The sequence below is a fragment of the Perca flavescens genome, chromosome 7 (assembly GCF_004354835.1).
Source record: "Perca flavescens isolate YP-PL-M2 chromosome 7, PFLA_1.0, whole genome shotgun sequence".
NCBI lineage: Eukaryota > Metazoa > Chordata > Actinopteri > Perciformes > Percidae > Perca > Perca flavescens.
In genome coordinates this window covers 31691583-31835761 of record NC_041337.1, presented here as the reverse complement: position 1 = coordinate 31835761, position 144179 = coordinate 31691583, and the positions used below count along the sequence as shown (strand labels likewise).

At 41.7% G+C, this 144179-nt stretch overlaps 5 protein-coding genes across 5 annotated transcripts in view; 1 reads left to right on the top strand and 4 right to left on the bottom strand.

Annotated features, from left to right (window-relative positions):
• Positions 1-25764: 25764 nt before the first annotated feature.
• Positions 25765-27555, bottom strand: LOC114558578 (uncharacterized). Its single transcript, XM_028582639.1, has 4 exons — positions 27520-27555; positions 26232-26813; positions 25923-25994; positions 25765-25794 (listed from the first exon to the last, which is right to left on the bottom strand). Exons 1-4 carry the CDS (start codon positions 27553-27555, stop codon positions 25765-25767), a joined length of 720 nt encoding a protein of 239 aa, XP_028438440.1.
• A 30875-nt stretch (positions 27556-58430) lies between these two features.
• snphb (syntaphilin b) lies at positions 58431-92444 on the top strand. The gene is made up of 6 exons (XM_028582638.1): positions 58431-58541; positions 74041-74173; positions 88186-88293; positions 89217-89366; positions 90443-90738; positions 90793-92444. The coding sequence occupies exons 2-6, from the start codon at positions 74124-74126 to the stop codon at positions 92442-92444; spliced, it is 2256 nt and encodes a 751-aa protein (XP_028438439.1). The 5' UTR covers positions 58431-58541; positions 74041-74123.
• Positions 92445-98959: 6515 nt separating this feature from the next.
• sdcbp2 (syndecan binding protein (syntenin) 2) lies at positions 98960-116069 on the bottom strand. The gene is made up of 9 exons (XM_028582914.1): positions 115870-116069; positions 112622-112673; positions 110879-110975; positions 107544-107644; positions 105409-105573; positions 103860-104035; positions 103138-103309; positions 102523-102614; positions 98960-100749 (listed from the first exon to the last, which is right to left on the bottom strand). Exons 2-9 carry the CDS (start codon positions 112670-112672, stop codon positions 100695-100697), a joined length of 909 nt encoding a protein of 302 aa, XP_028438715.1. The 5' UTR covers position 112673; positions 115870-116069; the 3' UTR covers positions 98960-100694.
• A 771-nt stretch (positions 116070-116840) lies between these two features.
• Positions 116841-127530, bottom strand: fkbp1ab (FKBP prolyl isomerase 1Ab). Its single transcript, XM_028582783.1, has 5 exons — positions 127361-127530; positions 127154-127201; positions 120700-120812; positions 119599-119761; positions 116841-118269 (listed from the first exon to the last, which is right to left on the bottom strand). The coding sequence occupies exons 1-4, from the start codon at positions 127395-127397 to the stop codon at positions 119633-119635; spliced, it is 327 nt and encodes a 108-aa protein (XP_028438584.1). The 5' UTR covers positions 127398-127530; the 3' UTR covers positions 116841-118269; positions 119599-119632.
• Positions 127531-134391: 6861 nt separating this feature from the next.
• The window catches only part of nsfl1c (NSFL1 (p97) cofactor (p47)), a 14074-nt gene continuing 4286 nt past the window's right edge, over positions 134392-144179 (bottom strand). The window contains exons 5-9 of the mRNA XM_028582917.1: positions 143534-143629; positions 140800-140909; positions 140522-140659; positions 138657-138827; positions 134392-135558 (exon numbers count right to left, since the gene is read on the bottom strand). Of these exons, the coding sequence (XP_028438718.1) occupies positions 135396-135558; positions 138657-138827; positions 140522-140659; positions 140800-140909; positions 143534-143629 (678 nt within the window). The 3' untranslated portion in view covers positions 134392-135395. The remainder of the gene's footprint in view (positions 135559-138656; positions 138828-140521; positions 140660-140799; positions 140910-143533; positions 143630-144179) is intronic.

Below are 144179 nucleotides of genomic sequence, written 5' to 3'. Positions count from 1 at the left end.
GTCAGAGGCTGCACGCCAATGGAGCAACTATGGGTTAAGTGTCTTGCTCAGGTACACATTGGTTGATGTATCGCAGTGGGAATTGAACCTAGATCTCCCACACCAAAGGCATGTGTCATATCCACTGCGCCATCACCACAGTTTTTCCTTGCATTTGCCGGCTCACTGCTACTTTTTGACACGTTACTATCACCAACTGTTGATTGATCAGTGGAATAATGTGAAACCATCAGCAGCACTATATTGTGTCACCCGAGTGCTTGAGATACCAACAATATGGGGACTAACGGTCAAAAACTCCTCAGGGTACCTTTACCGACATCTTTGTTAAGCAGCCAAATAACTTTTTCTGTCATAAAATTTGGCTTCATGGTGCACATGATTCAGTAAATATTTTTCTCAAGAACGTCAATACAATTTGCGTGATTTTGTTAAAAGTGTTCATCGCAGCCCCATGATGTGCCACAGCCTCTGGTTTATCTCCAACCTTTACAGTCAGTTGGGAAGATATTGAAGTATGTTGGCATGGCACAGTCAAGCAAAAATATCAAGCTTACTTCATTAATGTGCAGAGACAAGTGTAGTAATAAATCTATTCTGCAAAGAGCAGAAGCGTCACTTACTCCAAAGACTTCAGCTTTTTCTAAACATCTTAGACGTTCTTCCAGTCCAGAGGGACTCTCTTATTCATGGTCACTTGTTTCATAGTCTGTGGCTTGAATGGAACAGTTTCAACAGAAAACCAATGCCAAGAGCATACCTGTGCTCAAGAGATTTTCTTCCATCTCCCCTGGTTCTTTTTTTTAAGCATACCCTGCGATAAATGTCACTCAAGTTTTATCTCACCCACAGGCTTCAGGAAGTGTTCACTACAACACAAGATACAGAAGCTCCTCTCTCAGGACTAATTATTGTCTTGTTAGTGTCACGCCTGCCCCACTCTTATGGTGTTTTTTGTGTGTTTGGACCTGTTTTATTTAGGAGTTATTCTGTTCCCCTTGGTGTTTCTTGTTTTGATACTTCCTGTCTTTTGGTTTTCCCACCTTTGTTATTGTCTGATGTCTTTCACCTGTTCACCAGTCCTTGTGTCAAGTTTCTTTGTTGTAGTTGGTTTCATGTTTTTGTTGGTTTTCCCATTTCCTGTTTTATTTTGAAGTCTGTCTTTTTTTCCTGTGTCTTCCCGCCCTTGTGATTGCCCTAATGTGTTTCACCTGTTTCCCTCTCCTTGTGTCAGCTGTCCCTCGTTTACTCATTACCCTGTTTATTTAGTCCCTGTGTGTTTTCTGTGTCTGTTGTTGGTGGATTGTCGATTGTCTTTTGTCGTCGTCCCTTGTGTTTCTCTCCTTGTGTTTTTGCTGTATCTCTGTGTTCCTGGATTTCTCTGTTTTTGTGCCCCTGAATTTTGTTTTATACTTTTGTAAGTCTCTTTGAGTTTTCATTAAAGTATTATTATTTCTTACTGCTGCACTCTCCTCGCCTTCCTGCATTTGGGTCCAAGCCTGCAACCCTGACAGTAAGCTTGGTGCTGTAGTGCTGTTGAAGCCACTTTGTTCATGCAGGCATTAAACAGCTCTCACAGAAGACAAATTAACAAAAATTAACAAAACACACGCACTTTCTCTTTCTCTCGCTCTCTCACACACACACACACACACACACATGTGCACACACCCAGGGTATTCATTCTCAAACGGAAGCTGCCTCTCATCCACACAGACAGCAACACCAGCAAAGGAATGAAAATCAGCAATGCAATCAGAACATATCTAATCTCCAGTCCTTACATAATCAACACCTTAACTACTATAGTACTATAAACCCTCCAAGTCTTTTGGCACCAGTAATTGTTAAGTTTCAATTAAATGCACTTGTGGCTTTGGTTTAGAGGTGACATGCTCCTCATCTGGAAATCAGCAAGTCTCCCCCACACAAAGGTTAGTTAATCCGGCTTACAGTACAGTGCGGGTATAAAGCCTAACATCTGAGGCACAGGGTTGCCAACTTTCTCACTTTCTACAAAGCAACTAGCTACAAATTTAGTAACTTCAGGCCATCACGGGAAAAGCAAGATATATTATATTGTGATTAATTTCCATTCATGCTGCTCACATTAATCACAGTCCACAGCTCTTGCTGCCAAACTAAGTAGCAGGCAGTCAGCCGACACAGCCACCGCAAGCTTTATACAAGTGATATGCCTTTTGGAGCTAGTGCTAGCTATTTTCAAATGGAAAAGAGTTGGCAACACTGGTCACTCATTCTCCTCCCCTTCCGCTATCTCCGCTATTTTGCAAGGGCACCAATAATGCATCCTGGGTTTATCAAGACAGTTGTGATTGGTTAAAGATATATAAACAATCCAAAGTTTTTTCCCTGAATGTTAACTCGTGTAAGCAGACCACAGAGATAGGTCTGGCAAAGCTGCAAAGAAAAATGTCAGCGAGTTTGTGCCGAGGTTATACTTTATAAATCATTACATTCACACATGCATGTCTTAAAAGTAGCTTAGAGGAGAAAGCTCTGAACTTAGCTACAGCTTCACACCTGAGCTGTAAACCTGTCTCTCCTGTGCTCCCTGGCCACAGTCTGGAGGACGGAGTAGGTTCTGTTGTAAGACCTGCTTGTCAAATAATTTCACTGTAATAGTCAAATACTCTCACCCCACAAAACATCCAGCATATGGAACTGTTAACGAAAACGCACAAGTGTTTGGAGTCAAGAGAAGCCCCATCACTGAAAAAAATCTGAAGATTGTCATTGAAAAAAACACCTCAGACTGCAAAACAATTTAAAAATAAAACAATAAGACTCTAAGTGCATGTGTGCGTGCATGCGTGCAGGCATGCGTGCGGGCGTTTGAATGCCAATGTTTTCTTTTTCAGTTCAGGTTTCGTTTTCAATGCCAAAGTGTAAAGTCACTGTTACATACATAGGCGTAATTTACAGTAATTTACAATTTAATTTAAATAATTAAAACTGGCCAGTGCAACCCCTGAAAAACCTAAATAATAATAATAATTTTCTTGACATAATTAAAGACAGCTGCACTTTAAATCGATGCAGAAAAGGCACAGTGTTGCAGATAAATTCACCAGAATGCAGAAAATGAAGTGTTAAATATGCTCTAAACTTCAATTTTGATCAAAAGTCGAGTTATGTTTGCTCTGTCAAGTTGATAACTAGAGTCTTTGGTTTTGCTGTTTAAATATCCCATGATATCAGCTAAAGTGGCATTACTCCGCGCAGGGGCGTAGCACAAAATTCTGGGCCCTGTAGAAAGGCATTTTCTATGGGACCCTCCCCGCATCCACAGCTATTCATTCCAGCATCTTTTTGGGCCCTCATGTGAGGAGGGCCCAAAAAGATGCTAGAATGAATAGCTGGGTACTCAGTCCCCTTTTTCCCTCCCAGTCCAACACCCCTGACTCCGCGCAAGCAGCCTCTCTCATCACTACTGTAAATCTTAAGAAAAAACACTCATACATCACTCCAATACATCATTTAAAAAGCAATAGCCTACAGAGACTGTAGAGAGGGTGAAAGTATAACTTCTTTGGGCTGGTGATTTCAGGTAATTGATTTGAATGTCGTCAGAGCCAATCTGCGCATTCCATAATATTCCTAGTTTCACACATGGTCAAAATAATGTAGTCATATCTGGAGTGACTTTCAACAAAACATATACTGTATATTGAAATAAGCCATGACAGGCGAACAGGTGGACTTGTTTCAGACGCTGCTCTGGGCTATAAATAAATTGCTGTCCGGTGCGCTGTGTAATTTTGGATTGAGTGATCCATTCATTCAGTTCTGTAAGGAGTAAAGCTCTCACATTAATTGTTTTTTTTTTTTAATTACTCAGACAGTGCTGTGAAGTACATTATTTCAATCAGGAGAGACTTCGTTTGCAGATATGCAAAGATATTTATAGTACAACTGTATGATATTGAATGTACAAAGTCTTTTGGAGATTGGACTCCATCGAATTAATCTTCTTAAAGGGGTAGGGAATAGGAACATAACCCCCCGATGGAGCCCAGACACTGGTGGCGGCGGTGAAGAGACCAGAGACCGGACCAAAGAGGCAACGGAGCGGTCAGCCGGAGAAACGCAACGACCAGAGGCGGCAGGGGAGGAGGAGGGACGAGCGCTTTGCCTGAAACGACAGCTGACAGCACAAGGACAGAACAGATTTAAAGCAGAGTTGTAAGGCTGTGATCGGCCCTTGACTCTCGTGGCCGAGTCTGATTGGTTTAACTGACACGTCACTTCTTGAACAGCTGATTTGATTTAAGAATGAGTAGTGATTGGGGTAATGACATCTTCCTGAAAGAATTTGCGCTGAGCTTCATTAGATGTGTTGAAATGTCTCACAGAAAATATCGTACGCACGGTGCGTACAGAATTACGGCTGCCGGCGCTACTGCGCATCTTGTGATTATGAACGGCGGAATGATGATGCTCCGCTTGAATTTTTGCCCCCGCAAGGGCTTGTGGGATGGCGTTTTCTCCTTTCCTGTCACAAAGGTTGATCCAGTGTCTCCTATGCTAAAGGAGGTAACAAAGGAAGCACTGAAGCATCTTTGATATCACTTAGTCAATTCAAACGGCTTTTATCATGGCAGCCACTTAACTACTTCCGGGTCATTTCACTCCATTAGGACCCTTTCTAAGCAAATTTGAGTATTCGACCGCAGCCAGAGTGTTTCAGGCAGAGGAGCTGCAGTATGAGAAACATATGCTTTTTGAACATCAAAGAATGCAAAACTAATCTAAACCCCAAGAGTACAAATATGACGCTTTTTAAAGAAGTATAATAGGGGCTCTTTAATGCCAATGAAATATGCAACCCAGTCTCAAGGCAGTTCGTGAAATGGTCACGTTTTTTAATCTATTGATTCGTGGGGACGTTTTTCTTGTTTTTTCGTGGTGTCCAGCACGAAAATGTAAACTAATGTATTTCAATGGGAAGCATATGTCGTGATCACAGCACGACTACGGTAACGAGTAGAATGAAATGCCGAAAATCCACGTAAGGAGGTTGGTTGGGGTGGTGGATGGGTCAAACAATTCGGGACTTTCACCCCGGAGGCCGGGGATCGCGTCACGCGTGTGGCGTTTTGTTTTCCCGTTAACCGTCCCGTTATTGCCGTGCGTTCCCCGCGGCCGTGTCCCGGCGTGTGAGGCGTCCTTTCCCTGTAGTTTTTTTTCCTAAACCCAACCTCCGCCATCCCGTTATTGTTGCGCGTCCCCCGAGGACGTTTCCGGGAGTGTGACGTTTGCTTTCCTCATTTATCTCCGTATAGACCTTTTTGTGCTGGCCACCATGAAAAAAAACGATATTAACGTGTTGTACACGAATAAATAGATTAAAAATAACGTGACAATTTCACGAACTGCCGTGAGACCATGTTGAAATATGATACAGTTGTTCTGTAACTTCTTTCTGAAAATCTTTCAATCATAAAACAGCATTATACTGTATGATGTTTTATATGTTTTGTAAAGCCATATACTATTTTAATGATCTCCTTAAACAATTTAACAAACTAAAACAAAGCTCTTGAACCACTTACATTTTTTATTTATTTAGCAACCATGAGGTTACCATATATAACAATCCAATAAATACCAACATAACTACAAAGAGAGAGAGAGTGAGAGTGTGTGTGTGTGAGTTGTAAAATATGATTACACAGTTTGTAAGAATTATTATAGCAGTGGAACGATAACCAGCAAGACATTTGAGCAGTACAGTACTGCCCTGTTGTTTAAAGTGACATTAATGAAATGTTTTCCTCTAAATTCATCAAGTTTAATAATAATAAAAACAGAAAAGACAAGAAAGATTAGCAGACCAGCTCTGTGGTTCTCACAGCTAGCCTGCCAGGTCCATTTATAATGAACAATTAGGGGTAATTGTTGTGGTAACACAACTAATCAGTCAATCGGTCTCTACAAATGTTGACAGTAGGGACGTCAATGGACATGATGTGTACTGTTAACATGGCAGGAATGAGCGCCGTCCCCACAGGTCTTTTATAATCTGACGCCTAGTCAATAACAACTTCCCCCACCTGCCAGTCCGTGTTTATTGTGTGTTTTCTTCCCGACTTGTTGTTGCTTGTAGTGTAGTGTTGTTCTCGCTGTGTGTAAGAACTGTGTGAACACAAATTGGAAATGCTGAAACTGAAGTAAGGAACAAAAGAGCTTGTAATCATGTGGAGAAATATACCGGAAGAAGATTGATCTGAGCTCATCTAAAGTGTGCGATCTTGAGACTCTATTTACCGCATCATTACATTTGCCTGCCTGGCTTTGCAACAAACAGCTTTTTTTTGTTCTTTTGGAAAAGAAGATGATTCTTTAATGAGATTTTTACACGGAACGGAAGTGCATTTTTCAAGGCCCGAAAAACAGGCAAACAGGGTCAGAGCTAGGCAGTCACACACAAGGCAATCTGATGAGCTGATAGCCAGGCCTGGCGGGGAGACAAGATGTGAAATGACAGGGGAGTGAGCAATAGCGTGCCTAGGTAGCTCACCTGGTAGAACGTGCGCCCATATACGGAGGTTTACTCCTCAACCCAGCAACCACAGGTTTGAGTCCAATGTGGCCTTTTGCTGCATGTCATTCCCCCTCTCTCTCTCCCCCTTCATTTCCTCAGCTGTCTTATAAATAAAGGCCTAAAATGCCCAACAAATAATCTTAAAAAATTAAATAAAAAGGAGAGTGAGTGATAAAGCAAAACTAGATTTTAACAAACAAAGAGTTGGTGGAATTCATGTCACATTGACATCCTCAAAATATATCCATTTGCCTCAGGTAAACCTTTCAGAGTCAGGGGAAGTTCAGTACCTTGTATCTCACGTTTTGATGAAAGGTGGTGTGAGGCATTAGTGTGGTGGGTGTTTCCAGATTTGGCTTTGTTCCCCACATTTTTTGGAAGTTGTTCAACCGTCACCAGATCGTTAGGCAGACATGAACCTGACAGGCATGTAGTCACAGAAACATGTTTATTTTTTCGCAGGGTTCATTGTTATCCTATGTATGTTATTTCCGTTATGTTTTACTCTTTGTTAAATTCGTCCAGGTGGCTGTCGTGCAGGCTGTGTCTTTATTTGTGTTCAACCCACGATTTGCTGTTCTTATTAGTATCAGACAAGACCTTCACAGAAACTATGTGGGACGAATTCTCACACTTGTTTTTCACATGAGTTGTATAGGCTATACTGTAGAACCACTTAAAGACAGCAGATGATAGAGTAAACAGTCAGGCTTCACATCCACCACAGGGTCCTTCAAAAACCTTAAAGGTGCTGTGGAGTTTTAGTGTAATAAAGAAAGTTATGTTCCCATTCAGTGTTACTCACCTTGAAGTCTAACAAACACTGAAACGGTGGCAGCAATGTGAATAGTGTTGCTTGAAAACAAACACTTGCAAAAACATTGCACCACAACACCACTTGTGCTTAAAATCTCCATATAGGTTACCTTTGAACTTTGCAAGGTGTGAGGTTGCTGTTATGCTGTACAATGGGTTTGTGGTGCCTGCTGGAAACAAGTTTGCAGGTAAACCCTTTCACGTTACACCAATAGTGTCCAGCTGCAGGGCTCCAGGCTCGGGTCCAACGGCACTTTGACCAACCGGTTCTCACTCCTAACTCGTAAAATGGCTCTGAGCGTCAGATATGACGCAAAAAGCACCCTTCAGCAACGGAAAGAGCAGCAGCGCGACCGCAGCGCTGTAAGATGACATAGTAATATGACGGACCGAAGTGCCGCGTAAGGAGGTTGGTGGGGGTTGTGGATGGGTCAGACAACACAGGACTTTCACCCAGGAGACCGGGGTTCGTGTCCTGTTCTTGTCCTGCGTGTCACAGAAACATTCATTTTATAACCCCGCCCCAGCCTTTGGCTAAACCTAACTGTCCCGTTCTAGTGCTGCATGTCAGTCAGTACGTCCAGACCCAGAGCGTCAAAAGTGACGTCAAGAGTCCCGATGATTAATGGGACTTTTAGCGTGAATAACAAACACCAAAGGTTGCACTTTTAGCGTGAATTACAAACGCCAAGGGACGCCATGATTGCAGATGCTAAAGGAGACTTTTAGCGTGAATAACAAACGCCAAAGGCACATGTCCAAGCGTATGTATTTTACGCGATGGGAGAGTGAGAATGTGTTGCTCTGAGCCATCTCCAACACCAGGAGGACCCATGGTGGAAAATTGCCGCTAGGGGTCTCTCAATCAAAACAAAAGACACCAGACTTTGATGACGTCATAATGGACTAGTGTATGCATTAATTATTCATGTTACGTTATGCAAGGTTTATTTACTTTGTCGTTTTATTCTAATGAAATAGAAGGCTTACTGCAGCGGACTTGCTTAATACTGGACCAATTTCAAAAACTTCATCAGTCACTTACACACAAAAACAAGAAAAGGTTAAAAAAAAAAACACCAAAGTTACCCTTTAACTTTACCGAGTACCCATAAGTAGAAAACCATTGAGTCAGCCATTAAATTCAAGAAAAAATGGGTTATAACCCAGGGCTTGTGTTAGTTTTTATATTACTGTTAAAAAAAACATTGCCTTGGGTTTGATTAGTGACCCAATGGTTTTCTACCCATGGGTAAAGACAACCGAGTATGTCTTGATGCGAAATTGACCCAAAGTGGGTGAGTTTTGACCCAGTCATTTTTAGTGTAAAGATAAAGCTGCAGAAAGAGAGGGGGAAATTCATATAAATAGACAGGCACGAAGGCAGTGGGTATGAAATAAATCACAATCAAGTGGAGTCAGTCTGAGCAACCACAGTCATACCAACTGTGTAGAGATTGAAACAATGCAAATGTTGGATATACAGAGAAACAGATGGAAGAAGACAGATGAAACAATGATCCATCAATCAATTATAAAGGCCCATTCATGCCAAGTCTTGTCTAACCCTTGGAAATGAAATGCCTGGTTGACCTTCACTACGGCAGTCTATCTCACATTCATATGGCACTAATGAGACAGCGACTGGTTGTGATGAATTGTGTGGCTTGGTGTTGTGTTCCCAAACCAGGCTATGTAATAGGCAATTGTAAAAAGAAAGAAGTCCTTCTGAGCAAAATACATGCAGTAAGAAACAACAAAAGCATATTCATAAATGAAAGAATTGAGCGAGATAAATGCAGAGTGACATGACTAAACCCGATGAATAAAAAAGTTTGCATTATGGCTGTGTACAAAAGCAGCAGTGGAGAGTCAATTATGAGTATCGTGTTGAATTCTTAGGGTGCAGTGTCACATTTTCCTTAAAGGATAGCCAAACACTTGCTTGTGCAAAGTGAATCTGACTTCTGAGCTGGGAAGCCTGCAGTTACACTGGGGAAAAGTAATTAACGTTATCATAAAATGGTCACAGGCCTTCTGAATAAAATATGTATTTGGTTTTAATGGAAGTAGAAATCATTATCGTGAGAATTTAAGCTTTTTTCCCTCCAATTTTAAATGCTCAACTCTTATCTTTGATGAAAGAAGGCCATCCACAAGCAGAGCTGTGTGAGGCTTTATGAATTTTTCACTGACATAGACACGGACAAGGAATAGTAAGTGGAACCCTTTCCAAGTCCATTTGGCCTGATTGATGATTATTACCAGCTTAGATAGTAACATACTTGATCACAAATGGATGGTCAGGACTCATGAAAAGGGCCAAAATAATAGGTGTGCAACTACAGTGGTAGAAAGCCCAGATGTTCAAGATGCAGACTAGTAGCCCAAAGGTTGCCAGTTTGAATCCCTGGTCAGAAACTGGTACTGGTATTTTATGTACTATTTTTTCCATTAACACATTTTCTCAACTGGGCAAGATGCACATTTGTACCTAACTACTGCCAGCCTTGTTCATGGATAGGACATGACTACAATGTAATGGACTATGCCCAAAGTTCCCAAAAAATGATATTGTAACGGTTTAGGAACATACTGCCTTACTGGGTATGATATGTGGTCCAACAACACTCTATCTAGCAAGTAGCCTACTCCAAATCAAAGTGAAGCATAACACATTCAGTCTTAAACTTTTCATTAATTACTTTGTCAAACCTCTTCATTCTAAAAGGTGTCTGTCACTACTTTAAACTCTTTAAATCTCCTTGCATCCACTCTGTGTGAGACTCAGTAAACTACACCTGAAGCTTTTTCAAGACTTTTCCATCTGACTCTTTGACATGAACTCAAGGACTATCAAGCCAGATCATTTCAAACGATCAGTTTAACTTCTCCCACTTAATCCATCTCGCCAAAATGTGTTTTTCTGACAGAGCTCTACACCCAGCCCTTTCTTTCAAACCCTGAATCTTCATTCAAACCATGTAGGTTTATTTCTCCCGCTGATTCTCCCCATGACTCTTTATTTATTTCTCTTTTCTGAGGTTCTTCCGCTTTGAAATTCTCAACATCCATTTCCCTTGGTCCTTCTCCTCCAATTTCACATTGCTCTGCCAAAAAAATCCAAAGGGAAGGTTGCTGACTGTTAGCTGGAGTTTGAAAGTTAAAAGTTTGGGCTGATGTCATCCATTGGTCCAATCCAGAGGCAGCAATCCCTTTGTATGGAGGGCACCACCCATTTCTCATCACCCTTGGGCAAAAATGTCAGTCCTCTCATTCATTTGACTGGGGGTAGCCGGTTTAGGTAAGGGCCGCAGGGTGGTGCCGAAAAGCAGCCTGCAGAAAAAAGTGGAGACAGATTTAACTTTTGAAGAAATACAACCCAATGTCAGGCTGCAGTAGCCAATCATGTAACCGCCAATCAGACTTGGCAGTTCATTTTGAGGCAGTGTGAGGGTAAAAGACAAAACACAAGAACTTAACTGCCCAGGAGTTTGTTAACAGCTGACTGTTTCCTGCAACAAGCTCCAGTACAAAGCACTCGCAAAGCAGTCGCTCTGCATCTATTACTCTTTCTCCGTGAAATGAAGTTGCCTTTAAGTTTGGTCAGAAAGGTTGAGATCATAAAAAAACGCCCTGACAGTAAACAATAATTGTGAAATATAAAGTCCTCTTGTGCTACATTGGGGGGGTTAACGAACACAACAGGACGTCACACAAATGGTCCATTTAAGTGACGCTCCCACACTGCTGCACAGCCCTGCGGCCAGCCGCTGGAGCGCCTGAGGCTTTGTGAAAGCAGCCTTCCTCACACACAAACACACACACACACACACACACGCAAGCACTGAAGGGAAGAGAGAGATCTGACACATCAAAACAAATATGACCCATGGGTCATAACAATGGTTCTCAAAGTTAGGGTATGGACCAAAAGTAAACAAAGGATTTTTTTTTTACACTACATTTAACATTTTGGGCAAGCATGACAATTGAATTTGATTAATTGCGCATAAGAGGAATTTCTGTCTGGTTAGGACATCCATTTTATTGCACATATAAAACTGAAAAGAAATTATAAAAAATGATGCAAACCTTTTTTCTATGCGTTACTCTCTCCATCTCCATGAGGACCATCCTCATTTGGCTTCATGGCTCACATCACAAGGTTACATTCGCTCATTTGTGTAAACAAGTAGGGCTGAAATGCGAAGGTGAAGTAGTGGCTAGTTGCAGGGCTAGTGCCTGCTGTAGCTGGAGAGCTAACCATTCAATTAGTAGCTGCATGGCCTGGCCAGACTAGCAGTAATGGGTCACCATAGCTCTAGATGCTTTCACTTCTGTTTACTTCTCAAACTGAGTCCAACGAAAGTAAACTCAGAAAATAGCTGCCTATCTACATAGGGATCTACATGTGGGTCATCAAGCGGTATACCTGTACAGTATTGGTAGGAATAAAATGTCTTAGTTGTTTGATAGATTGACAAGAAGACACATTTTTTTTAATATATTTTTGAATATAATTTATCCGGACCTAATTTTTATTCAACAGAAGCGTGACTTTTTCTCTCTGGTAACATCATCGTTAACGTCTGAAAGCAACTGTTCACTGACTGATTCCTCTGTTTCCTAATGTCATTCACTTTCCTCCCTTACTTTCCTTATATTCTCCAAGTAGCTTAATAAGATAGGTGGTTGTCAGGAAGATTAGGAGGAAATGAGCAAAAGGGGAAGACAAACAGAGCACACCCAGGGAGCAGTGAGCTAATCCCTGCAGTTAATGGATGTCTGCAGTCGTTGGTGTTCCTGTTTTCCACCAAAAATGACCTAGAGCTTTCAATAAACTAGCAAAATAAAATCCCCTTCTTGACTCTCAGCCCAGACAAATGCATAAATCCCCTCACTTCCAAAGAGGCACTGTTGATTTTCCATGGAGAGATCTCATACTTTTTTGTCAGCCTGTTCTGACTGTCCCCCGGTCATTGAATTTACAGATACATACAGTATTTTAGCAGGAACCTCAGCCAGTTACATTTAAACTGCACTGCAAAGCAATACAAATTAACCACACACTAACAAACACACACACATCTCTCATGGTGCGTCAATCATGCAGACAATTTAATTATCTTCATCAGCAAGCCCTAAAGGCTAACAATATTTGAGGATAGGAATTCCATTATGATTTTTAACATGCATTGGTCAAAACTGAAGTCACACTGTCAAAAACTCTTCACACAGTCAGTAAAACAGAAGGCTATGTGGAGACCAAACTGTGAATCATTTTTCATTGCTTTCACACAAAATTTTATTTACATTCAAATACATTTTCCAAAATCAGCACGCTCACGACCATGCACACACACGCTGACGCATGTGTGCTCACACACACACACACACACACACACACACACAGAAGGTATTGGCCTCTCAAAGTAATTGGTAGTAGCTCAGCCAATATGGAAGTGTTGCTCTGCTCTCACACTCAGAAATGACATCTAAAGTGGCTGTATGAGTAGGCCATTTGCACACACATGAATGTAATCATGCGACAATATCATTCATTGCCACTGTTGGGGAGTAACGGAATACAAGTAACGGCGTTACGTATTCAGAATACAAATTATGAGTAACTGTATTACATTATTAGTTCCAATTTAAATAGTTGGTATTTAGAATACAGTTACATTGTTAAAATCAATGGATTACATGACGATACTTCTCTGTTTCACGAGTTTATTCACTCTGAATAAATTTAGGCAACTTAATGCATTTTCCAGAAGCCCCGATATGAAATAGAAAAAAATTGCTATTTGCGTGAGCAATGGAGTCGGAACGGGCACGACAGAGCCAGGGCAGCAATACGTTTTCTATCTATTATTTCACATTAAAGAACGAACAGAGAGAATGAAATACAGCTAACTGTGCCGTGCAGCCTCTGCTTGCCAGCAACCAACCTCCTTTCAGCTCCAAATTACTCCACCTCCAACCTGAAGAAGCATCTTAAAGTAAGTTATTTTTTTAATTAGTCAAGGGTAGTCGTCTGCTGTAGTTTTACTGGTCAACTTGCTATTTTAACATTGACGTGTGACTTTACATTCTCCTAGGTGCTGATTTACTAGCTCCAGAGCCGTTTAAAGACTATAGTCCCGTTTGACATGCTAACTAACGTTAGCTAAAATTAGCTTGTGGTAGTTTAGACCGCGGTTAGATTTTTGTAGTATGCTGTTCGGGACTACCAATACAATAATCTAGCTTGTTCAGGTACACATTCAGGTAGTTGGAATAAAAAGAACACACCATTATGCCTGTTTAGTAAGCTGGATGTGATAGCCGCATTCGTACACTTATAAAACGCAATTCAATGTGGAAGTAATCCTGAAGTAATCCAAGTATTCAGAATACGTTACTCAGATTGAGTAACGTAACGGAATACGTTACAAATTACATTTGTGGGCATGTAACAAAATATGTTTTGAAAGTATCCTTTCCAACACTGTTCATTGCTAATTAGAATTTTACTGCGTTCAAATTTCGCTTGAGTGAACTGAATGAAAATAAAATAGCGGGAAAAAAATGAATGAGGTGTAGGTGGAGAACAAGGGAGCCCAAAAAATGAGACACTGCGCTGATAGAGCCAGATGTGAATAACAATACAGGTTCTTATTTGTTCCTTTGAGGATATTTTCAAACATATGTAAGAATGTGCTATGGTTCATTGATATGGCAGTTCGTTAAGAAAAGGAAATGCTCCAATTTCTCCTCCTTGAAAAAAAATACTTGTTGGCTGAAATAATGGCCAAATAACAGAAGATTAAAATGACGGATTAACGGATGGAAGGGAGTGAAAGAGTGGCTCACCTGGAGAAGCAGATAACTAATCTTGATACTTGGCTAATTGCCCCTAAAAATAATAAGTAATAACTAGGCCTGCCTATCTCTTTGCCTGTCCGTCATATTTTATAAATATTTTTGTTGTTGTTTTTCCTTTAATGTCAGTCCATCCAGAAAAATGTGATTATGCGATCACATAATTCAATGCATAATGCCGCATTATTTCAAATATGGCGCATTTTCGCCACATAAATTGCCGATTTCCACGTAAAATATGCAGGGTTTGCATGATGTTATAATCCCCGCATTTTCATTGCAAAAAAGTCACATATATCTTAGCAGAAAGTTGAAAAATGTTGCGTTTACCTCACACAAGAGGAGCCATTTCCCCTGTTGCCATGGGAACGGTATGAAGTGACGTAATTACACCATCGAAAAGCAGGGTGTTGGGGAATCACTTTTTTTTCTCTTTTTCATCAAACTGCAGTTTTTGCAAGTTCCCGCAATTTCATTGCATAAAATTGCATAAATATTCTGCATATTCCATCGCATTTTTTAAGAAAACGTGCCGCATAATCAAGGATTTTTCTGGAAGGACTGTAATGTTTTAACAGAGGTCGTGCAACAGAAAACTCAGATTGGACAGATAGTCTAGCTAACTGTCTGAATTTACCCTGCAGAGATCTGAGGAGCAGTTAACCATAGTCCTCAGAAATCCACCAGAGTTTAGAACGCCAACACAAAGAAAAACTTAAAAGATGTTGTCTCCTATGTACATACGAGATAAATGTTTAGGCTGTTTTTAGAGTGAGCAAGCTGTGCAGAATCAAGCGCTTGGTGCCAGATACAAAGGGAATCAAAAGTTCAGCCAAATGCTGTATAAACATAAGCCACCTTCTCAGAGATAGAAGATAGAAATGTAGATAACGTCTGATGAAATCATATTGGGAGGAGACTTCATGTTCCAACCTCATTTGGGCAGTTTTGTCGCTATAATCGCTTGAAGAGGCTGGGAAGGGTTGTTTTTTTTAAATTTAAATTTCAACTCTTCTCTGGTGTGACTTAGTACTATATGCAGTCTCTCACTAGACGCACCTGAGTAACTAGTCAATATTTGATCAATTTACAAATTCAACAGACATAAAAATGTAGAAAAACAGATATTTTAATCTGCTCTGTCTGTCTCTCATCCACTGCCACAGTTTTACAAGAGCACAAATAGCAAATTGTTATAAACAAGCTAAAACAAAAGCTGTCTGTATGTAGTCTGTTTCTTAGTTTGCAACCAATCTTGAAATTTGGCAAATTCTTGTCAACTTGGCTGCTTGCAGACTGCAGCTCTATGAATGTAATTAATATTTTCCTCATTAATTATGTATTATTTCACCTACTGGCAACCCATTCGGTAATAATCAGAATCTTAATTCTTATGACCTGACCCAATCCGGCGTGTGTTTGTGTGTCCTGGTCCTGGCTGTGTGTGTGTGTGTGTGTGGTGTATTCGGCATTCTGCATTACTCTTCTGTAAATATGAGCTACCTTGTGAGAGCTGCGATGGTGAATGTGTAAACCCGGCCTGTTGGCTGGTATTTGAAATACGTGTGTTGGGCAAATCCTGGTTTAATTAGGGTGTTGTATTGGTAACGTTAGTGCAAAAAAAGATGAATCAATCTCTTTCTTTCTCACTCACTGAGTTGATGGCGGTACTATGAAATAGAATCCTTAGAATCCATTATGGTTCCTTTTTTTGTGGACATTTGTTGTTAACTGAGAAGGCCAACATTGCCCGCAATTTCTTTTTTTACCTTGCCTTTCAGGGCTTCCGTATAATGCCCACACTGCAAAGGGCTGATAGGGAGATAAAAAGAGTCATCAATACTCCTATCTGTTCTAAATCCGTTTACCTGACTTGGAAGGAATCAGGTCCATTCTCCACACCAGCGCTGCTCCAAGCATGCCAGTGTTGTTTCAAATGCATTAAACAAAGCAGAATAGGATGCTACAGCAGGAGATATGTTAAACCCTGATGTCCCAACGGCCTAGAAGCGACAAAGCAAATTTGGGTTTACTCTTTGAAATTTGAATGTCTTCCTTTAAAACGACAATCATGAATGATACGAACAGGAGCATTTGGTCGGAAATGAAAGATACTATTGATGAAAATAAAAAAAATGGGCCACATGGAGAGTAAAATCTCAAATCTGCCAGAAAGTCTGCCAGTCACCCCACGCTCCATCTCAGCTCCTCTAATCTCATTATGCTCTCAGACAGGGAAGGGGGTTAAGATTTTATCCTGTTGTCGAATCAAGGATGTTAAAATTCGCCATCTAGTTTACTCCCTGCAGATAAAGTTCATTCTTTAGCTATCAACTCCTATCAAAAGTGCTGAGCTCCACTGCTCTCAAGACTGCCTTGCCCACCGAGCCAATGAGCCATATATATTACAACACAATCATCAAAAGGCAAACCAAAATTGTAGTGCCTTATATCAAAATCTCTGTCACATGACAAAATTGACTGCCGTTAGCACACCAAGGAGTTGTTCAATGGAGCGGATGAAATAAAAAGTTTCACTATTCATTATGTATCGTTTTGGCCATTTTTATATTCATGTTGAACACATTATAACCACATTAATTGATTTACTCCAGAAGTATTCACTTCACCTACATTACATGGTAGTAGTTCAAGAGGTGGTGCAATTGTATTCTCGATGATTGTCACTTACTTTGCGTTTACACTTAACTGCAAATCATTTGTATTACCATGTAAATGAATGTGGACTCCTGTAAAGGCCCCATTACAGTATGTATTCACTGTCTTGGTAAACACCTGGCTGATTACAGTGACGTATCTGGTACATTTGCCCCTCTGATGACGTTTTATTCACCTTACTGTATGTCCCTATTCTCCAGGATGTTTTCCCGCAGGTCAACCACACATCAGGCACTTCAGCCTGATTAGCTGAAGTCACTGCTGGGAAAAATGACAATTACTAAAAGTTAGGCAGCAGTACATATTTCACCGTGAAAAATGAAGCACCCCTTTGAACCACTCAAGAACAAATATATCACCTTGTTTGGTCCAGTAGTTGTAGGCGTCAGTGCAGTCTGTTAATAAGACATGACTGCTCTCTATCCTCTGCCAATCTGTGTTGACAACAAATTAAGCATTTTCCCAGCAAATATGAAATGTTTACAGCAAACAAATAACATGTACTGTAACCAGTGGCGTTTATATTTCATATTTTATATATTTATATTTTAAAAATTGGTGGGGCACAATTTTAAAAGATGGCTTACATACCAGTAAAACTATAATACTCTGTATCTCACTCTGTTAAAGGTGCTGTAGGTAGGATTGCGAAGATCCAGGACTTAGCCAAAAAATTTGAACATCAACAACTTTTCAGTCCATCCGCCCTTTCCGCTAAAGCCCAAAACTGTCTCCTAAGCCCCTCCCCCCACAAGGGAGAATGAATGTGTGTGCATGAGCAGTGAGTGACACGCAGTTAGACAGTTAGGGGCCATGGTAGTAACGTTAGAGTTTAAAAAAAAAAGTTAATGTCATGTAGCGATGCATACAGATCGTTTCTATGACAACAATCGAGCATGTACACACTTGTCACCATCTAACGTAGCTAATATCAATCGATCCAACACAACATGATCAATATACGGACCAGCACAACAAAGGCAGGATGATAAAATGTGTTTTCACTCACCCAAGGCTGAGGGCTCTCTAAAGAGAAAGGCGACAGGTTCTTCCTCTGGGCAAACTTGACATATTTTGTAAGCTAACCACTCCACGTTTAACCGTGGTTACCTTTACCATCAGTTTGATTGATGACAATATCTCGAGGCTGGTGGGCACCAAGGCGTTTTAATTCCAGTTTCTCCTCCAAAGGGTTCAAACCTTTTTTCGAGTATAAAATCCACTTCGATCATTTTTCAAGTTAGATAGCGACGATGAAACAATCTCTCCTCTTCGCTCTTTTCTGTTGGAGCCTATCTGAGATATGAAATGACGCGGTCGTGGGGCTACGGGCTGCAAGCCCCACTGGCCATCGAATTTATGTGATCTACATCAAACACACTAACACTCTGAGCATGCGTATTAATAATTCCCCACATACAATGCACATTGCATTGCGTGAGAGGGGCTAGCCCCACTCTGACACATTCAGGCTGCCGTAGTCTATCGCAAACACGGGAGAACGCAGTCTGAAGCAGCAAGGCAGGGGCAGAATGTGAAATAAAAATCCTACCACAAATTATATGCAATTTTAGGAAGCTCTTATATTCATAGAAGTTAATAAATTATGGATGAAAATTATCTTGAATTAATTAAAAATAACATAACATTTGTTTGCATTTCTTTCTGTTGACAAACGTTGGGGCTGTGCCTGCCCCTAATGACCAGTCGCCACTGATTGTAACTGTAAATACTTCCAAACTTCTATTATCTTTAGTGGTACTATAATTGCCACTGTTCATCATACCAACTGCTATAATTATTATGAATTATATTTCTCCATATCTGTGTATCTACAGTATATCTGTGTCTCTGTATTTCTGTATATCTGTATATCTGTATCTGTGTCAGTAAAAATAAAGTTTTTCCTCGCCGCTGTTGCACTCATGGGAAATTGTTGGGTCTTTGTAAATTATAGAGTGTGGTCTAGACCTACTCTGTGAATCTGTAAAGTGTCCTGAGATAACTCTTGTTGTGATTTGACACTGTGGGCCCTATTTTGGGCTGAAGCGCCTGGCGCAGGTGCTAGTTTAACAGCGGAAAAAAGGGTCCTTGCGTCAGGCGCATGGTTCAAAAGGATTTTGTTAAAATAACAATAAAATGCTGCGTTATTGACTTTAGACCAGGTTTTTGTTGGTCAATGGCACGATCGCTTTCTGCTGCCTCAAGACAGCAATACACCAAGAATGCACCTGAACACACCTCCCTGTAAGACCATCACGCCCATGGGTGCACAGATGGGCACAGGTGCATTTGTTATTGAAACGACATGGGCGATGGACGGGAAATTGACACCTGCGTCGGTCTTAAACTAGCAAAGACACGTCGGGCTTTGCACTGCGCCAGGTGCAAGATAGGGCCCTATGAATATAATGGAATTTATTTGAATTAAAGAAACATATTCATTCATATCTAACATCTGTGAATGTCTGCAAAACACAGATGTTTTCATAACCATACCTTTTCAGGTAGCTTCCTTCCAAATAGTTCGTAGCAGAAAATTTTCTCTTAAATTGTGATTATGTTGATGGTTGAGTTTTCATAGGTAGTGGAAGTTTGGGTCTATGTCAGGGGGCTTACTGAACAGAGGAAAGTAAATTCATAGCAGAGCAAACTGACTGCAGTTGGCTACTCTCATCTACCTTCAAGGCAAACTCCAATTCATCTCATATAAGGCTATGCATTCAACCACACAACTGAGGCTGGGGGGTGAGGGGGTGGGCATGAGCTTGAAGGGCTTACAGAAGCATACATCCAGCCACAGTCATGTACAGGCTGCAGCCACCCTGTCTGGGCACAAATACAGGGAGGCAACAGGGGAAACCATCAACTGTATGCTGGCAGGTAAAACCCAGCTTAAAAAGAACCGATATTATGTCAAGAGCATTAGGCGGTGTATTTAAGGAGTATGAGTCACCTGCTCCAAAGAGAAGAACATTGAGTAAACACTTTGATGAAAGGGTTGTGCTCTAAACCGTGAGTTGAGCAGGGATCTTTTCAGAGACAGTGACAGGGGGTGATGGTGAGATCATCAGAATCTGTATAACATCCTTGACAGCGCCACTTCAGAAATGGAAAACATATTTTCCAAGAAAAATCTAGACCTAATGACAGCCATATCCAGTCTTGTACCCAAATCTAGTGCATTTCTGAATGTTCTTGCTGGCACTGAGGCAGACGATGCGAGTCTGCAAATTAAATTATTGTTTCAAAACCAAACCAACGTTGCTTAAGAAATGTCTAAATGAATCAGATCTTTTCACTGTGTATAAACACCTGCAGGAGTTGTTGTCAAAGGAAACAAGAGACTGATAGATTAGACACACACACGCACACACACACACACACACACACACACACACACACACAAACAAATCAACCTATTTGTTATGGTTACCTTTGTTTATCTGGTTGTCTGTATGTGACTTTCCCTTTACTTTGACAAAATTAAAAACGGAGTGTCTCATTTTGGATTGGATAATTTGCATGCAATTGCGCAAGTATGGGCCCGTGAATGCAAAAAAAAATTTGCAGGGTGATATGGGAAGACTCATGAATATGCCTGCTCTGGTTGGGTTGGTTAGGTTTAGGCAAGAGGAGTGGGATTGGTTATGATTAGGGTAATAATGTTAGGGCGATAATATTCCAAAAAGGTGTAATACATGAGTAGTATGGATAACTGTGTGTAAATATATGCCAAGGTACTGTAAATGCACAGGGGTGCAAATAGCATACATTGATATTTGTACCAGATAAGGTATTAATAGAACACATTGCTGTGTGCACCAGCGGGGAACAAATAGCATTAATTTCTAATTGCACCAGGGTACGAATAGCATACACTGCTAATTGAGGTGCAAATAGCCTCACCCAATTAAAATGTATCAACATTCATATTCAGATCTTCCATGATCAATTTAGTATCTTCTGTATTTACAGATTGTAGTGTGGATCATAGGCGCCGATACTGAGCACCCACGTGTGCCAGACTGCCAGTAGGCTACATTCCTTTAAAATTAAACATTGCAGTTTGTGCTAAGTGGAGCGTCTGTCATAGTGTGTGATTGGTTATGTCGCTGTCAGTCCCCTGCTCCATATCCTATCCACCAATCACAGCGTCTCTTGGAGGAAAATGCCTCTTTAGTGACCCTCCATCCCCCCACTATACAGTGCATGCATATGCATTAGGTCATCAGAGTGAGACTAAAATGGACAGATTTGTTATTAAAAAAGTAAAACTTAATGATGCAAGTGCATCGACATCCACCACCAGTGCCCTGTCAGAAGCAGATAACAACACGAAGGTGATTGCGGATATGTGTCAGTTAAACTTTTTATCTCCAATCCTATCTGTATTTGTGAGAAGTGGCGCTGTCCTGAGTTGAAAGATAGCCTACTTTACTGCTTTATTATCAAGTTAATAGGCGTGTGTGTTTGTGTCGGCTGCTGTCCATTTCCTAAGGTTCTGAAATGCAAACATTTTTTGACTACTTCTTTTTTTTTTTTAAAGGGCATACGCCCGTGAGCACCCACGGGGGAAAACATGAATCGGCGCCTATGGTGTGGATCATTCATTGCAACATCTAGCCTGATTCCCGTGTATCACTGCTTGACAGATCATTTATGTTACTGCCCACCGACATAGTTTTAAAGCTATTGTCATTAAATATGTGCTCCCAAATGTGTTAAAATGCACATATTTAGATCAGGGAAAAAAACTTTTATTTGCCGGCCATACCCCCCAAGCAAGCTTAGTTATTGGACCTCAGAATTTCTAAAATGCTGCATACGGCCCTGGTTGTGCACAAATATCCCCATTATAACAAAAAAAAAGGTTAAATCACAAGAAAACAGCAGGGTGACTATTTGAGACAGACAAGGACAGCAGTGTTCTCCATTAACCTTCAAAACTGTGTCGCAACATCAAGAAAGAAAGAAAGAAAGAATGAAATAAAGAAAGACTGCATTAGTCTGGCACAGACACAGGAAAATCCATGCTTCCCACTGAGTTTGAGACATACTTTTTACAAAGAAAACTATTGCTTATAAAGGGACTTTGATTTACCATGGTGCAGTATGTTTGTGTGTGTCTCAAGCCACAGTGCGTTCTAGACAAAATATGGTTTGACAAAATGTTTACATACCCCCCCTCCCTCCCCCTTTAAGACGGAGGCTTCAGTCCACACAAACAAACATTCAACAGCCAAAATCTATTATGTAGATGTCAGCTTTGATACATGCATTGTTTGTTTGTTTTCTTGACAGAGCTTCGAGCTGGTATATATCGCATCTAATGGATCCATTGTATGTCTGCTTCATGGAGCCACCATAGATCACGATCACTGTCATTACTATTAAATGGGAGTATGTGTTGGGGCTGAGTGCTCGGGTGGAGGGTGATTATCATTTCTATTTTTCATATTTGTGCAACCACATACCTCCAAAAACTGTGATTCCAGCTGAGCTGTTTAGTAAAATACACATGCTTTAAGACCTGAGGTCTGAAGAGGAGGTAAGCCTGCACTGTGTCACGGTTGGTGCAGGTTTAGACCCAAAAGGAGGCAGGGCAGCAGTAGGCAGGACACAGAAACTGAACTGAGCAAACTGTTTTATTCTCCAAAAAGAGAAACAAGCTGGAAAACTAAGATTAACGGGAGGAGCAACACGAATTAGTGCTGCAAGAGAATGTTCTGGCAGCAGGACGTAGCCGGACAAGAAACATGAGGACTCCAGGGAGTTAACTCCCCAGAGCTAGGTTAGTAACAAGTTTTTCTGGGACAGGATGCACATAAAAGGGAAAAAAAGAAAAGAGAGAGCAGCTCATTATGTCATAAGAAGGAAGGAACTTCCCCGGCAGTATAAAATAATAATAGAATGACTAAGAGAGGCAGGTTAAAGAGAGATGCCTGGTCGGGCTAGAACTCTCCCCAACCGGATCGGGATGTACTGGCCTGCCTCCCTCTACTCTCACTATATTATTGAATATATGATAGGTAAATCTGATGACTATAAAGAGAAGCAGAGAAAAGCAGGGGTGCTGTGTCTGGAGCTATACACTCTGCCCTGCCGGGCTAGGCGTACACTGCAACTCCTCACTCCTTAACAGCAGTGACCATAATAAAATAAGTTTGTGTCTTTAGCGGCACAACGGAGCATCAGAGAGCAGCGTGGACATTTTTGGGGCAATGAAATGATGCACCAGAATCTAAAATATCAACTGCCGATACGATGGAGCTCATTCGCCGGCGTCTGTACACGGCTCTTAGCCCCCCAAAAGAGCTCAACAGTAACCGCCCACTTTTTTAACGGCTCTGGTTCGGGAAGTGTTTTTTCCCCATTCAATTGTTTCATTGACGTTTCAAAAAGTGCTTATATAAAGAGTTTTAAATGTGGAACCAGGCCAAACACCTACGAGATGAATGATGAGCATAAAACATTTGATTTGGAGCAAAAAAAACATTTTGAAAATGGCAAAGTCAAATGTGGAACACCGTGTACAGAAACTATCATAAACTTCAATGGCAGAAGCTCACTCTAGCCATTCATGGTTCTCGGGTACGGTAAAGGTAACAGCGAGTTGGACCAATCAGAGATGTTGTTGTTACACTTAGGATTGTGGGTAGAGTAGTATTTCCTAACATGTAACTTTAAGTCACATGCAATTATAAATCTAAGTTGTTAATACATTTCAGCTCTGGGTAACGTTATTATTAACGCACGTATTTTATCTGCTTAACAAATTTATTTTGACAAACCAACCAGATTTAGTTGACAAAGCCAAGCTACACTTCATCTCTATAATCTTCTAGTCTGTTTGGTTGATATGTAAATAGTTATTTATTTCGAAATCATCTTATGTAGTCTTTTTTTTTTTTTTCAATAAATAGTTAATAAATCTTCATTTAACTTTTTACGACAGAACGCATCCATCACATGCGGTGCCCTCACACCCCGCGCCACCCACCACCACAAGTAAATTCTCAGCCTGTGGGAAACATTGCAATGAATTAGCTTTAATATGTGTATTCATAAAAACTATTTTACATAGATTATAAGCAGGAAAATTGGCATAACCACCCTACCTCTTCCATTACACCCTGATCAGAAAACAAGAATTACTGCATGAATCTTTCACATAATATACATTAACAAGATTTTGTTCCTGAACTACAATGAATGCGAGCCGTGCTGCAACATGTGTTACAGGTTGGGGCTCTTGTGCATGTTGTTTTGTTGACGGTTGTATCGAGCTCTTTACCCATCGAGATCCGTTCCCCAATACCTGAAACCAACTCAAGCCTTAATCTTAACCACGGAGAGGAATCTACGTATTTTAACAGGAGATAACACCAGCGGTTGCGCAAATATCTCAGGACGTTTTTTCACGCTGCTCAGACAGGTTCCCTGCTTCCCCGGCCCACAACGCCTAAAAATACAATGATGTGTGACTGCTACAAATAAACAAATATATTTGAACTTAAAGATGTTGATGACTACAGCCTTCGCAGCTCTGCTGCCTTGGTTGCAATGTTTTGCCCAGGCTCACAAGTTCGGTCAACTTCTGCTTGTGGATTCTTCTCAATGCGTTTGATTTGGCTATTAGCTCTGCCATTTTGCTGCCTTGTTTGCCCTCAGCCTCCTCTGCCATCTTGTCTGCATCCCTCTTCAGATGCTGCGCAACTTTCTGGGATGGTCTGTCTTGTCTTTTTTTAGTTGCTCCAACTCCTCCTCAATCATTATTCTTCTTTGACTTTATGCCTGAGATTCTTTTTGTTCCATTCACTTTCGAGATGCTGCCTTTATCTCACCCTTGCTAATGTGACTGAAGACAGGAGCTCTGGTGTGAGCGGCACCTTGGTAACACCTCCATGCATGGCCACGTAATCGCAAACAACTCTTTGTGCAATGACGGTGTCCTCTTGGATATTACAAGTTTCGACTTGTTTGTTAACAGAAAAGCCTCTCTCCACCGTAGCCCGCCCATGGGAGAGTAGCAGAAGGTTTATGATGAAAGCCCAGAGCTGTGGGTAGGGCTGACTTATATAAGGATGGAGAAACACATCCAACCTCTTCTCGAGGGGCTTGAAGGACAGGAACTTCTCATTCCTCAAATCCAGGGACAAGAATTGTGAAAATTGTTGAATGATCAGATCGCCTAATGAAAGAGTGAATGAAAAAGCACTATATATATATATATATATATCTAGGATGTCAGAGTGAATGAAAAAGCACTATATATATATATATATATATATATATATAGTATATATATATATAAAAAGCACTATATATATATATATAGTATATATATATATATAAAAAGCACTATATATATATATATATATATATATATATATATATATATATATAGTGCTTTTTCATTCACTCTTTCATTAAGTGATCTGATCATTCAACTATATATATATAATCCAATCACATGTACATGTGTTTCTTTTGTAAATGGTATGCCTAACATCAGGACTTAATCTTATGTACCTGTAGCAACCCCGTCCAACTGCTTGTCTTGTAGAAACCTTTTGACTAGACACTTCATCTGGCCCTGACACAATTCAGGATCGGAATACATCATGGCTGGGTTAAGACAAGTCATTGAAATTTCAAAGGGCTCTTCTCTTGACTCTTCTTTACAATTTTGGACAGACTCTCCTCCATGCATTCTGAACTGGAGGACGGATAGCTCGTCGGTGGATCTTCTCTGCCGCTGACACTCCTAAGGATGAATGGGGACTAAATGAAGTAAATAGCTTCTTCTCCCTCCTCTTTCCTTCTGGCTAATCCAGTGAGGGGCTGAGTCCACCAGACTATCAACAGGGACACCAGGAACAACCTGGTCACACATGATGTATTTCCTAAATACCTTTATTGCAGCCTCCGCTCCAATGCCAATATCAACAGCTCTTAGATGAACATTGGACTGTGTGTCACTAACATCAAGCCGGACCAAATGCTGAGGTGTGGCATCATTGAGAAGTTCCCGTTTGATGAATCGCCTCCGCAAACTCTATGAAAAGTCCAAAATATACATATGAGATTTGAGAATAAAAAATATTTTACAATATATATCACTGTGACAATGAAAATAAGCACTCTGACTTTACAATGTTTCTTTTCTTCAGTATTATTCAATGAGGCTAATTTATTTGACTATTCAAAATATTTGCATTTTCAATTCATTCAGTCTTAGCTCTAGTCTCAGCGTAACTGTGAATGAGAGATATTAAAATCACTATGACCTCACCTTCAGCAGTTCAGCCAAGTCATTACCAATAAAAGGCAGCACAGGCTCATCAGTCTGGTATTTGGTGAGGAAAGGTGTTACACTTCGACACACTGCCATGAAAAAGTGAAGCTTTGCTAGAATGAGAGGGTCTTTAGTTGGCGCGACAATGGTATCATAGGAGGACGTCCCAGGGTTAGGAAGCTTTTTGGTGCTAACAGCCTCAACATACTTCATCATGTCTGGCCAGATGACAAGGGCCCTCTCCGTCACTGGTAGGTTCTCGACCCAGCGGTGACCACAAAAAGGCAAAGCGAAGATTTTGGACTTTGTGAGATTACAGAAATCCTCCCTTCTTGCTGGCACGTTGTGGAAAATTGTATGCAGACCTCTTAGGAACTTCTCCACATGCCAATCGGTGAATCCACATTTGACAGCATTATGGAGAGTATGCAAGCCACAACTCCCCACCACTGCCAGCTGAGCACCCCCAAAATGCTCTGCATGCTCCTGCTGCAGCATCTCAAAAAATCGCCAATTGACATTGGGTCCATCCATAGACACAGAGACCATCTTCCTCAAGTCAAGGTCACATACACACTCCTAAAAGACATGAAAAGCCAATTTTAAACAAACACATATTAAATACATACAGTAATAGTTGGTGTGATTGAGGTTGGGGCCTCAAGGTTAAAGGGTTCTGTCTGAGTGGTGAGATACAGGGTTGTGCTTCTGGTAGGTAATCATTGCCATCATTATTTCAATAACGCTGCAGAAAATGTCAAGCTACGTGACAAAATTTCACCATCCAGTTTAACAACACATTTGCAAGAAGATAAACACAGACAATCGTACAGTTTAAAAAAAAAAATGACATTAGATAGGTGTACCAATAGGATACAGTGGTCACATAAAAGTAAATTAATCTTGAAATAGCTATCCTCACATGGTCAACATGATCCCTGAACAGGCGACATCCTGCTAACAGTTAACAATAGTGCCCCTGTTCTGTTGAGCGTCGCCTGTTCAGGGATATCCTGCTAACAGTTAACGATAGTGCCCCTGTTCTGTTGAGTTATGCTGCCTTTTCGAGATGAGCTACCGTAGCGGGAATCAATAGCATTGTTGATGAATATGGCGCTGTTCTGCAAGCTAAAAGGCTTCTACCATCAACACGCTATTAAATGTTTGACTTGACACTGCCTGTGTTCTGGTCTGCAAGTTGATGCAGTATCGATTTAACGAGTCATGCGTGCCAGCACATAACAGCTAATATAACGTTAGCTAGTCACAAAAGGCAGCCTCTTACCTGCTGTAACGTTACTGTCTGCCACATCCTCGCCATCAGACCGATAGGGAACTGAGGTGGAGTTGGTAACACTGCTTTTTAGTCCTGGTGATTTTGCGTGTGAGGCAATATGAGCAGACATGTAAAAACACTTTCACCATCAAGTTGAAGCCATTGCCTTATAAATAACAGCCTGTCCATCCTACAACCCTGCTCCTTCAACTTGCCTGTTGTCGCCGTAGTAGTTGCAGACTGTGTGCTGCTCAGCAGTCAGCTCCCCCTGCTGTCTCTAAAGGCCGTTTTACAGTAGCCGCTTCAAGCTCGTGCGCGACAATGTGACGTCAAAATGACGTAGATGTCGCTGGCATGCCAGGATTTTGAGTGTGTGACCAGAGGACATGCAGCACTCTATTTATTTTTTTCACTCTATTTTGTCTCTCTTGTAAACTTCCTGGGTTAAATTAGTTCTTTTATGGCGAATGAAAGGCGTGATCCGACAAAGTAGGTCATCAAATCAAAGCATTGACGTCAACGTTGCTGCCAGTTCTGCCGTTGTTTACCTTTGTCTTCTTCTTCTAGTCCGTAGAAAGAGCAAAGTCGGTAGCCTTTCCTCATTAGCGCCACCTCTGTTCAGGAGAAGACTGCAGCTAGTGTCGCGACCACCACGTGCGAATATAAACAGTTACGGCGCTCCCATGATGTCACACTGGCGCTTGACATTAAACCCCACGTTTTAGGTGCTTCTGCACCTGTTCTGTTTCATACCCTACAACCAGCCTTTGGGCCACGCCTCCTCATTTACATACGCATTTGAAATGCCAAACACTAAATCAAAATGGAAAACGTGAATGTCAAATGGCAACTGCTAAATGTAAAATTCAAAAGAAAAAGAAATTATTTTATTTTATGATTTCATTTTGAGCATTATATTTAAGCTTTGCATTTTAAATTTGACTTTTTACATTGTCACTTTACATTTTCAAATTATCATTTTACATTTCAACTTTGCTTTTTCAGTTTCCTTTTTATGAATAAATATATCCTCCATAGAAAATAATGTTCTCAATCTGCACAGGTGACATAAACACCCAACATACAGACCGCGATGTCAAATGTGCCTGCACAGCAACTTTAAGGGAAAGATACAGGCAGACACACACACACACACACACGCACACAAACACTTACACACACACACACACACACAACAGAAAACCTGAGACGAATGAACTTCTGTGCTGCCTAAGCAATTGAAAGGTGGAGAAAAGAGATGAGCATTTAGAGAAAAGACAGAGGGAGATTATCACTTTGCTGGGACTATACACATAACCTGTTCTCTTGAATGAGGCCTTTATGCTTACATGAGCCCTCTGTTTAAGCTCTCTCTCTCCCTCTCTCACACACACACAAACACAGCACATACAGGCAGATTACTGTAATATACACATCTGTTCACCATTAAGCTCTACTTTCATTTCTCATTAGCAATTAAGCCCAATGGTTAGGCGTGTTCAAGGACACAGGGAAATAAAACCATTTTTAACGTTGCCATGGAAACTGATAAAGTCGTCAGACCCTTTGATCAAAATGAACATGTTTTTTGTGACAAGACACTAAAGATAGAGAGTCAGACAGAAGACGACACATTGATCACACTCATTCTGAAGGTTAGCATGGTTACAGCATCATATGAGGTTTTATTTTTCATCGTTAGAATTACTATTGCATTTCCATTATTTACTTCCCTGTTGCATGGCAGGAATTAGTGTTGCTGTTCACTTTAGAGTTGTCCATCGCTCATTCATGATGAATCTAATAAAAAGCCTCTCAAGGTTATGCTGAAGTTCAGGTAGGCAGCAATAACAACACGTTTTTTTCTTACTCCTTTTATTTTTAAAGGATATTTCTACTGAAAACACAACAAAATGATGTACATTTAACATTTATAACTATACAGTAGGGGAATATTAGGTATTTATTATATTGCACCGTAAGGCTGAACAGTAAAAGCTTATTAAAGAAAATAGGTTGTGTGTTGTTTTCTTTTATTTATTTAACCTTTATTTAGAAGGTCAATCTCATTGAGACATGCAGTCTCTTCCTCAGGAGAGACCTGATAAAAATTGGGTGAGGCTATTTGCACCCCTGGTACAATTAGCAGTGTCTGCTATTCGTACCCCGGTGCACACAGCAATGTGTTCTATTAATACCCCATCTGGTACAAATATCAATGTATGCTATTTGCACCCCTGTGCGTTTACCCTGGCATATAACCCAATGTAATTTAAAAATTAAAATGTGAAAACTTATGGAGCTAAATCGGGGCCAAATGTTTTGTTCATTTGAAAAAAATATATATAGTTGAAAAAATAAAGCTTGAAATTGAAAATTTAAGTTTTGGTCAAAACTTGGAAAAAATAAAACCATGTATTCAAACTTAAAATAAGTGTACCAATTTTTCTTTCAGTTTGAATAAAATATAGATTAAATTCTGGAATTATTTTGAATAAATTATAAATTTTCATTTTTCACTTTAATATTTGTTTGTAGTTCCACATTTCATGTTTTCAGATTCAAAACTTATTTTTTTTACGCCTTCAAATCTTTTTTTTACGGCTTCAAATCTTTTTTTTTCGTTTTCAGATCTGTTTTTCACTTTCAGATAATTTTTTTTCGGTTTCAGACTTTTGGCCCTGATTTTGCGTGGGGGGCGTGGCTTCAACTCAGAGGGGCGTGGTATTATGAGTGACAGCCTATCAAAGAAGGCAGAAGACTCCTCTGTCATGTTGACTTCAGGAAATGGTGTTACTGTGAGAACTATGACTGAATGCTTTCTATCCACTATATACATGTGATGTTTACTTAATAAACTGATGCAAGTGACAAAGTTCCATTTAAAATATTGTATTGGACAACACATGGTACCAATTACACTATAAGAGCAATAAACTGATTGTGCAGTTCGGCAGGAACAATGACTTCTCCCACTTCCATGTATGACATTGAATGTAGCACCACAGTATTCACTCGGCAGTCAGCATAGCGTCCGCTCCGCCAAGGCAACCTGCTGGCGCAGCCCACAGGTAAGACATGTGAAAGATATTAGCCTTTTTGAATAGATACTTTGGGACATTATCCCCGCAGTGGCATTTTTTTTGTCATTAACACATAAAGGGAAAATAGGTGGACAGCTGGAGATGAAGCATCGCTAGCACAAAAGTTAGCATTAACTAACGTTAGCTTCACACTAGCTGGTGTTTTTACACCAATTTTAGTGTCCAGCTCAAGTTTTTTGACTTTAACGTGTAGTGGTCTTTGTTAACCTCTGTTTGTCACAATGACCATAACTCGACAGTGGCTGCCTGCAGCCGTACAGCCTTATAAATGTAAAACATTATAGATAACTAACATTGCTAGTGTTACCTTTTCATGGTTAGTTTAAACAACATAACTTGTCCTGGTCCGCTTTGTTAATCAATCAATCAAAGCTTTTATTACGGACACACACGGTCCAGAAAACAGACAGTAAGACATACAAATACAAAAAGACAAGTTAGTGTATTCTGATACTTAAGTTAAGCTGTGGTAGAAGCCTTCAAAGTTTGCCCACTTGGCATATTTTGTAAAGCATAACTGTCATGCTGTTACATGTAACGTTATAGTGTAAAACGTAATTTATCAGGCCAGAGCATTAATGTAAAGTCTTATTTGTCTACTCTATAAAAGGAGACCTTCTTCACTGCAGCCAGTGTCAAGTTATGGTCATTCTGACAAACCAAGGTTAACAAAGACCAATACACGTTAAAGTAAAAAAAACTTGAGCTGGACACTGAAATTAGTGTAAAAACACCAGCTAGTGTGAAGCTAACGTTAGTTAATGCTAACTTTAGTGCTAGCGATGCTTGATTGCCAGCTTTGTCCAGCTGTCCACCTATTTTCCTTTTATGTGTTAATCACAAAAAAAAAATGCCACTGAGGGGATAACGTCGCAAAGTATCTATTCAAAAATGCTAATATCTTTCACATGTCCTACCTGTGGGCTGGTGCCAGTGAATACTGTGGTGCTATAAGTCATACATGGAAGTGGGAGAAGTCATTGTTCCTGCTGAACTGCACAATCTGGCACAGTTTATTGCTCTTATAATGTAATTGGTACCATTTGTTGTCCAAAACATTTTTTTAAATGGAACTTTGTCACTGGCATCAGTTTAAGTAAAAATCACATGTATATAGTGGATAGAAAGCATTCAGTCATAGTTCTCACAGTAACACCATTTCCTGAAGTCAACATGACAGAGGAGTCTTCTGCCTTCTTTGAAGGCTGTCACTCATAATGCCACGCCCCTCTGAGTTGAAGCCACGCCCCACGCCAAATCAGGGCCAAAAGTCTCAAACCAAAAAAAAAAAATATCTGAAAGTGAAAACAGATCTGAAACCGAAAAAAAAAAAAAAGATTTGAAGCCGTAAAAAAAAAGATTTGAAGCCGTAAAAAAATAACTTTTGAATCTGAAAAGATGAAATGTGGAACTGAAAACAAATATAAAAGTGAAAAATGAAAATTTATAATTTATTCAAAATAATTCCAGAATTGAATCTATATTTTATTCAAACTGAAAGAAAAATTGGTACACTTATTTTAAGTTTGAATACATGGTTTTATTTTTTCCAAGTTTTGACCAAAACTTAAATTTTCAATTTCAAGCTTTATTTTTTCAACTATATATATTTTTTTCAAATGAACAAAACATTTGGCCCCAATTTAGCTCCATAAAAACTATCCATACTACTCATGAATTACACTTATTTGGAATATTGCTCTGTGGTCTAAATAAAATCATTGCAGTGTCCAATATTTCGCCTCCGTGGAGAGACGTTGATACATACACTTGCGTGATTACTCACAAGTCCCCGGCTGAGCGCCGCTGCGTTGGAGTTTACCCCAGTGGACGAGAGGGTCGCCTCCCTACGCCTGCGGGTTGTGGGGGGGAAAACTCTGACTGTTGTTTGTGCATATGCACCAAATAAGAGTTCGGAGTATTCGGCCTTCTTGGAGACCTTGACTGGGGTCCTGCATGGGGCTCCAGTGGGGGACTCCATTGTTCTGCTGGGGGACTTAAACACGCACGTGGGCAATGATGGAGACACATGGAGAGGCGTGATTGGGAGGAACGGCCTCCCTGATCTAAACAAGAGTGGTTGTTTGTTGTTGGACTTCTGTGCTAGTCATGGATTGTCTATAACGAACACCATGTTCGAACATAGCGATGCTCATAAGTGTACTTGGTACCAGAGCACCCTAGGCCAAAGGTCAATGATCGATTTTGTAATCGTTTCATCTGATCTGAGGCCGTATGTTTTGGACACTCAGGTGAAGAGAGGGGCGGAGCTGTCAACTGATCACCATCTGGTGGTGAGTTGGGTCATGGGGTGGGGGAAGACTCTAGACAGACCTGGTAAACCCAAACGGGTAGTGCGGGTAAATTGGGAACGTCTGGAGGAGGCCCCTGTCCGACACAATTTCAACTCACACCTCCGGCGGAGCTTTTCGTGTATCCCTGTGGAGGCTGGGGGCATTGAACCCGAGTGGAAAATGTTCAAAGTTTCCATTGCTGAAGCTGCGGTGAGGAGCTGTGGTCTTAGGGTCTTAGGTGCCTCAAGGGGCGGTAACCCACGAACACTGTGGTGGACAACGGTGGTCAGGGAAGCCGTCCGACTGAAGAAGGAGTCTTTCCGGGATAGGTTATCCCAGAGGACTCCGGAGGCGGTTGCAGGGTACCGAAGGTTCCGAAGGGCTGCAGCATCTGCCGTGAAAGAGGCAAAGCAGCGGGTGTGGGAGAAGTTTGGAGAAGACATGGAGAAGGACTTTCAGTCGGCACCAAGGTGCTTCTGGAAAACTGTTCGCCACCTCAGGAGGGGGAAGCGGGGAACCATCCAAGCTGTGTACAGTAAGGATGGGACACTGTTGACCTCAACTGAGGAGGTAATAGGGCGGTGGAAGGAGCACTTTGAGGAACTCCTGAATCCGACTAATACGCCCTCTATGTTAGAGGCAGAGCTGGAGGATGATGGGGGATCATTGTCAATTTCCCAGGCGGAAGTCACTGATGTAGTCAAACAACTCCACAGTGGCAAAGCCCCTGGGATTGATGAGATCCGTCCAGAAATGCTCAAGACTCTGGGTGTGGAGGGGCGGTGGGAGGTGCTGCGGGAGTATGGGGTGAGAGGGTCTCTTCTCAGGGCCATCCAATCTCTGTACGACCAAAGTGAGAGCTGTGTCCGGGTTCTCGGCAGTAAGTCGGACCCGTTTCAGGTGAGGGTTGGCCTCCGCCAGGGCTGCGCTTTGTTACCAATCGTGTTTGTAACATTTATGGACAGGATATCGAGGCGTAGTCGGGGTGGGGAGGGGTTGCGGTTCGGTGGGCTGGGGATCTCATCGCTGCTCTTTGCAGATTATGTGGTCCTGATGGCATCATCAGCCTGCGACCTTCAGCACTCACTGGATCGGTTCGCAGCCGAGAGTGAAGCGGTTGGGATGAGGATCAGCACCTCTAAATCTGAGGCCATGGTTCTCAGCAGGAAACCGATGGAGTGCTGGATGGTGCGATGGATGGTTTGTTCGCAAAGGTTTTCTTTCATCCAGTTCCATGAAAATCTTTTTGACTTGAATTCACAACAGAAAATGAAAAAGTAGTCCAAATGCTATAGCAATACAAAAGAGGCAACGACAACCAAACATCTTTTTTTTCTGACAGCACACTCCCCTGACCCTTTCACTGGAAGAGCCTGTTTTTTAGAGTGAGAGCTATGTTAGAAAGGTTTTCCTCCATCCAGTTCCATGAAAATCCTTTGGACTACCTCAGAGATGTAGCAGTCAGCAGCTTATTTATTGAGCACTTTTCAAACTCCAAGTTATGAAATGCTTAACAAAACAAAAAACAGGCCAGTAGTAAAAACATCACGTATTTTTAAAACAATAAAAAAGTATACGTGCAGTTCAGTGTCCCAAATTATTTAAGAGTGTGTGAAATGATGTGGGTCTTATTTGAGATAGGTTAGTTTATTATCATCCAAAAACTGAGTGTCCATAAGCTACCATAAAGCTCTAAATCAGAATCCCTCCCAGACAGGCCCCCGTTTCGTGACTGGGTCAGGGTGCGGCGGGACAAGTTGCGTAGTGTTTATAAAATGAGTTTTGAGGGGTGGGGCTTAGACAAGTAGGCCTATCATAATTTTTTTAGGCTACACTGTAAATTGTGGCAACTGTGTGTATTAGTGCCGGGAAAACATTTGGCCCCATTCTGTTTTGCACAAGAACTCTGCTAGGTAAGACTGAAATAGCTCAGCTGTTGTTCCGTGCTGCCGCCTGAGCTTCTTCTTTGCGCGCATTCAATTCAATTTTATTTAGTATCAGATCCCGGGCAGGATCAACTCCTGAATGATTGGTGTAAGTGTTTCTCGCGTCCGGTCCAGTACTTCCACCACGCAGCACCTCCCACTGTGGCGTTCTATGGCGCCGAACACCCAGTGACCTTGCCTCCACTGCCCACGATGGTATTTGCGATGGAAATATTTTTATTCATCTATTTCCACAACTATGGAGGTCCCATCCTCATGAAACCCCCCTAGCTGCTGGGGGTTTTCTTCCAGGTATTGCTCACACACCTCTCTTAGAAAATTGTCACGAATGTGTGCCTGCTGGTGCTCGCCATCCCCAACTCCCTCATAATTTGGTCCTGTTGGAAGTCTTGACTCCACATGTACATCAATATAACCAGATGTTTCAGGCTTATGTGACTTCCTGTGAAGAACGACTTATGTCGAACGGACCTTGTGAAGCCGTGGTGATGGTTCATAATTAATTAAGGACATTGTATGGGACATTTGGGACACTAAACTGCACGTATACCCCAATAAAAAACTATATGTTTTATAAAAAAAACGTGAGAGTAGAAAGATGAGAAAGATGCTCCATAGGAAAGGAGCATTCGTTCAAGGTAGGTTCACGCAGAAATCTTCAAGAAGGAAAACAGGATTCCAATTTATGATACAACTTTATGATACCCATTGAAACAGATGAGAGAGGCTTTGTTCAGTTTTTACAGAATGGAATGTAACATGTAACAACAGCTACATCCCATAATGCAATGCTGTAGGCCTAACTAGTTGCGGAGACGGAAAGGAAATTAAAAAATGCTGCATTCCAGATGCTATGGTCTGTGACAAAAGAGAGAGTTCCTTAACTGATAAATAACCCCCCAAAATAAATATTATTTTTACCTGTGGGGGCCAATGATATTTGCAAAGAGCAGTCAAAAGTACCAAAGCAGGATTTCATTGAACTGTTTAACTGCCTGGACAAACTGGAATTGGACCACCGCCTACATCAACAGGTTCAGCAGCCTCTTATCACTGATTATATGGATCAGCACAACACATTCTCAGCCGGATACAGCCACCGCCTTTCAGGGGCCATGACAGTTGAGTTTAGCCGACAAAAATGAAGCGTCATGCGGCGATGACAGTTATATGTTTAGGCACCAAAACGACTAGCTAAGTTTAGGAAAAAGGTTTAGATTAAAACACTCCAGAAGAACACATTTCCTGGATAAAAGGTTTTTGTTTTCGCCAGAAAGCAAATTCCGCTCCCCAGCTTGACTGCGCGGGGTTTTATGACCCACCCATTCAACCTGACCTCCTCCCTACGTGACATCTCAATCATTCCCAATCTTGCAGAGACGGAGAGCGTAGGTATATGTAAGGAGATAACATGGGCACAGGCTAATTCTTGCTAACTAAAATGCTAGTTAACATTAGTAATTAAACTTAAACAGCTAATGTAAGTCAAAAGTGCTTGCGAGCTTCTCCTGTGCTATACGGTAATTCCTCTACTGGGCGACAGTAAGTCGCATGGTTATGACACAATCGTTAGCCTATTTTTATAAAAAAAAACGTCTGCTACGGAGCCATAACGTGAGGTACAAGGTAATGGAGCCTTTTATACATTGTCATGTTTCTTTAGAAATAAACAATGGACAAATAGGGTCTTTAAACGCTTCACATGTAAAGTTATTCGCTGTCAAAGTGACGCCAAAATGAATGGCAGTCAACGGAATGCTAACGGCGGGTGATGGCTTGTTAGCATCAAAATGTCTCCATAGGAGGTACGCTTTGCGGATGCTTGCTTACCCCCTTGCATTAAACCCATCCCCTGTCACAGCCTCATTGTCTGCCTCTACCTCAAACAGGCACAAACAGCTCTCTCCTGCCCGGGATGACGAGACAGAAGGCCAGAATGGTCACCAAAAGTTTGCCTCACCGGCCTCACCCCCCCAACCCCCTCTCCGTTATATCTTTGGAAAAGGTTGCTCTTCAGGTAAAGTCCTCATGTTGATGCGTGCTGTATCTAATCCTCTTCATTGTTTTTCTGTTTTAGTTGCTCTCCCTCTGAGTAATGTACATGTTTATTCTTTTCATTCACAGACTACCAATTTTCTGGACTCAAATACTCAAAGATGCAAAAATCCCATACGATATTTTTTTACCATCCCAATTTTGGAAAAGAAATGTCCTCATGTTAAAAAGGTCTTTACGATTGAAGTTGTGCGTCACAGCATTTAACACCCGTTCCGTACAAATCAAATGTGTTCCGACAATATGCAGGATTTGTTATTCTTTGCTACATCACGTTCACACACATTCTTTCCCTTCCTCTCTCTTTCTCTCTCTCTCTCTCTCTCTCTGTAAACATTGACTGAGGAGGACACATTGCATGCACAGAGAAAGAGGTCAGTCAATACCAACTATATTTATTGGAACTAAACACCAGCAACTCATAAGCCATCTGGATGCTTGCACAGTGCACTGAACTGAACTTGCACCCATTCTTTCTTGGTGCTTGTTTGTATTACAAAGTCAATAGTTTTCTTTCAACCATTTTAGTCTGTTTCCAGCAGAGACTGCCACATGGAAAGATGACATTGCAAACACAATGACAACTCAACTCAATTCAACTCAACTTTATTTATAAAGCACTTTCAAAACCACAAGTGGAACCAAAGTGCTGTACATGAGGTGTAAAAACATAAAAGCTTAAAAAACAATACAAACAAAACAAACAACTTACAAAGCATTATCAAATGCTGAGGAAAACAAGTGAGTTTTAAGAGCACTCTGAAAAACCCCCAGAGAAGGACAGGTTTTTACAGACAGAGGAAGGTCATTCCAAAGCCTAGGAGCTGCAACAGAGAAAGCCCGATCACCTTTACACTTTAAGCGTGTTCGTGGAACTACAAGAAGTGACTGATCATGTGATCGCAGAGATCTGCTGGATTGACATTGGCTGATTAAATCAGTAACATACTCAGGGGCTAGACCATGCAGGGACTTAAAAACATTCAACAGCGCTTTGTAATGGATTCTGTATCATATGGGTAACCAATGTAGTTTCATTAAAACCGGAGTAATGTGTTCTCTCTTCTTAGTACCAGTTAAAAGTCTGGCAGCTGAGTTCTGAACGAGCTGCAAACGGGACAGAGAAGCCCGACTCACACCCAGATACAAAACATTACAATAATCCAAACGTGATGACACAAAGGCATGAACAACCTTCTCCATATCATCAAAAGTAAGGATAGATTTCAATTTAGATATTGATCTAAGATGGAAGAAACTGTTCTTAACGACAGCATTGATTTGCCGGTCAAATTTAAGCTCAGAGTCAAAAATGACACCAAGGTTCTTCACGCTAGACAGTTTTTTCCCAGGAAACAAACCCAGGCAGTCATCATCCACACACCCCCTATTTCCAAATAAAATCATCTCGGTCTTATCCTCATTTAATTGGAGAAAGTTATTTGCAAGCCAACACTTAACCTCTGCCAAACATGCTTGAAGAGACTGAATGGCACTGTCCTGCCCATGTTTCAGTGGTAGATACATTTGGGAATCATCTGCATAAAGATGATATTGAATCCCAAATTTATCAAAAATAGAACCTAGAGGCAGCATATAAAGTGAAAATAAAATTGGTCCCAGTATTGAGCCCTGCGGAACCCCACACACAAGGGGGGCAACAGAAGAAGAATAGTCCCTAAACTGACTGAAAAGTTCTATCCTTTAAATAGGAAGAGAACCATTTAAGGGCTAAGCCCTGAATACCCACCTGATCTCTAAGACGATCAATGAGAATTTTATGATCAACCGTATCAAATGCCGCCGTAAGATCTAACAACAGCAAGACAACACGGTTTCCAGAATCAACACTTCGTAGTCTCCCTCATTAGACACCCTCAAAAGAGCAGATTCTGTACTATGACCACCTCTGAAACCTGACTGGAATCTGTCGGAAATGTTATTTCCAATTAAAAAGTCATTAAGCTGTGCGTTCACAATTTTTTCTAGTATCTTAGAAATAAAAGGCAATTTTGAGATCGGGCGAAAACTACTCTTGTCAAATGGGTCTAAGCCGTTTTTTTGTAAAAGGGGCTGAATAACCGCATGCTTAAAACTAACTGGAACAACACCAGATGACAAACTAATATTCATAATAGACAGAATACTTGGGCCAATTGAATCAAGTACCTGCTTAAACAGAGAAGAAGGGAGCACATCACCAGGAGACCTGGTGGGCTTCATATGAGCAGTTATATCGTTTAGCTGCTGCAAAGAAACAAGCATAAAACTGGTCAATTGGTTCTGGGGGGCAACAGAAACGATAAAATCATTGCCAACAGATGAAATTAGAGATCTAATTCCATCAACCTTACCAATAAAAATTTTTAAAAACTTTTCACACATGTCAGCAGAAGGAGTGAATGAAGGAGTAACAGTAGGATGAAGAACAGCATTTACAGTAGAAAAAAGTACTCTCGAATTATTACAGTTTCTGGAGATAATGAGAGAGAAATAATTTGATCTAGCCAATTTAACAGCTCTTTGATATTCTTTCAAAATGTTCTTCCAAATCTCATAAGACACTTGTAATTTATCTTTAACCCATTTGCGCTCAGCCCTCCTACACTCCTGCCTAAGAGCACGGGTAGTACTGTTCAGCCAGGGCTGTGATTTGACTTTTCTTCCCCTGGCTTTGACAGGAGCTACAGCATCTAAAATCTCTAAGCAAGAAGAGTTAAACTGATCGACCAAATCTTCTAAACCTATACAGGGAGAGTGTGACTCAATCAATGAAAATAAAGGAGAGACATTAAAAACAGCTGAAAAACTACTAGCTGTACATGGATTGAGGATGCGAGACGAAACTGTGGCAGAAACAGTATTACCCGGAGCAACACAAGGAAAGTTAGAATACAAAATAACTTATGATATAATGTCTTATGATCAGAAAAAACAGTATCAACAATCTTCACACTATCAATAGAGAATCCTAGAGATAATACAAGGTCAAGTGTATGACCACGTTCATGAGTTGGACCCGAAACATTTTGCACAAAATCAAACGACTCTAATAAATTCATAAAATCTTTGACCAGGGGCTTTGAGGGGCAACACACATGTATATTAAAATCCCCCAAAATTAAAATATTATCAAAAGAAGGGACAATACCAGATAAAAATTCAGAGAACTCCTGTATAAAATCCCCACGAGAGTTAGGGGGTCTATAAATCAAAACACATAACACAGATTTAAAAGAATTCAGCGTAATTAACTGAGATTCAAAAGTGCTAAAAAGTGCAGAAGATGAAAGTCTACACTTAAATTTGTCTTTAAAAACAACTGCAAGACCCCCACCACGGCCAACAGACCTAGGGGTACTGAAAAAACTGCAGCCAGGAGGAGAAAGTTCGGAAAGAGAAGACAATTCACCAGCATTAAGCCAAGTCTCAGTAACAAATAAAAAATCAATTTCATGAGAAAGAAAAAGATCGTTCAAAATGAAGGTCTTATTTGCCAGAGATCTCGCATTTATCAACGCCATTGACACCGGAGTGGGAGTGGCATCAGAAGAGGATTGCAGAGAAGAATCATAAAATGTTACCGGACTCTTGTCACGTAAATAGCGAAGATTCCGATAATTAGCTCCTCGATCTGCAGATTGTCGCCTCACGTACGCCATCCGCAAAAACTGAGGCATCAGCGACGAACACGGAAAGACAGGCACAATGTATGAACATCTCAAGCTCACAACCACGGCCTCCGCCATCGAAGAAACTGGTCCGACGGCTGGAAACTTCCCGATCCTCTTTGATCTCACAAGGACTCCAGCACGCTTCCCACGCTTCCTTTGCCGTTTCCTCCACATGCACAAACATCCAGGCAGGTAACACATTTTCCTCAATGCGACTGGCACAATATGCGAGTGCAGATGCCAATCATCTCTGGGATCGCTGAATAAACAATCGGACACAGCCGATCGAATATTAAGTAGCGTCATGCGATCGTATACCAGAGGGGAGCAAACAGAGCGCGTGATAAAACAAACAAGAAACATTACAAATAAAAGAGACAAGGACAGACTGTGGCAAGCCGGCAAACATCCTGGCGCCTTCTTGCTCTGACGTGTCTAGTAATCAAAACAGTGGTACGCTTAGTCCTAGAAAAAAAAAAAAAAAAGGGGGTTTCTGTTAGCGGCTTAACCTCAGACTACACAACTGAGATAAATGTGTCTGTTTTGAAGCCAAAAGATGACCAATGCTTTTTAGAATTGGGGTTTTATTTAGAGATGGCCCGATACTATTTTTTGCTTCCCGATACCGATTCCGATACCTGAACTTGTGTATCGCCCGATAACGAGTACCGATCCGATACCAGTGTGTCATATATTTGATTAGGTTTTAACAACTGTATACTACTATCTCTGTATGGATGTGATATTATTTCTATCTTTGTGAAACATGAACAAACACAAACAATGAACGCCACAGAACTTTCTTTTATTCTCCAGTTTGACAGTCAGTTATAACGGAAAAAGAACATAAATAAACTACTTTAACGTAGATTTTCTTTAGGGCTTTATTACGTGGTATCGGATCGGTGCATAAACTCCAGTACTTCCCGATACCGATACCAGCGTTTTAGGCAGTATCGGATCCGATACCGATACTGGTATCGGTATCGGAACATCTCTAGTTTTATTTCAGAAGATTGACTTTTGAAATGCAATAAATGAAATATGGTCTGTTAAGCACGTTAGTCAACTGACTTGCTTTTTTTTTTTTTTACTTTTAGAACTAAAATCATGAATTTTCCCTACAGCCTTTTTCTGTTACAAACTAGTCTAAATCCTCGATATTCCACTTACGAAATTGCTCCGGTGTCGCAGGAAATTCTTCGAGATTTATGAGGACTATGGTTAACTGCTCCTCAGATCTCTGCAGGGTAAATCCAGATATCCAGCTAGACTATCTGTCCAATCTGAGTTTTCTGTCGCACGGCTAAAACCACTTTTGACCGTACACATGTTCCACCAAAACAAGTTCCTTCCCGAGGCTATTTTGCAGCGCCGCCCGCCCATGACGATTGTGATTGGTTTAAAGAAATGGCAATAAACCAGAGCACGTTTTTCTCCCATCCGGGAATGCTGTGTGGACTAGCCAGACCCTCCGCAGCAGCATTGCGGAGGAGGGTCTGGCAAAGCGAGACTAGTACAAACAAGCAGTGTTTCAACATGACACAAGTAAATGACAGTTTTATGTTTATGCCTACTTTAAATAGCAGCTTGTTTGCCTTTTCTTAATCCCACGTTGCCAGTGTTGTACACCTGCATCCCACTGATACGTTATAATTGTTCTCATTATTGCAGCCATAATGATGTTGGAGGGTTCTTAGTTTAAACAGAGGGAAGTTAAGTTACTGTTTGCAGTATAAATGCTGCAGAAATGAAGTCTTTGTTCATTTTAAATAAACCGAACAATCTGATAAAACACCATCCCTTTCAAACATTCTGGGTAAAAGAGAGAAACTTAACAAGCAGCAAATTGAAATATTTTGTCCATGTTAAAGTAAGTGGATTTATATATACTTTACCCATGAATTGATTTAGTAGTCTAAAGAATTATATAAATATTTATATTTAATTGTATTACATATGAATGCTTAAAATCACTTGCTATTGTGTGTAGATCAGTGTACATCTGATTTTTTTAGTCATTTAACAGAATAAATATAAAGTGGTATTCTGATGGTATTTCCACAACAACAAAGCCAGTGAGAAGAAGAAAACATTTTAGAAAATTGGAAGTAAAGAAGTAAAGAATCTAGACACTCTTGTTGCTTTCATGCTGCCAGCTCAGTTCCCTTAGGTAGCCCCTTAAGGCCCTTCCGACTAAGGAAGTGGATTTGAGGAAGTTAATAGACACTGTGTAGGAAAACCTGGGTCTATCTGTTGTAATGGTTTCACTGTTTCCATTACACCTTTAGTAGCCCCTTTAACCCCATACACAGAGACATGATCACAGAATTGTTCCTCAGACTCTCTTCCAACACATCAGCCGTGAAATTGAATCCTGCCATCACATTGCAGATGCATTTTAAAGGTGTGCAAGGATGAAAAGAAACCTTGGAAATGTCAGATGCTCTGATGCACTGACATCTTATCAAACCCTAGAAGATAAAATGAGAAGTTTACATCTCCGTTTTTTGTTTCTTTTGTGGGTCTAGACCCAATAGATGGTTTGTCTTCTAGATCAGGGGTCTTTAACGTTTTTTAGGCTAAGGACCCCTTAGCTGAAAGAGAGACAGAGTAGGGACCCCCTACCTATATAGTATAAAATTAGGTTGCATGTTAAACTGGGCCGGATAGATGAAAATTTATATATATTTATACATCATGTGAAAGGCACAGTGAATCCTTAAAGGTCCCATGGCATGGCAGGTCCCAAATTTCACTTCATGAGGTTTTTTAACATTAATATGAGTTCCCCCAGCCTGCCTATGGTCCCCCCAGTGGCTAGAAATGGTGATAGGTGTAGCCCTGAGTATCCCGCTCTGCCTTTGAGAAAATGAAAGCTCAGATGGGCCGATCTGGAATCTTCTCCTTATGAGGTCATAAGGAGCAAGTTTGCTGTGTTTGCTGTGATTAATTTGGCGTGAAGTTAACACAGCAGTCATAATTTTGTTTTAATGAAAATTCAGCTCCTGGCGTGCTCCTGGTCTTCTTCACCACTGTTTTGGATGAAGGAAATAACGAGAGTAACAGGTGAACCAGCTCTGAATGTGAGTTTTCTTTACGTGCTGTGTAGTGGATAGAGACTTTAACGTAGTAAGAAACTTGTGTTAAAAGTGAAAGAAAAGTGTTGAATTTCAGAATGGAATTTGGTGTGGTGTAGGATGACCAGGCGTCCCTGTTTGACCGGGACAGTCCCGATTTTGAGTTGCGTGTCCCGAGTCCCGACAAAAGCCTGTCAGGACGCTAAAATGTCCCCGTTGACACCAACCACTATGAAATTGTCCCAGTTGTCAGCGATTACATAGCCGACATGGTCTTATTATAGCCCGATCATTAACTAAACCCGTGTAGAAAGACTAATAAAGCGTCTAGCGTATGATTTTAACAATGTGTGTGTGTGTGTGTGTGTGACAGTCAATCGTAAAAATGTGGTCATCACTGCGCAAATTCTGATCTGAACTCAACTTCTGCATAATGATGTACCCAACTTAGCTAATGCTTTAGTTGATGTGTTGTTCATGAATGCACAAATCATAAGGTAGCCTAATTCATGCATGAATTCATAATTCATGTACTCTTACCGTAAAGTGTTACCATAACTTCAGTTCAAGCCTGTGGCAGCAGTTCTAAATAATTCGTTTAGTGCCATGCATTGAAAAATACCTTTTCACAAAGTTTATCACAACTTCAGTGGGGGCATTTTCCAAAAGAATGCTTTACTTCTGAAAAATAAAGTTGGTCCCACACGAAACTCACTCAATGTCTTTTAATATTATTTCTTAGATATGTAAGCTACATACCAAGAAAATTCATGAATATTAACTGAGATAGGCTACCCCATTATGTTGTGAGCAGTAGGCCTACGTGCGCTTTTGGCAAAATTGTGTCTAATCTGTCTGTGTCTATGTCTGACCTGGGCTGGCACATGTTCACGTTAAAAAGTGTGTGTGTGCACGAGCACAACGGTCACGTGCAAAGTGTCCCGGTTTTAGTCCCGGGAAATCTGGTCACCCTAGTGTGGTGTTAGCACACATTCAAAACTTTTAATGATTTAGGCATGTACTTTTACTAAGTAAATGTTTTTGAATTCCTTACCAAACTTAAGGGTGTTTTTCCACTATAAAGTGCCACCACATTACTCAAGACATTCAGTAAAGCCATGTATGGCGTATAGTATGGTGCATGTGGTTTGAGGCGAAGCTCCAATTGTTTTTAAGACTGTTGCAAGAAGCTGCATAAATATTATTAATGTGGTAAAAATGTAAGTGACAGGTACCAGATGCAACAATTCTGGGATTTATCCCAAGACAACATTCTTAATGAATCGGAGATAGGGACAGGGACAACAAGTGCAGAGACATGCAGCTAAGAGGCTCTAGTCTTGCCAAAAGCCTTATTTATCAGCACAGATTTCACTCGTGACACTTACTGGCAAAACTAAATTAGAGCAACTCAACGCAAATATTGTCCTTAATATTGATCAGCCTGTTCTCATGAACCATTTGTTCAAAAAGGTATGTAAAGTTAAGCACTGTAATTCGTAAGCATTCCACATTTATTTTTGCTGTATGCACCACGTGGAGCGGCGCTCTATAAGAACGAGGCTGGCCGCGTAGGGAGGAGGTCGGGGTGGATGGGTGTGTGTTTAAACACGAGACATTCAAGCCAGGGAGCGGAGTTCGTGTCCTGGGGAGAACAAAAGACCAGGAAATGTGTGTTCCTTGGGAGTGTTTTAATCCAAATCACAATCATTTTCCTAAACTTAACTAGTCGTTTTGGTGCCTAAACTTAACTTCAATCACCGCATATTGCTCACATTTTGTGTCCTAAACTTAACCGTAATGTCCTCTGAAATGACCGGCAGCTCGCTGGTGCTCAGTTCCTGGCTCAAAGTTACCTATTTTCGGGTTAACTGAACCCTCAACTACCGGTGATATGACAGAGCACCCTAGCCGGCATCGCAGAGCTCTGTAGCGGCTGAACACCTCTGTGACAGAGTAGGACGAAAAGTTAAAGTATGTAATTCGATGCAGTGAAATATGTGAGTCAAATAATACCAAATAATATTTGTGGTACTTACCATTATGGTTATAGGATGTGCAATGCCTGATAGGGTACTGGTGCAATATTATAAATATATATATGCTATGTTATATTTGATATGGTATTATGCAATTGGGTATTGTGCAATACAGAAGTTATTGACCACAGCATGAGTTAAGGGGAAATGTGCAATCTTTATCAAAATGAAGTGCAATATACGACGGGGGAGGATGTGTTGTGGGTTCTCTTCTGTTCTTCTGTGATTGTGGGGAAAGGTAGGGGGGGTATGTTGAGTGGTTTATCAGATGTTCATTGAAGCATTGGATGAGATAATGTATGATTATGTTTCTATGTACGTTGACTGTGTGTTTGTGTTATGCGCGATGTGTCGCCATTTCGTTTCTCTGGAGTGCCCAAGATGAATTTCTCCTGTGGGAGACAATAAAGGCTTATCTTATCTTATCTTAACCGTAATATCCGCCGAAACGAGGGGCAGCTCGCAGTGCTCTGTATCCGGCTCAAAGTCACCCATTTTCGGCTAATCACTAACTACTAACTGCCACTGATACGACCAAGTCCACGTCGCAAAGCTCTGCGGCGGCTTAAAAAACTAGCAACTGCCGCTCGGCATCATGGAGCTCGTAGCCAGCCGGCATCACGTGACCACCCGGCGTCAGGTGACCAGCACGCGGTCTCCTAATTTCGAGGATATCATACGTTTTGGTGTGCATACATTTTCGTACGATATCATACGGACCCGTTCATGAAAATGAGTCTTATCGATGAAAAAAATGATACTGCTGTACCCAGTAAGGGTTCTTGCATTTCTTTATACTTCTGGGTGTATAATGAGTGACCATGATGTAGCTTTGGGGAAAACAGGAGCTTTAAATAAAGGGAGTTCATTTGGCAAGTGCTTATGCATCTGGGGATTGAGAGTGCCTGTATAAGTCATTAGTGTGTGTGGGGAGAAAAGGAAGGGGAAGGATGTCTTCCCTGTGTTTAGGCATTTATCATATTACCTCTCCTGCCTGGGGGAAGACTCACAAGGGACAGAGAAGGCTGGTGAATACAAGAACTCTAGTGCCAACTGACAGAGATGAGGATAAACATGGTTTAGTTTGTTCCAGTAATTAAGGCGATCCTGTATTCAAGAGGCCTCGTTTGTCATTGATTACATGATGCTCTGAAAATGAGCTTCGATGCGAAGCTTCAGCAGAAACTGCTTTAAGTACCCGACACGCTTCTGAGCCTCGGTATCACACATAACACCACAAGTCACCAGCAAAAACGGAATGAATTAATAACAGAGACTGGAGAGTTTGATTTGTCTTACAGGGCACAGGTTAGCACTGTGACACTTGGTTTTAGCCTTTAATGGGACTTGTTGACAATAACGACTATAGCATATCACCGACTTTAACATGTTGTCAAAAAATATATTAATTTGAATTGTTCACACAGAGTGGCAGCAGATGTTAAAATAATTGTATTTTGGTTTTTTTGTTAGGTCAGGATCAGAATGATATTAACTCTTTTTTATTTTTACATATACATACATATATAACAGACTAAACAAACTGATGAGGAAGGCTGGCTCCGTTATCGGCTGCAAACAGGACACGTTTGAAGCTGTGGTGGAGAGGACCAACAAACTGGACAAACTGTTATCTATCACGGATAACCCCGACCACCCTCTCCACCCCTCCCCCCCACACACACACTGGTCCAACAGAGTAGCACCTTCTCTTAGAGGCTCCGACAGCTTCAATGTCGCACGGACCGCAACACGAAATCATTCCTACCACAGGCAATTCAAGTGCACCTTGCACAATAGGTTTATCTACAGCTTTATCAATACTAGTTAAACAGTTGTATATATTTTAAAGGTCCCATGGTGCTCTTTGGATGCTTTTATATAGGCCTTAGTGGTCCCCTAATACTGTATCTGAAGTCTCTTTTATATAGACCTTAATGGTCCCCTAATACTGTATCTGAAGTCTCTTTTATATAGACCTTAGTGGTCCCCTAATACTGTATCTGAAGTCTCTTTTATATAGGCCTTAGTGGTCCCCTAATACTGTATCTGAAGTCTCTTTTATATAGACCTTAGTGGTCCCCTAATACTGTATCTGAAGTCTCTTTTATATAGGCCTTAGTGGTCCCCTAATACTGTATCTGAAGTCTCTTTTATATAGACCTTAGTGGTCCCCTAATACTGTATCTGAAGTCTCTTTTATATAGACCTTAGTGGTCCCCTAATACTGTATCTGAAGTCTCTTTTATATAGACCTTAATGGTCCCCTAATACTGTATCTGAAGTCTCTTTTATATAGACCTTAGTGGTCCCCTAATACTGTATCTGAAGTCTCTTTTATATAGACCTTAATGGTCCCCTAATACTGTATCTGAAGTCTCTTTCCCAAAATTCAGCCTTGGTGCAGAATTACAGCCATTAGAGCCAGTCCTACAATGAGCTTTCCTTAGGATGTGCCATTTCTGTGTCTGAAGTTATTGAGGAGGAGAGTGGGAGGGGCAAGGTGATGGGCTGCAGGTGTGACCAGTGCCATGTGCCAAGTGGCTGCAGCACCTGCACAGGCAGATAGACTCCCCCTATCACCTCCCCCAGTCTGAGCCTATGTACCCGCCCCCTGTGCCGGATTGGCTGACCTGTTCTTGCCACAGTTCTTATATTCTATCCTATTATTATTTCATGTATATTGTATCTATTATTTCACGTATATTCTGTATGTGTGCTGATATTTTGCTGCTGCAACACTGGAATTTCACATTTTTTTGGGATCAATAAAATCTATCTATCTATAGATCTTCTTGAATTCTCCTTTTAAGGATATTTGCGTTTAACCTGATACCATGTGTTTCATATCAAAATGGTTAGAACAAACTCAGCTTTCTGTACAGTGATGCCCACATTTGTTCCAGAGCAATGTATAAAGAGATAATTTGTCCCTAAAGCCAAAAAGTTGTTGATCGCTTTTTTAAATTTCTCAAATCTCTTGTGAAAACATACCCTCACTTAATTGTTTTGGTGCTTGAAATGAGTTTACAAAAGTATTGACTTCACAAAAGTAGCGTAATATATGAATGAAAAGAAATGTCTAAAATGAAATTTTGTAATATAGCTTTTTGAGTAGGAGTGTTGTCAAACATTGCTTGGACTCGCATCTTTTGTCCTCAGAGGGTTCATTTCAGAGTCATATTTATGATCAAAGTAAGTTTTTACTTCAAGAAATCTGCCTTGGTGTATTTGGTGCATACAATAAACATATTAAAAAGGGAACTAAAAATAAGACAAAGTACTACTACAGTCAGGAACGTAAATACAGAGTTAGATATAGTAAGATAACAAATATGTACAATATAATTGTTTTAGAAAGGAAAAAGAAGGATGGCTGTACAGTTTAGAGCAGGGTGTGCTATAATATTGATATATATAATATGTGCAATGGTGTGAACAAATACTGTATAGTGCTGTTGTCCTTTTTTCTTACCACTTGGCTGCTGCAAATGCTTCTGTGCTGCATGAAATCTAAAATCTAATCTAAAAAAACATTTTCTGTCAGAGAATGCAGGACTTTTTTTGTCGCATGAGCCAAAAAGCTGTTCTCCTCAGAGTGCTCCCCAGTGATCCAAGCAGCAGTTCATGCTCTGGTGTTAGGATAATTATTCATCAAGGAATGGACAAAGATCACTGGAGTTCTGTCAAAGTTCGTTTTTACTTGCAAGTAGAGTCAGTTTTACAGCACTTCAGAGTAAGCACAGAAAAATGACTGACTGTCTGTTCATAGCAGTGTCTTTTCATAACAATCGGGGAGTATAGAACGTTAAAAGAGATACTGTCTTTATCTCTGGTCAGGCCTGGCGTCTCCTCCACTCTGCTTCACAGGGTCGGTGGCCCTCATGACTATCTCATGAGAGGCAGAAATAGTTTGCACACGGACTTCATGCAAATAGTTTAACACTAAAAGAAAAGTAAGCATAACTTTTCTAACATCTGGAAAGCACAAAGACCCTACCCCAAGAGAAAAGTGATCCATAAAACCAGAGCTGCTACCACTGTCGTAATAAGAAGACAACAGGAAGGAGCAAAGCATAATCAGGCAGTAAAATAAGTGAGACTTGTCACGTTATAAAGAAAACACCTCGTTGTCTTTATAGAACATGAAAACACTTCTGCTTTGGAGTTGTTAATGAGTCCATTTTAATGTTTTATTGCCAATTATGTTTTTTTTTTTTATGAGTCATGTTCATGATGTTTGAAATAGATGCGAATTAGCAAATTTGCCTTTAAGTGGCATGCCAGACAAAAGAGATGAATAACCACAAAATGCATTTTAGATGTAAAACAGTGTTGTTGAATGCCACATATGACAGAATAATCAGGAAACCAATAGACCTCAGCAGGAGATGAAGTCAATTTAAAAAGTGTGTTTTTAAAAATCAATCAAAATGGGCTATTTTAGAAAGATTTTCCAGTCTTAATACAATTACTATCCCATTTGTCCTGTCCATAACGTCAGTGTCAATGTCAATTTATTTATATAGCACGTTTAAAAGCAACTGGGTTGACCAAAGTGCTTTACAAGGTAAAAACAACAATAATACAACAATTGAATACAGTGTACAAAGAACAAAGTACAAAGGAAAATGAATAAACGAATAAAAGTGAATAATGTCTTTCCTTAACTGGAAGGAAAGGCCAAGATGTGTTTCTAACAGTGATTTGGAGTGTTCGAGAGTAGGCCTAGTGGGCGGTTTTAATATGAAATGGTAAACTGTTCCACAAGTTAGGGGCAGCTACAGACAAGGCTCACCCAGTAGCGGTTCGGGCAGCCGCCAGGGGCAGTATTTTTTCATGACACATGTGGGCGGCACGAGCACTTAAAAAAAAGAACAAATCCTCTTTTCTACTGTATTATCTATCATTTCACCGTGTGGGGAATTGGCAAATTGGCGCCCCTGCTTGCTGGGAAGGTACCGTGCACAGAGAAGCTATGAGAAGGGGAAAGGGGAGGTGGGAGCGGGGCACAGTTCACCTCTGGCACTGATACAAGGGGAGTGGGGGGGGGATGATAAGGATCTATCGGAGATCTACCCCAACTTTTGGACTGCTCTCAGATTGCACTTACTCTGTCAGTCACTGTGACTCAAGCAGAGAGGAGGTTTTCAAAACTAAAGTTGATGAAGTCATACCTGAGGTCACCCATGTCCCAGGAACGGCTCACTGGCCTTTCCATCAATCATTCAATAGGGGAGCCGATTTCATACGATTACATCAGCGATGATTTTGCATCAAGGAAGGCCAGAAAGGTCAGGTTTTAGTTTTAGTTTGTGTTTTCTGTTCTTAGTGCTGTAGTATAATAATTACATTCTCTTTAGTGCGTTTTCACATTTGTGTGACGAAAGATTTGTGCTATTTAGAATATTTATTCTATATTTTATTTGCATATTATTCTTAATATTTTATGTTATTGTTGCTCTCTGCTCTTGTTACATTTTTTATATATCTGATTGTATATATATTTTTGGTACATTTATATATATTTATTTTTTATTATAATAACATAAGTGAAAGACAAAATTATATTTCTCAATTGCACAAATCCTTCATTAGAACATTTGAAAAACACACTTAAGAGTATTCAGTTATTTAACTATTGCAATTACAACAGGAAACACTCTTTTCTATCTCCATCGCCAACATTTTCAAAAGACAATGAACACAATTCTGCACAAAATAAAGTATAACAGTATAAATTATATTATAAAATAAATATACACTATAATATAGGGGGTTTCGAAGGGGGTCTCTCCCTGGGTGTAATTCAATGTAAAACCGCCACTGCCATCACCTCTGGTTATGGACCTGCTGTTTGGCACATCCAGGAGGAGCACATTGGCTGATCTCAGCACTCTTGCTGGAGTATGAGCATGAAAGAACTCGGCCAGGTAAGGCGGCACCAATCCTTGGATAGATTTAAAAGTTAACAATAAGGTTTTTAAAATCGATCCTGTAGCGAACAGTTAGCCAGTGGAGGGGGCGCAACACAGGTGTAATGTGGTCCATCTTCTTTTTTCCTGTCAGGAGGCAGGCAGCAGCGTTTTGGACTAGCTGCAGGCGTTGAATAGATGACTGGTCTTAAACCATATACAAAGAATTCAGCCCAGTCTCACGGCAGTTCGTGAAATGGTCACGTTATTTAATCGATTGATTCGTGTCCATGGACACGTTTATCTCGTTTTTTCCGTGGTGGTCAGCAAGTTATTTAAACTAATGTATTTCAATGGGAAGCATCTTTCGTGATCACAGCACGACTACAGTAGTGAGTAGTATGATATGCCGAAAATCCTCGCAGGGAGGTTGGTTGAGGTGGTAGATGGGTCAAACAACACAGGACTTTCCCCCCGGAGAGCGTGGATCATGTCCCGCGTGTGGCGTTTCCTTTCCCCGTTTTTCTTTTCCTAAACACAACCACTGTATAGATGCTTCCCGTTATGTGCTGACCAGCACGAAAAAACGACAAACGTGTCCGTGTACACAAATCAATAGATTAAAAATAATGTGACCATTTCACGAACTGCCTTGATACTGTGTTGAAGAATTGCAATAGTCAAGTTGTGAAGTTATGAAGGCATTGATAATAATAATAATAATAATAATATATTTTATTTATATAGCGCTTTACATGGTACTCAAAGACACTTTGCAGTAAAAACCAGCACATATAGCACATTAAAACAGATAAGCAATAAAACCAACACATAAAACAAGCATATTAAAAGCAATTAAAAACAATAAAACCAGTAACTATCAGGTGAGAAATGTAAGCCTATTGCATGCGGAAAGATAATCTGAAGAGGTGTGTTTTGATTAGTGTTTTGAATGTGTCCAGGTCAGTACAGTCTAGGATGTGTATGGGTAGGGAGTTCCAGAGGGAGGGGGCTGCAATGGCGAAGGCTCTGTCACCCCAGGTACGGTGCTGATTGCTCAACCTCTCTAAGTCATTAGGACGTAGATAGGCCTTTACCTTGGCTATATTTCTCAGCTGAAAGAAGCTAGACCTGACGACATACATAACACACATAAGAATCATAGCACTGTTTTGTTTCAAATACAAGAAGCTGTTTCCAGTATGGTTCGTTATAATTCATTCTAGGAACTTCAATTTGTTCGTTCGCATACAACTCCATCTTCATCACCGGGTAATGTCTAGATAAATTCAGGGTTGCAGTACATGTGTGAAAGGGGCTTTAGTTAGTTAGTTAGTTAGGAATATTACGTCTTTGGGTTACACTCCTTAGTGTTTTAATCGATACAGGACAAAGATGAGGACAAACAGTAACAAATAACATGATTTAAAATGCATGAATTCAGTGAAAATAGAAGTACATTTTTAATATATAAAAAAATGAAGAAAAAAAAGCTAGATGGAAGGCTTTGCATTCAGCACTGTGAGTCCATTTGGCAAGAGAATACTTTTTCGGTGGCTTTTATTTTTGTACAGTGCCTCCCCGAGGGTAAAAGCTCAAAGTGCAGAGAAGGGTGTGAAGGATCTGGAAAGCTTTACTCTTTGTATGTGCTTCTTATTTCTTGGTTGCAGCTTTCACTAGATCTATTTGCCATTCTCTGCTATTTCAGGTTATTCCTACCATTCAGATTTCCCACACTACATGACCATATTGAACAATAAAACACCATTTCCAGGTTTTGAACATCTTCCTATGTAAATACAATCTTAACAATGTGTTAAAAGAGGTGGGGAGGTGCCAGTTCACCTCTTGGGCACTGCCAAGGTGCTCTTGAGCAAGGCACCGAACCCCCAACTACTCAGGGCGCCTTTCCATGGGCAGCCCCCTCACTTTGACATCTCTCCATTAGTGCATGTATAGGTACTGATCATGTGTGTGTATTTCAGGCCTGTGTGTAATGTGTACAACAATAACAACAGAGTGAAAACATTGTAATTTCCCTTACAGGATTAATAAAGTATTATTAATATTCTCTGTGAAATTAAGGTGGCCATCAATCACCTTTTCAACACACTTAAAACTACTGACAATGTGATACATGTAATTTACGGAAGGGAGGGGGGTGTTACAACCCTCCCAAATAATCAAAACTGGCCAGTGCAACAACTCTGGACTCATTTTAAATTAAGTATTCAAGAATTATGCTTTTGACACTGATGAAAAAATGTCTCAGAGTTGATAAAGTGGACATGATGAGACCATTTAGAGAAAGTGATGTGTTAGTGACCTCTGCTGGTAAAGAGTTAGTGTTACAGTCAATGGCATTGAAGAATTACAGTGCTTATATTATGTTCATTTTCAGTTTCATAATTGTATTTAGAGGTTATATCAGAATAGGTTTACATGGTTTATGTTCAAGAAACACCATACTTTTGTTGTACTGCACATTGCTGCAGCTCCTCTTTTCACCCTGTGTGTTGAGCTCTCTGTTTTAGCTACAGAGTTAGGTAAGGACTACTAGCCAGTCAGAAGCAGAGTATAAGGGCGTGCCACCCTAGCAGCTAGACGAGCATTATAACGTGTGTTACAAAGTGACCACGTTTGTCTCTGAAGTAAAGGCTGGAAGACAATAGAGCTGTTTGGAGCAGTTTGTCAACAGTGTTTTCTGTTGGAGATGGTAAGTGCCTTTGGGGGGGACTTTGGGCTTTTTCACTTTGTAAACCTATAACACGCACAAAAAGATAAATAACAAAATAAAGGAAAGGGAAAAAGCCAAAAAGCATAATATGAGCACTTTAAGTGAACAGTATATTTGATCTACAGTACATGTAATCTCTATACTATAGAATAGATATAGTAAAGCCCAAACCCATCCATTTGGATGCATGATTCCACAAGCCAAGAAATACACAATACCATGTCTTACTCATTTCATTTCTTTATACTAACATTTGTATAGGCCTGTATCCAGTCACTCTCAGTCATTTATTCATTTCTAACATATTTCACCACATGTATTGTCCACGGCAGAGTGCTGAGTCCGTAATATTTTCCCTAGAGAGCAGCATCGAGAAGAAAAAGAAGAAATCCAGGCATGGGTATGACATCACACAGTGACATAGTAACTGCAGAGTAAATGCATCATTCTCTATGCCTTTTTAAATGATGAATGAATAAATATTTATATTTATATATTTATTTCTATGCATATATATGCCTACATGGGCTTGCAAGACAAAATCAAACAAGCCCAGGACCAGTATCCTACCTACACATTTTCAACAATGTTTTTTTTTAAACTAAAGCTGTAACATCCTGATTTTTGTGCATTTTATTTTGTCTGGTTTTTATTTTGAAATACTTACCTCTTGTGGAAGAAAATGTTTTATTCACTGCGCAGTGGAGACAGAAGTTCATTGCAGTAGCATTATTTCTGACCAAACTGAGTTTCTGGCCATGGTTTTTGAGAAAATCAATTAATGTATGTATCATGATTTTTTTTGGTGACTATTAGAAAAATCTTTTCTTTTCCCCAGAATCGATATTTCTCTATTTATTGTTTTTCACCAATGATTCCCCTACATATTTTCTGTTTATACGGTACCGCTGACTACATTGGGGGCTGGTCCTCCTGCTGCCAACACTGGGTGAAACTGAAGCCGCCGCTGCAGTGGTGATTTTATATCCTTTTTAGGGGGGGCTCAAGCCCAAAAAACAAACAAACAAATAATTTTTTTTTTTTTTTAATCAATTTTAGTGCTTCAAGTTAGAGTTTGCGAATGTGTCTGTTAGTGACAGAGGGTAAACAATTACAGGTTCAAATCAACAGGTTTAACATCCTGTGTCGCTGTGTCTAATGCTATGCACCTGTAACCCAGTCAACTTTCCTTGACTGGGTCAAGGAAAGTTTTCCTTGACTTCCCTAGTTTTTCTCATTATCATTTCATTTGATTCTGGTAGTCCATAAAGGGAATTTCGTAGTTTTTTCACATGTTCAATATTTGACATTTATCCTCTGTTATAATTATTCATAAATATATTCATTGTTATCCAGTGAAATTACTGATTTAGCAGGGGGGGTTAACACTTTTGCAAAGCACTGTATCCGTGTCAGATTCTCATAGGACCAAGGTTCTGAGCCCCTTTAAAGGTCTGCTCCTGGAATCGCCCCTGCGCTGCTGGATCCGGAGCATAGACTGTTAATATTAATGGACAATGCGTCCGGGTTCGGTGAAGTGCCCTAAACCTGCTTTCTATCTGAATTCCAGCAGGGGGCGACACGTGCAGTTGCAAAAGGAGGTTGGTTTCTGTAGAAGTCTATAAGAAAGTGACCCACTTCTCACTTGATTTATTACCTCAGTAAACATTTTCATAATGAGTTTATGGTCTCAATCGCTAGTTTTAAGTCTTTTGCAACACAGAAAGATGGTAATTTTTTTAATTATGGTCTCGTTGATTTTAAAATCGTCGTTAAAGCAAGGGGTGTTTTAGGGCCTGGCTACTTTGTGCCAGTGAAAGTGTGTAACATAACGTGTCTCCTCCCTCCTCCCTCTCATCTAAAATTGTCACATCCGCAACCAGGATGGCTGTGCCCGTAACGGCAAACTCAACGACTCGTAGCTAAGGGGGTAAGCTTCGCTTCAGAACTCAAACCTCCTATTTTGTTGCTACCGAACGATCACCCGACGTTAGCATTCCATTGGCTGCCATTAATTTTGACGTCACTTTGACAGTGAATAACTTTACATCTGAAGTGTTTAAAGAGTTTATTTGTCCATTGTTTATTTCTAAAGAAACACGAAAATGTATAAAAGGCTCCATTACCGTTCCACCGGTTGCGGGACGGCTGCTGAACGGCTCCGAAACGGATATGCAGAGCTTCTATTTTTGCCGCACGCCAGAGAGCTCCGCAGCAATTCAGCACAATTCAGATTGTGTGGGACAGGAAGTCGAGCACAGAAACAAAATAAAACATCTGGTTAATTTTCAAAAGAAAATACACCGTGCTCATGGCGGATCATATTTCCCTGCACTACACCTTGAAAACACAGCACAGAGCGGTTTCCCCTCTACTCCTCTGGATGGAAACAAACTGTTGTTGGTTTTGTAGTTTTATTCTACCTGAATTTGCAAGATCTTGTGGGTCCTCGTGACTTCAGCTGTCAGTCATGGCCGCAGCTGTTCCGCAACAAATCCGGACCTGGTGGGTACTGACGGACGGCACAGCACAGAGCCTTTCCGCAGCGGAGCCGTTCTGCAGCCATTCTGCAACCGGTGGAAATTAGGAGTTATGGCAGTGGAGTTGGTCGTCGGTTCAATCCCCAGACTGACAAGATAAAATGAAAGTCAAAGAACAGCGCTTGTCCCTCCCTCATTACCACCACTGAGGTGCCCTTTAGCAAGGCTTTTAACCTCCAACCGCTCCAGTGGAGCTGCTCAGTGGCCAGCAGATCAGAGTGTGGTTGTCCTGGGCAGCTTCCAGGTATGAATGTGGAACTGTGTGAATGTGTTCAGGGTGTTCCTGCAAAAGAGAGGCTGCATCTCAGTGAACCTCCCCTGAATAAATAAAGGTTAAATAAAAAAATGTCTCTGTAGCAGAGGTTTTTATAAAAATAGGCTAACGATTGTGTCATAACCACGCGACTTACTGTCGCATAGTTGAGAAATTACCGTAAAGTACAGGAGATCGCAGGCAGTTTCGACTTACATTAACTGTTTAAGTTAAATTAAAGGTGCCCTGCCATACAAAACCATTTTTACTTGCATTTTTTTAAATATGTTAGGTCCATATGTGTTTGTGTTATGTTGTGAATGTGAAAATGAACTGCTACCTCGTCTGTCAGCTCTAGCCACTGAAAAGAAATGAGCAGAGAAATCAGGCCAATTACAAAAGTCAGTCTGACATCATATTGCCTGAGCTCATTACTATTCATTAGCTCGCCCAGTTGGGCTGGGTAAAGGATTCTGACAGCAAGGCTCTCATTGGCTAGCTGTTAGCCAATCAGATTCAAACAGCTTAGCTTGTTGAATATTAATGAGAACTGGCAGAAATCGAGCTGAGTCTTCCTGTAGGCTTTCTATACCGCTCTAGAATGGCTTGAAACAAGGTAACCAAGGCATTTTCTCCACAAACAAATGTTACAGAGTCCATGGTAGAACTTCAGACATTACCACAAAGTAATGAAATATGTGTGGCAGGGCACCTTTAATAATGTTAACTAGCATTTTAGTTAGCAATAATTAGCCTGTGCCTATGTTATCTCCTTACATATACCTATGCTCTCCATCTCTGCAACATTGGGAATGATTGAGATTTCTCTTGGCACAGCTACCAGAAGACTTCCAACTTTCAGACAGGTTGCTCACGTCACATCTACATTGTCTCTCTCAGTTGGAGGCTGCGCAGTAACGCTCAGCGCTCACCGGAAAAGTGCTTCTAATATCCTTCACTGGTTTCCGTCCAGAGCAACGTGATCTGTTGGTCCATTATATATACTGTCTATGGGCCTACTCATAGCAGATCTCCACAAACCAATGGGTGACGTCACACAGGCGCTGTCCATTAATATATAGTCTATGGTCCGTAGAGAATGCCTGTCGAAAATCCAACTCAAAACTAACTTCACTACGGTGTGTTTCCCTTTAAAAAAAAAAATACGACGTAACGTGACGCATATGCCTCCAGCCATATACCCTTGCGTCCATCCTCACGCGTCATCCATCCAGCGCACCCCTCTCCTCTCTTCTCCTCTCCTCTCCTCCCCTCTCCCCGGGTGTGTGAGCCAGGATCACCGCTCCATGTAGCGGAGAACCGCATGGAAACAGTGAAACCCGAGGCGATGGAACCGCGAAAGGACTAACAGCGTTACGGGAAAGGGGGCACAGGTAAGCGAGGCCTGTAGGCTTGTCATTGAACTCCTCAGTGCCGTTAGCCGCGACACAGCTGTCATTTTGCGGAGCATTGGGAAGTGAAGAGCTAGAGCGTTGTGTACATCAAGAATAGAAATAATCTAAGAATAGAGTAGCCGTGCAGGAAATGTGTGAAGCTTGTTGTTGGAGCCGGGTGTATTCCGCGAGTCTCAAGCTATTTCAGCTGTGTCTGTTTATTTTGGTGCAGCTGATGGAGGGATGCTGCTGCGCAGTGCGCTCCTCCGACAGATGTTTGCGCGTCTTGTCATCCTGTGCGCCCATGTCCCCAGGGCCTTTGGGCGTCAGGTCCATGTTGTGCACCGGTGTCAGCGTCATTACAGGATATACTAGATATTATATCTTTTCATGGTGAATTGGAAACGTCCGTGACTGCTTCCCCGGCGCTGCATGCAGAAACTGCTCACTGTGTCTTAAACCCAAAGTAGGTGACATCCATGTTTGTAGCAGGGAAGTCTGGCTGCAGTTTGACCTTGCAGCATTTCTGTGTTTCAGGAACGTAGGTCCCACCTGACAGATAACAGAGGCACAGCTCCTTTTTTTATATGTTCCCACTGAATTACTGTAATAATATTAACGGTTTATCCAATTTCCAGGAGGCTGTATGGAGTTAGCTCAGTGTTCATTGAATTTACTACCACTTCTCTTCCACATCTTTAATATAAAAGCCTATTCCGTAATGTAACAGAACAGCGCACACTCGGAAATCAATGGTATACATATAGAGCTAAGTTTGGTTGGAGTTTCTGTCAGATCTTCCTGAAAAACCCTTGGCACAAAAACACATGCTTTATTTTGAGAGCTAATACTGACTGATGGTTTCATAATTGTCTTCTTATGTACCCCAAAAATGCTCAAATATTGTCAGAGTTAAGCGTTTGCATACAGCAAAGTGCACCACATACAAGCAAGCACTCTTAAATAAATACTAACATGGACAGATTTCGGGACAGTGGGCCCCTGGGCACAGATATGTAAAAGGCCCCACACCCCATTCCAAACTTGGAGCAAGACAGAATGAAAAATACACTATGTAGTCATTTTTCTCTCTCTCTCTTTCTAGTTGTTTTGCATCTTTTTGTATTGTTTCAAGTCTCTCTTATGTTTTTTTAGTCACTTTGTAGTAATTTTGGCCCCTGGCCCTGTGCCCCTTAGGCCGGTTCAGTAATCCGTCCATACATATGAACCTTTATTGTGTGAATGCTGACATCTTTTTTACATTGGTGGTGTAATTCAACTTCTCAATGAAATTCAGACCATTCCCACTTTTCCAATTATTCTCACTACTTCAACTTCTTTTTACGGATTTATGCTATTAATCCAGTTAAGCTTTAGTAGTTTAGCTATTCAGCATTCACACGCATTTTCTAGTTTATTTATGATAGATCATTTTTATGATGACTGGAAAGATTTGTTTCCACAGCCTGTAAACACATAAGAACAATAAGGAACATGAATCACAAAAAACATATCCACAAAGAACGTAGTCTTGCATTGCCATACATATCTCCACAGCGCTGTGTCAGTGCTGCAGTATGGTTCTGGCTACACCGCGTATGTGTTTTGGGATAGGGCAAAAAAAACACCCTGGCTTTTTTTATTTTTTTATTTCATTAAACCAATCACAACTGTCCTGGGCAGCGCTAAGCCCCGATATCGGAGATAGCGAGAGGAGAGGGACATCCGGCATGTGAGAGACACACCGGTATCAGGCTTTATCCCAGCAGCGTACTTCCATTGAGCCAGACTACAAGGAACACAATGCATTCACAGGAACATGAGTCCATTGAGCATTATTGCTACCTTGCTTATTGCAGTGATGGCAGAGGGCACAAAGCACTGTGTTGCTGACTTGCTGCAAAAAAGCAAAATCTTTATATCACATTAGATTATAATTAGATTATAATCTTTATCTAGTATATTCATCTAATCTCTAGTCTGAATATCTAATAACACTAAACACAAGACACAAACACCTAACAAGTAATATTTCAGTGAAATATAGGGACGTGTTTCCAGATGATGCATCTTAAATATCTTGTTAAAGCTACATTGTGTAAGAATTTCTCCCATCTTGCGGTGAAATTGTATATGACAACCAACTGAATATTACTTTCTAGCCTTTCCTCCTACGGTGGCCGAACCCGAAATTAGCGCTCTCCATCGTTTACATGCAGCTGTTCTAGCCACTCCAATATTAACTTTGGTCTTGTTGCTTTGCCTGTCGTGTTGTTAATCGTTTTAATTCTCTTTTTCGCTTCCCCGGGCGAGTAATCTCCCCCTGGCATTCTTCACGGTGCCAATAGGTGTTAGAGGGCGAAATGCAGAGGTACGTCCCTCTTTGGCTAATGTATTTTAAAGATGGAGTCGCTACATGGCGGCCGTCATTCGAGCGAGTCGCTCCTATGTATTCTGAATGATTCTGAATGGCAGATTCTACGCTTACGAGAATACTTTGATTAGTTGGTGGAAGTAATTACACATGAATGAGCGCATATTTGTGAAAGAACTAAGGTTTTTTTGTTAAGAATCAACTCAAAAAATTACACAATGTGGGTTTAAGTAAAAGAGTCTTGAAAACATCTTGTTTTGAGTCGTATCTCAGATGAAACAAGCTTTTGGACATCTCATAAGCTCTCCTCCTGCTCACGTTCCACACAAGTGGCGGACTGACCGTCGCCATGGTGACTTGGCAATCCTTTTCACAGCATGGTGTTTTGCTCAGACGTGCCCATGGTGGGAAAATCTTTAATTTTTTTTTTCTCCCTGTGATAACTCTAGCAACACACAGAACTATTGATCCTTAATAGTGTAACACTGAAGCAGTGGTCTCACAGCACTACATGCAACATTTAATTTCAGATCTTTTTTTGTGCAAAATCTCCAAAAGCTCCTGCTTGTTGTTTTTCATTCTCCCATCTGTCTCCTCTGAACTGTTGGCTCTAGTTCTAATCACACCATTTAACTCTGTTAGTTGCTGTTACTGCAGGGGAGGAAACCACATTTCCATATAATCAATCAATCAATCAATCAACATTTATTTATATAGCCTTTTACAGCAACCAGCATCCAAAGTGCTTTACATCAAGGAACAAGAATAAAACATAGCATACTGTAAAATCAGCTCTGATAGAACATAACAATACAGTAAATTTAGTCAATGATAAAACATAACATACAGTAAAATCAGACGATGATAAAACATAACATACAGTAAATTTAGACAGTGATGAAACATAACATACAGTACAATCAGAAAAGGTTACATAAAAGCAGGAGGAAATAGGAAAATGTCACAGCAATACTTTGTATTAAAAGCCATTTAAACCATCTAAGTGGTTTATGCCGGATGGGGCCGTTCTGTGTGGAGTTTCTTCCAGGTGCTGCATTATCCTAGCCTGGTCCTACCAGACTCTCGCTCAACTCCTTCACCAGCTCGCTGGAAAATCTAACTTTTCCCGAACCCCGTGGGGAGGAGGGCCGCGACATCGTGGCCACCAACACAACTCAGCAAAGATTGTTCTTGCTCGGGCTTTAACTTCTGGCTATTCGGCAGCGTTGCCACAACGGACCGGATGGCTTCGCTCGCATCTTTCTAGCGCATGTCCTCAACGTCATCGTTCTCAGCCACTCCCTCTGTTCGCTGATTGGACCGCCAAATATTTGGCCAGAGAAAACCCAAGAATATACCGCAAACTCAGACGGAGTACTGAAGGGAAATGAAAATTGAGCGGAAGTACGTAGGAGGGCGGAGGGCGTAGCCAAGCTAGCATTATCCTCCCTTAGTCCAAAGACATGCAGGTTCATTGTCACCCTAATAACTGTAGGATTGTGAGTGTGAGTGGCTGTCTGTCTCTAGCCATGTAGAGACAGACAGCCATTCACTGCCAATGCTCACCAGCTAGTTGCTAACTGTGTCTGTCTGTTTGTTCGCTAAGCAAGGTAGCGTACGGTGTACTTTTTCCCTGAAAACATCTGCCTGCTGGGGCTAATTACTGTAGAACAGTAAGACTGAACTGAAACACTAAAGTTGGAGGCCAGAAAATCTAAACAATGAACTTGACAGTTGATATAAAGGTATGTAAACCTGCACATGATCCGCAGTAAAACCGCTCTGCGCTGGCTGTGCCATTGTTTTCCTTTGGGGAGATCAGCGGGGACAACTCGGAGGAAGCGTGCCCCTTGGCGCTCAAATTAATCAGTTCAAATTATTTCAACTTTGACCTTGTTTCCGCTGACCTTTCAAGGCGCAACCAAAGCCAGAAGCAATGATGATGTATACCTGAGCTATGCATTGCGGAGCAGAGGCTCTACGCCCTACCTCACGGACTTACGTCTGATCAAGTGTACTGTAGGTGGCTTTAGGGTTAGGGGTTAGGGGTTAGGGTTAACAGAAAGTTTGTGGATCCTGGACCGCCCCGACTCTTTGCTGAATCAGAAAACTTTCTGTTGCTGCCGTTAGACCCAGCCCTGCCACTGACCACGGCCCGCTCTGACCCCTGCTGCAGGCTGAATTTGAGCCGGACTTTCGTTCGGAGAAAATGTTGTACTTTATTGCGCTGTTGTCCATTAGGTTGTCATGACTTCGCAAGTGATTGACGTCCTGTCACTCTTGCAGTGGCTCATCCTCAAAGTGATTGCAACTTCATAACATTTCATAAAATTCTGAAGCAGAGACAGCAATAATTTAGTATTGTATATAACAAAAAAAAACTGGTAATGTGATCCATTGTTATTGTAAAAATATTGATTAGAGCAGCTAAAAACTTTTCTCTTAAAGTTGTTAAATTCAACGTGTGTGACTTTAGTGTCACACAGTGTTTTGATTTGACTTTACTGTTTTGGTTAGGTCTTACCATTTTTCTTCAACCTCATTTCCAACTGTTTTCAGCAACTACAAAAAAGCTCTGATAAACACTGTATTATACCGAGACCGAAACAGAGCTAAAAGGACAGTGGATATTGGTCTTCTATTTGTCCAATGGACCGAAACACAACTTTAAATGCTAAAACTGCTGAATGTGTAAATAGGCAACTGTTGGCTTACATGTTTGCTATAACATAACAGGGATATATTACTATTTTTAACACAAAGAAAAGGATTAAAACTTTAAAAATTACTTTCATAGTCTATTATTGCATCATATCATCTTCATCCTAAATGTAGCCGAGAGAGCGAAAGACATTGTGTGTAGTCTTCGGTCTCCTCATTACATAGCATTAACATGATTGTGAATATTGATCTCCTGTTGTATACTGTATATGCTCTTTGCTTGTCTTGCCTCTGGGAAAAATAGTTCACACAGACTATTAGCATGATCACTTAGGCTGTAGCGCTCTGGCATGCTTTTAATCGCTGCTGCTTGGCTCACTAATGACAAATCCATGGTGTAAGATATTTTGAGCGTTTGACCTGATTAAAGTAACGCCATGTGCCTTTTTTCTACCCGGAACTTGCAGCCAAATGAGGGCTAAATCGTGTTCAAATCTTGTGAGACCACGGTGTAAGAAAACTGTAAAAGAAACCCTTTGCCGGGCTTAACATCAAACAAATAAACAAGAAAAGTTCAAGTTGTGGTAGAACTTGCGACATTATGTTCGCCTCTCCCTTTTTGCTTTCGCCCTCTGTGTTAAGTGCTGATTGATGGTCCTGTAAGAGCTGTGCTGTAGTTTTATTGCTGTGCTCTGCTGGATCTTAGCTAAGCTAGTATGCATCCACTGCAGCAGTAGGATGACTCTGCAAGATTGGCCTCATCTGTGTACACTGTAAAAAACCAAAAGTCACTGTTTGTGCTCTTTACTGAACGCTATTTCCATCTCGCGTTTACTGAGGAGAGATTTGATGAATGTGTGAGTATATGCCTGACCCTTCTCCAGCGATGCCCTGCTTTTACAATTATGCACTTTTCATTCTTGAACCACGTGCATGTCCACAGAGCAACAGAGGCTGGAAGGAAAGTTGTGAGCTTAGAATTATAAGGTTCTATCTCCATTTAGGGTAGTTTTGAGATATTGAGCATCAAAGTTTTTACATCCCAGCTGGCGAAACTGTTATGTAGTATGATCTACTATTAATAACTAACAAAATATTTATATTTTATATTTATATTTATATATAAAATAACACCACACAGGCCTTAATAAACACCGAATGGATCAGATTATGTCAAAAACTCAATTTCGACCAAAAGTGGAGATAGAACCTTATAATTCTAAGCTCACGAAGTGTAGCTGCTCATTGTGTTGCTCTCCAGTCTGCTCTTGTGGTTTATGTTTTCCATTAGAAGTGTCATTGGTGGCACTAACAATTTGCGGTGAAGGCTGTCTAGATGTGAGTGTCTACATATACCAGAATGCATTGCACATGAGCTGCTCAAAAGCTTCAGCATGTGTTCTTTATGATCCCTACTGCAAGCCAGTGTTTTTGCTTGCTTGACAAATGCAAACACAACATGCATTGCAGTATGTCGACAGTGAAAGTCACCCAAATGTTATGCAGCTGGAGCTCAAATACTACCAGTCGGCTCTTACTTGTCCGCTGCACATTTTGGGCTCCCATCGGTAAAACCTAAACCTCATATAACCCATCACATTTTAATCTGTTTTGGGATTAGTATGACTTGATAATGTGAATTATAAAATAAACATGTGTGCGACCCAGTAGTGAGACTAAAATGCTGGTGTTTAGGATGACGCCAATTAGACCGTTATTGTGCCACAATCATATCTGAGTTTCCACTGGCCGAAAGCTATTATGCTCATGAAAAAGAGGAGTCTGGTTAAACACTTTGCTCTTATCAGTGTTGATAACAGATCCTTAAACATATATTTATTAAGGCTGAGTCTGCGGTCACTACCACAAACACTGAACAGCTTGTGAGTGGTGGACACAATAGGTCTTTCTGACACATCACAGTAGGAAAAGTACAGGGGTCAATATTAGAATGAATGATGGTAAAGATTGTAAATTTTCCAGATTTTGCACTGTCTGATTATTTCTTACCCCCAAGAGAGGAAGATAAGATACATGATGTGGTTCCATGTGTTTTATTTTAAAAGATAATTTTTTGCAGCATTTTCGGCCTTTATTTTGACAGGGCAGCTGAAGACATGAAGGGGGAGAGAGAGGGGGGAATGACATGCAGGAAAGGGCCGCAGGTCGGAGTCAAACCCGGGCACGCTGCGTCAAGGAGTAAACCTCTATATATGGGCGCCCGCCCTACCAACTGAGCTATCTGGGCGCCCATGTTTTATTGTTTTCTAAAACACAAGAGCATCAAATACAGTAGATGGATCTCATATCCGTAACTGATCTCTGTGTTTAATATGAAACAGAGGAGTATTACTGTTTATTTGCACAATTGCAATGCTTAAGGGTTTAAAATAAAGAATAAAAACAGGTTGACGCTAAAAATAAAAGGATAATACGCACAGTAGGTAAATAAAATCGAGTTTGTCCATGATGCAGTGCCCCTCATTGATCAGTGTTCAGATAGGGAAAGTGTTGGGAATGACCAAAGGGGCTTTGGATGAGCAACACGCAAGACACAAACATATATACACACTCAGTGGTGAATGGCTCTCCTGGTTTAACAGCAGTGACTCAGTCTTGTAGACTGCGGGGCTGTAAACCTCTTTGCCAGCGTTTGCCTCTTTGTCGAATGGGAATACACAGAGCATTCAAGGAGTGAGTCACGCTTTCCCACACACAGATACACACCACTCCCTCCCCCACCCTGTCCAACCTATGGGGTGCACGTTGTGAGTTGCTTTACCACTGCAGTCTGCTCTGTCCCAGCGAGGAAGGGGAGCTTTGTTACACCTATGTGTCTCTGGCAGCATCGTACTCTTTTCTCGCATTATGTTTTGCTACAGCCAGTATTGTGCTCTCTATTCAACCCTGTCATTGTTTTTTCTACTTTCAATATACTGTAAATGGGTCATATCATCATAGACAGCAAGGACACACTCTTTCATAAGATAAACCGCAGAGTCTCCTCTGCTGCAGACAGTGTGTGTGTGTGTGTGTGTGTGTGTGTGTGTGTGTGTGTGTGTGTGTGTGTGTGTGTGTGTGTGTGTGTGTGTGAAATCACGTCTGTCCAAAGTTCTGTGTGTTTCCAGATTAAAAGCTGTTGTCCATCTTCATCTATCTAACATCCTTTCCTCATCTACTCCCTACTCCACCTGTCTTTCTCTCCTTTCTCACCTTCACAAAGTCCCTGACACGTGCCGCCTCCTCCTTTCATCTCATTGGCTCTCTCTCCTCTCCTCCTCCTGTTTCCTCTCCTGTTCCCTCTCCTCTTCTCTTCTGTCTCCTCTCCTTTTTCCTCTCCTTCTCTTCGTTTCTTTCTCCTTCAAAACACTCTTTCTCCCGTCTCTCTCACCCCCTCATCTCTTTTTCTCTACCTCTTTGTGTCCTTCCTGTCAGCACAGAAGCTGCTTGCGTGTCTACCTTACTCAGGCTGTCCGGGGCTGTGGATGGTGTTACATAACAGGCCTAACTTAATAAATCCTGTATGATGTGCTGTGATGGGCTTTCATCTGTTGTGTGTTGGAGAACATGCCGCCTTCCACGGGCCTACTGCATGTCACACTGTGTAGAGTACAATTATAAAATCACAATTATTTAAAAAAAATAAATCAAATGATAACTATGTTACACTATACAAGTGTATGCACTGCTCTTCCAAGTCATATTAATAATTTGTACATTTAATCTAGTAAAAAAATAATGAATAATGATTTAATTCTGTCTTTGTCTGTGTGTGCACACATTTCCATATGCGTGCGTATGTGAAAAGTATTCATTTGTTCCATAATCATCATGAAACTGTCATACTCCCTGTGGCTTTGATCTAAACAGTCCCAGCAGCCAATCAAATGTAAGTAATGGCTGCAGGTTTGGTCCCATTCATAAATTCCATGACTTTAGCCTTCTTTGACCAAAACAGATGTATGTGTAACCATAAATTAATCTGGCAGCACAAATCATACAGTACATAACATACTTACTAAGTAAATCCTGAAACAAACAGTGGGGTTCATTCTTAAATGAAAACTAAATAAAAACATATTCACCTGTGTTGGTCCCCAAGTGACAAGTCCTAAAATAATGGCTGACACTGGTCTGGGGCACGGTTATTATAGTTTTGCCGTTTTCATTCGTTTTTATTTTTATTTCGTTTTGACTTTTTTTTTTCAAATTCAGTTTAGTTTGAATTAGTCTTTAAAGCGGGTTTGCTAGTTTCGTTTAGTTTTTATTTCTTGAAAATGCTTAGTTTTAGTTTAGTTTTTATTAGTTTTAGCAGTAAGTGCAAAATGTGTAAGTGACGTGTTCCAGGAAAAAAAACATATAATAGCCAACAGACTGAAGAAGACATACATAAACAGGTTTTTTGAACTTTGGTTCGAGTAAAGTGGCAAACATTTTATAGTCAATCGACAAACACAGTTGTGTAGACATCCCAGTATCAATCCACATATTAAACCACGCTTCCTCACGCTTTTAGTGTTCCTGCGTATTTACTAACCAGCATATTATAGTGTTCTCTGTCCTACGGTTGTCTCCGTCATGCTGCCTGGCCCTGTATCCATACATCCACGCCCTGTACCGGGGTTAGCTTCTGTTTTGGGGAAAGGGGGCTTTGCGTTCTCCTTTACCTTGTTAAAGGAACACGCCGACTTATTGGGAATTTAGCTTATTCACCGTAACCCCCAGAGTAAGACAAGTCAATACATACCCTTCTCATCTCCATGCGTGCTGTAATGCTGTCTGACGGCTCCAGCGGCATCAGGACAGCACAGAACATGCAGGTGAATGGTTCCAGCAATCCTACTGCTCCGAATAAGTGACAAAATAACTCCAACATGTTCATATTTACATGTTGTGATTTGTAGAGTCACAGCGTGTACAAAAAACAGCGTAACATGAGACACAGCCGTCTTCTAACTGTAAACAAACCGGGAACTATATTCTCAGGCGGAAGTACGTTGTTTTTTGTGACTCGTTATTTTGTCACTTTTGTCACAATTCGGAGCAGTAGGCTAGTTGGAACCAGTTACCTGCAGGATCTGTGCTGGGCTAAGCTAATGCTGGAGCCGTCAGACAGCATTACAGCACGCACGGAGATGAGAAGGGTATGTATCGACTTGTCTTACTCTGGGGGTTACGGTGAATAAGCTAAATTCCCAATAAGTTGGCGTGTTCCTTTAAGGTAAGCTAGGTTAGACTCCTTGTGCGCGCTTCTCAAATGTACTTTCAAATTCGTGGGATTTTTCCCTGTAATAAATTGTCCATATATTTTACCATCTTCCGCTGCAAGGCACTTGCTTTTATCTGACACAGTCATAATCGAATAGGACTCTGCTGCTTTCTTCCGACTTTCGGTACCGCCATGATGCCAGGCGAGGGGCACGGTCGTGTTGTGTTCAATTCGACATGGAATGTCGGAATTTCTGGGTTCCCAGTCAGATACTATAGACGTCTACGGTCTCACGGTCGGAAAAATATAACGTTATTTGCTCTATGAAAGACATTGACAAAGACCAAAACTAAGGACATTTACTCAATCATTTTATTTTATTAAAAATTACAGTCATTGCAGTTTTAGTTTAGTTATCGTTTTTTTGTAATGCCTCGTTTTTATTTTTATTTCTATTTCAGGTAACAATGTTTTTTTACCACCTAGTTTTCATTATTTTGTTCGTTTTCCATAACAATTATAACGTTGGTCTGGGGTCGATAATGTTTCTGAACTATAACTACTCGGATTGTTCATAGTGAGTCTAGACTGAGTCCGATGTGGACTTTAATAATAGTACAGTAATCAAACAGCAGTGCCTTTAACCTTTAATCATTCTGAAAATGGATCTAAATATAGAAGGCAATCATGAGAAATGAGACCACAGGTGTGTGTGTTCTCAACGGTGTCAGGCTTTGAAACAGTGTGAAAAATAGGGAAGTGTCTCTGGGGGGGTCTTGTAGCCTGAGAAGCCAGACCCACATTAAGATGTTGGGTCTGGGAACTCACCATTGGCAGGGCTCAATCCGAGGGGCGGGTTAAACGTTTGTCTTTCAAATTCCCTCTGATAGCGCTGCAACCAACCAGAGCAACACTAGTTGATAGATTAAACTTTTGCCGTATCCGGTCGGCAAAACTCCGAACACATCTTCCTTTTTTAAGAGTGACTTCAGTGCCGTTCTTTGTTTTTTTCTCAAAGAAAAGTTTAACTCCAAGTCTTCCAGAGTCGCGGCCAAAGCCGATTCAAAAGACCGCTGTTTGCCAGCAGCAGCAGCCATCTTCTTTGTTTTCAAGTAGCAGGGAATTCACGCGGAACCATCGCAACTCTGCTGTCATTATGTTAAGCCCAACCACCGACTTTATACACGATGTGATTGGCCTGACTAGAGTTTGGTTTTACCAGCTCGCAAGCCAATAGAGAGTTGCTAGACTGACCCTAGGGTGCGTCTGATTTCTAGGCTAGGGGTCTTGACACCTAGGACCCCCTGAAAATCTCTGAATCAAATACAGTCAAGGGAGAAGCCCAAAGAGAGTCCATGAAAAGCATCGGAACAAAATATTTCTGCAACGTTTTGATGGATTGGAAATACTTTGGTATGTGGCAAGTGAATTAATATGAAGTAACTTTTATCCACGAACAGATTTCTCTTGGCACAGCTACCAGAAGACTTATAAATTTCAGACAGGTTGCTCACGTCACATCTACGTCGTCAAGCTCAGTTTGAGGCTGCGCAGCATCACCGGAAAAGTGCTTCTAATTACTTCACTGGTCTCCGTTGAAGTATGTCGCTGTTTCCATTTCTTTCACTGTCTCACAGGAATTTTGTTAAACCTTTTCTTTTTTTCCACTTCCTGCTTTGCTCCCGTCATAACTACTACGGCCAATCAAGGGAGCCACCAGTATAAAGATATAGCTCGTAACTGCTGCTTAAACGTTTATCGGGGAAGTCTCTTAATATTAATCATCTCTCTTTCTGGGTTGAAGGTCACGTGACACAAAATGTAGGTACCTGTGATGTTATTCTGTAGATTAAAACAAATATAAAGTGATTACAACTATTTTTTTTTATGGAAATTTGGAAATTCTCAAGTTGAAATTGTTGGATATTTGCAAGTTGAAATCACTGTTGAAAATTAGTAAATCCGCAAGTTAAGATTGACTCATACAAATGAAACCACATCCATTCATCACAAACACTGCCGTGTAGGGTTGGGTACGTTTGGATTTTTATGATTCCGATTCCTAAACCGATTCTTGAAAAACTGAAAAATGAAGAAAAAAAAATTAAATTGAAAATGATTTAAATTTAACAATATCTTAACGTTTTAAAGTACTTAAATATGTAAAAAGTAAACCTAAGTCACCTAACACATAACTACAATAATTTAACAAATAACAGTTACACTATTAACAAGTAACAACTAAATGAATGTTGTTGAGTTGGTATGCCAACCAGCTTCAAACTTTAGCAGTTCTTTTGCAGAAAAATGACCATATTTGCCTTCTCTGGCAAGGTACAACACCTCACCTCATCCCCACCACCAGGCTACAGGGTCTTGTCCTGAACGATAGACTAGCAGAACAAGTGTAATATAATTACTAGCGATGACGTGCAGTGAATGGTTTATATGCTTTTACGTCCGTTTTGGTGAGCAGGAACATTTACGATAGATAGCTATAGGTAAACTACAGAGAAAGTGTGATATTTTTACGTTTGTTTCGGAGCGTATACAAAAAGCCGTCTATCAGCAGTGATTGTAGAGGGCATGTCGGAGAATAGCGCAGACACTCGCTTCACACCGCGAGCGCGCACGTGCACCACTCGGCAGAAAAGGGAGAAAGAAAAAAGAGTCTGCCGCTCTCCGTAGCTACAACATTTCAGTTGGATCCTAAGGATCCACTGTGCCAGTTTAAAACATGACTTATAAAATCATGCCTACAACTATTAATTTATGAGCTTAGTATTCTATGCACTAAAAAGTTATAGATAACAGCTTAAGGCCACCCACACGTTATTGTAGGCCCAGTTTGTACAACTTCATTTAATACAATATATGTAGTAGGGGGTGCCTGATCCATCTCTCTCAGTTAAGGGGTCCTTGTCTAAAAAAACGTTGAAGACCCTTGCCTTAAACACTTTCCAGGACATAAGTGATTTAACAATTAAACCCTTTAATATAGTGCAATACATTTATCTATACATTAAATAAACTGAAACCTGCTTCACTGCGACTCCAAGAAGTTGAAAATTAATCAAAATATTGAGATGCTCTTTCAGAGTCCTGACAGCTCAGCTGGAAAAGAAACATCTCCACAACCTGAAGGTTGTGAATTCAAATCCCACCTTATCACTTTGTGTATTTCTGTTTCATGAAAGAGTCATTAAGACATACTCATTGAAACGCCTCAGAGGAGGAAATCAGTCCCAGCATGCTTCTATCTTCTTTTAGGATAAAGAGTAAAAACATTTTATTAACTCTCCAAACAGGAAGTGACTCATATCTAAGCTGAAATGTCTCAGAAAAGTTTGAACCTGCTGATAGAGCTGCGATGATGATGTTTTCAACCTGGTCTCACTGATATACGTACCCCTGGACTCATTTTTCCAGGGCCACAAATACATACCGTCTGGTACATTCTGCCACCCCGGAAGAACTACAAGTATACCGTCTTCGTATCATGTTCTATGGTGCAGCTATAGTGGGAGTTGTAGTTTTAAAATACATTGGTATATTTCTTGTAAGTAGAAGTTGGCAGTGCAGACTTTCAGATACTCCCTGGGTTTATTTGGGATGGTGAACACATTGGTTAAATAGGTGCAAATAGCTCATTCCCATATTTGACTACGCAATTTAATTTGATTAAACTTTACTAATGATCGGCTTATCGAAAGGATGCAGCCACAACGGCAAAAAAGAAAGAACATTTTATTTAGGCTCTTTCTCCAGAGGGGCAGCTCAGCCAATTAGGGCAAACAGGTAACGCAGTGCTGTTAAAAACATGAACTGAAAGAGAACAGAGGAAGAAAGCTAGATAGATTAAAGTGGAGCTCAGATATGGATGAAGTTATATGGAAAGTAGCTTTATATTCACATCATTTGAATTAATAAATGTTTAAGTAACGCAGCAGAAAGATGAGAATATAAGGCTATATTTCCATTAATCCACCTGTCCTCATTCACTGATTGTAGTGGGAGAGAGGTTTATTGTGTCAGTCATGGTTGGCACAGACACAGCGCAGCATTTAGAGGTGTTACAGCCAGAAGGTGACTTACAGCGGGTGCCTGGCACTTACACACATACACAAACCTGGTGTCGCGGCTGTAAGCAGTCCAACAAAGTGCTGCCGCGAGGGACTAAACACTGAGAGATGCATAAACACACTGCGATGCGCTCGAAATTGTATTGCAATGATTTATTCCTCCACATGTAAAATACAACTAGCACTGCAGTTACCAAATGTAAAGTTACTGTGTGTGTCGAAATAAGTGCGTTAGTGTCAACAGAAAGTGTTCGCTCCCAGGCTCACCCCCTCTCTGTCAAAGCCCAAAAAAAACCAGGTGAACAGGTGAAGCATACAAATATGATATAATTTCCTCTCAAACCGCGATGAAAACGCCCACCACCTACAATATAAGTGCACAATATAATTATCAATAAATAATATAAATGAGACCATGAACAACATACAGTACAATATGTGGCTCCTACACCTGGTACTCAAGAGCCCACTAAGTTGTGTGTGATGTATTATTGATGCGAGTAATCCTCCTCTTTTTCCTTCCATTTGCTTTTTCATATATGTCTCTCTGTTTTTTATCACTCTCAACATGCCTCTCTGTCTCAGAGGCTGGCAGGATTTCATGGCGTATACCATGAACACCACGGCTGTGGCAGAAACCGATTTTCAATTATCAATCATTACGCACGTGAACAAACTTAACACAGACAGATACCTGTCCTCACATGCAGATGCAAATGTCAGTTCCCTTTGCTCACTTCTGCCACTCTAACCAATATTCAGCCTGAGATGAGACAGGGAGTTTTTCCTCGCCACTGTCGCACTGAATGCTTGCTCTTGGGGGAATTACTGGAATTATAGAGTGTGATCTAGACCTACTCTATCTGTAAAGTGTCTCGAGATAACTCTTGTTATGATTGATACTATAAATAAATTGAATTGAACTTAAAAAAGTGATGATAGGTTAAGCCTCCGACCTGACTAGGAGGTGATTGGCTGTGTGTCCAGTCTTTGCCAGCTAAGTGTCAGCTTGGGTCAGCAGCACCATGCTGCATGCTGAGGCATCCAGATCCGAACGCAGAGGCTGTCAGCAAAACCCATCCCTGATTGTGTGTGTGTGTGTGTGTGTGTGTGTGTGTGTGTGTGTGTGTGTGTGTGTGGTCACACACTGGTCATGTCTGTGTTTCCCTCCAGGCTCTCAGTGTTGAGCTGAAGAACGGAGAGACAAAGTTGAGGACAGAACAAGCTGAAGGTTGCACAAGAGGCTGTCTGGCCCCATGTCTGCCCCTGCTCCAGCCAATCGGAGGTCTGCGTTGGGCTCTCGCCGGTAGGTAGCCAATAAGGTCCTGTCATTGTTTGGGTATTCAGTAAGATAGCCACAGTTGAAAAGAAGCATCTCTAGGGAAGAAAAGTGTTAACCTCCGGGAGGGGACCAGGGCCTGTTTTGATAAAGCATCTCAGAGTAGGAAATCACTCCCAACTGGCCAAAGATTCTTGAGAGAGTGATGCACCTTGGTCCCACTTTTGGGACTAGGAGTAAAATCATTTTATCAAGTTTCTAAACTGTGGAAATGACTCCTATTGCTGCTGATATTCAGGAGTCACTGCTCTGTGGGAGGAGAGGGAGGAGAGACATTCAATAATGAGCTTATAGACAGATACAGTTTTGGCAACAACTTAAAAAATTATAATTTTTGTGACTGAACTCATGCAAAATGCAAAAGAGGACCCAGATGTCCTCCCAAACTCACAGCAACACAGAACATGTAGTTTTTCAGCCGTGATGTTTTGGATCTGTAACAACCACATTTACCGCAGTAATAAATTCAAACTTAATATATCCATAATACACAGATTCATTCCATTTCTACAAGCTGCTTCATATTGTTCATATTAGAGATGCACCAATTACAACTTTCTAGGCCAATTACGGCTTTCATTGAGTTAGGCCATACCGATTTTAGCCGATTACAATTTCATTTTTTCTAACCACTTTACAGCACACACAAATATTTATTTTCTATCTTTTCTTTAACAGAACATTTTGCACAGAACATAGAACATTTTTTCAACACATAATGGATCACTATAAAATAGAACTATATAAATTACTCCTGGTGTGGGAAATTCACACAAATCTAAAGTGCAATGTTAGAATAATTTCCTTCTTTTCACATCCAATATCACACTAAAGAAATGTGATGATTTTGGTTTTTTTGTCGTCCCTCCACGCCCTACTTTTTCCTTGCAGGTGTTGCATATTGCAAACTTGTTATCTTCTGCACACACGCTGAAGAATTTCCAAACAGCTGACCTGTTGTAGTTTAATTCACGAGGTTCCCTACATGTGCGAGAATAGCGCGGACACGCGCTTCACACCGCGAGCGGGTGCGCGCCACACACGGCGGAAAAGTTGAGAGAAAGGAAAAAGAGACCGTAATGTGGCGTCCGTGTGTGCGTGCGTCCTTGAGAACTGTAGCTCGTATAACTTATGTTGTCAGTTAACTGTAGCGTTGACCGGCATGAAATCGGCATATGTCAGACTGACCTGGCGGACGCCGGTCATGGCCGAGCACGTGAAAACCGGCCAATTCTATCTTTTTTCTTTTTTCTTTTTACCTTTATTTATTCAGGGGAGGTTCACTGAGAGGCAGCTTCTCTTTTACAGGAACGCCCTGATCACATTCACACAGTTCCACAATCATACCTGGAAGCTGCCCAGTACAACCACAGTCTGATCTGCTGGCCACTGAGCAGCTCCACTGGAGTGGTTGAAGGTTAAGGGCCTTGCTCAAGGGCACCTCAGTGGTGGTAATGAGGGAGGGACAAGCGCTGCTCTTTCACTTTCCCCACCCAGATTTTATCCTGTCGGTCACAAGCTCACTTCTCTAACCTTTAGGCCACCACTGCCCATCTATCTATCTATCGGTGCATCTCTAGTTCATATTGTTACCTAATATTAAGTAACATTACAGAAATAACCGGTAAGGTAACAGGTAGTGTTGTTGAAAGAGGGATTGGACAGTGAAAGAGAGTGATTCCATGTTCCTCGCAGTGCACAGAGGCATTGCAACATCCCTGCTGCACGCGCAATTATACTGCACAATATAGTCAAGACGCAGCACTAATATAGATATTATAAAACATGAGGATATGTCACGCAGCCAAGTGAAGTTGCCTGCTATTTTTAATTGTATACATTTCTTCAACTATATGAGTGGCTTTTTTATTTAGATACAGACTACAATACAAGTGTGAAATACCATTATGACTAACTGACTGAGTAACCCATATTTACCTGTACATATAACTCACATACACATAAAATGTTGATGTTTTCTGCATTCGGAAGTCTAGTATCTTAAACAGCAAGTGTCATAAAAACTACAATACATAATCATCATTTCTCTTTTGCGGCTGAGTGTGTCGTTAAACAGCTATGTCACTCTCTCCCTCTCTTCGGAGGAGTCCTTTCCCTTGCTGCAAGTCAGTGTAGGATGCTTCATACATTACACTCTAGAGTCTCACCTTAAAGTCGGAGTGTTTATGGTGGTAGGTTAACTTTCAGCGTGATTCCTAGGAGGGATTCTGAGACGCTTGATAAATACAGGCCCGGATGTTTTCTCCAGCAGAAGGCCCAGCTGGAGCTTCCCAATTGACGCACATGTATTAATACATCCTTATTCTTATTCTATTCTATTAATATTATCCTTATTTACATTTTTTCTTCCTTTCATCAACCTGTGTCTGTGTGTGTGTGTTGTGTGTTTGTGTATGTGTGTGTACGTGTGTGCATGCGTGCGTGCGTGCGTGCATGCGTGTTTTCTGTAGCTCAGTTATGTTGCTCCCTGTCAGATTAACAAATGAAACATGGTGACGTGATCTTTTTAGCATTAGTATCATTTTGTGTGTATACGACAAAAATACTGTGTGCTCTCTTTCTGAGCACAGCTTTCCTCCAGTTGAACCAGCTGTTTTAAGAACTCTTACCCAACTCAGTAACACTTTCTAATTATGGGCCTGTTATAAAGGGTTTATGAGTTGTAGCCAATTGCTTTATTAATGGTAACAAATTATTTAATAAAGCTTTGTTGAGCAGGTATTAGCCATATATTAAAACAAATGTTGTGTTGCCAGGTTGTTAAATATCTCCCTGGCTGGTGTTTATAAAGTTACTAACAACTTAATAACATTACTAATGACAGACATGTTTTGCTATGGGCTGTATAGAAAGTAAGAAACCTGCGACCCTTGATATTAATGATGTATTAATATTTTTTATTTGTTTAGCCTTTATTTAACCAGGTAGGCCGTTGAGAACAAGTTCTCATTTACAACGGCGACATGGCCAAGAAAAGCGTAGGCGTGCAAGACAACATAAAGTTTCACATTCTATACAATACAAGAATACAGTATATATATATATATATATATATATATATATATATATATATATATATATATATATATATATATCTGCAGCCTGCTTGGCGTATAATAATAATAATAATAAGAAGAAGAAGAAGAAGAAGAAGAAGAAACATTATTTCTATAGCACTTTACAGTGTTACAATGTGCTTTTCAGAAAAACAATAAAAACAATTAAATAAATAATCATAAATCATAAAAAAAATAAAACACAAATGTGATATACTCCTTATTCTTTATTATCAACTTTATTCATGGCTTTGCTATTAATGACTCAAAAGCCAGAGAGATGTTTCACAACCTGGCAACCCAAAAGCATCATTATTTTTTATTTTTTTTAACATTAATAAAATAATGATTTACAACCTAAAATCCCTCTGTAAAAGGTGCCATTTTAGAACGTGCCAGTGGTACCCTCAACTCTTACTCGATGTGTCAGCATATTACCCCAATTTGTTTCCGTGCTTTTTTTTCCATTAAGCTCTGATGATACTGATGGAGGAGCTTGTTGTGTTAGTGACAAGATGGACTTCAAATAAACGACATGCATTCAGCTGCTTCCTGCACACTGACCAGTGAACAGCTAGTTCACTGAAACCTGATCACAGCTCATCCACGATACGGATGTTTCCTCCTACAGTTCCAGCAGCTTCCGTGGCCTGTTTACTGGACACAGGTTCAAAATGTTCCTGAGGTTCTGTTGTCCACAGGGACCTGTGAAGACTTTTTCCACATCCATTAAGCCGCAGACTAAATGTTCTCAACTCTGCAATAATGTTGTATACAGGATGTATGTCTTATACCTAATGTATACAATATGATTGTTCTACATTGATTTACGTCTGTGCTCCAGTTTTACACAGTCACCACTTTAATAATATGGAGATAATTTGGCATTAATATTGATCTGAAGAGTCACCAGCTAAGTATAGGTAAATATACTGCATATTGCCAAAAATCCATTTATACTAAATGTGGGTCAAGTGATTTTAAAGTGTTTTAATCTCATCCAGATGTTGTAAGCCATATATTTATGTGTGGGTTACAGACAGATAAATGAAGCCAAGACGTCTTGTTAGCGGTTGTAGTGGTTTTATTGGTATGGTCATATATTATACAAACGTATATATGTAGCGGTTCAATCTGCAGCTGTGGTGTCCTCCTTTCTCTCATCTCTTTTCCTCAGATTCAACCCACTGAAGGCGTTGCAGCCCAAACGCCGCTTGCAGCAAATACTGGCGTCCTCGCCCGTCCCGGTGCCCAAGCCGGCATTGGGGTCGGGGACAGGGACAGGAACAGGGAAGGGGACGGCTGTGCCAGCGGCCACGGCACCGGTGGCCATTCCTGTGCCAGCACCCCCTGCGTGAGACTCACTTCAGTTACAGTCTCAGAGAGCATGCTCCGTAGTTGTAGCTCCGGCATGCATTGTAGCCACTAAAACTGAGCACACAGGCAACATGTATGCTACCTGTCTCACTTAGCCACGTGTTTCATGAACATGATAACAACACTGAGATCCCAGCTGGAGCTCTCAGTGTTCACATGCAGCTTAGATGCTGGCATCAACAACAGCAAACAGCACAGACTTGAGTGTGTATGTGTGATGGTGTCACATCACCTTCAGGTCTGTTGATGCCCTGTCAGGAAAAAACAAGGGTGTGCACTGAATGCATCACTGACGTGTGCATTAATAAAGTCAGTAGGTAAATTTCATTGACTCAAAGATAGACTGTAAAAATAATGGACAAAGCAGGGTCTGCAAAGTGAAGCCATTGCAGAAGTGCCTTCAACCCGCATTATATCGTTATATAAAACTCCTAATGAATGAAAGATGTGGAACATGTTTACACTTGAATTAAGTATGTATCCGTAAATAAGACTTGATTAAGACTTGGAAAGCAGCTAAAGCAGTATAAATTGCTACAAAAAAAGTGGGAAAGAGATGAAGGATGCAAAATAAAGAGTAAGAAATGATAGGTGTTCAAATGATTTGCCTATCTGCGCCACTATTTCTCTACAGCAGACAGACATATTGACAGACATCAACATATAGACCTATAGATTGTAGAGAGAAGCCTCGTTTTGACCTGGTGTTAAAATCTTGAGAGTTTGCACTAAATGCTCGCTCTTGGGTGAATTGTTGAAGTGTAAATTATAGGGTGGTTTAGACCTCTTCTATCTATCTAGTATGTCGAAAAAAAGTCACAGTATAGTATGTAAAAAAAGTGATACAAAAGTCTTAGTATAGTATACTGAAAAAAAATCTTAGTATGGTATGTCGACAAAAGTTATAGTATAGTATATTGAAAAAAATGATAAAAAAAAGTCATAGTATAGTATATTGAAAAAAGTGATAAAAAAGTCATAGTATAGTATGTCGAAAAAACTGTTAAAGAAGTCTTAGTATAGCATGTCGTAAAAAGTAATATTATAGGATGTCGAAAAAAGTTATAAAAAAGTCATAGTATAGTATGTTGAAAAAAAGTCATAGTATAGTATGTCAAGAAAAGTGACAAAAGAGCCATAGTATAGTATGTCAAAGAAAGTCGAGAAGAACATGCAAACTCCACACAAAAAAAATCTGCCCAGACTGGGTATTGAACCAAAGTCTGCACTGCCTGCATGCTGCTGTTATTTGATTCAGTGCTAACAACTAGTCCACTGTACCATCTATTAAATCTGTTGAAAACAGTCGTAGCATAGTATGTGGAAAAAACTGTTAAAAAAGTCTTAGTATAGCATGTCGTAAAAAGTCGTATTATAAGGATGTTGAAAAAAGAAATTAAAAAAAATCATATTATAGCATGTCAAAAAAAGTCTAAGTATAGTATACTCAACAGTATATTATGTGGGAAAAGTGAAAATAAAGTCATAGTATAGTATGTCGGGAAAAAGTCATAGTATAGTATGTCGAATAAAAGTGATAAAAAAAAAAGTCATAGTATAGTATCTCGAATAAAAGTAATAAAAAAAAAGTCATAGTTATAGTATGTGGAAAACAGTCATAGTATAGTATGTCGAAAAGTGATAGTAAAGCCATAGAATATTATGTCAAAGAAAGTCTATAAGAACATGCACACAAAAAGATTAAGCCCAGGCTGAGAATTGAACTAGTGGTCAAAGTCTGCACTGCATATTGGCTACTGGTATTTACTTCAGCGCTAACCACAAGACCATCATACCAGCTCTTAAAAATATTAAAAACAGTCGTAGCATAGTATGTCGAAAAGCCATTAAAAAGTCATAGTGTAGTATGTCGAAAAAAGTGATAAAAAAAATCATAGTATAGCATGTCAAAAAAAGTCATAGTATAGTATGTCTAAAAAAAGTCATTATAGTATGTTGAAAAAAGTGATAATAAATAGTATGTCAAAGAAAGACATGCAAACTCCACACAAAAAGAATCAGCCCAGACTGGGTATTGAACCAAGGTTCAAGGTCTGCATTGCCTACTAGTAGCTAATGCTATTTGCATCAGTGCTAACTACTAAGCCACTGTGCCACCAACCAAATAGGTTTAAAACAGTTATAGCATAGTATGTCGGAAAAAGGCACTTAAAAGTCAAAGTGTATGTCGAAAAAAGTGATAAAAAAGTATAGTATGTTGAAAAAGGCATAAAAACCTTTGATGACATCACTGCTGCTACGTTCACTATTTTTCCAGTCTATGGTAAATTTGAACACCAGAATTTGTAACATCATTTGGTCCATGTTCCATGTCATTTTTGGTAGCATGAAGTTCTCCGTGAACCATCACCTTATCGTGGTGGAGAGGTTTGTGTGTCTCTGTGAACCTGAGGGCTGTGTTGTCTGGAGCTTTGTGCTCCTGGTAGGGTCTCCCAAGGCAAAGTGGTCTCAGGTGAGGGGCCAGACAAAGAATGGTTCAAAAACCCCAATGAAGAAGCAAGGTAGAGATGGAGTGACCCTGCCCGGAGGAAGCCCGGGGCCCCCGTCTGGAGCCAGGCCCAGACGGCGGGCTCGTCGGCGAGCGCCTGGTGGCCGGGTTTGCCACGGAGCCCGGCCGGGCACAGCCCGAACAAGCTACGTGGCTCCCATCTCCAGCCCATGGGCCCACCACCTGTGGGAGGAACCGTTGGGGTCGGGTGCGATGCCACATGGGTGGCAGTGAAGGTCAGGGGCCTCGACGGACCAGACCCGGGCGGCAGGCGCTGGCTCTGGGGACGTGGGGCGTCACCTCTCTGTGGGGGAAGGAGCCGGAACTGGTGCGGGAGGTGGGGCGCTACGGTTAGATCTGGTGGGGCTTACCTCACGCACAGTCTCGGTTCTGGAACCATACTCCTGGATAGGGGTTGGACTCTTTTCTTCTCCGGAGTTGCCCAGGGTGTGAGGCGCCCGGGCGGGTGTGGGGATACTCACAAGCCCCGGCTGGCGCGCTGTGTTGGAGTTTACCCGGTGGGACGAGAGGGTCGCCTCCCACGCCTGCGGGTTGTGGGGGAAAACTCTGACTGTTGTTTGTGCATATGCACCAAACAGGAGTTCGGAGTATTCGGCCTTCTTGGAGACCTTGACTGGAGTCCTGCATGGGGCTCCAGTGGGGGACTCCATTGTTCTGCTGGGGGACTTCAACGCACACGTGGGCAATGATGGAGACACCTGGAGGCGTGATTGGGAGGAACGGCCTCCCTGATCTAAACCAGAGTGGTTGTTTGTTGTTGGACTTCTGTGCTAGTCATGGATTGTCTATAACGAACACCATGTTCGAACATAGGGATGCTCATAAGTGTACCTGGTACCAGAGCACCCTAGGCCGAAGGTCAATGATCGATTTCATAATCGTTTCATCTGATCTGAGGCCGTATGTTTTGGACACTCGGGTGAAGAGAGGGGCAGAGCTGTCAACCGATCACCATCTGGTGGTGAGTTGGGTCAGGGGTGGGGAAGACTCTGGACAGACCTGGTAAGCCCAAAGCGTGTAGTGCGGGTAAATTGGGAACGTCTGGAGGAGGCCCCTGTCCGACAGACTTTCAACTCACACCTCCGGCGGAGCTTTTCGTGCATCCCTGTGGAGGCTGGGGGCATTGAACCCGAGTGGACAATGTTCAAAGTTTCCATTGCTGAAGCTGCGGCGAGGAGCTGTGGTCTTAGGATCTTAGGTGCCTCAAGGGGCGGTAACCCACGAACACCGTGGTGGACACCAGTGGTCAGGGAAGCCGTCCGACTGAAGAAGGAGTCCTTCCGGGATATGTTATCTCGGAGGACTCGGAGGCAGTTGCAGGGTACCGAGGGGCCGAAGGGCTGCAGCCTCTGCCGTGAAAGAGGCAAAGCAGCGGGTGTGGGAGAAGTTTGGAGAAGACATGGAGAAGGACTTTCGGTCGGCACCAAAGTGTTTCTGGAAAACTGTTCGCCACCTCAGGAGGGGAAGGGAACCATCCAAGCTGTGTACAGTAAGGATGGGACACTGTTGACCTCCACTGAGGAGGTAATAGGGCGGTGGAGGGAGCACTTTGAGGAACTCCTGAATCCGACTAATCGCCCTCTATGTTAGAGGCAGAGCTGGAGGATAACGGGGGATTGTCGTCGATTTCCCAGGCGGAAGTCACTGATGTAGTCAAACAACTACACAGTGGCAAAGCCCCGGGGATTGATGAGATCCGTCCAGAAATGCTCAAGGCTCTGGGTGTGGAGGGGTTGTCCTGGTTGACACGCCTCTTCAACATTGCGTGGAAGTCTGGGACGGTGCCAAAGGAGTGGCAGACTGGGGTGGTGGTTCCTCTTTTTAAAAAGGGGGACCAGAGGGTGTGTGCCAATTATAGGGGTATCACACTTCTCAGCCTCCCTGGTAAAGTCTACTCCAAGGTGCTGGAAAGGAGGGTTCGGCCGATAGTCGAACCTCGGGTTGAGGAGGAACAATGCGGATTCCGTCCTGGTCGTGGAACAACGGACCAGCTCTTCACTCGCAAGGATCCTGGAGGGAGCCTGGGAGTATGCCCAACCGGTCTACATGTGTTTTGTGGATTTGGAGAAGGCGTATGACCGGGTCCCCGGGAGATACTGTGGGAGGTGCTGCGGGAGTATGGGGGTGGGGGTCTCTACTCAGGGCCATCCAATCTCTGTATGACCAAAGTGAGAGCTGTGTCCGGGTTCTCGGTAGTAAGTCGGACTCGTTTCAGGTGAGGGTTGGCCTCCGCCAGGGCTGCGCTTTGTCACCAATCCTGTTTGTAATATTTATGGACAGGATATCGAGGCGTAGTCGGGGTGGGGAGGGGTTGCAGTTTGGTGGGCTGGGGATCTCATCGCTGCTCTTTGCAGATGATGTGGTCCTGATGGCATCATCGGCCTGCGACCTTCAGCACTCACTGGATCGGTTCGCAACCGAGTGTGAAGCGGTTGGGATGAGGATCAGCACCTCTAAATCGGAGGCCATGGTTCTCAGCAGGAAACCGATGGAATGCCTTCTCCAGGTAGGGAATGAGTCCTTACCCCAAGTGAAGGAGTTCAAGTACCTTGGGGTTTTGTTCGCGAGTGAGGGGACAATGGAGCGGGAGATTGGTCGGAGAATCGGGCGCAGCGGGTGCGGTATTGCATTCAATCTATCGCACCGTTGTGACGAAAAGAGAGCTGAGCCAGAAGGCAAAGCTCTCGATCTACCGGTCAGTTTTCGTTCCTACCCTCACCTATGGTCATGAAGGCTGGGTCATGACCGAAAGAACGAGATCCAGGGTACAAGCGGCGAAATGGGTTTCCTCAGGAGGGTGGCTGGCGTCTCCCTTAGAGATAGGGTGAGAAGCTCAGTCATCCGTGAGGAGCTCGGAGTAGAGCCGCTGCTCCTTTGCGTCGAAAGGAGCCAGTTGAGGTGGTTCGGGCATCTGGTAAGGATGCCCCCTGGGCGCCTCCCTAGGGAGGTGTTCCAGGCACGTCCAGCTGGGAGGAGGCCTCGGGGAAGACCCAGGACTAGGTGGAGGGATTATATCTCCAACCTGGCCTGGGAACGCCTCGGGATCCCCCAGTCGGAGCTGGTTAATGTTGCTCGGGAAAGGGAAGTTTGGGGTCCCCTGCTGGAGCTGCTCCCCCCGCGACCCGACACCGGATAAGCGGACGAAGATGGATGGATGGATGGATGGATGAAGTTGTGTTTAGAGGCTACATGCACGGTAGAAACTGCGCTATCATTGTGCTTTGAAAGCAAACTGTGATCACATGTGATCACTGGTTTAACACAGCCGCTTAAATCAACAGCACCCTGTTTGTTTACGAACACTAACCAGTTCGACAGCAGAAAGCTGGTGAGACGCCGACATTCCCTGAAATACGAATGTACTTTTGGGTTTATTTAAAAAGGAGAAATGGCTGGAAATCTAAAATGATTTCAGCTTCTTGAAAATAAGTCTCTGTCTCTACCAGGAACACACCACAGCATAAAGGAATATTTATGTACTTCACCCACTACACTCGACTCCTGCAGCCTCCCCACAACTGCCTCCAGCAGACTGTCACCCAGCACCCACAGCCCAGACACAGGTTCCTCCAGCAGACTGTCACCCAGCACCCACAGGCCAGATACAGGTTCCATCTCGGCAGATGGATGGGACAGACTGACAGACCTGAAACACTGTTGTACTGTCCCCTCCAGGCTCACTGCTTCAGCTGCTTCCCTCTGCCTGTTTCTGTTTGGTCTTGGCTTTTGTCATATATTGATCTTCAAAGAAATACCGAGTAGTCAATATCTGGCCTACTCCCTTATTGTATCACACAGGACACGTTTACTCAGCACAACTCTTGCTAGAAGCTTGGGGAGGTTGGGGTAGCCCCAAAAAATAAATAGATGTAGTCAAATGTAGCCACTACGGTGGTGTGGAGTTATCGGGTCCTGTGTGAAAATCCCTCACGGCTGCTCCAATTGGTCCTGCTTGTCCCCTCCTCCCACTGTGGAGGCCAGTGATTGGGCAACACATGTTTCTTTAAAGTAAGAGGTCATTACAACATTCGTTATGTGACATTTACAATTCTTTAATTTCTTTAGAAGTTGCCCATAACAGATCACCCTTCCTTCTCCTGGCTACTACTGATGTAACTATTCTGTGATACTCAACTTTATTTTCTTTAGCAGGATGGTAGCAATGGTTAAATGTGAAAATATGTTTGTTTGACTTTTTTTTAACTTTATTATTTATGATATGTGTGGTTTTACATGGTCTCTAAGGGTAGTTTTGCAAAAGTGTCCATTGCCTGTCATGGATTAGTTCGGCATTTTAGGAAATGCTTTTGCTAAGAGTTCGATGAGCAGATCGATACCACTCTATTTTTGTTTGAACGTCAAGCATGAAGCTAGAGTCAGCGGGCTACTTAGCTTAGCTTAGCATAAAGACTGTAGGCATGGGAAGTGAACACAGAAATGGGGGAATTACTGTAAGTTTTGAAACTATAGAAAGGGCAGTCCTGAAATCACATCCTGGTTAGCCATTGTTCCACAATATAATCTCTCATTGAGGCGTTATTATGGATCCCATGTAACTTCTAGGCAAGTCCCGCCCTACAAAGCAGCTTGATTGGTTGGGGTTAGGCATTGACCTCGAGTGGTTAAGGTTAGGATAGCCGATTGGTCAGGGACCTGAACAAATCAGGTTACGTTACCTTGCAAAAGCATGGACGCCTGGCCAATAGTAGTGTGTAAATGCTATGGAAGGGCGGGTCATGCCTAGAAGTTGCATGGGTTCCATAATAACGCCTCATTGAGCATTTCTGACGGACAAACTGGCAACCACTACAGCACTTTATTAGACATTGAAACCTTTGTGATTTTAAAAAAGTTATCCATAATATTCCCCAGCAACATTTTAGCTGGAATCTCTGCTGTCTACAAACGTCTACAGTGCTCGGTCTTTCTGTCTCTCCTGGGCTGTGGTGATATCCTGGATTCTCCACAAGTCACACTGAACGCTTGCTCTTGGGGAAATTATTGGAATTGTTGGGTCTTTGTAAATTATAGAGTGTGGGCTAGACCTACTCTATCTGTAAAGTGTCTTGAGATAACTCTTGTTATGAATCGATACTATAAATAAATTGAATTGAATTGAAGTCGCCTGGCAACCTCACACAATACCGAAGCTAACTGCTTCCAGTTTTTATGCTAAGCTAAGCTAATCACCTCCTGGCTCTGGCTTTACATTTAACCTCTCACTCTTGGCACAAGAGCAAATAAGCATATATTCCAAATTGTTGTTGTAAATTATAGATTATAATCTGGCCTCATAGTGCAGAATGATGTTGTTTATATTATATATATATATATATATATATATATATATATATATAGGGAGTTATTTTTAGCAGCGGTTACTCTACAGAAGAAGAAGAATCTTTCCTGGCGGTGCATGGAGAGAGAGACTAGCAGGGATGTTGGATAGCCCAAAGGGGTTGGATTGGTCTTTAACATTTCACAGCTGGGTAAATCTGACACCATTTTGACAGTTGAACAAACCTTTCTGTCCTTCTAAAAGTCTATCCAGATGTTAGCAAGGACATCTAACTTGTTGTGATAAGAGAGATTATATTGTCACGTTCTGACAGTCTTTTGATTTGTGTATCAGATGTGTCGGAGGTTGAATTTCTGCTCGATCGTGTCTTTGAGATCTACCCAATGTTCCAAAGCACATCGGCCGTGTGTAGAGACATTTGTCTGAAAGCTTGTTTGGAGTGAAATGCTCTGGATGATGAGGCTCTCGTGAATTAATGCTAATGCTGATGCCGCTGCCTCTCTAATCATTAGAGTCTCAGAACACTGTATCTCTTGTGAATTGTGTTTCAGGATGCAGAGTAGCTTGGGTTCTGTGCCAGTAAACGCTTCATAGCTGCAAAAGACTTCACATGGGAAGCCAAGGAGAGCAGCCAGAACGATTAAAGCAGAGCTATCTTCCTTTCCTTTGGTAAAGCTTTTAGAGAGCCACCTCTCCTGGGCCCCGGTCAGTGTTTGAGTGCTTGTTGCTATTTAGCGATGACCTGCATCTCATGCTCTGAATGAATTTGGAGAATCCTAAGACAGCTTTGTCTCACCTCACTAGCGTGCATACGTTTGAAGCATGCACATTGTATCAGCCCGGCGTGGTCCTCTGTGATTTAACACCCCTGTTGTCTCTGCCTGGTCAGGTTTGACTACTGCAGGTTCATAGAGCTAGACTACGTTCCTATGGAGACGGGCTATATGGTCTCAATGCGCCCGACTAAAGGCTACGCATCGAACAAGTCGCCGACTAAAGGATACACTTCCACCAAGTCTCCGGATCGCCACAGCCGTTCAACGAACTCTCCGTCGACCCCTCGTTGTCGGTCTGTTCCGAGTCCCGCTTCTTTCCTCACTCAGTTGACTTTTTCAAGCATGGGAATGATGAGAGCCTTTGCACTGTGTTGAATGTTTTTTTTCTTCTAACAGAATTGTTTCCACATTGTCTAGCCTGACCTCTTACTCCCTTATTCTTTTCTCTTTGTTTGTCCTCTTTTTTGATACCCTTTAGTGAAAGCTATCTCGTGTTATTTCTTTTGAGGAATGCTTCCTGCAGTTATATTTCATTGACTTCCTAATTCCTTTGGATTCTTGCTTTGGTTTTTCATCTTTGCAGAGCACATTCCTTTTTTTTTTTTTTATAATTGCCGCATCACTGTCATTGCCCAAATGAGTGTGTGTCCTTGTTTCTAAGGCAGAACTGTCGTCTGTTGGCAGTAACTTTTTGCCCTCTGTATTCATAATGTGTCTGTGTTTATTTGTGCATTTCGGTGTTGTATTTGGCATGTTAGTGGACCTGGATTGACGCGTGCTCCATTCGTGTCTTCTTTGATTTGTGATTTTGAACAATTGTTCATAATGGTTTTGCTCAACAGCTCACATAATCCACTGTCACCTTGTTGTTTGGAGTGTTGCGGGAACAGGTTAACATGTTTCCTCTTACTTTGGACCAGGCGGACCCCGGCCCCGCCTAGTAATAGAGATCCCCATGGCAACACCTCCCTTAGCAACAGCAGCAACTCAGGCTCTTGCAAAGGCAGCGACTGCAGCCCCACCAAAGGGTAAGTCATTAGAAACTGCATGGTCTGTTCCGTAAAGTGCTCTTGTCTAATATACTCCATAGAAGGATTGATTGCACTCCTTTCAAACCAAAGTTACAAATAGAAATCAAAACTTTGCAGACTTTCACATCGGTGAAAATCAGAACTAATACAACATGTATTTACATCCCCTAGCTGGTTTTTATTTAAATTTAACATTTTCACAGTACGTGACATACTGTACAGCACAGTCCATGGTGAACAAAGCATAGTGAAAACAGTGTGTCACTTCCCTTTAATTCCCCTACTCAGCCACACACCAACCCAGTTCAGGTCCAAAACAAATGGGGACACACAACAACACAGACCCTCGCACACTGACAAACACACACCAGTAAGGGCACACAACATCAAAAGATAAAAGTGCAAAAGTTAGACAAATTAATAGAGATGCGGGAAGAGAGGAGATGAAACAGAAGAACAAAAAGAGATGGCATCAAGTAGAGCCGTCCAGAAGGAGCTCAGTCCTCCAATTCCCTAGCTGTTTTATCGAAAGTACATTTTCAGTCTTTTAAAGCTGCTCTGATAAATCATTTTATAATAATAGTGGATCAAACAAGAATATGTTATGTAAAAGGACTTGCTCATAGTGACAAACCCGCAGAGAATTGTCAGCCGAATCATTGTTTTGGTCTTACAGTCAAGTCTTATCTCATCAGAGACAGGAAGCAGCTGTTTTAGCAAGTTCTAAAAAAAAAACCATGTAAACTTTTAATACCTAACCAGCACCAACAGTTTTTTGATCATCAGTGCTCTGGATATAAAGGTATTGAGTTTCAATTACCAGCCCTACTTAAAAGACATCAACAAAATAAAATAAAGGTCACTGAAGTGTAATCAGTTCAAAAGAACTATGAAAAACTCCTTTCGTATGATTGTTCTAGACGTCATCAGAAGTACACGTCATGTACGGACAACCACGGTATCCGGCCCCCTCCACCAGAGCAGTACCTCACACCACTGCAGCAGAAAGAGGTGTGTATCCGACACCTGCGGGCCAGGCTGAAGGAAACCATCAACACTCTACAAGACAGGTGAGATACTTGGATAGAAATAGAGATTTTCCATACTGGCCAGAAAGTCATGTTTTATACTGTCTGACTTTTTCTGAGGTTTTCCTTTAAGTACCAGGTTCTAACCCCAACCCTTAGGGCCAATTTATGCTTCTGCGTTTTATCAAAGCTGTGGGTACGTACTAGAGATGGCCTGATACCATTTTTTGCTTCCCAATAACGATTCCGATACCTGAACTTAAACTAAATCTTTGTTGTCTGTCTGGCTCAAGTTAAACTCTTTGTGAAACATGAACAAATACAAACAATGAATGCCACAGAACTTTCTTTTATTATCCAGTTTGACAGTCAGTTATAACAGAAAAAGAACATAAATAAACTACTTTAATGTAGATTTTCTTTAGGGCTTTATTACGTGGTATCGGATCGGTGCATAAACTCCAGTACTTCCTGATACTGATACCAGCGTTTTAGGCAGTATCGGACCATCTCTAGTACGTACATCGGTGCGTGGAGATACAGACACTACGCCGGACCCTTTGCCGTAGCCTGACGCGCACCTCTCAAAAAAAGAACTACACAGACAGACACAGACCGCAACAACTGTTATTTGTCCGCTCGGCCGTGGCTTGGTAGCGTTGCATTTCCCCCGACTCATTTCCTGGTTCTCCTTCTCCATAAACAACATGAAATCAAGGAGAGAAGGTTAACTTTTCCTGCTACAGATTTCCTACCATGCTCAGAAAGCACAGGGGAGACACTTTGTTTCTCCCACTTTGCCTCTAGAGTCGCTACTTGCGCCGAAGCTAATCACCGTCACTCTCTCATTCGCTCTACCACACACTCCCCACGCATACACACATGCCAGCTCTCCTATTCTCTAGATAACACGCCCACCAACGCACAAGTATAAACTTCAGGTCACTTACGTAGGCTATGGTGAAAGCTCTGTGTGGAGCCTCCGCAGAAGCATAGATCCCGCTTTACACTAGGCCTAATATCTGAATCCTCATAACTATTTTGTTCTCTCCCCTTCTCTTCTCTTCTCTTCTCTTCTTTCTTTTTCCCCTTTCTCCTCTCCATTTCCCCCCTCCCAGGGACACAGAGATAGATGAGCTGAGAGGCCAGCTATACAGGATGCAGGAGGACTGGGTTGAGGAGGAATGTCACCGTGTTGAGGCTCAGCTGGCCCTGAAGGAGGCGCGTCAGGAGATCCAGCAGCTTAAACAGGCTGTGGACACTGTTCGCGCCAGTCTCAGTGATGCTGGGGGGCTCAGCGGGGACATAGGGGTCCAGAAGTACTTTCAGGACATCAACACTCAGAACCACAAGCTTGAGAACCTTTTGCTGAGCATGGACCTAGCCCAGGCTGGATTAGCCAAGGAGGGGGAAGGCATTCCAGGCTTTCGGACCCGTGTAGGAGGTTCGGCACCAGCATCGGTATCAGGGGAAAGTCCAGGGGGAATACCCAAACCGGCAGTAGGAGGGAGGGGGTCTTGCTCCTGCGATGCTTCGCCAGCCCGTTCTCTGACCCGGAGCTCCACTTACACTAAGCTGAGTGATCAGGCGCTTGCGGACCGGAACGGCAACGGCCTGGACTTTCCTTGTCTGTCAGGTGACGGCACCCAGGACAGCGGCTTTGTGTGCTGTGGGGAGAGCAGCGTCCCCAGTCGGACCGACCTGCTGCTGGAGGCAGCCTTCCTCTCTGAGGAAACAGCATCTTTACTCAACTCCTACGCACAGACCTTTTCCCATTCTCTGCCCCATTCTCTGCCCCATTCTCTGCCTAGTAGCTCTCTGCCCCACTCTCTGCCCCACACTTACTCCCATACCTTACCTCATTCTTTCCCTCACAATTTGTCCCACTCTATGCCCCACACCATGCCACACTCCTCCACCTATGACAAGCTGTGCACAGGTGAGCGGCTGGCACCCCTTCGTTGCGGCATGGGCGGAGTTGGCTGTATGAGCCATCCCTGCCTATCCCACCACCACCTCTACCTGCACCCCCTGCGGGAGACAGGCATTCAGACCGAAAGCTGCCCCATCCCTGCAACGACAGGTTACCCCTCGGATTTGGATACCATTGCGGAGCAACGCACTTTCCGCTCCCAGGCCTGCAGCCCCACCTCTACCTGGATGTCTGATGAGGGGGAGGAGGAGCTGGACTCCATCACCACCATAACTTCAGTAACCACAGCGACGATGATGAGTACAGCCACAGAGCCGATCCCGGTCACTAAGACTCCTCTGGTCCCTCCCTTACCACGGTCCGCTACTGTGGCATGTTCCATGGAAAGTCCTGTATATGGGGAGGAAGAGGAAAAGCAGGAGAAAGAGAAGGGAGAGAAGGAAGCTGCAGCAATGGAGCAGCAGGAGGAAACGACAGCGATTAGATTGGCAGAAGAAGAGCAGCGGATGCAAATGGGCTCAGAGGGAGGGAATGAGGTGGAAGTTCAGAGTGCAGTAGATGAGGTAGCACCAGGAAAACCCTGCGATTTTGCAGAGACATCGGCAGGGACGCAGGGTGAGCTTCAGTTTGGAGGATGCTGTGGAGAAGGCAGACAGGGTGGGACACTGGAAAACCTCAGCATGGAAGACAGGCAGCGAGACGTTGGTTTACCAGCACGATCGACCCAGGTGGAGACAGCAGAGCTGAGTCCAAGCAGCCCAAGATTCTCGCCAGACGTAGAACAGCCTCACACCTCCCAGCCGAGGAGATCCTCTTCCCATGAGGAGATAGCTGGTGTTACTGTAGTGGAGTTGCACGATGAGAACGATGATGATGAAGATGAAACTAAAGAACAAGACGCCACAGGGGGCGCCGCAGCAGAGGAGGGAGATTCAACCAGCTCTGGCACAATTGAGAAAAGCTACTGGAGTCGTCACTTCCTGGTTGATCTGCTGGCAGTGGCCATCCCAGTGGTGCCAACAGTGGCGTGGTTCTGCCGTGGCCCAATCCGTGCCGGACAGCCCATGTACCATATAGGCTCGCTGTTGCGAGGCTGTTGCACTGTGGCGCTGCACTCGCTGCGCCGGGGAGGGGGGTTGAGGCATTACCCTGCAGGCGGGGGTGACCTGGGCGGATCACAGATATAACAGGAGAATCTGTCTAGCACCTCTGTGGTCCTTAACTACGGCCTCTCCTGTATGGGTCTTAGCTTGTTGGAAGATACCTGTAGTGTAGAGGAGAGGAAGAGAAAAAACTGTAACACTTTACTTGAAGGTATCTACATAAGAGTGACATGACGCTGTCATGACACATGAACCCTAACCCTAACCCTAACTTGTCATGACAAAAACCGAATGACAGTTACTAAAAGAAGCGTTATGTCATAAACGTTTATGACTTGTTTATAATGTTCATGCCACGTTCATGACAGTGTCATGTCACTCTTTATGTAGATCCCTTCAAGTGTAACCGAAAAAACTTCCTGTCCTTCATTCCTCATCAAGGTTAATAGCTGAGGGGAGCATCAGGAACAGGAAATGTGCATTTATGACTACGATCTCTGACTAGTAAACGCTGTTCTGTTTGGTCTGCTCCTTATTGTCTCTCACCCACTGGTCCTTGCTGTTGATACCAAGATGTCTACTAACACTACTGACTTGTGCAAAACCGAATGAGCTGATTGAAATTAATGATCTACGTTTGGATGTTTAACACTTTTTTTTTTCTTTTTAAATGCAGGGAAATGTTAAAGGTTCATTGATCTGTCAACCTACCAGGCTGTCTCAATTCTGACATGTTCTAACAATCATGTGTTGGTGCATGTGTACGAGAAATATGGTGGGTGGGTGTGTGTGTGTGTGTGTGTGTGTGTGTGTGTGTGTGTGTGTGTGTGTGTGTAAGAGTGAGTCAATGTGTGCCCAAATGGTCTTGTTGTCTGCAGTGGATGAGCTACACTGCTCAGTGACTAGGGTTGGGCATCGTTTAGATTTTAACGATTCTGATTCCAATTCCGATTCTTTCTTTCGATTCCGGTTCTTATCGATTCTCGATTCCGATTCTTTGAGTGGTGAAGTTGAAACGGGTCTCATGCTTATTTCACAAATAAGAGGAAAGTTTTATTTTGATTCAAAGGTGGGTTGCAGTTTGACGGGGCTTTTTCAACGTAAAATAAAGCCACACTAGAGCACCGCTTACTGTGCTCCACGGCTGCAACACAACAAGCGCCTGGCCGCTACGGAAACCAAAACTTGCGCATGTTAAATTTGGAACCCATGATCAGATTTGAAACCAAATCCTCCAAACGATTCCAATAAAGAAATGATTCCGATGAAATCGTAATTTTTGACACGATTCCAAGTAGGAATCTATCAGTGACAAAGGGAAAATCCACCCTAATTCAGAAGTCCTTTGACTGTTTGAGTCTTCGACATCTTCAAGACTGAAAACATGGATCAAGAAACAACAATGTAGACACATACATCAGATTGATTCTAAGGGTAGAACACACCGAAACGCACGACAGCAAGGCTGCCAAGAACCATAGACACTTTCAACCATCACAGCTGTTGGAGGGCAGATCCAGTGCCTGAAATGGCCCTTACATACCAGTACTTTTTGTCCACATGAGTATTCTACACTAGCCTGGTCCTACCAGAGTCTCGTACATTTCATTTGTACAGAGAGTCTGGCCTCTTTCCTAACTTCCTTGAAGGCAGGTACTGTGTTGAAATTTAAAATTATTGGATCTGCCCAGAGCCACTCTTGATCTGCTTTACGTCGGCTTAGCATCGCTAGCGTTCGCCTTAGCCAACTCCTTCACTACTAACGGAGCGAGCTGGAAAATCAAACTCTTCCCGAACCCCGTGGGGATCAGGGCCACAACATCATGGCCACCAACAAAACTCAGCAATTTAACTTTTGGATATTCGGCAGTGTTGCCACAACGGACCGAATGGCTTCGCTCGCATCTTTCTCCGCCGCCATTACGGAACAACAACACAAGCTAGCGCACAAGCTCAACGTCATCGTTCTCAGCCACTCTGTTCCGGCCTCTGTTTGCTGATTGGAGCGGTAAAGATTTGGCTGGAGAAAACGTATTTGCTTTCTTACCGCGAGTTAGATGAGAACATCAGTACCACTGTCGTCTCTGTACGCTATGAAGCTGCAAACAGCAGGCGGTTAGCTTAGCTTAACATAAAGACTAGAAGCAGGGGAAACAGCTAGCCTGGCTCTGTCCTATCCATCTACTAGCACCTCTAAAGCTCACTAATTCAAATAATTCTTGTGTAATTCGTACACAAACTAAGCGTAAGCGACAAGTTGTGGTTTTACGTAGAGTTAGGTGCTGGAAGTCTTTGTTCTTGGGTTTCAGGCTACGAGAGAGAGAATAAGAACAACATGGACATTCTGTTTTAAGGTGGATTTTTTTCCCTGTTCTCAGTCATACGGCTGGTCCTTGCACACTGAAGCTTGCATTCAAAGCCAAATCAGCTGAACTTTTGAGTTATTGAAAATAATTGAACTCGATTTGGGTTGCTTTCATTTCACATAACACACTTAGGGAATGTCTTCAATTCATCAAATCTAATAGGAAAGTCATATAATGATCAGACACTTGGTTGTACTGTAGATACTCACTGGCTCAGTTTGACACTTTGATGTAGATCTGAAAGAAGCGAGTTGTGCTCAGTGTGTGCTCTGTGCTGTATATTTCTGCTAACTTAGTGCTCTCTTGGTGTAGTTTAACTGTCACTCTGGTAGTGTGTATTTCAAGTCCACTGTACAAGAGTTAGTCAGTCACTGCAAATACATCAACCTGATTTGTTTAATGGATCATTCTGCAAAGCATTTCTAGACATGGAGTACTACATGTTAGTCGACACTCAAAATGTAAATCAATAAGATATCTGGGTTGTAATGGCATTTAGGATCAGGGTGTTTATTTTGTGTGAATGTGTGTTTCTCGAGAGGACTTTAATGAAAGTGGCACCTGACGACAATTCCCTCTTGTTGCTGATCTTGTGCAGATGTTTTACTCCATGTGTTATAAGGGCAAACAAGCCAACTGCAACTGTCAAATCGAAATTTGTCTGCTTGTCAGAGACTCGTGAGCCAAACGTGGATCGAGGAACACCCTGACACAACCAGCAAAAAAAAAAAAAAAAAAAAAAAAGTCCGACGCCAACTGAATTGATCAGTTCTTTGGTGAAGAAATGAGGAGCATAAATCTTTTCTTTTCTTTTTTACTATTTGGTTGACATATTTTGCACTATTGTTCACTTTATGAATTTAAGCAATTACTTGAAGTTGAGATTGTAAGTAAGTGTATGTTCACTGAGTTTTAACTGATTGTCCTGTTGGTCTGAAGTGTCAATTCAGTGTGACATAGTGCTGATCATGTTCAAGGCAAAGATGAAAGAGGTTTAACTAAAATAATCTAGACATTTCAGGTAGATCCATGCCATTATTTCTGTGAATTTCATCCATGATAAGAACTTTAGAGCTCAGCTCTCTACATTTGACCACAATATGTATCTACAGGCCGTTCAAAATAAATGGACATTTAAGTCTAAGTGATGTTGTAAAAACACACACTGGTAGAGAATAAGCAGTGTTTATGCTACGTGGTCAAATAATGTAATTGTCAGACGTCAGTGACAATCATGGCAACCCCTGTCTGTGTTTGCGTTTTCACTTCATCGATTTAAAGGGTCCATAAAAGCAGCGGCCGTTGCAATGCATTGTGATCCATGAAAGGTTTGAAGGAATCCCTTAAGGCGCTGACACACCAACCCGATAATCGGCCGTCGGACAGTCTGGCGAGGTCGGTGACTCGAGTCTGTTCGCTGTGTTCCGTGCCGTCGTCCGTCGGAGGGGCTGTCAGCCTTCATTTTGACCGACCTGATTTGCTGGGTCGGAGGGCGGGCAGTCGGACTCAGTGACCAATCTGATTGGTGGAGCGCTAACCCGGAAATGACGAGCGGGATGAGTGACGGACCGCCTCTCAAAATCTGACAAAAATCTTTTAAACTGACCTTTGTCGATCTGAAATGAAGACCGATTAAGCAACTGCATGGCCTATTTTTCGCTTAAAATGTTTTCAGAAACGTTACTATTTTCGTAAAAATACGAGATCGTATTTCGAATAAGCCAGTTCGGCTGGAGAAGCCAGGCCCACGTGACGCGTTTGTCATTTCCGTTTTTTAATTTTTTTGGGCGACAATACAGATTAGCGCCACCTGCTGTTATGGAGACGTGTTAACGTCTCTCGCACGTGCAGAACGTACGCTGAAGTTGGCGTCGCTTCGGCGTGTTCCGAGGAACTTTTTGGACCTCGAGGAGCCGACTGTTTTTTCTGCCGATGGCCGGCCGTCGGGTTGGTGTGTCAGGACCTTTAGAGACACAAAGGACAGCCTCTTCTCCACTTCCACTTTTGCTCATCCATAACTTGAACATCACTCTCATTATCACATGAGTTGTACACTAGTCATGTTACCATCTCCTGACTGTGTGAGCCGCTTGGCTAAAGTGGATTAGGAGGCTACAACTATTTAATGTTTTAGAAAAAGCCATATAATCCTGCGAGGGAGCAGGTGGGAGGCGGCCTCCTCCTCTACATATTTTGTGAAATGAAATTTCTAACGATGAAAGTCATGTGAATGATAACTACTGTATCATCATCATTGTAACTGATTTCAGTCAGTCCAACTCTGCTGCTGGCATTAAAAACAGGCTCTTGTAACCAACACAGGGTGATGGAGGAAAGGAAAGGGTTGATACAGTGAACTTGTGATGCTGTGTTAACAAGTTCAGGTTTAGGAATTCAGGCTTGTTGTGGGTAATCATGTCAAACCCCTTAATTTATCTCTAATCGTAACAGTCTACACATCAGCTGCTTATGCGGTCATGTATGTGAATGTCTGAGTTTATTTCTAAACTGTAGTGCATTGTTATTAATGTATTACGGAGCCCCCCAAAGCCTTGAGAGAATATTTAATTGTTTAAATATATATACATATATATATACATACAGTATATAGTGCTTTGGATCTTGTGCACACAAGATATCTTGTTGGCGTACGCGTAAAAATATGTGTTAACACACTTAATGTCGTGCAAATATTACATTTCTAAGCAGTTTTTTTTTTTGCTTACTATAGCCTTCCATACTTTTTGTTGCATTGACACGTAAAAATATGTTAACACAACCACACTGTGTTAAAACGTATTTTAATGTTGTCTAAACACTTAATCTCTAAGACACTATTTGCGTTAATCACATTTCATAAAAACCTGCGTTAAGAAATTAAGTTGATAACCACCGTCATCATACAAATTATATCTTGTACACAGGTTTTCATTTAATACCTTGTGCACCCAAGTTATTGTCTTGTCCGCAGAAGATATTATGTTCTGCACACAATACATTTTGTGCACAAATTATCTTCTTAACTCGTTTGCACACATTAAAATAATAATTTGTGTGCGTAAGAAAAGAATGAATGTTTTTCTCTATATTTAAAACTATATTTTTTTTGGGGGGGCCCACCATATTGAATAGCTTTATGTCTTTTGCTTTAATATGTTTTATGTATTCTGGTGTTGCTAACAGGCCTGTGTTAACACCGTTATGCCTCCACTTACGTGTCCTAATAGGGCCTGGTGAACATAATCACATCTTTGGAGCCATTTTGTCCCCTACATTTTCCTATTGAATGGGTAACAAACAATATGGCTTGCAGTGTCCTTGTTTAGGATTCTAAACCTTGTTATAAAGGATTCAGTTCCAGAAGAGGCTTGAAACTCTCCAGGGTGTGACTGATTGATTGATTCATACATTAAAAGTTTAATCTGACTTTCCTCGGATCAATCGTTACTATACAGCACTTTATCAAAACCCATTCCAAGATTATTGCAATGCCAAGGAGGCCGTTATGCCGAGTGTCCTACGCCGTCTCAGCAAGCACCTCGTATCTCACAATGACCCCGTTTATTTCTGTCCCATAATACACCTGAGCGTCCTGCTGTAGAGGGGACAGTGTACAGTATGTGAGAGGAAGGGTGATTATATACTACGTATATCCTTAAACACGTATGATGCTGAATGTTTCTTGGGGAAGACAGGAGGAGGTGGGGGGTTGTTTGGCTTTTTGTGTCAATATTTGAATGTGTATTATCATTTTATGCTTCATTCCTGTCCAATTGTCTGAGTATGTGTTCCATAACCTATGTAACGATAATTAATGTATACAGAGGTCATACCAAGTCCTTTAACATCCTACCATTGAGGGCATTCAATGCTTTGTATAAAAAAAAAAAAAGTAGCTGACATCATTGATATCCACACATAACGTAAAGTAAATTAACTATTTTAATGGCAATAGTAGTGTGTACAGTTAAAGACATCAATGGGCTACTTCTCCATTCACACTCCCACCACACTGTATAAAGAAAGACCAAAAGCCCCTATATTAAACAGCATGGAGCAAACCTTTCTGTTGTATTCATCTGTGCGTTTGTCTGAATCTTGTCTCTCTGGATGTTTTTCTTACTTGATTTCTTATTCGTCTCATTTTCCCAAACCACAGCAATTCTAAAGAATATGTCAGTATGGAGATAAACGTAACATCCGGAGTAGAAGACAAACACCACCGAGCCAATGTGAACAGAAAGACTGTTTATTTGTTTTACAATATTATCTTGGTTACATTCGTATATAAACTTTTAAGATTTTTTCTAGCATTTTCTTACAGAATGACAGTGATGTTTATCAGATTGCATACCTAGAAAAGTAAAAGGAATACATGCATCCAAACATGAACAGCATTAAAAGGAGCAACTTTATATAACAAGTAGAAATTCACAACTGTGAGCTCCGCTCAATCTCAATGTGCTCATCAGTCAAGGAAGGATTATTACAGAGGGGCGTCCTCTAACGACATATAGCAGAGGAGAGCAAGTTCAATGGCTGAGCTCATGATGTGGAATTTTAAATGCCTTCAATTTGAGCGGATGATTTTCAGCATCAAATTTCAGCAGTTTCTTATGGTTAACATACGACTTTGTTTTCATGAGTTCTCTCATTAACATGAGGCACCACAAACAATAATAAAAAAAAGCACAACTGTTGAAATGGATACAGGAAAGACAACCTTTTAAAAAGGTAGTGGAAAGTGCACTTAGTGGGTCCGCCCAGCACAGACCCTGTCCAGACAAACGCCAACAACTCCCTCGAAAGCTATAGTTAGAAGGACAAAACCATATCCGACAAAAACGTCTTTTCAACTAACCTCCGGCTAGCTAATCGCATCAACGCACTGTGATCTTGCGTACGTGTGCCTTTCACCATCTCACAGCTCCTATGGTGTTTGTGGACAGGGCTAAGTTCCAGCTGCATGGGGCAACAAACATCTACGGCGTCCTCTTTCCCTACACTGTCCCCTGGAATGTGCGCACAGTGTTCCCAGTACCTACAAATTCAACACATCAGAGCCTCATCATGACATTGGCCCGCAGAGACAGTTAAGTGTGATACAATTATACCTCGCCATCTCTTGGAGAAGGTGGAAATCGCTACGTCGTCAACGCTCACGTACATGTTAGAAATGTTGGGTATCTACAAAAATAAAATAAAAATAATCTCTGTGCCAAAACCTACACTATTTTTATTTTACCAATATATGGTACAAACTTAAAACAACGCTATTAGTTTTACTGGCCAAGTAAAAGAGACACTGGAATCCGGAATCCAGTCAGCAAACGTTTTGTCAAATGTGAGGCCCCAGATGTTAATTCAGCTCAGATTACTTACGTACACACATTAGGGGGCCGAGTGCAGGGGCTGGGGGGCACAGCCGTGTAATCTACATGGTAGGGCTCTGATGACTGACCGTTGGATTTTACAGCATTTTGACAAGATGAAACGTCACATGCAAATGATTCATCTCCACAATGAGGAGGAAGCTCTGGACTCTTGATAGTGTGCATGCTTAAAAAAGAAAAAAAACATTGTGTACTGTCCTTATTCCTCAAATACAAAACAAGAAAAATAAAAGATGTAATACTTAGACTACAAGGTTAACCTTCAAAAAGTACTAGACATGTCAAAGGAGATGAGGGTACGTAGAAAAGGTAAAGACTACTGAACTGGAAAAATAGAAGAAAAGAAAAGAAGGCATTTAAAGATTATGTTAAAGATGAGAAATGGCGACGATGATTGTGACGCAGGAGGTGGTTTGGTATGAAGGCAGAAAGAGACAGACAGAGAGACAGAGAGAGAGAGAGAGACAGAGACAGAGAGAGAGAGAGAGAGAGACAAATATATGGGTGAGGAAAAGAGAAAGAGAGACATATCGCTGTATTGTAGACATCCTGACAGTTTACAGTCCTCCTGGTCTTCACACCTCTGGGACAGAGTGATCCATGGCTGACCGCAGGAGACCAGAGGACATCCTGGAGGAAGAAAAAATAAATAAATAAATAAAAATCACATCCATCAGCTCGTCAGTGATCAGCATCATGTGAAATCTATGTTCACTCTGGGTTCATTTAAGGCCCCTTTCACATCTGTTGTTTGGTTCAGCTGGTCCGGACCAAGGAATGAAAGGATACATTGGCAGCGGCTGAAATTCCATACTTAAATGCTAATTAGTAGGTTTAAACAGTATGTGAGATTTTGTATTAGTATGTTCGAAATCTTTTGAGCTTTTGAAATCGTTTGAAACCAATAGAACGTGAATTGCATTCTATTTCTGGTGAAACACAGCACAATAAGCTGGCATTAATATCCCAAACAGGCAGCTCTGTAACCTCAATAACGCTTCAATTTACACTTCTACATATTAAAAAAAATCTATAATTTTTGACTAGTTGTTTACCATGGGTGACAACAGTTAAACGTCTCCACGTGGCAAGGAGACACTCAGGAAGTGACGTGGTAATTACAGCTCCGTGCGCCCAAAAACTATACATACTACAAAAGTACGTTGAAGGGCTCCAGACTAACCTTTTACATTGGATGCAACTTTTTTCATTCAGACGCACCAGCACATTATTTAGGTGCACCCTGTGGCTAATGCGCTATGTACAGCACTTTGGTCAGCGCAAGCCGTTTTTAAATGTGCTATAGAAATAAACTTTACTTGTTCACTTACTATAATGTCTCCAATACAACAGTTTTAATGTAAACATCCACAGGAAAATATGGCTTTAAAAAAAGAGAAAATTTAAAGAAAAATGGGGAAAACATTAAATAACGGATTCCATAGTTAACGCTCTATAGATTCTTATTGAATTATATCATATTATTCATATCTGAATAATAATAATTACTTTAAATTTGTTGCATGCCTTATTTTCGCTTAAATTTAAGGATTCCACCACGGCCACTCTAGACAATGCTTGTATTCCACTAAAGTAACAGAAGCTCTCTGCTTCGCTAAAAATACGCACCTAGTCTATTTGGCTATTATTTTTGAACGATCACAAGCTCGTTGCACAGAGCACATGCAATGGTTCAGGAAACGGAATGTGATAGGTCAATTCCTGGGAGAGCATTAGCCTGGTTGTTTACACCTGAAGTGCCGGTCAACACATTAGAGCTGTCTGTAAAGCAGCGCTTCGCTGCACTTCTGCCTCCTGTCTGAAACCAACTCTACACACATGCACACAGAGACAGACCTGCAGGTGCCGCGGTGCAACCAATGAAAATGTTTAGACGCACTTTACAGATTTTTGGTTGCAGGTTCTGGTCCACTTTGTGCTCCCACCAACTTATTACTACTGAGCTAGTCTCGCTTTGCCAGACCACGCGCTTAGTCGTGCGTGAGAAGAAAACCACTGGTCAGATAGTCTAGCTAGCTGTCTGGATTTACCCTGCAGAGATTTGAGGAGAAGTTAAACACAGTCCTCAGAAATCCACCGGAGTTTAAAAGAAAGCCAAAAGAAAACGGACATCGGCGAAAATACAAGCATCTGGCGGAATTTCCCGATTGCACCGGAGCAATCCCAGACGTGGAACGTCGAGGTTATGGATGACAACTGTGCTAATAAGAGCAAACATGAAGCCATATGAACCAGCAGGTAACTCATTGATTGGTACGTTTTGCATCATCATCAGCGCTACACGGATCCGTGCGGGAAAAGTGTAATTCTGTCGACTGACAGCACCTTATGTGTAGTTATGAATGATAAAGAAAACAATTCCGTGAAATGCTGAAGTCCTACCTCTTAACCATGTGTTCATAGATGAACTTGGGCATGATGGTGATGGTCATGGCGGTCGGAGAGGTGCTCAGGATGTCCTTGATCTGAGAATCCTGGAATTTTCACACAGGGACAGTTTCATGTGAGGACCTCATTTGATTAATGAATTGCCATCACATTGTAGGTTTCTTAAAGAGCACATGCAAAGCCTTCATCACAGGGCAGAATGGAACTACACACCTGCCAGAGAATAAATTGGACTAGAAGCAAACTATGGCTACGTTGCCGATACAAACTAAAAACCTTTTGACTTCACTTCACATCTGTACAGACTTGGAGCTGGTGAATGCTGCACTTACTTAAAAACGCTGCACGTTCCCGCGTTATACTACATTCCGCAAGGATGTACGCAGCCATCCCAATGCAAAATTCAAATTAGCATCAACTTAACATTCTATAGGCATCACACACGTTCTGTTATTATAATTTGTAGTCCATGTTTTTCAACAATGCAAGCTCAGTAGAACCCATCTAGTCTTACAGTGCACACATTACTAGCTCATATAATTAGCACTAAGTAAAATGTTTGTATTTGAGAGTATTTGATGAAAAGATATACAGAAACAAGTGTCTCACCTTGAGTCCAATAACATTTTGGCCATTAATTTCACAGATGAAATGCTCCGTCAGCATGCCGTTGCGGGCTGCAGAGCCATCCTTGACCAGCGAGGTGATTTTACCAGACTTGTAGATAAAGCCCACGTGGCCAGAGCTGTCTTTGTGCATGGTGATGGTGCGCTGAAATGGCCTAGACACACACACACAGACACACACACAGCATTAGGAACCCACTCTGTTATAAAGAGCCCTTTAATCAGACTATTTTTTTTAAAAACAAAAGTGTACAAGTATATCTGTAAATTTATAATCATGATAAAGAAAAAATAAAAAAAACTCAGAAAGTGATGGGAACATACAAGATAACAAGAAACTATTTGAGAATGTTCGTAAAAACAAAAACGGGAGCTGAGCAGCAAAGTGCAAACAATGAAGCAGCCAGCAGAGGGAGCCAAACCTTTCAACTTCTTTCAGATACTATGATGCTGCATAGCAGCATGGCCACTGTACTGTACTGTACTGTACCATTGTGTGAACCATTACAGTCTGGTATTACCAGGTAAACCTTTCCCTTTAGCATTTCGATAGATGAGAACACCTATAACCATGGTAGCTGTACACATCAAAGATGATGACAGCTGTAGCCTCGCAATACTTAAACATAAAAAAATGAGACTAAATGACAAAAGGTTTAGGACACACAGGTTATAATCGTATGTCCTGTATTAAAAACTCCTCACCTGTCTCTGACCACGAGCTCAATGCGGGTCTCCGCGGCAGCCTTCAGGGCCTTGTGGGCCTTGTCTACGCTCCAGCCAGCACAGTTCTGCCCGTTGATCTGAAGAACCTGGTCCCCAAAACGCAGCCCGGCCAAGGCCGCAGGAGAGTTAGCCTGCACCAGCTGGATAAACACTCCCTGAGAGAGGGCAGATTAACAGATAAAACATTCAAAATGAGTCCAAGGAATGGATGGCGAAGGCAAGACACAAAAGACAGACGGCGATAGTGGAGGGAAAACAGAGCAAATAAAGAGGAAGGAGGCAAGGACATAGAGGAGATCAAATGTTCATAATAATATAAAGATATTGCTAGATAGTTGAAACAGTGAAAGGAATTAAACCAAACGGAACCATGCATGTCCATGCAATATAATTAAATCATTTGATAGGAATGATGTCTTTCATTTTGAGGACTCTGCGCCCTGTTAAGTCAGGCGTGTGGTGTCATCTCAGCATCGATCACCAATACACTGAATCGTCGCTTTTTGCCAGTTCCTTTCAGTCATCAACTGTATCAGTGCAATTCAACACAAACGGAATAATAAACTACTTCTTAACTACTTCAAGAGGCTGTTACCACGCACCAGCTGGCCGAGTATCGAAATTCACTCGTAGTTGTTTTTGTTTTTCTTACAGCACATGAATTCTTCATTGCTCTTAGCACTGCTAATAAACACCCAGTCCCTGTTTTAGTGGCTAGCTTTACCCTGGTCAAATGACTGTACTGTTATAGCCAATGCACATATGTCCCAGGAATAATACAGGATAATAAAAACAGGTCCGTTACATGTCATCATCATCATCATCAATTTAAGGGACACTCAAATTGTAACATCAGAAGCAGGTGTGTTGAAATGTGCAGCTCGACCTTATCTAAAAATATAGCTACTATTCATACTAACACTTTTTGCATGGGTTTCATAATACATGTGTTACCCGGAAAAATGAAGCTAATGAATGTTTGAATTGTCACTCTGTAAAATGTATCTTCGTAAAGTGTATATTGTACTCAAAAGACGGAAACTCAGGAAGAGCCCTACTTGAATGGACTAGCCTTTGCTGAAAGCCCATATTAGCTCTGGTTAAACTTTGATGTATTTTTTCATAGAAAGACGACTGTGGATTTTGTCCACCATCTCCTACATTGGAATAATAGGAAGGGATGCTTTTTGTGAGTAATGTTCAGTATCTGGCCACAAGACTAGTAATAGGATATGAGAAACTCTGGCTAGAGAACTCAGACGTCATGGTTCCACCACAGTGATCTAATAGATTTAAATAAATACATAAATATCCCTATGAATAACACAACAGCCCAAAAAGTAGTCGTCAGATTACTTTTTGCAAAACTCAACAGGTATTAGTTGCTAAATTAGTACTGGTGAAACCCCTCGTGATTAACATGTCAGATCATGATGCTCCAGATAGAGAGTTAAAAACAGGCTAAACGTTGATGGAAGAGTAGAAGAAGTCATCAGTGCCGGTCTAAGAATTTGTGATGCTGACTCACATTGTCGATGGACCTGAGCCGGAGTCCCACCTTCCCTTCCTGGTCCTTACAGAGGATAATCTCCCGCAGCCCTGGGCGGATCTCTGCCCTCCTGATGCCAACATCCGCCCCCGTCACGGGCCGCACCATCCCCCCGACACCTGAAATGGAGGGCACTGCCACTTGCTAATGAGGGGAGGGGGGGGGAGCCAGACAGCAAGGGAGGTGAGAAAGTAAAAGAGGTGGGTTGAGAGAGAACCAGGGAAATTGAGTGGGGGGTGAGACAGAGGCGAGAGGAAGAAAGGATTATAAGAGGCATGTTACATCAAAATTCAGGAACGCTGCATCAAATAGAGGCATGTGGGAGGATTCAATTTCATGTCCTCCTCCACCAGTGAATGAGATCAGGAGTGCTTCAGGCACTGACTGCTTTTGAAAACATTCATCATTAATATGCTCTGCACTGCAACAATGAAAAAACTAAAAACACTAGAAATATAATGGTAGAGGTGAAGATATCAGCAAGTGACAGAGATCACAGATGGTTAAATGCCAGCTGACAAGCTAGGGTGCTGTGAGAGACTTGGCATCTTCACACACCCCACACACACACACACCAACAGAGAGAGAGAGAGAGAGAGAGAGAGAGAGAGAGAGAGAGAGAGAGAGAGAGAGAGAGAGAGAGAGAGAGAGACAAATATATGGGTGAGGAAAAGAGAAAGAGAGACATATCGCTGTATTGTAGACATCCTGACAGTTTACAGTCCTCCTGGTCTTCACACCTCTGGGACAGAGTGATCCATGGCTGACCGCAGGAGACCAGAGGACATCCTGGAGGAAGAAGTGAAGAGCTCACACCCTCCCACACTGTGCTCAGGCCCGCGGTGAGTCACTCAGCAATGTGGATCTCCAGGAACAGAATAGTTTTGTGCTCTGATAGAGCTAAAGCTCATGGCTCTTTCCAGCTACTAAAAACAGGCTTTTATTCAGAGGGCTGATCGTTTTAAGTGAGAGGTTTTAAAGTGCTCCTATTATGCTCATTTTCAGGTTCATAATTGTATTAAGAGGTTGTACCAGAATAGGTTTATGTGGTTTAATTTTCAGAAAACACCATATTTTTGTTGTACTGCACATTGCTGCAGCTCCTCTTTTCACCCTGTGTGTTGAGCTCTCTGTTTTAGCTACAGAGTGAGGCATCGCACTTCTGTTCCATCTTTGTTGGGAGTCGCACATGCACAGTTAAGTACTGCTAGCTAGTCAGTTGCAGAGTATGAGGGCGTGCCATGCTAGCAACTAGGCGAGCATTATAACGTGTGTTACAAAGTGACGCACGTTTGTCTCTGAAGTAAAGGATAGACAATAGAGCTGTTTGTGAACAGTGTTTTCTCTGGAAGATGGTAAGTCCCTTTGGGGTGGACTTTGGGCATTTTCACTTTGTAAACCTATAATGTGCACAAAAAAAGATATATAACATAATAAAGGAAAGGGGAAAAGCCGAAAAGCATAATATGAGCACTTTAGTGTGACCTGAAATCCAAGAAGTCATTATTTATGAAATGGGTTGATTTTTTGACCCAACATTGTAAAAACAGATTTTAGATGGAATGAAGATATCAATGGGGAACTCCATTGATACTATACATGAAAGTCTTGATGGGGTTGGTTGCGGTCTCGGCTAGCCAAATTTTCCTTTGTCTCCCAAGCAGGTGTAATTTAGAGTCGTCATTAAGTAACAAAACAATCGGGTCAGTAGGAAGTCGTCCTATCCTATCCTATCAGATATTATTGATGTTTTATTCCAAAACTCATGTACCTGTTCACACTCCCAGACCATATGCAGGAAAGTTCCAGTTTGTTCAGGTTGGAAGAACGTGCAATAGGGAGTGGGAATGACTTTAGAGACGTATCTCTTCTGCGGAGTCCAATATGTCCTATGACATATGTTGAAGTGGATATACTGGTGTTTTGGGTTCTTGGAACAGTTAAAAAAAAATGTTGTCCCAAACTTGCTCCCAATTAATTGCATTCCCCTCAGGGCTCAGCTCTCGCTCCCATTTCTTTACTATTGGGAGTTCTTAAAGACTACATGTTTGAAAAAGAAAAGAAAACAATTGCATGCGTTGACACACATCCCCAGGACATACACAACTACTTACGTTGTCAGCCACAGGCATCAGGGCCAGGTTCCTATGAACTTCATCACTGTTGAGGGCCAGACCCATATAGTCTCCGAGTTCCTCTAGGTTTGGGTACAAGCCTGGGAGAATAGAGAGAGGGGTGGAAGGAAAAGGTGGGAGGATGGGTGAAAAAGTGAGTCGAAGAAAGATGGAGGGAGGCAGAGCAGGTGGGAGAGGTGTAGAGTGAGAGACAGGTGGTTGGTAGGGTAGAGAGACAGAGGAGAGAGAGAGCAAGAGAGAGGGGGAGAGAGAGAGAGAGAGAGAGAGAAAAGATCAAATGTTACATAATGAACACATGAATACATATGATAATACATATGCATGTCCTGCTTACCCCCCTACATCTGCTTCCTACCCAGAGTTTCTACTAGCACTTCCACTAAATCGCAGCACTGACGACAAGCCATTTATGGCGTTTTCACACCTATAGTCTCTTTGCTCCGGTTCGAATCAGTTGATGATTGTAAACTTTTCCCCCTTGGTTTCTTTTCACTGAGAAAAATCTAAGCAAACCAAAATGCATTACTATAAACCATAGGAGAATGATCAAGCTAGTCGTCTCATGCATTTCCATTGTCAAACCAGCTCATTTCATTGAAATCATTTTTCCAGACTGCCTCGCGAGCCATGTTACTACGTCTACTAGCGGAGACTTCACTCTGCTCGGTCTGTGTCCGTCTCCATCTTTAGCTGCGGCTGGTGTGACCACAGAGATGCGAATGACAGAGCGCTGCTACAGTTTGCATGCTCTGCTGCATCGCAGATTGCAAAGCAGACCGGACTACAGGAGCGTTTTAGCTTAAACTTGTGAAGCACACGGTAGTTGGCTCGGATCGCGTTCTTCTCACCACAAACGAACCATACCAAGGCGTACCAGAGTTCTTTGGTCTAGGTCTGTTTTTTTTGGTAATATCGTGATATGACACAAGCGTTGTCTGTTTGTGGTTTTAAAGGCTGCATTACAGTGAGGTGATTTAATTTTCCAGACTTACTTTTATTATTTGCCTTTACCCACTTAGTGATTGTATCCACATTATTGGTGATTATTTATCAAAAATGTCATGGTGTTAATGTTTTGTGAAAGCACCAATAGTCAACCCTACAATATTGTCGCAATACTGACGTATTTGGTCAAAAATATCGTGATATCATATCGCCCAGCTCTAAACCACACCATCGTTTTGGGTTTGATTCAACTGAACTAAACAAGGCACGCCCATTGGTCTCCATCCAAATTCACAAGGTGTACAAACATTGTTATATTAGGCGCAGCTAAAGCGTATTTTTTGCTGATCGTTCTCATTTTTTCATACACTTTATATCTTATTCATGCCGTCCATCACAGTAGGGTCCTGCTTGAGCCGTTGGAAGAATGCTGATTACGAGCACTCTGTGTTGCACTGTTGCTGGCATCAGTAGTCAGTTCCTTGCTATGACGGAAAGTGTAATCTATGATCTCTGTGTGTGTCAATCTATCAAATCTATAAATACACACACACACACACACAAAGCTTTAAAGCAAGTGAGTGATGCCTTTCAGCGTATGAGTCATGAGGAACTTCAGCTGGTCAGGTAGCCGCCTCTTAAATTTTTCCTCATGTAAACTGAGTAACTGATTAACCAGTTTTCTCCTTTGAATTCTAAAACTCTATTACAGACGTAAAATAGGGGTTAGGATTAAGCTTGGTATCCCGTTTTAAAGTTCCTCTCCTCTTGTCTTCTCCGTCAACACACACATCAACCAACAAGACCTACGTACAGTACCATGAAGTGGCCAAGTGATTCTGAATCGATACTTGTATCATTTGTTTTGGTCAACAACAATGACTGTACCAGGTGGGGTCAGGTCTAGAGTTATTGTTCGAGTAAGTCACTTCAGCCACGTACACACCCCACCCAAGCACTCAGAAATCACCCACTGCACAGGTACAGGTGTCAGCTCTAGTCATAGTACAGAAAATGAGAGAGAGAGAGAGACTGAAACACCCACACCTTGTTGGCAAAACATAAAAAGCACAAATAATAGAGACCATGATTCATCCTGTATGACTAACATGATTTCTCACCTGAACCCTTTTCTTCTCAAAAGCCTATTTTGAGCCACAGTGTTTGGGAAACAGCCCCTGACCCCAAACCTCTATTTCCAGAGTAGTCAGTAAGTGAGGATTCTGGATTCCACTGGCTAATTTGTAACCCTTCATTTACCATACACGTGTCTTGTTGATGCTTTAACGTACGGAAACAACTACAATTCAAATCACAATTTAGATTGTTTTGCAGCTTTAAAGAAAGCAGATGCATTTTCCTATTCACTTGGAGTTCTTCCTATATGGATGACAAAAGAAAATTTTTGACAGGAAGAAGAAAAGTCCTTTTGTTGAGGTGATTTAAAAAGGCAGCAGACACCATTTACTGCATTAGTATATCTGCCTAAGCTATGGTCCAATGTTGAAGTCAATCAGTCCCCTTTCACCTCCCCTGTTTTCTCCTCCCATCTCTCCTCTGGCTCCCTCTACAACCCCAATCCCTCCCTACTTTTCAAATCAACTCCTCCTCCTCTCTTTCTCTCTCTTTCTCCCATCATGCCCCTGTCCCAGCACAACTGCCAGAACCAGTCTCCATGGTGACTCATAACTAGCTCTACTGAGGTAGAAACAAAAGACCACTGGACATTGCATCCATGGAGAAACTAAATGAGTGTGAGAATAGGAAAAGGGGGTGAGGTGATGGAATATAAGAAGAAGGGTTGTGTTTTGTGATTGCTAAAAGGGCCCTTTGCCCATTTTTTACACACTTTTGATATTCTATGGATGTCTCCTTTCTTTCATCTCAGCCTGGTTTACTGCAAAGTTCATGTCTACTTTCACACAAACTCATTTCCCCAGAGCAGAAAACAATGAGAGAGAAAGACATAAACAGTCACAAACACAAAGGGAGAGAAATCATAGCCGGTGTGGGGGGCCCCCCATTTACTCCCGTTATTGTCCAAAGACCCCATAACTCCTCCTCCCAGCCCAGTCCTCTCACTCCACTCGTCTTTATCCATCCCTCATACTACAGAGCTGTTCATCTCCAAAATAGCACAGGCTCAGAACCACAGACCCCCCCGCACACAGACATCAACAAATATCCAGCATAAGAAACAGGGGAAAAGAGACCGAATGACAAGGAAAAAAGGAAAGCAGACACAGATGAAGGTGCTACAACTTACAGAAAGAGGGGTTTCACTGATTTTTCTGGGTGTAGACAAGTTAGTAACACAACAGAGGGATAAAATACGCTCTAAAAACGTTCAACAGTATATGTTGACTCACTTGATCCTGGCATCCCAGCAGTGGCGGGCTGAGGCGGATAGGTTCCCTCAGTGATAGCTGGCATCGAGGTGGCAGACTGGGCAAACTGGGCCTGGGCCTAGAAAGTAATCAGACACACCAGTCAACAGGAAGGACTTAAAATGGTAAATATTGGACGAAGGGAAATGACTGAAGTGGGGTTGTTAAGGAAACATTAATCTTCATTAGAAATGCATGTCCATTTACACATTAAGATGAATTAATAGTTTTAAGCAAGTGTGAGAATACGACTATTAGTAATCAGATTAAGTGATTGCAGAATACTTCTTCCTCCCAACAACGTACCAGGGTAAAAAACGATACCTTAAATGACATGCAAATGTTATAGGATAATCCATGATTTAACACTCAGTGACTTATTTGATGACTTTAATTAAGATGGGGGACTTACAAGAGACAGATTAAAGACAGAAGGCCCTATAGATTAAAGACAGGGCCCTATTTTAACGATCTAAGCGCACGGCGTGAAGCACATGGTGCAGGTGCATTTCGGGCGTGTCCAAATCCACTTTTGACGGCAGAAAAAAAGGGTCTGCATGGTTTAAAAAGGGTTGTACTTAGTGTCTTCATTAATTCATAGGTGTGTCTTGCGCGTAATATGCAATAAACCAATCAGAGTCCTCTCCCATTCCCTTTAAAAGCCAGGCACGTTTGTACCTTGGCGCATTGCTATTATGATGGCGGATTTGCACCGGAATATTTAGATTTTTAATCTTATGCATGTTTATGTGCTGCGGTGCTTCCCTGTGTGTGTAATAAGCATAGTGTGTGTGCGCTGTGCATAAGCCTGTTAAAATAACAATGAAATGCTGCGTTAATTGACTTTAGACCAAGTTTGTGTTGGTCAATGGCACGATCGCTTCCCGCTGCCTCAAGATAGCAATACGCCAAGAATTCACCTGAACACACCTCCCTGTAAGACCAGCACGCCCATGGGCGCAGGAGCATTTGCTATTTAAACGACGTGGCCGCTGGCAATCTTAAAATAGCAAAGACACTTGCATCAGGCTTTGCGCCACGCTGCAAGATAGGGCCCAGAGTGGTCAAAATTAAGCAGCAGAGGCCAACTTTTGGTCCCTAATATGGGTCAAGTGCCAAAAACACTGGATCCTACATTTACCATAAAATCAGGTTGTAATTTTTTTTTTACTTAATCTGTTAAACAAGTAGCAAACTCCTTTTAGGGATTATTTGTAGTGCCTAGTTTGTGTGCGTAGTGTTAGCAAGTGTACGGTCAAGAGATCAAGAGAGAGAACATGTGTATGAAGTTAGCACCATACAGCTGTGAACGTAGCAGTGCAGTGTGTTTACAATTTGGCTCTTTGTTGGTGAATAAATGCTACAACTCCCCAAGACTAAAAGACTGGGCTTTAAAAAAAATTATCCAATGTCGATTCATAAAATCCAGAATCGATCTTTGTATCATAGGAAACTAAAAGACCTAAGAAATCCGTTGGTACCGATCACGTCATGCAAGCTTGTCAGGAAGGGGGTTAAATAACGCTCCAGAGATAAGCTATATTCTGGCATGGTGGAAAACTGCTATGGCCATTTTGAAAGGGTGCCCCTTGACCTCTCACCTTAAGATATCTGAATGAAATGTCACTCAAAACTCTGGACTATGTGAATCGGAATCAGTGGCAATACCCAGCCCTACTCAAGGCCCAAGCCAAGTTCTCTAAACCGATTCACCCTAACGCTTACCTTGATAACCTTGTCGACCTTGAGGTCCTCGAGGGATGGATACAGGGACATCCTGAGGAGAAAACACAAACAGCTGTTAGTGGAGGACCTTGGGGAAGGGAGGATGGCATAGCTGTATAAGATAATAAACCAGCCAAGAAAGCCTTGCCAGACTAGGGATAACCTCATATTACCCAAATGTCATCATTACATTCAATCCATTTTTTTACAGGCAAGTCTTTAAGAACAGGTTCTTATTTACAATGGCGGCCTGATAGTAAAAAATAAATAAATACATTTAGAAAAAAAACACAGTAAAGCAGAACCGGCTGAAACATGCAGTAGTGGGATGTCAGGTAATAAACACAAGTGTGTTTGAGTCTTGAGTTATGTGTCTTGTTATGTTTTTATAGGTTTTATTTGCTCTCATGATCGCATCCCACTGCCGGGGTTGCAACTGAAATAATAGGCTAAAGCAACAACAGTTTATGGAAAGCTTGTGCCTGACTGATGGGGAAGTGATTTCGATAAACATTGTGATTTACGCATTTACAACATCGGAATTTTTTTTTTGCCAGCTTTGCTTCCTATTTTAGGAAGCATCGACTGTATTCCATTTTGTCTATAAAACCGTGTCTGTTTTCTTGATATATATGTAGGATTATAGTTTGCTCGTTAGATCGGCTCTGGTAGATGTTTGCGATTGGTCGTGTTGTGCAAACACCGCCTCTTTTATGTGAAGGCGCGCGCCACTGGATTGGGAAACCCTGATGGTTGATTGAACTAGATGTTAACCACTGCCGTGACACAGCTTATTCAGGACCGCGGTGGTTAGGTTAGGTGAAGCCGGGTAACTGAAATCAATCCAGGGCATGTTGATCTTAATTTGTAGTACATGCCTCTGATCATTTTCACATTTGAGAAGCTAGAATCTGAACATTTTTATCTTGAAAAGTTACTATTTACTACTTAAAGCTTGAGTGCGTAACTTTTTGATATTAATAAACGTCCGTTACATTCAAGCCATCGCCAAATGAGTTGCTACAAAGCTAATTAAGACTATCAGCTCCACACAACTTGCTCTGTATTTCTCAGTATGGCTATGTTCAATGTGGATTGGTCTGGTTATGTCGTGGCCAATACACGATTGACTTGATAAGGTCAGTATTGGCTCAGAATGTATTGGATTCCCTAAAATAAAAAAGGCATAAATGCCAAAAAAATGATTTGCACTTTAGTCTTCCCAGTCACAGAAGCATTGCTGATTTCTTACACATTTTCTTCATCACACCGTGACAACTGTGTGTCACAATCACAAGACACTGTGGACACATCTCTTACTCAATAAGGAACAGGAAAGTGAGGAGAATGGCAGTATTATATAAAAACAACAGAAAACAGAACAACTACAGAAGGACAAATGCCTAATGATAGACATGATAGACACAAAAGACAGCAATATGTTAAAAAATCAAGTCAAGTAAAAAGACTTCCTTTTGTATTGATTAATCCCATCACAAATATATAAAAAAAAATCCTAATACACCATACTGCACCAAAATAACCAATCACAAAAAAAGTCTATACAAATGTTTTAAAGAGCAAAACATCACCAATATGAGTATGTGTTGATATGTAGGGCTGGGTACCAAATTCAATACTTTTTAGGCACCAACCGAATTGCCTTGAATGTATCGAGTATCAAAAAAAACGCCCCGTCATTCAATACCTAAGGAGTAAATCACATCAGCGTCAGTGCATTGTAGAGGCATGCCAAAAAAAACTATGTTACGCACAGAGACGGGGCTCACGTAGTAGGAGCTTAAAAATAAATAAAAAGATCTGTGCCGTAATGTGTAATGTTGTAATTTCTTTACGGAAAAAGTATCGTTTAAGAACAGGTTTTGAAGTCACGGTATTGGTATCGAACATTTTTGAATGATACCCAGCTCTATATGCCATGTGTACACATTGGTAGAACATTCATTTTGACACCAGTAAGCGAAAAATGCTTACTGGTGTAAGTCCCTAAAATAAGCAAATCGTTCTGACCATAATCATATTACTGCCACTCTCCCAGCTACTCCAGCCACCTACTCTACTTGGTTATTCTCAGTCCCCACAGACAAGAGTGTCATTGTGTTGGACACAGAGGAGCATTTTAAAACTTTCTAGTGTTTACTTTACAGCTGTGTTTGTTTGCCCGCTTTATATTCCTCCCTCATTCAAACTAGCTGGCCGGAGGTATCCTCGAATAAGCCTGGAAAAAATGAGTTTGGGCTGACAGTGCAATGACATAACCCTAATCCTAGACTCACTTCTGCCGTTGCAGTTCAAATTAAGTGGACAAGTGACGTTCTTTGAAATTTAAAAAGGAAATTATCTTTGTATATAAACACAGGCTAAGATAACAGCTTATAAAAAGGGCATTGGTTTATCGAGAGGAGTGCTAGCAAAGCAAACGCTTTGGTGGAAACTGGAAAGGAAAGAGAGGGCTAACTTCAGTAAGCCTGAACGAATTGGTTAGATACAAGAATGTGGTCTTCTTGGCAGCTTATTCCGGTCTATTGACATGGCTGTGAAAAAAAGAGACAGAGGGAGTAGGAGGGAGGAGGACTGACATGGTAAAACGGAACAGAGGTCTGTAACGGTAGCTACTGCTATGGACTGACCCACACCCTTTCTACTGTAACGGTAGCTACACCTAAATAGGCCACATAAACAGGCATCATAAGCTAACCCACTGTTTTGACGCTATGACAACACAGACTCAAAGACAATACGTAAGGTTTAACTGACGTTAGCTTAGTTTTAAAAGAATGCGCGTTTCCTTTATATTCTAATATTGAGGTCACGTTAAACGTCTGTATATATTTTAGAGAGGAACTAACGTTAGTGGCGTGTCTTTATCACATGACTGGTTAAGTTACAGCATGAATTGTTGCAAATCAACGTTAGCTAACGGCATGGTGCCTCACTGCAGTCATTAAAAAATAACCAGCCGCTATTTAGCTGGTTAAAGCAGGCAGACAGATGTAGTAGAATAGCTAGATAGTTAACTTAGTTGAAATTACAACAGTTTGAAAGATGAATGAAGACAAAAGTAATGTCTTTTAGCTGAGTCGCTAAGCAGACCCGTCTTTGTTCCGACATAAACAGCAGGGAAGCAAAAAGCTAGCCCGTATCGTTAGCTAGCTTGTTAGGTAAACGAAACCTAGACGTAACAGTTAACGTTACTGCCACGGAGAGTTTGGTAGAGACAGTCTCACCTTTAATTTCTTGGTTGTAAAATCAGCTTAAACACTTCGGAATCTCAGACAGCAGCAAACTCCTTTATTTTTCAGCTGTTTCTCTCTCTCTCTTCGTCGCTCCTGTTGGCTCTTCGTCGCGTTGCTGTTGCTGAAGGGGAATTCTGGAAAGTGATGTCACTGCTGGCTTCCTGGTCGTGCAAACCACGTCAATCAATGTTGACGTTGTAAGCCACGCCTCGTATCGGTCACATGAATTTAGACCAGAGACTCATCATGACCATTTTATACCTAACATAACTTATGACAATCGTCATGACCTGCCTAATAGTAGGCATATTTAGCCTTCGTTGTGTCTTTGTGCTTTGCTTTCTTGTGTCCCGTTGTTGCACTCTGTCAGGGGTCAGGTATACAGGCCAAATCTGTGTGACTGTCCTCTATATCAGAATCTGCTTAAATGGCCAAAGTGTAACCACATACAAGAATTTTGACTCTGGCTTTTTGTTGCTCTCAAACTAGCCCACTCACAGAGAAATAAACACACGGAAAAATCAAAAGACATTAAAGCTAAACAAGGTAAACATTTGAATCAGAATCAGGAAAGGTTTATTGCCACAGTAAGTTCCACTTAGGAATTTGCCATGGTGATTGGTCCATACATAAACAAACAAACATAAATATAATAAATAAATAATTTGACCACTATGTACATACAAGTTTGTATATCAACATACACACACACACACAATTGATTATATATGCATTTAGAAAAAGTAATGTCAGCAGTTCTATGGAGTTATGGGAAACAGGACTTGGAGGTTACCTAGAGCCAGTGTTTGGTTTGTACTGTAGAAACATGGCGATGCAACATGGCATTTGTGTATTTGTGTTTTGCAATATGGAAATATCTTTGCTGTCTGTTTGTTTGTTTGGTTGTGTAAAAAAAAACTATAAAATATATATATTTTAAAAAACACACACACACAACAAAAGGCAAGTGAAGAGCACTAATTTTATTTTAAATATGTCGTCATTGGTTTAGTCTGCATACAGTAACGTATCAGCAAATAACTACACAGCACAGAGGTGGACTGCTGCCGCACCAGTTGCAGCTTGGCCAATATGTAACATCGACGGCCACTGTCAAAATCTGACAGCCAGGCTAGCATATTCCTTCATTAAACTCCATTTAAAACTATTTATTTGAGATACAAAACCACTAGGGTGCCTGTGTGTCGGCTTCTTTTTCTACCACGACAAAGACTTCAGTTAGGCAGTGTGGTACTTTAACTGACACTGGCAAAAAAAACTGAAAAACATTATCTTTCATCATAGGCTATACATAAGCTTTGCTGATTCTCACAGATATAAAGTTGGCATTTGAAAAATACACGATTGAAGTTGTTACACAAAATAATGGGGGAAGTCACAATTTGATTGATTCCTCAACCCCCTTTTGTAAATTTCAAGCATTTCCTTTGTTGTCCAAGAAAAAAATAATCCAATTGATGTGCGTCAAGGCAAATCCTGTCTTTGCACCGTTCAACCTGTCTATGGCTTTAAATGGGGTTTAAGGACTTGGCGAATGAGAAGGTGATAATAATGCAAATTGGATGCAAAGCTTTAACATGTACATACTAGGGTTTCCTTTGGGCCTAGAACATGCAGACAGGACAAGGTAGTAACCATGTGTCTGGTGAGAATATTTAGGCACACATTAGAACTATCTACAACTGTGATTGGTTCTTCTTTGGGCCAATTACCCCTTTCGAGCTCACACTTCAGTTAACAATTTAAATACAGTGACACTATATAAAAATGGGCATTTAACGTAGCAAACTTAATTCCTGTGTTGCACCATGAAGGCCTCCCTGTCACTTGACAGTCACTTGACATTTCATCATAGGTAGCCACTAAATTCAACACTACGCCTTACTGCGTCTTTCTAGCAGAAACACGTCTCATTTGTTCTGATTTTCAACTGGATAGGGATACAAATGTGTGCTTTTCACTTTCTTTTGTACACGTTTTTGTTTTCTATAACAAGCACCAGCTCTCGATCATTTTAATACTAGTACGCATTGACTCATACGAGATGAATGTCACTACTAGTGGTTCATTGGTATTTTGTACTTCTCAGCGTAACCATGCACAACCAACATTTTCAGAAAACACAAAGAAAAGTAAAGCGCAGTTCAAAAGAATTCAAGATTAGGAACATGGAGGTTTGTAAGGTTATGGCCCATGGTTTTTAGGAGGAAGAATATGCTGAAAAATATAATTCACTCAGTCACAGAGACAAAAAAACACAAACTGTCATATTTGGATGAAAAAAGTAGTGGAACTATAGACTCAAGCTTCTTATAGAATCAAGTGCAGACTCTCCTAGCTTCTCTCCAGGTCATCCAGGTAGGAAGTCACCTGTGAAGACAACAAGAGGGAGATTCAGGATAAAGCACAAATAACAGCATGCCTCAGGTGTAACTGAGTGCTCACACTACTAACCCTAAACTTAGTCCCATATTATGCTAATTTTCCGGTTCATACTTTTATTTTAGTTTCCGGGTCTTCTGCATCTGCACTCTTGGTGTCTCTGCACCGTCATAGCAGACAGGGAATAACTGTAACGGCACTGTCTGCCTATATATACTACAGTTGTGACGTCAGAACTGACGGCTCATTTAAAGGCACCGTTTTTCTAAATATGGGCTGTGTGCATTTCTCTATGGATAAAGCGTTTTGATGCTGTTCTGTTCAATGTTCTCTGCATGAACATGTTAGCAGTGTGACTTTAAATGCCACTACTTAGTCTAATGTCTTGAATGTAATGCATTTCACAGTGCATAATGTGTGCACTTATGATCTGCATTTATGTGCATGGCAAACAAGCTAGATATACATTGTATCCAAATTAACCTGTTGACTGACCGGTACATATATTCTGTTTCTACCCAGACAATAAACATCCAAACAGAAATAGATGAAGGCCTCCTGTACATCATTCTCTCCCTAACAACACAACACAACACAACACAACACAGGGGCTGCTTAACCCTCCTGTTGTCCTTGGGTCAAATTTGACCCTTTTTCAAAGTTTCTATTTAAAAAATATGGGATTCTTCTCCCAAAAATAACATGGATGGTTCCCTACACAAAACAGGCTGTGATTATCCATCAACATACATTTCTCTGATCTTAACTGTCAAAATTACTCATGTCTGTTTTTTTGGGATTATTTTTGGGGCATTTTAAGACTTTATTTATAGATCAGCTAAAGACACGAAAGGAGAGAGAGAGAGGGGGAATGACATGCAGCAAAGGGCCACACGTCGGAGTCGAACCCGTAGCTGTAAACCTCCGTATATGGGCGAGCGCTCTACCAATTGAGCTACCCAGGCGCCCATTTCTGGGGTTTTTAACTCAAATATTATATAATTTATTATGAATTAGGTTTATTGAGCATTAAATCCTAAAATAAGTGTAAAACTAGTGCTAATAGGTTGGAATGAAGTTGGCTAAGAAGATGTAACACAGAATTGGGTAGTTTATCCTTCATGCTTCATATATGTGCAGAACAGATGGACACAAGGGTTAATTAGCCAGTTTCAATGGAGTCTGTCTAAACTCATTGACATCAATGAGTTAGCTGATGTTAGACTTTCACTGTGCCACAGGAAGAATGTGAATGTAGCTAAAAACTTGTAAAACCAACAGTAACCAGCAGATAGTAGTTTGTTGCAGATTACTTACACAGAACAAAAAAAAAACAGGTGGTGAATCTGTCTCATTCCAAACCCAGCAGCTCAACGTCAAAGATGAGGGTGGCGTTAGGAGGAATGATGCCCGGGTGGCCTTTGTTTCCATAAGCGTATTCAGGTGAGCAGGTCAACTTGGCCCTTTGACCAACACTCATCTGGAGGTATGAGGAGACGGTCCATACAAACAGAGGAGAGAGAAAGAGACAACAAGGGGCCATGAGGACCAGCTAGTCTGCAACATTCGATGCAGCTAATTATATCACAATGCAGTCGAGGTTGGATAATAAACCAAAGTCAAAGTGAAAACACATCTCTTACTAATGATGCTCCTGAATCTCATCCACTCAACCACAATATCTGATGGTGCAGTCATCAAACGCTTTTTAAACAGATGCCCTATTGAGATAAAGGCTGACGTTCTAACCCACAACACACAGTCACCTCATCCAAATGCTGCAGGGCTGAGTGTGTGAGCTAAAGAGCTGCGTCCTTGCTGCATTGACCCACTGTTTGTGGTGCTGTTTGCTGTAATGGAAACCCTGGTGGGTGAAAACTCGATAACGGAACAATAAATGAATGTATTTCAGCAGATAAACTAACGACGTTATCAGCATGTGCACAAAATGTGTTTTCTGTCTTCCAATCGTAATTGTTTTTGCCTCTGAATCATGTGTGTTGAAGCTGCTTAGTTAGCATGACTTTTTCTTGGAATTAGTCGTTCCAATGGCATTATTAAATACACTGCAGCATGTCAAGTAGACCCTGTTCTGAAGGGATGAATGAGTGCGACCCGCAGAATTTGCAGCATTTCACCAAGCTAACATTTAAAGACTGCCTTAAATGAATGAATGAATGAATCAGACTTTATTTATATAGCACTTTCATACATAAAAATGTAGCACAAAGTGCTTCATACCCCCCCCAACCCCCCTCACACAAACACACACACACGACCCCATTCACCCACCTACCCAACCACCCCTAAATTGACAGAAATAATGCCATTCCAAACAGGAACCAAACGTAGGTATGAGGGACCCAGTCCAGAGAAAGTGCATATTTTGTGCAGTATATATTCAGTTCTCCAGCCTACCTGCACTACACCCTCTTCCCAGCCACGGATCACTTCCTGTTTGCCAATCTTGAACCTGAAAGGCTTGTCCCTATCGCGAGACGAGTCAAACTTACGTCCATCTGTCAGGGAGCCTACAAAATGGGAGATGGAGAGAGGCACAGAGTCAGAAAGAAAGTGAGGCAGCTGCCAATGCACAACCTTACCACATGGGTAAAAGACCCAGCTATGAGTGTCTGAACATGCACATTACAGGATTTATCACTAAGAGAATTCAGTGTTTCCTCTATGTTGATTTGACCGTGGCGGCCCCCCACGGCAACATTTCTGCCCCCCATGGTATCAGAAATAGGGCTGCATTGTTAGAGCGCATGTCGGAGAATAGCACAGTCACTCGGCAGAAAAAGGGAGAAAGGAAAAAGAGACGCCTTCCGGATGATAAGCCAGTTGAGATCGTGTGTGTACGTCCTTGAGAACTGTAAGTGGTATAACTCATTTAAGCCTGGTCTTGAAAATTTAAATTAAGTTAACTGGTGATTTTCGTTGTTTGTGTTCTTCACCTGCGAGCTAAATTGCACGTGGCTGTTGATTCGATAGCGACTGCTCAACGCCCTTGCCCACGTTTGTATTTTAGGTGCATTATTTACATGCTGAAGTAGTTACACTGCATTAAGATAATGTAATTAATAGTGGGCTTATTGTTATTTGCTACAGAATGCTTAGCCTATATGTCAAGATCAAAGTTGGCCTATATAGTAACTCAAAAAATACAGTTCAATCACAACTGAAAATATGCCTCATTGTGTGTGTGAATAGAGGTGAATAAATATATTTGTCTGTGTTGCAGCAAAGTGTCAGTTCCATTTCATGGGGGGAGAGGGGTGGGGGGGTCGGACCTGCCCCCACTGCTAAAAAAAATCCTAAAGGAAACACTGGAATTCCTGCTGCAAAAACATGCAGACCAGATAATGATGGAAACATACTGGCTCCCTGTGCAGCAACATTCAGCATGAAAAAACTGTATTTATAATATCATAAAACCATTGGAAACAAATACGTCTGACATCCATCTTCCCTGCTGTGTGTATATTAGGAACGCAAATAAAGGGATTCTAAGGATCTCAGAAATAGCGGCTGCAGCTGTCTGCGGGGTGGGTTTCAGTGTGACAGTCAGGAAAACGCAAGCATCAATCCGCACGGAAGCACCCCTCCAAGACTATTTACGTCAGTGCTATTACTGTTATTAGCACCAGCAAGGCAGCGTGTGGGCGTGTGTGGTGTGTGTGTGTGTGTGTGTGTGTGTGTGTGTGTGTGTGTGTGTGTGTGTGTGTGTGTGTGTGTGTGTGTGTGTGTGTGTGTGTGTGTGTGTGTGTGTGTGTGTGTGTGTGTCTGTGTGTGTGTGGGCTTGTTTTACTATATTCATGGGGTCCAAAAACTGGGGAATACAGTATACTTGTGGGGTCTGGACAACCTTGTGGGGCCCAAAATGCTGTTTGAGGGTTAAGACTTGGTTTTAGGATTAGGGTTAGAATTAGGTTATGGTTAGGGTAAGGGTTAAGGTTAGGCATTCAGTTGTGATGGTTAAGGTTAGGGTAAAGGGCTAGGGAATGTGTTATGTCAATGACGGTCCCCATAAAGGTAGTGAAACAAACTTGTGTGTGTGTGTGTGTGTGTGCGTGTGTGTGTGTGTATGTGTGTGCGCGTGTGGGAGAAGGTGCAACTTTGCTGGGCGCAAGATGCAGCCTGTAATCCAGGCAGTGGAGTAAGTGGGTGTCCTGTCCTCTTATGGACATCGAGATAGCACCCTAATGGAATTATCTGTAAGATCTCAAAGGTCCTATCAAAGCCAATACAGTGCATTTTCACATTTCACCACCAAACAACACAGTGTTGACGTCTTCAAACACTGACTATTTCCTGCACGCAGAGCCTTTACAAAAACCCAGCAAATTAAAGTTTGGATCTTTACTTGGACGTCTGCATTTAAAAAGGCTTGTGTATATCCTGTTTCATGTCGCATTTTAAAGCTACTCGGACTGACAGGAAGGGAGACCGCCCAGAGAGGAAATCCTGTAGTTTGTGTGATAGAAAAAGAAAAAAAACACTTCCCTGTGAAGCCCAAATCAGGTCTTGTTACATAATTTTGAGGCTTGTATTACAGAGAGTTATGTCTGTCTTACCAGACAAGAGGACTGGGACCAGCTTTGCTAAGTGCAGGGAAATGTATAGTCCAGCATAGTGGAAAGCAAAATCCACCTAAATTCTCATTGGGTTGTTTTTTTTGTTGTGTTTCATTGCTTGTACTGTTTAAAATTGTAATCTCAGCCATTCCAGCAGTGTGACTGTGAATATAGATCTGTCTGTCTGTCTCTCTGCCTGTCTGTCTGTCTGTACACCACTTTGGTCCATACTGAAATATCTCAACAACTATTTAATTGGTTGCCATGATATTTGTACATATATTCATGTTCCCCAGAGGATAAATTTGTCCACCTAAACCTAATGACATTCCTACAACTACTTTCTGCTTAGTGCTAATAAGCTAACACACAAAACTAAGATGGCTAACACGGTAAAAATGATACCTGCTAAACATCATCCTGTTAGCATTGTGAGCATGTTAGCATGCTGACATTAGCATTTAGCTTAAAGGACAAATCTGGCGCAAAATGAACCTAAGGGTTAATAACACACGTGTACCGAGTCAACCGTTCTCTGGGCAGACTGATCTCATGAATTGGCGTATGCATGACACGCCAATTTGTATTCCATTTTTGCGTGTTATCAAGACACATAATCGCATTTTTGCGTGTATATCAACGCAAATCGGCCGCCATTGACCTACATTGCGAGTCAATTTCCGCCGTAGCGAGTAGCATAAAGGAACGGGGGATTGAGTAAGGAGGTAGGGTAGGTTGGGGTGGCGGATGGGTAAAACACAGGACTTTCACCCGAGAGAGCCGGGTTTGCATCCTGCGTGTGGCGATTTTTCAGCCGTTTCTTTTTTTTTTAATAAGCCTTACCCAATGTTTCTTTCCTAAACCCAACCATTTATTGTTTTCCTAAGCGTGTTTTTGTCGTTATTTTCCGTGTTTTTGTCACTGTTTTGTTACTAAAGCCTTTCCCTGTGTTCTTCTCCTAAACCCAACCATTCTTTTTTTTCTTTTTCTTTTTTTAACCAGGCGTGTGACGTTGTTCTCGCGATAGTACGTCGCGATAACACGCAACGTGGCGAGGCCACATGGTGGATATTTTTACATCAGCTGTATACAGCGTAGGCATACACGTGGATAGCTGGAAATGCGTACAATAACACGCCATTTGGCTTTATGAAAGTGGCGTGTATATTTACGCAAAGTCATGATGCCATGTTGCTCTGGGAATTGTTTTCATGCTAATCGAATGTGACCAGTTTTAGCGCAAACCGCTAATTAGCTTATAAATCTTTATTTTATACCACTAACAAGGCTCAAAATAGCAACACACTTCTACGGTAGCATAAACTGTGTACAGACAGTTTATTAAAAAGATAGTTTATAAAGACTGTACCGTTCACGTATACAGGCAGGCGCCATCTTGGGAAAACAGTCACGACTAGTCGAACGATGAACGCCGTGTAACCTGTAATCAGTAACGTAGCTCAAGCACGGCGTTCATTATAAGCTAATTAGCAGTTTGGTCACATTCTATTAGCATGAAAACAAATCCCAGAGAACGGTCGACTCGGTACACGTGTTATTAACCCCTAGGTTCATTGTCCTTTAAAGCACTGCTGTGCACTCTTTGGGATTCCATCAGGCACAGATGCAGCACATTTCAGTTGCGCCGTGGTTTTGTTCCGTCCTCCGCCATGCGTCATACCACACTGGGAGCATTCTGAAGTGGAGCGTATTACTTGCAGATTGAGTTGATTTGGTCATTTTTCCTGGATATGTGTGCTTCAACCAGAAAAGTAAGCAGTCTACATAGTTAAATGGTTTCTTTCATTCAGTCCAGTTATGAACAACGTAGATGATAGATGTGTGGCAGTGTTGTAGTTATTCAAATAGTGTAGCGATGCAATATACCATCTGTAGTCTGTACAGGGTTGTTAATTTTGAAAATTGACTGGATACCCTAGCACAGGTGTTCTCAAAGACCGGGGATCCCTAGGGGTCCTTGAAGGGGTTCAAGGGTGTCCCCAACAAAAAGGGGAATCATTTATTTTCACTATAATTTCATCCATAAGTAACACAATGACCGATTGTATGACTATGTTGCTCATAGGTTTCATTCACTTTCTGTAATAAAACATCTAAAAGCAAAAATTCTATCAGGTAGGGGACCCTGGGACAAAGTCTTATCAGATGGGGGTCCGTGGTCTAATTTGTGTCAGTTTATGGGTCCTTGATGTGAAAAACTTTGGGAACCACTGCCCTAGCAGTTCCACTTCTTGCCCGGACTGTGAAATGCCATGCGGCTCCGTCAAAATAGACCTAGCCCGTATTTTTTAGCGGAGCAGAATGGAGAACCACTTCTGGGATGCGCTGCGTTACAATTGGTGGAGTCCCAAGCATTGTCATTGATTGGCCGCGATTGCTCCGGCAGCAAATGCTGCGCAGACGGCGCGCCTAATGGAATTTAGGAGTTAAGCCGCCTACACATGATCTGCGACAAAACCGCGAGGTAGGGCGCAGAGCAGAGAGGCAAAGCGCAGCGCAGGTATACTTTATGAAATTGGTTGCGCCTAACAAGATCAGCGGCAATGAGGTCAAAGTTGAAATAATTTGAACTTTCGACAATTCAGGTGTTTCGCCTTGTTGGGTGCCACCGCTCTCTCCCCATAGGAAAATAATGGAACTGCCAGCGCAGTTTTGCCACGGATCGTGTGTAGGAAGCTTTGGTCTTGTTGGGAGTTAACTAGAGCTGAAATGATTAATCGATTAGTTGATCAGCAGAAAATTAATCTGTAACTAATTTGAAAATCTTTTAATCCTTTAAATACATTTTCAAGCAAAAATTGGTAAAACTCACTGGTTCCTGCTTCTCTAATGTGAATATTTTCTCTAGGCTTTTATAATAGTAATCTGAATATATATTAGGATCTTCCTATACAGTCTATAGTTTTGGACTGCTTATCAAAACAGGACATTTTAATAGGGTTGCGCAATCAACTGAATTTTGATCAAGTTTTGCTAGTAAATTTGTATTTTGTCTTTTGTTCTGAATGAAAAAAATTAGTTGGGAAAAGTATTAAGGGAAATTTCACAGTTTAAAGTGTTTTCACTGTTGATGAAGTTCAACAAATGCAACATCTTTCCAAAAGTCAATGAGTACTGGTGTTAAATAATCGTGATTTCAATATCGACCAAAATAATTGTGATTAGGATTTTTTCCATAATCGAGCAGCCCTAGATTTTAAGAAGTGAACTAACATTCTATCAAATTGTGAATTGGTGCATTAATCAATAATGAAAATAATCATTAGCAGTCCTAGATATAATTTAATGTAGGCTATATTAGCCCTATAGCTGTATCATGGTTTAATGGAATTAAAATATAGTCCTATAGTAGGAATAATTGGGAATAGCCTACTTCATATAGGCTTTTTGGTCTTATTCAAACATTGTGCGTCTCTGGATAAAATATTACAAGAATAATAGTTGGTTATTGCAGTGCCCAGACGGTTATAATCCGCTCAACTAAACGCCACCAACCCAACCCCCCCAGAAACTCCAACAAAGACAGAAAAGCGCTGGAAATCAGACGGGATTTAAAAACCCCGCTGTCTAGTCTGTCTGTCTGGGCCACTGAGTGAACCCTGCGGCGGAATCCGTCTGCATCTCATTTTTTTTTTGGGGGGGGGGGGTTAATTCTCCAGACAAGACAAATTACCACATTATCCACTGATCTTGATGAGATTATAATGGACCGCTCGGTTCCAAACTAGAGCGCGCATTATTTTACGCAGGGATGAATCCAGTGCGCTGTCCCCGGGACATACAGCCACTACTCCTGCTATCAACACGATCACATCCGACTGTCTTGAGCACAAACGTGCTTCCAGGGAGTGAAAGATGTGGCGAAGGGGTTAAATTTCTCATGCAACCCAGTCGGTGACTGACAGTCATGCCTCTTTGCCCCACTGATAAACCACTGCCTGGAAGGTTTGAGGGTACAAAAAAAAAAAAAAAAAATGTCTGCTGTGCATAGTTTAACGCGCTCCACAGCATTTCAAAAAGTGCTCTTCGTCGCTATAATACCGTTCCTGTGGGGATTTACAGTGTCTGCTGCTGTGATACATGATTACCATGCATGGCTATTTTTCATACGGGTGTAGTAGACAGTTGCTCACAGCCGTCTATCCACTTGTACAGACGGCCTTCATGAGTATAGCCTACAAATAACCCCACTGGAGCAGCGAAATGTGCAGAATGTGCCCGTGCGTGCAGGCGTAATAAGTTTATTATTAAATAATAACTTATTTAAAACTCACCAACATAATGCACCACACACGTCTGTCCTTTTTTGGGGAAAGTCCTTCCTGTGGAAGAAACCAAAGAGGCGCTTAATATCACGGGCGTACGCGATTAAGGCGGTGTTTCTGCGGCTGTATTATTAGATATATGCATGACAGATAAGTGCGAAACATGCACTTTGTAATTCGCACAAACAACGTTTCCTCTTCGTGCAGTCGCTTTACCGTCGCCCGGGGTTATAGTCTCGATTTCGACTCCCATTTTAATTTTTTTTGCGGTGTGTTCTGGAGATGTCCCTGCGCCCGGCTACGCTCTTCTTCCCGCAGTCTGTCTGTCTGCTCCTCCTCCAGCGGATGTTCTCAGCTGTCTGTCTCTCTCTCTCTTTCTCTGTCTCTCTACAGGGAGGTCCAGTGTCAATTACGTATATTATACAACAACACTTCCGCCCTGCAACCTCCAAAATAAAACCATAGACAGTGAAAGAAAATAAATAAATAAAACCCGCACAGAGGGGATTTCAGACTGTTAACGCGGGCCCCCCTGGCGGCCATAGCACATGCCCACAATAACATCAATATTTTTCTAAAACACCATCAAATACTGATTGGTAAAGACCATCGATATGTTGAAAGCTTGGAACCATAATTTCAACATGTGTCATACTGAAATTAGTTTGGATAATCTAATATAATAGTATGGCTCGGTCCAATATGTATTTGAGTGTCTAGTAGCAGTCCATGACAGTGTGACAGTGAAAATACCAGGACCCTAAACCTGACCCTAAATGGAAGTCAGCCATCGTTGATTTCTCTTTATTTATTTATTTTATTTAACCCTATGCTTTTCTAATGTGGCATGGAAAATAGTCTTTTGGGGAAAAGGGAGCTAAAGATTATTAGTATGAGTGTAACTTTACTGACGGCTGTCTCCATACACAAAACCTCCTCCCCTTTTTTTCATAAGTGGATAATAGTTTTTTTTCTGAACTACACTAGGCTATTTCAGTATTTCTGTAACAGAACGGCTCAGTGAGGCTCAATGAAAACACACCAGGGGCCTGTTTCACAAAACCAAGATAAGGGATTAAGCTGGGATTTCCTGGTTATCCTGGATGAATTTAGCCTTGACTCGGTTTCACGAAAGCAGAGGCACATAAATCACTATGGAGATTTATTCTGTGCAGCTAGCCTGGTCCTGACCAGGCTAACAGCCAGGATTTATTTAATCCTGTAACCTTTTCTGTTCACTCAGCAGTGGTTTTACCCTTTTGTTATCAGCCTGGATTAAAATACAACAGGTGCATATTGCTGTTCATTTAAGTACTGTTATTATTTAAAGTTGTGACCCTTATTTTTTTTTATAATTATAAATTTGTCATTGTTACTTTTATATTGCTGTATGAAGACTGCTGTTCATATTGTTGTAAGAATGTATGAATATATTATGGCAGTTGTTGAGATAATTAGCATTTCTCAGCTTAATTCAAATTGTAGGCATGAAATTGGGGCACACTTGGAGCACTGAGAATTAGGTGAGAAAAAATGCTTTTATTTTGAAGGAACATTAAGTATGGTGTTTTTCGTGTATCTGATTAACTTAACCTCTGGTAAGCTATGTGTGTGTGTGTGCGTGCGTGTGTGTGTGCGTCTCTGTATGTGTGTGTGTGTGTGTGTGTGTGTGTGTGTGTGTGTGCATGTCGCTCTGAGGTTTCTGTCAAATCAAATGAATAAAAAAACAACTAATCTCACTGATTTATTGTCACACTTCAGAACCATATTCATACTTTTTTAAATCATAAATAAACACAGATAACATTGCACTAACATTGCTATTTTGAGCCTTGTTAGTGGTATAAAATAAAGATTTATAAGCTAATTAGCGGTTTGCGCTAAAACTGGTCACATTCGATTAGCATGAAAACAATTCCCAGAGCAACATGGCATCATGACTTTGCGTAAATATACACGCCACTTTCATAAAGCCAAATGGCGTGTTATTGCACTGCATTGCTCTTTGGATGCTTTTATATAGGCCTTAGTGGTCCCCTAATACTGTATCTGAAGTCTCTTTCCCGAAATTCAGCCTTGGTGCAGAATTACAGCCACTAGAGCCAGTCCCGGGGGAGGGGGGGTGGAGGGTGGGGGTGTGGCCTTGACCAACTGCCACTTTGCTTGTTTGAAAGCCATGATGTCTCTCTCTCATGAGGGGGCCAAATTCTCTGGGCAGGCAAAGCAGAGAAAGGGGAGGTAACCTTGCTCCTTATGACCTCATAAGGAGCAAGATTCCTGATTGGCCCATCTGAGCTTTCATTTTCTCAAAGGCAGAGCAGGATACCCAGGGCTCGGTTTACACCTATCACTATTTCTAGCCACTGGGGGACCATAGGCAGGCTGGGGGAACACATATTAATGTTAAAAAAACTAATAAAGTGAAATTTTCATGCCATGGGACATTTAAAATACATTAGCCAAAGAGGGACATACCTCCGCCTTTCGCACTTTTACACTCAGTGGCACGGTGACGAATGCCAGCCGGGAGATTACTCGCGACTGCCAGCAGATTTGAAAGCCTGTTGAAGATGGAGGATCACACCTATTCTCGAGGACACGTTACGGAGTTGCCTCGTCATCTTTGGAGAGTGTCTCTTTAGTTTTTCTTTGCCTAGGCGGTCTCACCAATCCACTGCCACCGACTCTGTCTTTTGGTTTTTCTTTACCTTATTTCCCTCGCCCCTCCATCGCATCAACTGATCTCTGACTCCGCTCACGGAGAAAAATATGTAGCCTACACTGTAAACATTGCCTTACACTATTAATCTCGTACAATATACAGAACGGTCAAAGTCATACTGGAAGCCATGTTAATCTTGGCATACGACCGACGTAGGAGTTAAAACGCGCTCGGAATTGGAGGGGCTAGAAAGTAATATTCAGTTGGTTGTCATAAACAATTTCACCGCTAGAAATTCTTACACAATGTAGCTTTAAGCTTTTGATTTTCTAAAATTCTTCATGACTCATCAAATTTCAACTCAATAGTTTTTGGGGGTGTTATGCTGAGATCACAAGAACAGATAATTGGCTCTAAGTGCATGCCATGGAGTGTCCACGTGGGCATGCAAGGCCACAAAAATACATGTTGGTAAAACAAAAATACCACAATCACTCACAAAGTATACATGTGCTGCAACTATGCAACTGTGTGTCAACAAAAGAGTGTGATAGAACAATGGACTTATTTTTTTAGTCTACATTTTTCCAAGGGCCAGAATCTTTCTAAGCAGACACTCCGGGGGCCGGACTTTCAAATAAAGAACATAACATTTATTTATACCTAATACTCCTTTTCTTGTTCGATATTTTCACTTTTTAACTGAATTAATGCTATATTTATTACATGTATATTACTGTGAGCAAACTTCTAAAAAACATGGAAACTCCTAATGATAACTGTCTCTTTAACTAGAAAATGATCTCCGACTAGGAGGCAGTTCACTGAGGAGCGATGGTTAAAGTCTGTGATTACGGAAACGTTGTTGTAGTATGCAGTGTCCTGATTGGTGGAAAATGCTTTGCAGAAAGAAAGGCCCGTTGTCAGGTAAACATGTCACTGTCAAAGAGCCTGGAGCGAAACGTTGATTTGGGAAACCCAAGTTTTAAAGGTGCTCTATGAGTTCCTGCATGGTTTCAGCGCAATTTCATTTTTGTCTCAAATCGGAGGCATCTCTCCTTGATCCGCTAGCTGCCCGGCCCCTGAATACACCGTGAAAAAGCCCGGTCTCGGGAGACAACACAGGGGTCATAAACGTCAAACAAACACTAGGGAGCACAGGCTGTGCACCAAAATACAACAAACCACGTTCCAGCTAATCTTTTAAACTGACCTTTGTTGATCTGAAATGAAGACAGATTCAGCAACTGCACAGCCTATTTCTCGCTTAAAATGTTTTCAGAAACACGTTTCGGTGAACTATTTTAGAACAATATGAGATCGTATTCTGAACGAGCCGTCATGACGGTCTGTCTTTGAATTTCCGGAGAAACCAGACCCACGTGACGCGTTTGTCTAATCAGCTGCCGGTTTTCATTTTTGGGCGACAATACAGATTAGCGCCGCCTGCTGTTATGGAGACGTTTTACGTCTCGTCGCTTTGGTGCGTTCCGAGGCACTTTTTGGACCAACTCGAGGAGACTGATCAGTCCGACTGGCTTTTCTGCCGAGGGTCGACAGTCTGGTTGGTGCGTCTGGGCCGTGAGTCAGTTAGTCACGACAGTTACGGAAATACGGGGCTAGCTTGCTCTGTTTGTTTGGAATTTACTTGGAACGTCAACAGAAGTGACATCATGCAGGAACTCATAGTGCGCCTTAAATGATGAATGGACTGATAAGCAGGCTACGCATTCGTCTTGTATGCCTCATATGCAATGAAACGATGCTGTTGCAAAATAATACAACCAAAAAGAACTTGAATTTAATGATCGTGCCATTCACATGCATATTAAGTAGCCGCATGCATCTGTTTTGGTCTTATAATACATCTATAGGTTTACCGCTCCAGCGGAGAGGACGGTTCGTTCAGCCAGCAGATTAGTTTACAAGAATTTGTGAAAATTTCAAGATTGGTGGCAAACTAAGATACACAGTTGCTACAAACCAACAGCTTTCGTTTCAGCTTGTTTTTTTTTAAAATTCGCTATTTGCAGAGTAGAGCAGTGTTTGCGTAAAACAGCGCGGTGGACAAGAGTGGACTGTGCAGACCGAGCAGATTGAAATATCGCTTCCTACATGTTTATGGCTGCAGACAGATGAGTGCATTGGTAAGTATTGACTTTTTGTTGTAGCCTACTTTTAGTAACGAGCCTAGCGTCAGTTCATCTGAGCCAGGGGCGTTTCTAGGACTTTGTGGGCTTAGCATACCAGCTAAGTATGTCAATTTTTAGCAAATTTAAAGCATGTAAATGCTTGACATGCATTTTTTCCTCTTCACATTTTCTGAATTCATGATTATGGCGCGGGCCAGACTGAAAGCTTTGGCGGGCGGATGTGGCCCCGGGGCCGCCGGTTGACGATGGCTTGTCTTTGGATAGGACACATGGGCAAAGAAAGGGATGTAATGCAACAAAGGTTTCCGATTAGGATCCAAGATGATGCTGCCACTACACTGTCGTCCATGTGCTGCTGTTGTTTCTCAAGTACTTGGTTTGGTGCATCCAATTACTTCATCGTTGATCCTTGAGTAGTTACGTTTTCCAAACGAATGTCAGTGCCATCCAGACGGCTCAGTATCTCAGAGCGTTGAGGTTTTAACTTGGACATCAACTCAACAAGAGTAGGATTCATGTTGCTCTCACAGGAATCTGCCCCAGTTTGTGTTTGGTCCTCAAGGCCTGTTGTTACGTTGCGTTTCTTGTTTTCATCCTGATTTTTTCCTTTCTTTTTACACCAGGACTCTTCTGTTCAATCGTTACTCAGAGCTGATGCCAAAATGAAATTTGTAAATCCGTTGAGTGGAAGAAACCCCCTCTCCCCCCCCCGCCGCAAATGACTCACTAAAGCCGCCTACACATGATCTGCTGTAAAACCGCGAGGTAAGGCGCAGAGCAGAGGCAAAGTGAGCACAGATTAACATTCTGGAAATCGTTGAAAAGTCAGCGGCAACGAGGTCAAAGTTGAAATAATTTGAACTTGGGGGGGGACATATCATAGTGGGGGGTCTGGGTGTCCTCCCCCAGGAAAATTTCTGAGCATCAAAGACTTCTTTTCCTGAATTCTGATACACTTTTATGCACCAATTCACGGTGAAAATACCTTTATTTATAATTTCCGATTGGTGTAGCTCATGTAAATGCACTGAATAACGATCAAGGTGTTCTGACTGAAATACTGACACCAAGACATTTTTAGTATTTCAGTCAGTACTGTGCAAAAGTTTTAGGCAGGTATGAAAAAATGCTGTAAACTCCGAATGCTTTCAAAAATGGAAGTGTTATTAGTTTATTTTCATCGATTAACAAAATGCAGTGAATGAACAGTAGAGAAATCTAAATCCAATCAATATTTGGTGTGACCACCCTTTGCCTTCAAGACAGCATCAATTCTTTCGATATATCGATATCGTGATATGAGACTAGATATCGTCTTAGATTTTGGATATTGTAATATCGTGATATGACATAATTGTTGTCTTTTCCTGGTTTTAAAGGCTGTATTACAGTAAAGTGATGTACTTTTCTGAACTTACCAGACTGTTCTAGCTGTTATTTGCCTTTTTCCCCACTCAGACATTATGTCCACATTACTGATGATTATTTATCTAAAATCTAAGTGTGAAAATATTTTGTTAAAGCACCAATTGTCAACCCTAGAATATAGTCGCAATATCGATGTCGATATTTGGTCAAGAATATCATGATATCAGATTTTCTCCATATAGCCCAGCCCTAGGCCATGCCATCACTTCCAGGACTTCTTGTTCTTCTTTACACTGAAGATAGTTCTTAATGACCTTGGCTGTGTTTTGGGGGATGTTGTCCTGCTGCAGAATAAATTTGGGGCCAATCATACGCCTCCCTGACGGTACTTCGTGATGGATAAGTATCTGCCTGTATTTCTCAGCATTGAGATACCATTAATCCTGACCAAATCTCCAACTCCATTTGCAGAAATGCAGCCCCAAACTTGCAAGGAACCTCCACCATGCTTCACTGTTTACCTGCAGACACTCATTATTGTACCGCTCTAGAGCCCTTCGGCGAACAACTTGCCTTTTGCTACAGCCAAATATTTCAAATTTTGACTCATCAGTCCAGAGCACCTGCTGCCATTTTTCTGCACCTACGTTTTCGTGCATAGCTGAGTCGCTTGGCCTTGTTTCCATGTCGGAGGTATGGCTTTTTGGCTGCAACTCTTCCATGAAGACCACTGCGTCTACGATCCTCAACGTTCCCTGACTTTTTCCAAGTGTACCTATAAGAATTTCTGCTGGTTTGAAGGCAAAGGATAGTAACACCAAATATTGATGTGATTTAGATGTTTTTTTGGTCGCTCACTTTGCATTTTGCATAATTTTTGAAAGCATTCTTAGTTTATAGCATTTTTTCCACACCTGCCTAAGACTTTTGCACAGAACTATATCTATCTACGTACCTACCTATCTTTTAGAAATCAATCCAAGAAGTTGACATAGTCACTAGAATTCATTTTTCTCAGCTCAACATTCCTTTTCCTACATAAAATAACAGCACAAGACATTAAGTTCTTTATACATCAACCTTAAAATGGATTTATTTTACCAGATGTCCAAACATATTTCTGTGTTGCCCCAGGATGCATAAAATATGTCAGTGTGTCATAGGAATTCAACTTTCACTTTTACAAGCCAGTGTTTACAATCTATAAAGTCCTTTTGCTCAACCGTTGGTTAAACAATAAAGCCATGTGTAACGGTTTTCATGTTACACAATATCAAAATGCCACTGTCTAACTGGGACAATCCTACAGTCTGTAAAAGAAAAGAAGGTAGAGGGTGGGGGGGAAAAGGCAAGTTTAAAAAAATAATTCCATCTTCATTTGGACAAAGGGACAGGGTTGGTTCTTGAGGTGAAAAGGAGGATAAGGCTACTGGTATAGGTTGGTCAGAGAAAAATCCCCTCAGTGTTTTCTTAAACTAGTACACTTCTCTCTCCGTGTACACAACCGCATTATCAAATGTGTACTTTTACCTTAGTAAGACTAGTATTCCTTATGTGGTTCTAGTTTGTGCTGTTAAGACAAACAAACTGGGAGTGTGCCGCTACATGGTTCTAGTGAGGCCCCAGCACCTGATGGTAAACAAAGCTGAAGAGCTGAATAAAGGTTAATAAAAGAGGAAAAGTAGGGAGCAAGTTTAAGAACATCTGTGCAACCAAGCTGCTCTGCAGAAAGCTAGACTGCTGCTGTGTTGTGGGGGTTAAACCATCTACTGCTGTCAGGTAAACACTTCCCCCATCAAAACCACAGTTAAACAGCATTTATAAGCCTTTAGTTTCCCCCTCATTAGCGCCCTTCAGAGACCACAGAGGGGGGGAGGAGGTTGAGAGTGGGGGGGGGGGGGGTCTGTGGAGCAGAATGTTATGTTTCAATTTAGAAAAACAAAAATCAGAAATTAGAAGTCCATACATAAGTCTGTGTTTTCTCCTCCCTCGGAAGAGGCAGCAGGTTTCACAGGGCTGCAGTTGCTCAGCCACGCCACGGGGAAGGCTGGTTAACCACTCTCCCCCCTTAATTTAGCCGCTGGACGATGACGGCGTTGAGGAGGTTGGCCTGCTCCAGCGTCTGGCTCTCGTCCGACAGCTCCTTGTTGGGGAAGGTAGTCATGAGGACAAACTCTCTGGCAGCCATGGCAGGCCGGGCCCCCACCACAAATTGGCGCAGGTCAGACACCCTGAAGGACACAGCAACAGGAAATATCGGCTTTCATTATGTTTGTGTGTGATTGAGCTGGACGATATGGAGAAATTCTAATATCACAATTTCTGTGTCTGTAGCTTTAAATGCTATTGAGGAGGAGGGGCAAGGTGGAGGTGTTGCCTTGACCAACTGCCACTTTGCTTGTTTGAAAGTCTCTCTCTCTCTCTCTCTCTCTCTCTCTCTCTCTCTCTCTCTCTCTCTCTCTCTCTCTCTCTCTCTCTCTCTCTCTCTCTCTCTCTCTCTCTCTCTCTCTCTCTCTCTCTCTCTCTCTCTCTCTCTCTCTCTCTCTCTCTCTCTCTCTCTCTCTCTCTCTCTCTCTGGGGAGGTAACCTTGCTCCTTATCCATTTCTAGCCACTGGGGGGACCATAGGCAAGCTGAGGGAACTCATATCAATGTTAAAAAACCTCATTAAGTGAAATTTTCATGCCATGGGACCTTTAAATTGGTAAAGGAAAACAGAGAACAGCTAGAACAGTCTGGTAAGTTTAGAAAATGACATTACTTTACTGTAATGTAGCCTTTAAAACCAGGAAAAGACAACACTTCATATTACGATATCCAAAATCTAAGTCGATATCTAGCCTCACGATAGATATAATATGAATATATTGCTCAGCCCTAGTGTGCGACTGGATGAAATGTGGTCAACATTAACTGATCCAAAAAAATTAATAACTTGGAGATTGTAGTATTAAAGTATTAAACATGTTATCCACTGATTTATGGACATTTATTTGCAATGGACATATATAATATCCTCAGAAAGTTTAAGTCACACTGAATCTAAATCGTATTTGACTTCTGATTCAGACGAGTTTGACTTTTGCCGTAAATTGTAGGGCTGCTCCCTCTTAGTTGATTAGTCGACTAATTGGTCGTTTTGGTCTTAGTCAACTTAAGATTTCTTTAGTTGATTAGTCATGTTTTATGCTTTTTTTCATGCTGAATGACTTATTTCCAAGAAACGTACGAGCACATCTCTGGTAAACACAAGAATTAAAGTGGTGCTTTTGCATGACTCTTTGCGAAGAAACTCAGATTTACAGATCTGTCGATTGAATCAACTAATCGATTAGTCGATACAATTGAATGAGTGTTAGTCGACTAAGAATTTCTTCAATTGAGCACAGCCCTAGTAAATTGTAAAAATCAGGCACTAAAAGGTTTTAAAGTACCATCAATGCCTCCTTGAAATGTGTGTCACGGCCTCTGCTGCAACTGGGGGCCAAAATACAATAACTATAGTCCCGTTGTTTTAGAACAATGGCATGAACCTGTCCCTTTCACCTCACAAAGTACCTTTGCGTCATGCTCGCTCTATGATCCCTTATTTTGTGTTTCAATGTAGGTGACCCCACTATGGGGATGTTGTGTTGTCAATTAGCATCTAATGCTAAACTTCAACTTTCTGGGGTTTAAATGCTGCTACATGCTCAACTGAACCAGACTTTTATAAAACGAGAAACCGCACATAATAGCGCTGTATTAATGTTTAAACAAATTGCAAAGACTGTAAAGAATCTAGCTAAGGCAGCTGTTGGCTGAGCCTAATTCCAAACTGCGCATTTACCCCCCAAAAAAAAAAGACAGTCAAACTCTGGCCCACGGGACCATCTGCTGTGGCACCCCCTACTGGCTATAAGAGACCGGCAGCAGCTAAAGGTGGGCGTGTCCATAGAGCTCAGGAAAACAGATTTGGAATGAGGAACATTTCACAGTGCTGCTACTCCTAGAGTTGATTCCACAGAGAAATGCTAATTGTTTGCCGGAGAGGCGGACAGTTTTCTTGGGGCGTATCTTCGGAGGGAATTGCTTAGGTGTAGGAGTACACAGTAAGTCAGTAGTAGGCTATACAGTGGTGTTGCATATTAAGTTCTTTGGGGTCCTTCTGTAAGTCATTTTGGGGTACAATGGTTCTGAAGAAAGCTACAAGCAGCAAAACCACCGGCCAAGGACCAAATCGGCCCATTCCAAGCAGGCCCATTCCGAACGGGCATTGAACTAGCTGGTCTAATTCTACATCTCAAACCGAGCTGTAGGCACCAATAACTTTTTTTTATTTTTTTTATATCGCCCATGACCAAAATAACCACTGTTGCTGCTTTGTACCTGTTGTGAACTAGAGGATGGATAGCCGAACCAAGCCCGCCGGGACCCAGCGTTACCCAACGGGCCGGGCCGGGTTCGGACAGATATTTAGAAATGATGTTCGGGTTGGGCTCGGTCACATCAGCGCCATAAGGCATTGAACATTTCAAATTTACAACAGCTTATTATGTAGGTGCGTGCCTGTGTTAACGTGCGCTTGTTGCCCTGTGTGCGCTGATGTGCTCATCTGTTGACATTTCCAAATGCCTTCCTACAGTTGCTTAATAAAAGCGGGCTTTCCACACAAACAAGCGTACATGTATCATTAGTATGAGAAAAAAAAATGAGATTTTAACTGTGTCGGGCTCGGACATAAATATCTTAATGCCTGTCGGGCTCGGGACAGGTCCGGTTACTTCTCTGTCGGACGCGGGCCGGGCTCGGACAGAAAAATGCGGCCCGATACCCACTCTATTATGAACATCCCAGATACATCAGAAAACCAAAACATAGGGCGCCTGGGTAGCTCACCCGGTAAAGCAGGCGCCCATATATAGAGGTTTACTCTTCAACGCAGCGGCTGCAGGTTCGACTCTGCCCTGCGGCCCTTTGCTGTATGTCATTCCCCCCCCCTCTCCCTCCCCTTTCATGTTGTCAGCTGTCCCATATAAATAAAGGCCTAAAGATAAAATAATATTCAAAAAAAAAAAAAAAAAACATTGTGTCTGGGTTCATAAAATCATCCGGAGGCTCACACAGCTCGGTGAATTTAACTTGGTCTCTCACCAGGTACACATCTATGAGGCCTTTTAGATTCAATAACTGTGAAACACGTAGTTTTCAGTCTAAACACATGTAGGTCTACGGTCTTAATTAGGCCAGTAAACATGTATACAGACCTGCAGAAACTTAAGATAACTGCAGCCGTCTAATAGAGGTTTGTGTGCATGCTACTTTCAAATTGAAAAGAGCTCATCATTTACCTGTGGGTATGGTTGAACCTTTGGACCAGCCTGCTCCCATCAGCCAGTCGGATTTGAATGTTGGTGACCGGCTGGGAGGAGTCGAGGGACACAGAGGTGCTGGCTTGGGCCTCACTTGCTGCCTGGTCTTGCTGGGAGCTGGCCGGAGCGGAAACCAACTCTGGGGTGGCACTGGGGCAGGATGAAAACGGATGATAATTTACACTGTATCCATACATTGTCAAATTGTGGTCATACTATACTGAGGCAGTTATAGTACTGAGATGATCTGCAAAATTCAATAAAGGGTAGTTTTACCCTATTTGCCAGGATGTTACACCACTTTTTTGGCATCAAGGGTCCAAAGAACAAGAGTAAAGCTGGCACAGATTTTTTTTTGCAATGACATGTCTCTTCATCGTCTGCACTTGATTTATCAGATTTCCTCCTCTACCAGCAGGATTGTTTTACTCCTCCAGTTTGGTTCTTTTTCTTCTCATTTCAACCATTTACTACCAATTAATCGTTTGAGGTTTGTTTAGCTTCATAAGTATGCAACTTTCTCTGCCTTTAAAAAGGAACACGCCGACTTATTGGGACTTTAGCTTAATCACCGTATCCCCCAGAGTTAGATAAGTCCATACATACCCTTCTCATCTCCGTGTGTGTCGTAACTCTGTCTGCCGGTCCCACCGCTAGCCTAGCTTAGCACAGATCCTAAAGGTAACCAGCTCCATCTAGCCTACCGTTCCCAATAAGTGTCAAAATAACTTATCAGTCCCTCCAGAAAAACGCAATTATGCAATCGCATAATTCAATGCATAATCAGCCAAAGTCCGCATATTTATGCGGGGGCCGCATTTTTTTCCAAATACGCCGCATAACTTGCCGATTTCCGCGCAAAATATGCGTGGCTTGCATGATTTCATAATCCCCGCATTTTCGTTGCAAAAAAGTCACATATATCTTAGTAGAAAGTTGAAAAATGTTGCGTTTACTTCACACAAGAGCAGCCATTTTCCCCTGTTGCCATGGGAACATAATCAAGTGACCTGAACATCATCGAAAAGCAGGGTGTTTGGGGAATCACTTTTTTTTTTCTTTTTTCATCAAAACGCAGTTTTTGCAAGTTCCCACAATTTCATTCCATAAAATTGCATAAATATCCCGCATATTCCATTGCAATTTTTAAGAAAACGTGCCGCATAATCAAGGATTTTTGACCACAACCAAAAAAAAAAAAACTTGATTAAACAATTACATTTCATTAATTTAATGCTAAAAATTGACACTTGGCCATTATGAAACGGTAAGCTTTCTCACTACTGTAGCAACAGTATTGACAGTTTTAGCTACAGGTACAAGAGCCCAGGCACAAAGTCAATACCCAGACTATTTTCATTTTTGAATAGTTGTTCTTGTATTCTATCCTATTTATTGTATATTCTTTTTTTAAGATTATCTTTTGGGCATTTTAGGCGTTTATTTGTATAGACATGAAGGGGGAGAGAGGGGGAGCGACATACAGCAAAGGGCTGCAGGTCAGAGTCAAACTCGCGGCCGCTGCGTCGAGGAGTAAACCTCTATATATGGGCGTGCGCTCTACCAGGTGAGCTACCCATGCGCCCTATTTCTTGTATTTTCTGTATGTGTGCTGATAGGTGTCTTATATTTCACTGCTGTAGCACTGACATTTCCCAATTTGGGATCAAGTCTATCTAATGTAATCATGAATTCCCATGTAGAACAAGGAAGAAGGTTTACCAGCCTTCAGTTAGACCTTGCATTGAATTCAGTTGCTGGTTTTTGATCGGTAACATGTCGCTGAGGAGAAACGATACAGAAAACATGTTAAATAAAACAACAAGACTCCGCATCAATCTCACCTTCCCAACTTCTGTCCTTCCCCTCCAAAGGCCCTGAAGGCCACCTTGGGTTTGGAGAAGTCCTCGTCCCTGTGGTCCTCCATGTCTAGGTTGACCTGGCCCCCTCGAGAACGCTGCCTCAGCTCGAGGGGAATCTCCCTGCAAGGTGACAATTAACAGGTCTGGAAATTTAGCTCTCAACGCCGCTATACAGATTTACATTTAAAACATTAAGTACAGTGTATGGACGTATTACAAAGCTATATGTAACTCTGAGTAAGTTAACAGACTATTCTCACCCCCTTCTGATTGCCTCAAGGAAGTTGGCATTTCCAGGATCGTTGTAGTTTCTGAGCTCACCATTATCCAGACTGAACCCCGTCTTCCACAGCTTCAGCACCACGTGTACCTAACACACACACACACACACACACACACACACACACACACACACACACACACACACACACACACACACACACACACACATTAATAAATCTTTTCGTCCTGGGTCCGTAGGGGTGTATGATATATCGACTCAATATCATGTTGCGCAATATTATATCGAAAGTGTCGCAACAAGTATGCAATATTTTGTTTATTTTGTGGAGCGCTGCGTCCCGTCCGTTGGCTGTGTGGCTAAGTTGTGTTTGATTTAGAGGCCGCTTGAAACGCTATAATGATCATCATTTCATTGGCCAGTTACCGTGCCGCTTGCACATGTTAGCGCACGGGTCCACTACGTGACAAACCCTACGGAGCGTACCACGTGTGTGCATATTCCGACAGAGTGACAGTGTAAGTGAAGAAATAGAGACAACAAAACGGAATGAATCAGAGAAGCAAAAGAAAAGTTGTGTCCGTTGTCTTTATTTATTTTATACTGTACCACCAGTAAAACATGTCCTGTTCTGTAGACATGGTCCTTATTTATTTATTCATGTTGGACCAGTCCATATGACAGATAGTTGAAATAAACCTTGTGTTATTTGTTATGAATCTATTTTGATCAGTTTCCCATGATTTTTGTAATTTTACAGATGTTTAAAAAATATCGAAATTAATATCGATATCGCAATATTCATTATCGATATCGCAATATCACATTTTGTCAATATTGTGCAACCCATAGTCGGTACTGATACTTAGCATTACAAAGAAATAGCCACAGCCTCACACTTGTTCACTGCCCTCGACACTTCCGGTACATGCCGAACCGCTGCCGTACGCAACATTAAGAATCCCACTATGGCCACGCCAAGACCCACTTGGCGTGGCCATAGTGGTCGATTGGTTGGGGTTAGGCATTTGACCTCGAGTGGCTAAGGTTAGGACAGCTGATTGTCCAGGGGACAGGACTTGAACAAATCAGGTTACGTTACCTTGCGTAAGCATGGACGCCTGGCCAATAGCAGCTATGGAAGGGTGGGTCTTGGTGTGGCCATAGTGGGGAAAAAAATATTGCTGCCCGTACACTGCGTGATTTTGTAAGTTGCCAGCTTTATGTAGCCTGGAACTTAATATTTTTGTAAAATCCGAATCAGAAAAGCTTTATTGCCAAGTATGTTTACACACACGAGGGATGTGTCTTGGTATCGTAGGTACAGGTCACATTAAAGCAACATGCACAAACACACCGAGTCGCCATATGCGGCGCCATCTAATAAGGCATAAATTGATGTACTTCCACTTAATACAAGCCGATCCAGTTAGCGTGTCCTGCTCTGTAGACTGAAAGGTCTTAAAGGCTTACTACTAGAAAACCTGACGTATGGACAGACGTTAAAAAAAAAAGTTCTGTTGTTCAGGGGTCATTGATTAAGATAAATGCAAAAAAACATGTTGTATATATTATGGTGTAGACACATATAGCCGACGGGCGACCGTTGACAGAAAACCCCGTCGATATGATCGGTCGCGTCCCCGAGGTCCAAAAAACTGCCACAGAACAGACGAGACGTAATACATCTCTATAACAGCAGGCGGCACTACTCTGTGTTGTTGCCCAAGAAATGAAAACCGGCAGCTGATTGGACGAACGCGTCACGTGGGTTTGTTTTCTCCGGAAATTCAGAGCCAGACTGTCATGGCGGCCGTTCAGAATACGATCTCATATTGTACTAAAATAGTTCACTGAAACATGTTTCTGAGAACATTTTAAGTGAGAAATAGGCCATGGAGTTGCTGAATCTGTCTTCATTTCAGATCAACAAAGGTCAGTTTAGAAGATTTTCATCAGATTTTGAGAGACCGTAGTCACCTCATTCCGCTCGTCATTTCCGGCTGAGTCCCGACTGCCCTGCCGCCGATCGAATACGTCAGGTCGGGCAAAATGAACGCCGACAGCCCCCCGGACGGACGACGGCACGGGACACACCGAACAGATTTGAGTCACTGACCTCGCCAGACTGTCCCACGGCCGATAATCGGCCTGATGTGTCCCGGCCTTTAGGGATGCTAATTTAGATTTTTTAGTTTTTATTTTTACCAATAGCCGACTCTCGTTAAACGACCATTAACCGTGAAGTGAGGAGCGGACAACTGATTGGCCCGAGCCCGACAGAATTTGGCCAGAGCAGTACAATTTGATTGACAGCTTTTTAAAAGCCCAAACCCGTTTACATTCTGACATTATTCAAATGTGCGCACGCACACAGCTCTTTTGCCAAGAATGAGTAATTTATGCATTTGTTAACATTATTTATTCATGACTAATGTAGGCTATAGGCCACTTGGAAGTTGGAATAAAGAAATAAAAAAAGTCCTCCAGAGGCCAGACTCCGTTTCACCTCCTCAGCATCCATTTTCACGCTAATCGAAACGTATCACCGGACCGTCATTTATTGCGCAACCTGGAGCGCAAGCCTGAGCCCGTGTAAAATGACAGAAATTAAGACCGAACCCATCGGATCCCTTTGGGTACAGGCAAAGATCTTCAGCTCTATTGACTAGTACCAATGATGCCAGAAACAAAGCAAGAAGTCCCAAAAAAAATTAAATAAAAAAGGAGGATCCTTCAGGATCTGTACTCACATCCTGCTGGCTTTTGGAGCCACGCTTCTCTCCGGCCACATAGGCTGACTGCTCCTCAGGAGCAGCGCCTAGCTTGTAGCCTCCGCCGATGAAGGCCTAAGTGGTGAGAGGAGACAGTAAAAACTAATTAGAGACAACAGACTCACCAATAGGACGACAAATTACTAACACAAAAAGAAGCTGATGGAACTGCTGACCCACCTGTTTGAGCAATAACAAATCCCCCTCCCATCCGCCTGAGCTTCCCGACACGGTCAGCAATAAGAGGCAGGAAAAGCTAACACTAAACTACTGTAAGCCATTTTATTGATCCTGAAATAAATAACTATATATATATATATATATATATATAATTCCCTCACAATTCCTCTGGACCACCCGTGAAGCACAGACAGGCAAAAAGACGCTTTACAGGTCAAACCAGCCGCCGCTAAAATTGAGAAAGACACCTTCGGAGCAGAGCGAAGTCTAGTTAAGTAGAGCAGACATATGAACTTAAATGTGAAGCAATGTCTTGAAAAGTATTTCAATGAAATGATTGTTTGTACTTTTTCAAGCACAGGCAACAGGCTGATTGTATTGACTGGCCTGACGTAACTTTTTACTGGCCCCAGGCCAAGCCATCAGGTGACCTATATTGTTGGAC

What these genes read in the sequence shown, in the direction of transcription:
- LOC114558578 (XM_028582639.1), bottom strand. Translation starts at nt 27,555, where the DNA reads ATGGCGAGGATGTGGCAGACAGTAACGTTACAGCAG. An exon ending in AGACAGTAACGTTACAGCAG is followed by an intron (nt 26,814 to 27,519) that starts GTAAGAGGCTGC and finishes CATGTCTTTTAG; the next exon opens with GAGTGTGTATGTGACCTTGA. An exon ending in ACTTGGCTGAACTGCTGAAG is followed by an intron (nt 25,995 to 26,231) that starts GTGAGGTCATAG and finishes GACTTTTCATAG; the next exon opens with AGTTTGCGGAGGCGATTCAT.
- snphb (XM_028582638.1), top strand. Translation starts at nt 74,124, where the DNA reads ATGTCTGCCCCTGCTCCAGCCAATCGGAGGTCTGCGTTGGGCTCTCGC. An exon ending in TCTGCGTTGGGCTCTCGCCG is followed by an intron (nt 74,174 to 88,185) that starts GTAGGTAGCCAA and finishes ACTTTGGACCAG; the next exon opens with GCGGACCCCGGCCCCGCCTA. An exon ending in GACTGCAGCCCCACCAAAGG is followed by an intron (nt 88,294 to 89,216) that starts GTAAGTCATTAG and finishes TGATTGTTCTAG; the next exon opens with ACGTCATCAGAAGTACACGT.
- fkbp1ab (XM_028582783.1), bottom strand. Translation starts at nt 127,397, where the DNA reads ATGGGAGTCGAAATCGAGACTATAACCCCGGGCGACG. An exon ending in GACTATAACCCCGGGCGACG is followed by an intron (nt 127,202 to 127,360) that starts GTAAAGCGACTG and finishes TTTCTTCCACAG; the next exon opens with GAAGGACTTTCCCCAAAAAA. An exon ending in GGGAAGAGGGTGTAGTGCAG is followed by an intron (nt 119,762 to 120,699) that starts GTAGGCTGGAGA and finishes TCATACCTCCAG; the next exon opens with ATGAGTGTTGGTCAAAGGGC.
- sdcbp2 (XM_028582914.1), bottom strand. Translation starts at nt 112,672, where the DNA reads ATGTCCCTGTATCCATCCCTCGAGGACCTCAAGGTCGACAAGGTTATC. An exon ending in GAGCTCGTGGTCAGAGACAG is followed by an intron (nt 103,310 to 103,859) that starts GTGAGGAGTTTT and finishes GTGTGTGTCTAG; the next exon opens with GCCATTTCAGCGCACCATCA. An exon ending in AAAATGTTATTGGACTCAAG is followed by an intron (nt 102,615 to 103,137) that starts GTGAGACACTTG and finishes TGAAAATTCCAG; the next exon opens with GATTCTCAGATCAAGGACAT.